Source organism: Zosterops lateralis (assembly GCF_965231275.1).
Source record: "Zosterops lateralis genome assembly, chromosome: 2".
NCBI lineage: Eukaryota > Metazoa > Chordata > Aves > Passeriformes > Zosteropidae > Zosterops > Zosterops lateralis.
The window spans coordinates 58,402,172-58,546,350 of record NC_139763.1 but is presented as its reverse complement, the minus strand read 5'-3'; positions in this window follow the sequence as shown (position 1 = coordinate 58,546,350).

Below are 144,179 nucleotides of genomic sequence, written 5' to 3'. Positions count from 1 at the left end.
CTAACTAGAAGGAAACTCCAGCTGTGGGAATGTAGGTGATTTTCAGATAGGCTGAATTTCAGTCTGTAAAGTCTAAACTTAGATTTTTATATCCAGATAATTTACCAAGTAGCACTCATTTTCAGAAGAGCTAAATTCTGGACAGTCCCTAATGAATTTGGTGAATAATATTTAATAATGGTGAAACACCATTTAAGCCAACCAAATATGATATTACTGTTTTAAATCCATAGAGAATTGCTGTCCATGCACAGATACACACAAAACTCCCCTCCACAAATAAAACTCAACAACCAAAATCAACCCATCAAGCAAAGAAAGAAATAAATTCTGTGTTATTGGTCTGAGATGTGTAGTTAATAAATAGAGTTATTTTACATTGTATGCTCTAATATCTCCCAAATTTCTGTCCATCATTGCTGATATATGCCTATATCTGTGTAAGCACATTAAATTACTCATCAATAGTAACTTCATGACCTTACTCATATCCAGGTGTTCAATCATCATTTTGGCTTACAAGAGTTTTTGAAACATTCAGATAAAAATATCCAGCCTGTCAGCATCCTGATAAATACTTATTTATTTTGTTTTTCAAATTAATTCAGGAAGGAGTAAATATCATTATATGCTTTGACAAGTAAGGAATAATGACTGGCTGAGCAACAACTAATGAGTTCAAAACCAGTGTCTTCCAAAACAAAGGTAGTAAGTACTTGATCTAGAAGATGAGAGCAATGCTGTTTTCCCTCTGCCTAGAAGGAGTTTTTATATGCAAATTGACATTTGGCCCAGTAATTCTGGTTCAGAAGCATGTTAGATAGAAAGTATAAAGTTATATAGTCTGTTCCTGGGATCATATTGCCTGGGTTTCCGCAGGTATATCTGTGCTGTTGAATAAAAGAGTTATGAAATAAGCTTGACCCCTGAAGTCTGCACTCTTTGCTGTCATCTCACTGTGTAAATCTGTTTGGGTTTGCATGTACTTACATTGATTAAAATATTATTTCTATATTTTCATGGAATAGCTTGCTTCCTAAACCTCTCTAAGGGCAGTGAGGTGGACACTATGCCACCACTCGGTGAGCTGCAGCATCTGCACTGATCTGATGCTCCAGAAAACAATCTCTGCAGCCTCATTCCTCCAATGTTCTTTCATGTGCATCCAAGGGCATGTAGCACATACAGTTCCAGTTTTATCATGCCACTGTGGAGGGAAACAGGGTAACCTTTTATTTATTTATTTACTTATTTATTTTAATTTATTAATTTATTTATTTATTTATTTTTATTGCAGACATGCAGAGCCCATGAAATAGAGTAAACAGCCAGGAGATAGGGAGATCCCATTAGACTCAGAACATCTAGGACAAAAAGATAAGGCAAATCCATTTTAGGAAGAGCTTGATCAATGTGTCAAGCTTTGGACCCTTGTCTTTAACAGCATATACAAAACCAAGGACTTCAAAACCAAAACTGCTGATCACAGAGACACTAATAAAGTTACAGAGGAGATTTTAACTCCCTTACTAGGATGAAAAACAAAAAACATAAGCTGAGGTTATTTCAAATATAAATAATCCTGTATTACTAATTTAGTTACCAAATTTATAATGGGAAATTATATTTTAAAACTAGTGTTGCTTAACAAAACCCTAGGAAAAACTATCCCAGGTACTTATCTTGTTATACACTTTATATGGGAAAGAAGGACACTTCTCTCTTTTTAATGACTTTTTTTTCTATGACAAATATTTGTCAAGATAAAAGAATGATATTACTTTTGTCACCTTCCAATTCAGTGTTTAAAGAATCAGTTTTTGCATCTCCTCTCAATGTCAGCACGAAGGTCCTACCTCCACATTTAACTAGATTTGAAATTTTACACTGACTCTTTAAATGCCTTGTCAGCTAGTCTGTAAGATATTGGACTGTTGTGGCCCTAAATGAATAATCAATTTTAATAATGAATTACTTAAATATCAAAGAGTGTGGTCCAAAAAATGAAAGCGTTTTTCTGCACTACCATGGCAGAAGTCTGATACCATATGGTACAATGAGGAATGTGGTCTTTACTCTTCATTTTCCTGCAATGATGTGACTTATTGTCTATAATCTGCCATTTAGTTTGTTGGGGTTTTTTGGTCTAGTTGTAAGCCCTTAGGGTGAAATATTCAACAGACATATTAAAGCACATCTGTAAACTACTTTGAAAATATATATATTATGAAATATTAATGTAAAGCAACTTGGTGAGTACAGACAAAATTGATGTTGTAGTGGGTGACTGCTGTAGGCCTGCTGACCAGGAACAAGTGGATTAAGCCCTCTGGTTTACATTCACAGGCCATGGTCCTCATGGGGGATGCCAACCACTCCCAAGATCTGTGGGAGCGACAGCAAGCCAGTGCATAGACAACTCAGGAGTTTCCTGGAGTGCACAGAGTGTAACTTCCTCCTCTTCAGAGCTTTAATCTCATGGGAGCTTGTAAGACTCAAGTCTTACACCCAGTCCATGCTGAAGAGGGGTCCATCCTAACAAATAGGAAGTCAGGCAAAAAACCACCAGAATACCTGTGTGAATGAACAAGGAGTTCCTGGCCAAACTTAAAGGATGTACACTGAGTGTAGAGGAAAGGATTCGTCACTTGGGAAAAATTCAGAATTACTGTTTGAGATTCCAGAGATGATTTAAGAAAGCTAAAGCTCACATGGAATTCACTGCACAGCAGTGTAAAAAAAAAAAAAACAACAAAAAAACCCAAAAAAAACCCACGAAAAACAAAAAACAAAAAACAAACAAAAAAAAAAAACAAAAACAACAACAACAACAACAACAACAACAAAACCACCAAAAACCAAAAACCAAACAAAACCAAACAAAACCAAACAAAAAACAAAACAAAACAAAACAACAACAACAACAACAACAACAACAACAAAAAAAAAAAAAAAACACCCAAGAGGGGTTTCTGTAAGTGCATAGGTGAGAGAAGGAGGATTAGGGAAAATATAGACCCATTATTCCACAAGATGGGGAACCTGGTTACAAAGAACATGAAAAAGGCTCATGAAAATGTTGGGACCTACCAAGTGTTAGGGTCTACCCCTACCCTACTGCTTTCCCACATCTGGAAAGCAGTACTAAGTGCCCTGTTGGACACTAAGTTGAATAGGAGCCAGAAGTGTGCTCTTGCAGTAGAGAGTCTGTTGTTCCAGAATACAGCAGGAGCGTTTCCTGCAGGTCAAGAGGAATGAACTTGCCTCTCTATTCAGCACTGATGAGGCCGCACCTGGCATATTGTGTCCAATCCTAGGCTTCCCCAGCAAAACAGAGACATGGACATACCAAAGATAGTCCACAAAAATGATAAAGAGACTGAAACATCTCACATGTGAGAAAAGACTGAGGTGGTAAATTGTTCAGCCTGGAGAAGAGAATGTTCATGGGGAGACCTTATCAGTGTAAATAAATACTCGCAAAGTATGTGAAAGGAAGGTGGATCCAGGCTCTTTTCAATGGTGTCCAGTGACAGGACCAGAGGCAATGAGCACAAACTGAAACAGAGGACACTCCATCTGAATGTCAGGAAACATTGTGAAGATGACTGATTACTAACAAACATTGTCTAAAAAAGCTGTGGAATTTCTGGAATGCATGAATTACATGTGCATACTCAAAATTTCTTTGGAAATGGTCCTGGGTGCCCAGTTCTAGGCAGCCCTGCTTGAGCTGGGAGGTTAGAGATGACTTCCAGCAGTAACCTTCTAAAAACAACCATTCTGTGAGTTTTTGAAATCTCAGCCATAAACACAGAATGTATGCACATATTTTGTTCTTTCACCATATTTCACCATAAAGAATGAATGTCTTTCAGTGAACCTATATTTTAAATGGCTTTAGCCTAACATTTTCAACTTCCTTGAAAAGAATTCTATTTTACTCAGCATCAAATCTTTTATTCACATAGTGGGACAGATTATTGATAGACAGCAGCACTCCAAACATATTGGCACTCTGCTAGTAATGACCTAAACTAATGCATAAGTAATAATTTTTTTCTCTCCCATTCTAAGATGTATATTTCGTAGTTTCCATCCACTAACATTAATCTGAATGACATAAATAATTTGCATAGAGTGATGCTTCAGAGAGTCAAATCTTAGGAGAGTGGGATACTGGATTACTATTACAAATTAATGTGATCCATTTCATCTAGTGTTGCCTATAGTCTCAGTGTTAGCACAGACATGAACTGTGCAATATATTAGGGAGTCCTTGACTGAGATTCTTTAATAATGCATGGAATGATCTCTGCTACTAAGATTGTAGAACTAACCAAAATTTCCAGGATGCTCATATGTTACAGAAACAGAGATGCTTAAATCAAAGTGTTGAAGTACCAGATGCAACATGGAGAATAAATGCAACCGATCTAGTCTTCTTTTTTTTCTTGGCTACCTCTCTGAAAATCCTTGGTCAATAGTACTGCAACTTTCAATTGTTGAAGGCAGAGGGTAAGAAGGGAGATAAAGCAAAAAGCTCTTTACTTTTTATTCTTTACTTTTTTTTTTTAATTTATTAATATAATTTTGTATGCTGTCTTCAAATGGGAATGTTCTTAGTATGAAGTTTAGGAATATGTTTTCACTAATGATGATACATTTTTGAAGCAGTGAATGACTGTTTTGAACTTTGCAATTGAGAGAGACATACCTTTTCCTGCATGTGACAAAGAAAGCCTCTTATTCCCTTTTAAGAAAGAATCTATTAGATCCTTCCTGATTTGCAATGGTATGCTGGACAGTTTTACTGACTATTAAATCCTCCACATCAGTCAGTGAGTCATAAAATATTTGACAGGAGGTAGATCTCAACTTTTGCTTCTCCTTATTTTCTTCTTTCTTGCCTTCTTACAAACACAGTGTTTATGAACCTTCATCATTGTTTTTTTCTCAAAGCGATATGAATTAATAGTTTGTGACTTATTTTTGTTCTAAAAAACCCAAAAAACCTTTGGATTGATTATTCTTTTCTATTTAACTTGTAATGTGAGAAATATTTCTCTTTTTTTTCTTAAAAAAAAAGACTTTAAGTCTTTTCTTCTTAAAAAGACTGAAAACTTCATAAATGTATAAGGAATACAAAAAGATGAAAATTTCATAACCATCACTATTTGTGGAAAAGTGTCATGGTTTAACCCCAGATGGTAAATGATCTACCTCACTCTCCCACCAAAGAGATAGAGATTTGTGAAAGTGAGAAAGCTCTTAAATTGAGACAAAGTCAGTTTAATGCTACAGCAAAAAGACACACACATAAGCAAGCAAAACAAGGAATTAATCCACTACTTACCATGGGTCAGCAGGTGCTCAGCCATCTCAGAGAGCAGGGCTCAGTTATGTGTAATAGTGTCTTGAGAAGATCAGTGTCATCACTCCAAATGTCCCCTGCTTCCTTCTTCTTCACTCAGCCTTCCATGCTGAACATGAGATGCTACAGTCTGGGATATCCCTTGGATCAGTTGTGGTCAGCTGTCCCAGCTGACCCTTCCCAGCTTCTTGTGCACCCCCAGCCTTGTCACTGTCAGGGCAGTAGAAGAAGAAAAAAACAGCCTTGACTCTGTCTCAGCACTACTCAGCAATATCCAAGACATCCCACAATTCTCAACACTATTTTCAGCCCAAATTCAAAACATGGTCCAATAATAGCTCCTGTGAAGAATACTAAATCTACTCCAGTCAAAACCAGCACACGTAGTAAAAGATGAGTCAAAGTAGATTATTGTCTCTATCTTATAACTGTTAGGGTATTTACCATTAAAACCATTAAAAAAAAAATTTAAAAACCATTTAAACCCCAAGTTTTTATTTTCAATGAAATTATGTTGGCTTTTTCTATTTTTAGGAAGAAGCTGTTTTCAAGTTTAAAAGCCCTTAGAAGGTGGGTGTCTCTTTTGTTTTGCTTTGCTTTGCTTTTTTTTTTTCCTTCTTTGTTTTATTTTTTTTTTTTCTGTTTTTTCTTCCTACCAATTCATATTTTTGTTTTGTTTTGTTTTGTTTTTTAGTTTAGAAATTTTGGAAGCCAAACACAAAAATGGATTTTTTTTTTCTTTCTGCAGGATTTATACATTAATTTAAAGGAAAACTAATGGAAATAGTGGATTTAACTGTCAAAGCAACTACATTTGCCTGACTGAAAATAGATTCCACTAAGTCTTCTTACTCCTTTTATGAGTGTATCTGCCAGTAAGAAAATAGAGTTATAATTTTTTAGATATTTGTTTTATAAGTGAAAAATAAAAGTAATATGAAGAAATAAACCAAAAATTGGAATAAATACCTGTCAAGCACACAAGTATCAATCATAAGGTATGTTACTATATAAACATTTGAGCAATAGAGAAAGTAAATCCAGCTCCAGAATATCCATGTCATTCTTAGATTCTGATTTGCCAATGTGCATGTTTTATTGCTGAAACAATTTAACAGTAAAAATAAAAAAGAAATATTATTTGAACTATTTGAGGACCCAAACTGAAATGAAAAACCCAAATTGCCAACCTTTTAGAGACATTACCTGATAAAATTTAAAATATAGAAAGTTGTTGTGGATTTCTTAATTTAAAATAATTATAGATTAGAAAAGGAAATCTACAATGATATTAATTTTTCTTAAAGTATATTATTTAGAAATCATCTTAAAATATAAAATTTGTGCTTCAGGTCATGTAAGGGCTGAAAACTAGAGATAACTTAGAATTTGAGCTAAAGCTGTTAAAATTAAACTCAGGATAAGAACATTTAAAAATTTTTACTCAAATTTTTTTTTTGCGCCTCTCAGGACTGCCTCTATAGGTACACACTCACACACTCATACATGCACACATGTATCCAGAGTCATGATTTAACTACAGCAAATAACTCAATTAATTTATTTTGGATGCTGTGGATAAGTTTCTAAAAAAACCCAAAATATTGACATATTGTTTTCTTCTTTAGAACTCATTTCTTTTAAAACCACTGAAATGTGATCTTGCTTCGTGGCAACTGCTACCTTTAGCAACATCAAAACACATAAAGAGAAAAGAGTTATTAAACCCACCTTTAAAATATCATGACAAAATATAATAATGAAATAGTTATCTAAAACCACAGATGCCAGGGCTTAAAAAAGTAATGAATATGGCTAATAGTTCTTTAGGAAATACAGAAGTTAAAATAAAGGCTAGTAGAAATATTTTTTGTTTTAAACTTAATGATCATTACGGGTCTCTTCAAAATTGAGATATTCCGTTCTATTTTGTTCTATTCTAGTCTAGTCTAGTCTATTTATAGACTTAAAATATTTTGTAATTATTGAAGTAGAAATTAATTGTGACAACATTGGAAGAAGTTATCAAACTTAGGTACACAGCTTCAAAATTAATTATTCATAACTTATTAAATAGAGCTAGAGACTACTTGGAAATTTTGTTGCAGGTAACAAAGAAGATTAATGATTATGAAAGGAAAATATGCTAGTTTGTTAAAAATTACATCTCAGCTGAGTGGCTAGTAGAATTTTCTATTTATCTAGACTTATCATTTGACTACAAATTTATCAGAAAAATTGTTACTCTAAGTGTACATATAATCTATGATTGCTAATGTTTGCTAAGATGTCGATTTTTTAGGGCTGTTCCCTGAAAGTCCAAACCTAAATTTAAAGTAGGTAACAAATCCTTAAATGAAAAATCCAACAAAAACCAATATATGAGCTATCTTTATTGCTAGAATCATAACTACCTCTGAAATTAGGCAAGCATTTTCACACTTTCCATCCTGCAAGAAAGAAACAAGGTGGATGTCAGTTCTTCTGATAACACTTTGAGAAAGAAGTTAAACAAGTAATTCTTTAATAGGCTTTTTATCTTTAAAATGTCTTATTTGCATGTAGCTTAATTAGGCATAGATGGTGCACATCCCCTGCAATTAACTTATGATACCATATTACGTTATCGTAAGAGGTTTTTTTATTAGTATTTACACTAAAGTGGCATTAAATTATACCAGCATTCAACAAGCACACTTTAAAAAATCGTAATGTTTAAAGAACTATCCTTATAAAATAACTTATACATTCCAAGTATTAAAACAACCTTTTCCTTTATTTAGTCAAAATGCATTTCATTTTTATCTCACTAACTCATTAGCAAGAGACTCAAATGCTTTCTATGCCAAGCATAAAATCCTTTGCCATTTTGTCATCGCTTAAAAAAGTTTCTTCCCAAGTTACAAAACAAAATTCTTTCCTTACATTTAAGTTTACTTTCTTTGCTGTTAAGATACTAGTAGATGCAAAAGGACAATGGTATCCGACTTCATCTGCTGTCAAGCTATATCATTATCCTTGTCACTGGAGTGGGACACAGCGGAAAAAGAAAATTGTCATCCTCTAAGCTACCAATGCCATTATTTTCATACCCAAATTCTCCCTTACTTGGGTACTTCAAATTTGAAACAACATGATTTTAGTTGCGGAATTCAATGAGAATATAAAGTTATGTTATGGCTGAAGATGCAGAAATAAGGTCATTAGCATATAGATGCAATAAATTTTAGATCAAGGGCAAATCAGCTTTCAGATGGCTGTTTCACCCTGCTAAAACATTTCCTCCAGGATCCAGATTACTCAATATTCTTGACACTTAATCAAGGTTGGCCAGCATACAGCGAGCAAGCCTAAGTGAAATATGTATCCCAGCAATATTTTAGCTTAACACTAACTTTAGCTACCTTCAGCTTTTTAATCTCTCAGCTTTTTCAGGTTAGAGGGAGTATTTGATCATTTTCAGCATATTTCCATATCAGTTTTTTTTTTAAAATACTTTCATAGTAAATTAAATAAGGTACAGCATTAGGTCCACCCAGAATATCAAAGATGGAGCACAACCTGTCAAGAAATAGAATTTAAAAAAAAAAAAAACAAAAAAAAAAAAAAAAAAAAAAAACAAAAAAAAAAAAAAACCACCACCAAAGAAAGGAAGAAGAAGCAAGGGCAGAAAATAAGAGTTTCATAATACCCAGGTAAAAGACAACATGACGGTGACCACATAAAAAACTTCAGATCACAACCTGAACTAGAAATCAAGCTAAAATTCCATTGAGGAAACCTGCTTGAGGTTTACCTAAAATAGTGTTACACAGAGACATCATTCATAGTCATGTTTTTTCATCACAAAAATAGTGTATAGAGCTGAGACTTTTGATGAGGTGCTATAACTATGTTTACATAGTTCAGCATTGTGTAAAGGTGATAATACAATTCCTTACATTAATGCAGCATTAATACCACTTAATTTGCCTTGAGAAGAAAATAATTTCATGACCATTTATAAATGCACATCTCTTGCTGTCCTTTATGTTTTCACTCAACTCTACAGCCTTTCTAGCTTTAACGTTCCTTACAGACTTTTGGTACAGAGTGCCTGTATTTTGCTCAGTCACAGACCAGAGAAGTTCCTCCTGACACTCATTTCCTTTTCCCCACTTCAGAACAACTCTTGAGAAGAAAAGGAACTCGTACACTGTTTTGTCGTCACAGGCCAGAATTTTGGGTAAATACATTTGATGGTGATAGCAGTGGTCAACAAAGCATCAGGCTGTAGAGAGAGTAGATTTTCATTGTGCTAGCAACAGTTTGATCTGAAACGTTAAACATGGACACATGAGTCAGTCATTATTCACCAGCATTTTGCCTTAATGTCTCAGTAATGCACATGGGAAATTCCACTATATCAAAGTTTTAATATTTAAAAAAAATGTTTCTACTCCAAAATATGTCTGCAAAAGAAAAAAAATTAGCTATTTTTTTCACTGCTTCTCAAAGCTAAAAAAATTATAACCAAAATTATTCTCAATAAAATTTTAGATATAAAAAGTCAATGAAAAGTTATATCTGTTCCACAAGCCAAGAAGATAGTTTAAAAACCTACAGTTAAGAAAACTACACTTAAAACCTCATTTAATTTCTTCCAAAGATAAAGATGGTGCTTCTTTAACAAAATTGGATTTTGTTTTCACTTTTGGACTTCTATTCAAGTGCATTAGGTCTACAGGATCCAGAATTTAAATTCTTCTAACAGAATTTGATTTATCTTAAAATAATTTTGCTTAAAATAAGATAAAGATGGTGTTGCCCTGCATTTTCTTGCTTTTCAGTGTTTGAATCTTTGCAGCCTGATTCTCACACTGTTTCATGTAAACTATATGTATTTTTAGAAATTATCTTGTGCTTTGCATAGTTGTTCTCTGAGAGGAGAACTTGACTGATGGTCAGAGTGGCCAATGGAGTCATGAGGTTGTAACCTTCTTGGGCCAATCCTGGCCTTCTGTAAAAAGTGTATATAAGTTGATGGAGTCAGAAAAATAAAGAAGCTTTCCATGTCTGACCTGCTGCTGCCTGCTGTCCTCTGTGAGGATCCACACCCACGTCGCAACTTGTGGCCCCACTGAGTGAGGGGTCACAAGATGGTGCTTTGTGTAAATATTTAAATTTTGCTTAAAATTTACTGATTTCACCACACCAATCCTTTCCAATACAGATATCTACCGTAAGGCTCCTAAAATGTCTCATCTTTCAGCAAGCAGAAAAAGGGGTAGCTAGCAGACATTTAAAATCCTCAGCATAAAAATAAGTGCACAAATGTTTGTATTGAAACTAAGCCCACATTACTAGTTTCTATCTTAAGATGTTTTTGTAAAAATGTGTATCATCGTACTCTGTAATCCCTTATTGTGTGAATTAGACAATGTTCAGCTGAAATTTATGAATCCTGAGGTTACATATTTTATTTTCTTGTCTTTTGATCCAGTAAACTTGCTAAGGCAGTCTTAGGAAAGGGAAAAAAAATCCTGTCTTTACATTTAAATTTTAAACAACAAAAATCTTCACTGATGGCATAGGTCTCTTATTTCCTTCATCTTGTTTAAGACAAAATCTTAAGTTTTGACATAAAAGATTAATTACTCTAGAAATCACATGCATATGTAATTCAAAACATTCCAGAAAATATTGCCATTCTGAAGTGCAGAGCATCATAATACTCAAAAGTCTAACAGTTAGTGCTTTCAGGGAACAGATCTATCATCCCTATCTCAGCTGAGTTAGCATCAACAAATCTTTTAGAACACAACTAAGATCTTTTAGATTTTCTATCGTTTAATGGAATCTGTCACCCAGACTAACATACTTAGGATCCCTGGACAAATCATAACTCCTAGTGTCAAAGACAGTAGCCAGAAAAACTAAGTTATTAAGTAAAGGCATCACCCAGAGTAGGAGAGTCTGAAATAAGAAGAATGAGAGATCTTTCAGTTCAGCCATCCTGCCCTGACCCCCTACAGCTCTTAGGTCAAAACTTGTACCAGGCTAAGGAAGTAATTTCCAGAGACATCTGAGTGCCCAAGAGGGGTTACATAGAGTTACATAGAACCTGTAGGACACCTGGACTGGTGGTGATAGATGGGAGGAGTAATCTATGGCACCTACAAGAGTGATTACAGATATATTACATTACTATGTAATATAAGAGAGATTTTTTTTCAGCTGAGACAACTAGAAGGTAAATAACAGGATTTGTGATGAAAAAGCCACCTTCATTCCCTCCAATCTGCAAAAACACTGTTAAAATAATATTGGTAGTATTATTTTATAAAAGTCGTAACTTGTGGAAACACAGAGAATTGCTTGAAATTAAACAGAAAATTCTGACTCACTGCCCAAAAAAGTTGATTAATAGCTACTTGAGCCCAACAGCTTAATAGCACATTTGTCTGTAGACATATTTTCATAGATATTTGCAAAATTGGACTGAGGAAAAGAAAGAAAAATGAGCCTAGGATTTGGGATTTTTTTATTAGCAATGGCTAAAAAAATTATATGTAAAAATCTTCTTTTCTGTGTTTTTTTCAGAAGATTGAGTTCTGTCTTAATGTCTGCATCCTATCTGTATTCTGACTCTATCAGCTTTAAAGGAAGGCTTTTCGAGTCTGCTTTCCTTCATGTTGACCAAATTTTATAGTTCAAAATAAGGTTTCTGAAAAGATACAAGCGGTTTTTGAGAGACAGTCCCTATTAGTGATGAATTTTTTCCCTTATACAAACACATAAAACATTCTCTTTCTATTTTTTGCATAATATTTACTGGTAGTATTCCTGATGTTTTGTCTGCTTAATCTTTCTCTCTTTTTATTTTCTTCCTATTATTCACTCAACTGAGAAATATATTTTCACTTCTAGCATCAGTTTTGAGGCCATTACAATTTAAAGTCTACAATTTACTTTTCTGACTGAGAGAAAACTGACAAAAAGGTCAAATGTCAGGTGCTGAGTGTGGTAGCAACATGCCCATCATCAATCCAAAGACCCTAAATACCATTAATATTCCAGTTTAAGAATGACATATTCAAGGTAAGTTCCTCCTGTTGTAGCAATCCACCTTAAGGCTGGCAATAGAGTTATACTAGCTGAGTGGAACTGTGGGAGAAGAATTTGGTCCTCAGCATATTTCTTCAATCAAACAAAAACCTGAATAAAATATTTATTTTTACGTGTAGTAAATGTGCATGGTCAGGAGGTTATATCTTTATCCTATTACTCCACCTCTCTCTGAGTAATGGTGGAAAGTAACCCCTTTCGTCTTTCAATAATTTCATCTTAAGAGAAATGCAGATTTCAATAATAACCTATTTGAAATTAGTTTTTGTACCTGACTTGAAAGCAAAACTTATTGTCTCAGGATACTTGTATGATCTTGGGAAATCTCTTAATTTCTATGTGCACTTTTATTTTTGTCTATAGAATGCGAAATATGGTCACCATTCTCAAAGACTTCAATACAGAAAAACATGAATTTTGTTACATAAGCAATAAAAATTCTTACATTAATACTCCATGTGTGATCAGTGCAAAATTGTATGGAAAAAGGAGGATTTATATTTTATATTTAGGCAATGATGTGTTCTATAAGTCTTTAAAAATTACCATGATTATTTCTTTTCTGCAATTAGGAAGATAAATACATTTAATTAGAAAATGCAAATGTAATAATTTGCTATGGAGATATAAGTGTTACCTTCTTTTACTAGGATTACATTCTAGTATTAGAAGTATTATTATTAATGTCAGTGCTTAAAAATATATAAGGACAAGTTTTGGTTTCTGAGAGATGTTGATTTACATGGAATTTTATATCAACCTTCTATGTTTGATGGGTTTGTTTCTGTCACTTCTTTTTCTGATTATTATTATGTCCAATTGCCATACTTATTACGAAATGATGTTATTAATCAGTTAAATATATGTGACAATATAACTTGATGACACGTTCCACAAATACTTAGAGTGGCTTTTTCCAGCGATTGAACTGCCTGCACCTTCATATAGGCTTTTTAAACTTCCTTAAAAACTTTTGCTTTTTCCTTTTTCCCCAGAGGGATCAATTGCAGAAAGACATGAAGATGTAGAATCTGAAACAGGACATCCTATTTTTATTTGTGTATATCTGAGATAGGTACTGTTTTTTCTGAGGAGATTAGTAGCCATAATAAAGATCCTCTACTATACTGTTTTTCTTTTATAAAGGTTACATTTATAATAAGACACATGAAATAATTTAAACATTTTCATTCCTTTCACAGAAAATAAAATAGTCTTTCAGATATAGACATCTAATTGTACAAGATGAATTTTAAAGTATAATGCAATTTTCAGCTTTTCTTAGTAGTTAGGAAAAGTACTGTTTGTATTTGTGTAGAAATGTTTTTGTGTGGTTCTTGTATATTTCTTTTCTCTTCTAATTCAGGAAGATTATAAAGGATAATTTCTAATGAGAGTATGAAGTCCAGAGATTCATAATTTGAGCATTCTATTGAGCATTCTAGCCAGTTTAGATCATATTTCATCTTAAAAAAAAAAAAAAATCAAACCAAAACCAAAACCAAACAAAACAAAACCAAACAAAACAAAACACAAAAAAAACCAAACAAAAAAACCCAACAAAAACAAAAAACAAAACAAAACAAAACAAAACAAAACAAAAAAAAAAAAAAAAAAAAAAAAAAACCACAAAACCCCCGAACAGATCTAGGCAGTTTTGCTGCTAGTAAAATTTTGAAAGTAATTTTTTTTTCCCCTAAGAAAAAGAAAGTTAAAATTAACTCAACTAGACTATTCACTCTTAGGCTTCAATTTTGTTACCTCAGGTACAATCCATTGCAAAATAAGTTTTTATATGAAAAAATATACTTTGGAAAATACATCTCTTACAAAAGTTTTGCTCATTTCTTCAGCTGGGCTTGGAAGATAACAGTCTGCCATTTTCTAATAGCTGTGGAGCTTTACATTTATACAGAGCTACAAGGGGGGGTTTTTTGATCATCTCTTTATGAAAAAAAATTGATAATTATTTTCAATGCTTTCAATCAGATGTTATTTCCGAGGTACCAACAGCAAGAGGTAATTGGGTTCTAGTGAGAAAAAAAAAAATAAGCAAGTAAACAAATAAATGGAAATTTAGTAATCAGTCATTACCAACAATGTCATGTCCCTTTTCTCTTAGTGTGCAGCTCTCTATAAGCTTTCCTTACATAAATTATTTTGCATAGTTATTGGAAGAATGAGCATAGTGGATGAGGTGTTTCATCTCTCCAACCATCTTCTGCTTCTCAGAATCAGGCCAGAACAGACACATAGGGAATTGAAAAGGAAGGTTCAAGAAAACCATACAGTACAGTACTGGAGTAAGCAGCACAAAGACTTCTATGTTAACGTGTTCTTCAAAATCATCATATTTAGCCACCAATGAACATACATATGAACATGCTGCCCGTAATTTTGCACAACTTCTCCTTGAAGAATTGTATTTTAAATTTATCATTTGCATAATTATCTTTGTCATTAAATCAGACTCTTTTCAAGCATTTTTGCTTGTCCAAACATTGCTGCTTGTGAAATTTATAAGTGTCCAATTTTCTTTCATTGACAAGTAGGAATGATTACTAATTCTGAATTCAGTGTCTCCATATCATTCAGATGTTTCATACCTGCCATTGATTGCCTCAGTATATTTCTCTTGTGTGGTGGTGCTTAAATTCAATTCCAATTGGGTTTTTACTGCTCCAGTTTGGTTTTATAATTTGTGTTTTATAATTCTGTAATTATTACTATTGTTTAAGATGGCCTCTCCTTCCCTCTCCTTCTCTCCTTCCCTCTCCTTCTCCCCTTCTCTCCTTCCCCCAGACTTTCCCGCCAAAACCTTGGTTGTCCTGGTAACCCTATCCCATAATAGTTGTTTACCACTTTTCTGTTAAGTGTCAATCTTGAAGTTATATAACTTCCCCACCCCCCTCATCATGTATTCCTCCTCCCCAAGTTACTTATTATTGGTCCAAAAGTTGTGCATTCCCTCATTATACCTTGGTTGAAGGTTGTGATTGGTCCCACGCAATCCCACCCCTGTAACCCACTCAATAAAAAGCCGTGCCATCTCGAGGCCAGCGTCTCTCCTCGGAGCACTGCCTTGGGACCACGCATCCCTTGGTTGCACACCCTGAGAGTCCCGCCTTTCTATTCTGCGCACTATCCGCACCGTGGTCGAGTTTGCCCACGCCTCTGGCAAAGTGGCCCCCTGGATGTAGTGGCGGCAGGGCTGGCCGGAACTGCACCCATTGGAAAGCCGAACCACTGCACTCTTGGGATAAAAGAAAATTCAGATTACTTATTGTATTAAACAATAAATTTCTGTCATGAAAACTTTCACCTATGCAGTAAAATTGACTAAGGGGAAAAAAAAAATAAATATATATATATAACAGATTTTTGAATGAAAACATTTACTTGTGCTTTCCAAATCCATCCAATCAGGAAAGAATGGAAAAATATTTTCAAAAAATCCCTAACCAAACAAAAAAACAACCAACCAACCGACCAAACAAAAAAGGCCACACAAAAAAACTTGTCTAGAGGGTGAACTATATGCATAAGAGTAAAACATCACAAGGCTATTCCTCCCCACCATCAGCTTTTCTCATCTTGTTTTCCTAAGAGAGCCTCACTAACCCAAAGAAACAGGAACAAATTGGGAAAGGTCACAGATCCTGAAATGTGTAAAATTCTCTCACCTGTTTGTAAATGCTATTAAGCAGAATATAATACATTTAGAGTAGAGTGCTTAATGAAGAATGCAATCAAGATACTCAAAATCTTTTATGTAGCAAACTGTCCCTAATCAAGTAAAGTAGCATAAATTATTTTCATGTCTCAGTTCTGTGGAAAAATGAAAATTATTTTATTGCAGTGGATTGACCTTTTCCCAGAGTGTCACAAAGAATAGATCGCCATTTGTAGACCATCGGTAAAGAATGTTCTCATGAACAATCAAGACATCAAAAAACCCTCAAAAAACAGTGAGAAGGAGGCAAAGGATTGGTAGCTGATAATGATTCCTGAGAAATTTAAGAATTAAGTATACACTAATGAATAGCAAGGATCAAGTATCAGAGAGCATTTTTTAAAGGATAGCAAGGCATACAAATTAGGAAGGAAAAAAGCTGGTTCTGTTAAGAGAAGATGACAACTGCATGTCAAAAGAAAAGAAAGCAGCATAATCCAATCACTTTTCATTTAGTCTAACAAAATCAAAAGTGCACATGTGAAATTCAGTGTTCCTTTGCTCTTTTTTTGTAAGAATAGAATGACAATACATGCACATCACTGCATAATTTTCTTTATTTTGCATGAGGATAAGAATAATATTAATATTTGACTTTCACTGTGGAAAGAAAGACTCACATTTAAACATTACCCCAAAGTATAAAAATAAAATACAGACATGATAAAAAATCATCAGCATTACTTTGTGTATTAAAAGATACATCTGGAAGAAACAGACTGTATTAATTCTCCTGATGATAACAACGTAGTTGTCTGAAATCTGATTTTTTTAATATTTTAGTGTCATTTTTGAGACAAAAAATGCATTTTTTGGGTAATTTCTATGTTTAGATAATTAGATGGCCAGGTCCCTGATTCCATTAGAGCTTTGTTTCAGTTTTGCCCCTCAAGACAGTCTGTTATTCAATGCTTTTTGGAAACTGGGTTATGAAATTGCAAAACGTTTGGGTAGCTTTCCAGATTGGTCTTTCCTAGCTGATATGATTTCAACTTTGGGAAAAGTTAAGTTTTATTCAAAAAGATAGATCAATTAGTTAGAATGTCATAGTCTGGTTTTCACCTGGTACATCAGATGAAGGTACAAGGAAAATGGTGAGTGTCCTTAATGAGAAACAGAAAAAATCTGCCAATATCAAAATATCATCAATTCCTTCTGACACAAATAAATTCACTTACTATAATATGAACTCCAGGCTTTTCAATTTCTTTTGGGGATGTAAACCAAGAAAATAGGGGATTAATAATGAAAGTGAAATCCAGATTCAGAGCAAAAGATATCTAATACATTTAGACAATAAAAGTATGAGAAATTTGCAAAACATGTACTTTATTTCTGTACAGAAATTAGTTTCATAGTATTGGTTGAAACCAGCTGGCTGATTGAAATAATCTAACTCACCACTATAACAGTACAGACACCATTTTGATAGAAAACCCACAGAGAAACTGAAAATGCACTGAAAATTTTTATCAAAATATTTAAATAACTTTTAATGTAAAGATAACATATCCTTCCTTGCCTAAAAAAATGACATTTCTTAAAAGTCTAAACTGGAAGAGAATGTATATTGAGTACATTTACACAGATAGCTCAATAGATTTCCAATGAAAAAGATACCATATTTCAATTCCTTCTGCTAAAATGAGAAAGTGAGAGTATGGTCAATTAACAACAGATATGTGTTGCACAGGCTACATCAATAAATGCTGATGGCAAATTTCTTTTTCTTTCTTGGTATATTACATTGGGGTTTTTTCTTCCTATATTTTCCTTTTGAAATGCAGTAAAATTTGTTTATGTGTTTTGCTGCAGTCATATTTTATTAACTCTGTTTTATAATGATGTAATTTCTTTTTTTGTCAGTTTTAAAATCTAGAACTAACAGGACTGAAGATAAAAACGCTGACCATCAGATATGTACTGTTAAGTACATCTCGAGAAATTAATGATATCAGAAGTTAAACAGTCATTCAGTGGATAAGGAATTGATTGGATGGATGCAGACAGGGTTGTGGTCAATGAGTCTATATACAGGTGGAGGCTGGTGATGTGTGATGTCCCTCCTCTCTCTGTCCTGGGGCTGGTGCTCTTCAGTACCTAAACCAATAACACAGACAGCAGATCAAGTACACCCTCAGCAGGTTTGCAGATGACTCCAAGCTGAGTGGTGCAGTTGACACAACAGAAGGATGGAATGACAACCAGACAGACCTGGACAAACTTGAGAAGTGAGATCACAAGAACCTCAAGAGGTTCAACAAGCCCAAGTGCAGGTGCTGCACCTGGCAATCCCAGACAGTCCCAGATATGAATACAGATTGGGAGAAGAAGACATTGAGAGCAGTCCTGTGGAGAAGGACTTAGGAATTGTGGATGAAAAGCTGGACATAAATCGAGAAGTCAACAGTGCACATTCACAGCTCAGAAGGCTGGCTACATCCTGGACTGCATGAAAAGACAGTAGCTCAGGGAGGCTAACCTCTCTCTGGTCTGGTTACAGGTCTGGGTTCTCCAGCACAAGAAAGATGTGGATGTGTTAGAGTGGGTCCAGCAGAGGGCCTCAAACATGGTCTGATGTCTGGAGCACCTTTTCTATGAAAAAAGATCTCATTAGGTCCTTTCACTACCTAAAGGGGGATTATAAAAAAGAGAAAGAAAGGGGATTTTTGTTTTGTTTTGTTTTGTTTTGTTTTGTTTTGTTTTGGTTGGTTGTTTGCTTTGTTGTTGTTGTTGGGTTGGGTTTTTTTTTTTGCTTTGTGGATAGAACGTGACAGGACAAGCGACAATGCCTTGAAGTTGAAAGAGGTCAGGATAGATTACATATTAGGAAGAAATTCTTTACTGCGAGGGTGGAAGCACTGGAGCAGGTTGCCCAGAGAGGCTGTGGCTGTCCTATCTCTGGAAATGTTCAAGGACAAAATGGATGAAACCCTGAGGAACCTGACCTAGTGAGTGACATCCCTGCCCATGGTAAAGGGGCTGAAAACAGATTGTCTTTAAGATGGTCCTTCCAATCTAAATCATTCTATGATTCTATTAAACATAACAAATCAGTAAATGCTAGAGTAAGCAAATCTTTGTCATAGTGATACAGACAAGACTTGAGTTTTATTGCTGGAAAAATATCTCTGAGTACCTGTGTACAGTAGCAAGGTTACAGTGAACAAGATGAAGATGATGGAGTATGTTGTTAAAGCAATAGTATATAAATCCAGAAAGGTGGCATATTTGTATATTGCAGTATTTATATGTCACATTGAGTAGTGTATGTAATGCTGAAATTATAAAGCAAGAAATACAGTGACTATGCTTGAAAGTGACAGGTACTAAAGATTTATAAGGGGTTGAAGGAGCTGATTCTACTTTGATAGACAAAATGTCCTAAATTGTATTGTTAAATTATGAAGCACCATGATGAAAAGATCCAAATAACTTTTCAAAAACACTGAAAATGCATCTATATATAATTATATATATGACCTGAATGTGATGATTTTATTATCTACCAGCTCCATACAGCTTTTTTTACACTGTTTCAGTCTCAGCTCAGCCTTCAAAACTTTATTCAACTATTGATCCACATTGGCCCAAAATTAGAACTAATCAATTAATCTAGCTTGTCTGTTAGAACAGAAGTCTTGCATTTAGATGCAATTCATTTTACGCTTTTCTATTTTTTTTTTTTGCCTCTATAATATATGTCCTGTGTACTGATACCTTATAAAGAACCAGAAAAATGATGTATGAAATTATATATTTCTTAGTAAAATTTAGCAGCTTCATCATAACTCAATTTTTGTAGTAAAGCAGATGATGATATCATATTAATACAGAATATATAATAAACATAGAAGTTAGCATATAAATAATATTTAATTAGACAATGATATCAAAATAGCATTAGAAATATAGATACACACATCCACAAGTTCTATGAAAAGCTTTATTAACATTAAAATAAATCATAATACATGTGAGAGACTCAGATGAAATATTTATTTCAGATGTTTTATTTACAAAGACGTGTGAAATTCTTTGCTTTTCAAGTAGATCAGTTCATGGAGTGAAAATTAAAGAGTTCACAAAGTATTACTTCTGGATATATGCACTGAGCAATTTTTAGAGCACATAGTAGTGTAGCACATATGTAAAAAGAAGCTGCATAAGTTTCAGAGTTCCTTTCTTTTAAGATATTTCTTTAGATTTTAAAGACCTTGGGATTTTTTATTTAATGCTCAGCATTTTAAAACTGTCTTATAACAATATGCATAGTTACAGCACTATATAACTAAATTATAAATTACATTTTTTTTTTACTACATAATGAGATGTCTATATTAGAAAGTTTCAGGTATTTTTAACTACCAAATGAGAAATTCAGCAAATAGAAGCTTAAAAATGAGAAAGCCTCTTTCTCCCATAGCAGGAAAAAGGAATAGATCCACACCCTTCTCTTTTTTTTCCGCTGATGTGACACCAAGGGCTTAACCAATGTCTTGAGGTGTAATACAATGCAGAGAGAAACCTTGAATATACAACTATTGAATCAATCAAAGCCTCAACTCCTGTCACTAATGAGATTGTTTTCCAGAACAATTCTTTTTTCTTCTTCTTTTTAAAAAGAAGTAACCCACTTCACTGCAGTCACCTTGATCCCCTCTCTTAGCACACAGTGTAGTAGGGTGAAGCCAAGGGCTGACAGGAGCCTATTTCTTTGGTGACTTCTGTCTGGGAATTTGGGACCAGTGGAAATGAGTTTTCTAGATCTCGGAGAGTTTCTGCTGTTCTGAACGATCAAAGTGTGGTGAAATGAGAGTGCACACACACACCACCTTTGATCTTTAGAGGTAAAAGTTACTGAATGACAGAACTGTTGAATTTGGAAGGTACTCCTAGAAGTCATCTTGTTCAGTCTTCTTATTCAAGCACCTAGAACTGGGTGCTCAGAACCATGTCTGAACTACTTCTGACTATCTTCAAAGTGAGAGATTCCATAGACTCTCTGGACAACCTATGCCAGTGAACAGTCACACTCAAAGTAAAACTGTTTCATAACATTCCTGACAGAATATCCTCTGTTTCAGTTTGTGTCCATTGCCTCTACCCCTGCCACTAGGCATCACTGAAAAAAGGCTGGTTCTCTCTTATCAGTGTGCATAAACACTTTCAGAAAGGCTGCAAAGATCCTTCCTTAGCTTCTCTTCTCCAGGCTGAATTGGCCCAGCCTCCTTAGTCTTTCCTCGTATGTGAGCAGCTTCAGTTCTTTCATCCTCTTTGTGGCCCTTCTTTGGACCCTCTTCCAATATGTTCACGCCTCCAGGGAACACAGGACCAGACTCCAGATGTGACCTTACTAGGGCTGAGTAAAGGGGCAAGATCACTCCCTGCTTATTTGTTGGCATGGACCACTTGAAATTGGAGTAGGTGGTCTTTGAATATTAAATCAGGACTTTAATGAGCATCTCTTTCTGCCCAAGCCTTATCCATTTGGACTCTTCCCAAACATACTTTTGAGCCAGTCAAAGTCTGCTGTCCTGAATTCCAGGGCTGAGCTTGCTCTTCCCTCTTCTCCCTGCTCTCAGTATCATCTCACATTCAAGGCAACCTAGGTATTCAACCTAGACAACCTGAACAAGCCTTTTCTCTTTTTTTGGTGAGCATGATGCACATGAAGGCACCTGTTCTTTGGCTCCTTCATCACTTGAATGATGATCAGGGATCTTCAGGAAGCTCCTGGATTGCTACTCCTCTGCTATATTTAAATATAATAAGGAGGGGGCAGGGGGGTGGTTTATTTAAATGGTCCTGATACATTTATGAAGAATTTTGCTTTTACCAACACTTTTTTTAGTGAATAAATACTTTCTATCCGTTTAGCATTTTTTCCAAGACCTTTGCCTGCTTGTCATCAGAGTCATTGTACTAGAGTAAGGGGCTTTCTCTCTTTACCATATAAAAAATAATAGTTTTCAGGTTGGCAAAGACTTTCCACAGGAAGAAGACACTTCGCCAGAAGGTACATCAGGAGACACTAGTGTTAGGTTAGTTTGAGTCTTATTACTGTAATAAATTTCTCCTCAGCTTCCCAAGTGAGTGCTTCATTCCTGAATATTCCTCCCAGTTCTCTTTTATTCAGAGAACAGCAGAAGTAAATGAGTAAGTCAACTGAAGATCCTAAACTGACAGGCTTAGTCATTGATGCTAACCTTTATGAACCCTATAGACTCCTCTTTAAATAACAGCTCCTTAAGGAGACATAATCCAAAATTATGATCCCTTTTAGGAGGGACTATTTACCACAGACATTGGAACAAGAGACCCTTTTCTTCAGTGTTTGGGATTATCTCATGCAATACTATTATCTTAAACTGAGAAAAAAATAAATACATTCACAAATTTTATTATCGAATGTGTCATCCTGAGTTGCTAAAGTTAGGCTTTTAAATACGTAAATAGAAAGCAAGTTAGTTACTGCAACTCCCTTCGCTGTAATCCTGCCTGGCTGGATTATTTTGGGATTATTTATTTGGCTGATGTTTGAGGTTTGTTTTTGGGTTTTGATGTTTGTTTTTTGTTTGTTTGTTTGCTTGTTTTTTGGTAGGGGACTGTGAGATTTGGGTTTTTATTATATACTTTGTACATACAGAATACATAGAATGGTGAGCCTATGTATAGATATCATGTGTCTAGCTTTCAAGCATTCATGTTTAAAAGTCTTGTGCATCACTCCATTAAAAACAGTCCTCCTTCATTCATGTTTCCTTGTAGAATCACAGTTTTTTGCAGTTGTCAAATATGATTGCAAGAACAATTTTTTAAAAATAAAATATAATATAGGTGTATGTAAACCAGTTGAGTTTACATTTAAAATTTTAAAATGTGTTTAGCTGTATCAGGCAGTAACTAATCTTCAAAGTCAGCAAGAAAAATTTCATTTTGTTTGGTATCTGCTTTTAAAGAGGTAAATTAGTGTTATTTCTCCATAGTTCATTGAAGGGGACAGCATTTCCTCCATACAGAAACTTTACCCATTTGCCATTATTTTAGGTTTAAATAGGACTGTCAAAATTAGTTCATATAAATTTACTCATGATCTGGAAACATAAACCTCTGAAGGTATATCTTAAGGTCGTAATCTTTTCTTTGAATAATCTGTGGTGATCCATAACTGGCATTCTTCCTTTTACACAAATAAACTGAACTCTCAGTTATAGTGCTCCATCAAGCATTATATATATTTTTTTTTTTATTTAACAGCATCTTAGTTTGAGTCAGTGGATATTTTTGTCCTAGGCCCTCCTTTAAAATATAGAGGAAGAGATGACATTCCTCTCTTAGGGAAACATGATGGTGCTCTAGAATTTTATTGGCTTTCTGTGAATACCTGCAGATAGATCCTGAGGTGACCTAAAGGTTCTTATATTCATCCCTTTTCCACAGAAATTTTGCTTCTGATTATCCTATGCATGCTAAGAAATTTAGTTAATCAATCTAAGGTGAGGATGGGACGGTGGATGTGTTGTCCTCCACAAAATTGAATAGTGTGTGAAGAGTTGTCTGCAAAAAAAGGCCACTAGTAGGTCAAAAACTGGGTAAGAATAGCAGACCAAGGTGAGAAGAGAACCTTGTGGCTAACTTGACAAAGTCTTCTTGCTCCAGCTACAGGAGGTTTTGTGCTCACAGGCTCTTGCCTTGACAGAGAGCTTCAACCACATCAACATCTGCTGGGAAAGCACAACCAACTGTAGGCAGTCCAGAAGACTCCTGGAATGCATGAAGGATAACTTCTTAGGCAAGGTAATAGACAGCCCTACCAGAGGGGATGCAGCACTGGACCTGTTGGTTACCAGCATAAGGGAGCTAATCAGTGGTGTCAAGTTTGGAGGCAGCCTGGGCTATGACAAGTATGCAGTGGTGGATTTTGCAGCCCTGAGGGATATGGGCCAGTCAAAGAGTACAGTCAGGACTCTAAATTTTGGGAAAGCAAGCTTCCAGCTCTTCAAGGAGTTAGTAGGACATCTGCTAAACTTCCATCAGGGACAAGGGAGTAGGACAAAGCTGACAGATTCTAAGGATGTTTTCCATAAAGTGCAAAAGCTCCCAATCCCCAGGTGTAAGAAATTAGTCAGGGAAACCAAGAGATCATTATGGTTGAGTCAAGCAAGACCTACTGGTCAAACTAAAGGGCAAGAAGGGAGGGAGGGTTGAGAGAATTAGGGCTGTTCATCCTGGAGAAGAGAAGGCTCCAGGAAGAGATTTTTATGCTGTTTAAGCACTTAAAGGGGTCCTATAGGAAACATGAGGACAAACTTTTTAGCAGGGCCTCTTGAGACAGGACAAGGAATAATGGGTTTTTACTTAATGAGAGTCCATTTATATTATATATATAAAATAAATTCTTTACCATGAGAGTGGTAAAACACTAGAACATGCTGCCTGGTAGAGGTGGTGGATTTTGAATGGCTGAAAATATTCAAGGGCTCTAAACCACCTGATACAATTGAAGATGTCCCTGCTCATTGCCAGGGGTTGGACTAGATGGCCTTTAAAGATCCCTTCCAACAGAAACTATTCTTCTGTGATAAGATAATTTTATAAATTACTATATACACATAGCGAGAGAGATCCTAAAACTAATAGCAGTAATCAAATCGATTAACCAAAATCACTGTAAAACTTTCAATTTAGCTAAGTTAAAAAAAATCATCCATAAAAGTAATTGATTAATAAATAAATAAAGTCTGAGCTTTTGAGAGGAATTCTTGAAGTAATATTGCAAGCTGGCTGAATAATACTGAAACACTATGGTGATCTCATTTTTCACTGAAATGATAGAAAAAACAAACATACTGAGAGGAAAGAATTATTTATTGTTGTCTTCTGTTCTCTGAACACACTCCCTCATATACAATGTGGTTCTTCGGGGGTGATATTTTTTCTTATTTGTGACAGACTAAAACCATCCTGCAATTTTTTTACACAAGTTCCTTATGAGAGAAAAAAGCAATTGTTGAGTCTTCCTCCCAAACTCACCCACCCATTCTCTCTTAATTTTCTACTGTCCATCCAAGCTTCACTTAAAGTAATGATGCAGAGTAGTTGGTTGAGGTCTACACACCTTCAGCAACTGGTATTGATCAAGTATAGTCAGAGGAGAAAAAATAAAAAAGTTTTAAGCAACTCATACTTATACTTCTTCCAAAGAGCTTTTATTTTAAAACAACCAGGTTAAAAATCCCCTGAGGGAGCAGCTTGAATGAAGTATGTATTTAGTTGAATGAAGACTGAAGCACTTGCTTTCCCAGTATTTCCCATTGGTACTGCAAGGACAGAGGAGGAGGAGGAACATATCAGGCCATGCACTAAATCTTATGCAGAAATCCAAGAAATCACAGGGAATATCATGGAGGTTAGAGATTAGAAAATCGGAGAAACTCAGCATCAGCCTAGTTTGTAAATGTTACCTGTTTTGGATCAAAACACCTCAAGGTATTATTTATGAAATTTGACACTCTGCTTGGTGTAATGGAATTATGCGAATGATATTTTAGTTATTTTCTAGTTTACCTACAAGACTTACCTAGGTTCGCTCACTTAAGATAGTTTTGACAGCATAATAAAGACAGTGAAAGAAGTGGTTTTTTCAATAATACATTGTATGTTCTACTTACGTTTCAAGACTACTTTAAATTGACTACTAATTTCAACTACATTGAAAAGTGCTCTGAAATGCCTGTAGTGGAAATTCTCCTGATGTCCTCACTGATGTTGAACCAGTAGTACAAGTTATTTTCTCTTCATGAGTTTCCATGAGAAGAGAACAATTTGTCTACAAGTCAGCAGTGAGTCCTTGTGGCCTGGAAAACCAAAGATAACCTGGGCTGCATTAGGAAGAGCACTCCCAAGAGGTCAAGGAAGGTGATTCTATGCTTTTTCTCAGCCATGGTGAGGCCACATCTGGAGTGCTGTGTCCAGTTCCGGGCTCCCCAGCACAGGAGAGACATAGAGCTTCTGGAGTGGATCCATCTGAAGGCAATGAAGATGACTACGGGACAGGAGCATGCCTCTTATGAGGAATGGCTGAGGGAGTTGAGCCTGTACAACCTTGAAAAGGGATAACTGAGAGGGCCTTATCAATGTTTACAAGTATCTGAAAGGGAGGGTGTCAAGATGAGGGAGCCAGGCAATTTTCTATAGTGCCAAGCAACAGGACAAGAAGCAGTGGTCAGAAACTGATGCACAGGAAGTTCCATCTGAATACAAGGAAGTTCTTTACTGTGCTTTATTAAACACGGGAACAGATCGTCCAGAGGTAGTGGAGTCTCCCTCACTGGAGACATTTGAGAACCCACTGGACACAATCCTCTGCTGTGTCCTTTAGGATGACCCTGCTGGAGCAGGGAGGTTGGACCAGATGATCCACTGTGGTTCCTTCCAACCTGACTCATTCTTTGATTCTGTGACTCTGTGAGGTCACCAGGTCCCCAGCTGAAGAAGTAGAAGTTTTGAAAGGTCCTGTTGAAATTGTTCTGGAAGAAATGGGCACAGAAAAAATGAGCATTATGCATAAAGAAATGGCCTAAAAGCTAGATAATCTGAAACATACACTGGGAATCTGTCAGGAATCTGCTAAAGGAAGATGAAATGATGGAGAGCCACAACCAGCAGAATTTATTGAAGAAAAAGAGCTCTTACTGTGACAGTATGTACTCCAGCATATATAATCTATTCCAATTATGAGAGCCCATGCATTGCAAAATAAATTCCTATGCAAGGAAAAGAAAAAATCCAAAAACCTTTATTTACTATATTCCAAGATAATAAACATTCTTAGAGTGTACAAGACTCAACCAGACATGCAAAGTTTGTTATAAAGACCTTACATGTTCCAGTTTGTCAGTGGTGCAGAAGACACATAGATAATACCAACAAGGCTTATCCAAGATTTACTGGTTTGGGTTTTTTTTTTCCATGAACTTCAATAGGCTGCTTATAACAAAAATGGGAACTTTAAGGGAATTATGATAAGTCAGAAAAACAACAGCTATTATCAACAAAATTTTTTTTCCTCTTCATTTACAGAAATTAAATTCAAAAAGATGGAGGAGTGCTGCCCATTGACAGGAAAAAAAAGTATAATGTTATATAAAGAAAATATGCAGGATGTGGCTTCCCTTTAGCTAGATCAACAACTAAAATAAGAAGTATGATACAGGGGCCTATGACCCCTTTTCTATCTTTGAATTTTTTATCAAAAAGATCATTGTTTCTTCAGGTTTGAAGATATCTTCTCCTCAATTTCTCTCATAATAGAAAATAGAAATACCAAAAAAATTTAGGCAAGTTTTATATTCTGATTCTTTAAAATATTTTTAAAAATCTTACGTGGTAGCAAGTCTACACTTGATGAATGACTCTATTAAGGTCGCTCAGGAATATCTTAGATTAGTCCTTTTTTCTAATTTTTTGTGGGTTTTTTTTTTTTTTTTTTTGTGTGTGTGTGTGTGTGTTTTGTTTTCTACCTCCTGTTTGTTTATGTTTTGCAAATATTAGATAAACTAATTTCCACTTGGAGAGGAAGCAAATGGTAGAGGATATGTTACTGTGTTTTAAGATGGGGATTTTTTTGCTATTTGGAACTGTCATTGCAAATGCTACCTATTATGCAAAGGTTCTACGATATTTTTTCTATTATTTAATTTTTAAAAATCCACAGTTTCTTTGCCATTTTTCCAATGTCAAGCAATTCCTTGACATTCTCTGACTCTCCTCCTTGTTCCCTACTTCTCCTCATCTCCCCCATCAATATTTAAGAAGCTCATAAAATGAGAAAGCCAATAATTAAATAGTTTCCAAACCAAGTTTCTGCATCTTCCAGCTATTTCTGTTGCAGGAATTTCTATAAACTGAGAATCATTACCAGTATTGTCAGGAATGTAGTTAACATTCAAACTGAGTTGAAATGGGATTATTTTTTTTTTTTCAGCTTCCACATTTCACTCTGATTTATTCCATTTTTAGATTAAATTTAAATATTTATGTTAAATTCATATTTTTATATGCTTTAATGCTTGGGATTTTTTACCATAGATCTCTAAATCTGTGAATACCCTTTTCATTCAAATATCTAAATTTTGTGCTAAAAATATTATAAACTGATCTTCCTAGAATCATAGAAATTAAAAAACAAAAAATGACAAATGAGATAGATGTGAATTTCAATAATGTCCAGATTAGCTTAAAAAAACCCTCCACATTTGCTTCTACCTTCCAGATTAAACATCCTATTCAATTATATTTCACCAAAAATGTGGAAAGTGCATTAAGACCATCTATCCCCAACTCTTTGTGATAGTGGTATTTGGGGACATTGTTCTGAAAGAACTGATGGGACAAGCGAAGACATGAAATTGTCCAGGTCGATATCCTTCAGTTCACACTGTTCTCTACAGTCAGAAAGAACTGAATGTCCTTAAAGTTAAAAGCCCTTCTGAAATTCCTTCTGGTGTACCAGAGATCTGCTGTGCTCTCAGGAGTATGTCTGTGCCAAAAGAGCTTAACACCAGCTAGACTATTAGTGGCCTTAGTCCATATTTAGTCAAACTGTACAGATTTAGTTCTTTGAATCTTGACTCAGAAATCAGTCTGGTTATTTTTAATTAAATTTATTTATATTTACATGTAAATTCCTAACAATTTGTCAATATCTTTTCGGTAGTGTGGTACCCAGAATTGAATAAAAGCAGTTTAAACAACTTTCAAATACCTTCTCTTATTATTAGTACTATTATTATTAACTACAAACACTTCATATTAAAAATATACTCATCAAGCCCAGGATTGAAAAATAAATTTTGATTTGGCCTCAAAAATCAATTGTAAGACGAATAAAGTGTAGATATTTTAACACCATTAAACATTTAGTGCTGAGTTACCTTTGCCTAATTATCTATAATTTATGTACTTAGGTGAAACTTTATGAGAAAGGTCCTCTGAAAATATGCCTTGATATGTCTGGATTGCCTTTTCATACATATCAAATCAAATATGAGCAGAACAGACTAGAAATGAGAAAGTCATAGCAGATAGTTTTATAACTGCCACTACTATTGAGAAACAGAGCACTCAGGAAACATCTACAAAAGTATTTTGCTAAGGCATTTTTAACACCTTTCATATTAATATGTTTAGCTTATGACAGATGTGAAATCTCTTTGACTCAAAGAGCACTTCAGTGACATTTGGAAGTCCTTGAAGACTGTAAGAACAGCCATGAGCCTGGCATAAATTAATTTTTCTATGTATCAGCTCTACAGTCAAGCTGCAGACAGCTTCAAGAAATGCCTGGCAATAGAATAGGTCTCCAAACCTCCTCCTGCAAATCCTTTAAAAGAATTTAAATGAAAAACCTTTTCTCTTTGTTCAAGAAAATCATGTTTTTTGTGCCTCAGCAGTGCAATATATACATTCTGGTTACTAGGCCCTTAAAAACCTGCTTCTGAAAAATTCATGAGATACTCAAAAGCTAGGTATGTTATTTGAAATGGGCATTTATATGAGTACTGTTGTTACTACCTTTATGTTTCTAACATGTAGGCAAGAGATTAAGCTGATCACTTTCTTTCCTAAGGGAACCACTGTGGCACTTTTATTCCAAAAGTTTTGGACAGTGTCAGAGCACCAGCTCCTAAATGGGTAAATCCCAACTGTGAGGGAGAGTCCACAGGTCAATATGATGTACAGCAATCCTCTACGAGCAGTTAGCATGAGAAGCATTGCTATGTAAGCATGGCAAAGATACAGCTATTAAGCCTGACAGTACCTCAAATTGTTGGAAGCTGCAATAAATCTTGAAAATGTTTCTTTAAGCATATAAACTGATGATTCCTGAGGAAAGGTTTGTTGCAAGGCAGTGGAAGAACAAGTGGAAGAACAAATGGAAGAAGTCTGTGAAAATGAGATTGAACAGTACATTACATTCTGGGAACAGTAGATCTCAGATAGTCTTAACATCGCTAAGATCACCAAACAGAGGCCTCAAGAAAAAGCACATTAAAACCACATGTATTTGAAATTAATATTAGCTGGAGAATTTCTGAAATAGTCAGGTCACAGATCTTCTGATGTTCGGTATTCTATCAGAAGGGAAGAGATAATTGCTTTGAACATTACGCAATATATGATAGAAAGGGTGCTTCTTGTTCTTTTCACAAGCTGTTGTAGATCAAAACCAACACTTTTAAAGCTGATGAAGTTAAACACTGATGAAAACAAAAACTTTTTAATGAGAATCCAGCCCAAATTACTGAGGTTTTACAGAATTTTTGTATGTCAGAATCGAGAAAATACAAACAAATTTAAACTTGACAAAGTAAGTGACAGGAGAGCATGTGTTTATGGAGCATGTAGTACAAAAGGTTGTGGCATTCCTGCCTGTTGATGTACACTGGAAGCAAAACTGAAGGGGGAGTTTTCAGAAATGGTACTTTCTCAGAGTTTAATGTAAAGCAGAATCTTAGAGACGCAAAAATAAAAATAATATATATATATATATATATATATATATATATATATATATATATATATATGTTCTGCTCTGAATTTAAGCTGATCCATCAAGGTACTTACTGTTCCTGGAATTACAGATGGGGATTTTGGAGTGATTTCTTTCTTTGGAAAAATATAGTTTGAATATTAGAGATATGATAGTAGTTTATTTGAAGTGTAACTTGCATTAATTTGTAACTAGGCATGTATGCCAGGAGGAATGACTTCAAGTTTTATTACTTTTCATGAAGACTTGTGGTCACATTGGCTATATACTGCTGTTTTCTAATGTGATGCATGAGGAATGCCCATAAAAGAATGATACCCATAAACTTACTCTTTTCAATCCTGTAGGTAGGCACAAAGAAAAACTGTAGACTAAACACACAAAGGAGGACTAATTACATTGGCAAGGAAAGACCAATTTAAGTATTTCAGTATGTTAATATTATCTCATAATCAACTAACATTTTCTTCACACATTATTTGATGATGAGATTTCTTTTCCTCAACTTGGCAATCCTTGCAAAACAAAAAGGATTAAAATATTTCTTTTTTCATAGGTAAGCTTGATGAGATGGATAATAACACAAATCTGAAGATACTTATCTTTTTTTAAAAAAGTACTTAAATTTTTATTCTTGTTAATGCAGAAGTCAAGACAAACACTATTTGACTTGAAGCATGTGAATGCTGCCTTTGGTGTGACTGCATGAAATTAATCACATGCTCTATTGGATTAGATCATGAATATATATTGATTTCACTGGGTTGCCAAGAAAGGAAAGGAGTTGCAGTCAAAGCCAAATAGTATAGCTTTATATTTGTCTACAAGTTCTTTGTGGCAATGTATATAAAACTAAGTGACAATTATATTAGCCTGGCATGTTTCAGTGATGAAATAGGAAAAATATAATTTTGACACAGGGGGTCAACGTCGTGTTCCCAAACATATACATCTCTTCTGTAGTCTTGCCAACTGCAAACAGACTTGCAACATCATTGGATCATTAAAAAATCATTCAAATTGGGTTAACTAAATATTTATGTATGAAGTCACTAAATGTCAGTGATTTTCTCTTTCTAGTTCCGGTGCTAGATATTGAAATCTATGTTTCATATTCTATTACCTCTGTTCTTGGACTTTAATATCAATGCCCAATAAACCATTTCCATCAGTTGGAAGTAATATGTGCTTTTAATTTAAAATTAAGCTTAGACCATATTTAGGAAGTTATAATTTTCTCAAAAGATATTCTTTCTGGTCCATGGTCAGGTTTATAAGGATTTTATCATAACAAGATTTTGTCTTATCTGAATCCAGTCAAGAGAAAGATCTTTGTAAAAACAACCCTGCTACTGGAGAAAGACTGTTTATATGAACAAAAATGTTTACATGAAAATAAAAATACAGGATTCTTTTTAATATTTCTACTTGCTTGTTTTCTTTTTATCCTTTTAAATTTCTAAAAAAAATTAAAAATATTTTTCATGTATAGATATTTTCCTATCCCTGTAATTAAAAAAAATATGCAGCTCAGAATTAATATCTGCATATTTTACAATTGATAACATGCTAGTGGAGTTGGGGAAATCAAACTTGTAGCATGGAAGACCATATCTGTGGTGAGGATTTAATCTTCAATTTTAGAAGCGACCAAACAATGAAGATCAGGGTGGCTCTGTTAACATGATCTGGAGAGTATAATACTATATCGGTACTGGCTGCAACAACAAAAAAAAATTAAAATTAGAGTGTATCATATTATGCAGAAAGATGTCTCAGAAAAAGTCAGATATTTGCATGTTATTGCTCCAAAAGAGGATAAAGGAAGATTTTTTTTCAACAACTTAAATAATTTCTTTCTTTTACAGTTTTGATCTTCAAATACAAGTTCTCTGGTTTTCTTTGTGTCATTATGAAGCAACTGAGAGAAAAAAAGATCTGACACCAAATGTTGAAGGTATAAATGGTATTTCTACTTCAAAAATAAATATACACATACCCAAAATGAATGTATATATTTCTGTTCTCATAAACAGCATCTCACTGATAAATTAGGACATAGTTACAGAGAACAGAAAGCTTTGCTGTGACATGCACTGCAGCCTTTTGTAGAAAGATATAGAAAAGATAAGAGAGTCCAGAAAATAAAGAATATCCTTGATGTGTTTAAAAAGAGAATTGTAGGCAAGAAACAACCAATTTTTAAATTGTGCTGTTATCAATTTAATTCTTCCTTCAGACTGAAAGAATAAATGCAACCTAATGTACAATAACTTGCAGCCATTAGTAAATGATCATAGCAATATTTCTTCACAGTCTGCCCTTCTGATGGCCCTGTAATATACACTGCTGAGGTTAGAAAAACAAGAATTCTAACACTAGATGCATCACTGACTCAGGAATATATATTCTAAGCAAAAAAGACTATGGAACATGCACACCACAGATAATTATGATTCATTTAGAAAAAAAATCGCAGTAGGTACATTCAGAGTCTGGCTTTTAACTAAATAGAAAGTTATAGCTTTTCTATGGGTTTTAGTAAGACATCCTGTAGAATTTGTATTGAACTGCTTACAAAGCATGTTAGAAAAACTAACTTCTTATTAATTTCTCTAACTTCTAAATAGATTTTCTATAAAAGTGCACTCCGTTGTTAATTTCTGCCTGATTTGTCTGTAAACATGTGCTCCAGAGCATAGCCTTTTGTGATATTGTCTCTAGATGGAGAAATTACATGGGAGATAAAAAGTGAAAAGCATAAGAAATTGGATCAGCTCTGTTCCTTCTTTGTCATTGTATGATCAAAAACTAACACCTGATTTTCTATAGTGCCTAACTTCAGCAGTTCCCTAATCAAGAGATGGGTTTTTTTTATTTGTACTGCTTCTAATCTAGAAATATTTTCATCAAACATACCTTACTTTTATAACCTTACTTAAAGTAGAAAGTCCTTTTTGTATAATTCTAAAAAAATTCTGCAATTGTCAAATTTCTCTCACAGATTTGAGACTTCTGTCATGCTGTGCTATATTATATTTTTTTCCATGGTTTCTTTTTCTGGGCATCAATAATTTTTGATCTATCCCTTTATCAAACTCTATCAACTTTTTATAAAAGCTTAATGTTTATAAAATACCTGTGGATATGTTTGAATTGTGGTTCCCTTACATACTTCTAAAAGACTCAGCAATATTTATGTTGGTATCAGACTCCCACTGTCCAAACTGATCATCCAGAAATATGACTAACTACTTTCCTAATTAATTCTTTCTGTCTAGAAATGCCCAACATTTCAAATGCTGGTTTCAGTCCTAAAGTTAAAGTGTTTTCCAGAATGGGGACATTATATTAAGGTACATCCCTGCCATAGTGTGCAGGAATCTGTGTTGCTCTTTCCTTAGTCACGTATCTGCCTCTCTTTAAAACCCGCCATTTATTTTCTTTCCTCCTTAGAACTCTTTAGACTTATATTTTGTATTAGCCTCCCATATTACTCTCTCTAATATAAGGTTGCTTCTTTTTCTGAAGAAGCACAAAATGAGATATTGTGACTTTGAAATTGGTTTTGTACAATAATATTACATTGCATAGAATAATAGTCTTATAAACACAGTCAATTGAGGATCCGTATCAGCGCAAAATAAAAGGTCTCTTCTCTTCTTCTCTCTATATCATACTGTCTAGCAGGAGGAAAGCTACCACTTACAACACAGATACACAAAATATTGATACTTCTCAAGAACCACAGCATATTTTAAATTGGTCACCTTAAACACTAGAGCAATGCATGTTGCCTTTTTTTTTTTTTTTTTTTTTCTTGTAGTCTTCTTCAACGTGGCATTTTGGAGATAGCAGTGGGGACTATCAGTAAAATCAGCCAACAGGAATTTCTGTTCAGACTGTGACTGCTCATAAGCTTCTCTGAATATCAAAGCAGTTAGCATGGTTTAGATGGAAAATTAGAATAGAGAGCAAAGAGACACCAGCTGCTAACAGAGAAAAGTGTAAGAAACTGGAACTGGTATTTAATTATCTTTGATACCTCTACTATTCTGTCAAATCTGGCAAAAATCAGTAGATTCAAAAGCTACAGGAACAGGGAAGAGACATACACATACACAGACAAATGTGCACACTGACCTTCCCCCCACAGTGAACACTGCTAAAAAGCCTACGTGGCTGATGTGTGCAAGGGATGTTCCAAACTGCCCAAAGGGACAGCACACACCATGGTGAGTAGTCAGATCTGTGTGAAAGAGGAAGGACATTCCCTAGGTCTGCATTGAGACATGGCTCATTTTCAGTGTGGATGCTGGACAAGTGGTCTACAGTACGTCCAGAAGCACAGACAGTCACAAGTGGGTTAAGGAAACAAAGTCGAAGGTTATTTCATCCAAAATTCCCCATTTATTGGACTTTTTAGTAGGAAATATGGCTCCATAAGGCACACCTATTTCCCCTCTGTAGGTTGGAACAGTGGACAATACCAATCTCTGTTTGAATTAAAGATAAATGCAAAGGTAAATTTGTTCCGTATGGTGCCTGAAAGAATGGCATTTCAATATGCTATGTTTTGCCTTAGAGAGACTTTAAACCCCCCCAAAAGTTCAATCCTAGACAAAACTGTACTGAATGAAATTGGAGACAAAAGCAGACAGAAATAAATTGATAAGAGTGACCAGTGGAAATTTTATGTATATGTCACAATAGTTACAAGGGTGCTGGGGGCTCCCCAAATGCCTGATCAAGAACTTAAGTTATATTTTTAGACTTCTTGAAATATAACAACTCAAAATCTGATTAATTACCATTCCTCTACTGAAAAACCTTTTCATCAAATCTACATATACATATGTATGTACATATACATGTGTATATTTTTCAGTTTAACTTTTGTCTGAATTTAAAATAATCCTTATACAGCATTCAATTTACTTCTATCTTTATGCATAAAGGATTAGACTAGCCTGAGTCTAGATCTTCAAACAGTTTTTCTTTCCATTTTAACAAGGTGAAATAAAGTACTATTTTCTCCTTGGTGTATTCTACTCTCTTTCTTTCATGCAAAAAAAATATTTCCTGTTTTGAGTGTTTCCTCCTTGACACTTAAGGCACAAATCATCTCTTGAGCATCTCTAACTTATCCTGGCAATGCAACAGTACAGAGGTATTTTGATGGATTGGTTTTTATTTGTCTGTATCTGTTCTAAAACTGAAATTCCATTTATTTTGTGATATGATGAAGATAGTGCCACTCTTTTGTGCTTATCCCTTTTCTGTACTTTTTTTTTTTTTGCACAATGGAATGTGGTTTCTAGAACATATCAACAAACCTAGGCACTTGAAAAACTACCTAATATTTCCTATTCAAAACCAGGCTGTAGGATGGGTGATGAGCTACTAATGTCCATTTTAACAGTTCATCCAATAAGCAATTTATGCTTCAAACAATTTGTTTTTAATCACATACTGATGACATTTTTTTAAAGGAAGGATATTTTGTAAAGGCTGAATGGGTCAATTTGTCTAATTACTCCTCCACAGGAAAAATCCTAAAATGCAAACTTAAAACCAGAATATTCTATCTGATAAAGCATATTTTAAGGGTTCTTCAATAACAATTGATGTATGTATATTTTGTTTCTATTTTTCAACAAATGTTTTCTGCTGTTTCAAATTAAAGCTATTTTCCCTGAATTATTTTTACTCTGCTTCACCATGACAGATACCATAAGCTAGGTGTAGAAGAGTACAGAGGGAAGATAAACATTCCTAAAAATGAGAAATCATTCCAGAGGCAAAAGGAGAGGACTAGAACTGTTTCAGTGGATAGGAAAATGAACGCTTCTGTAGTGAAGGTAGAAGAGAGAAGCAGGTTCATTCTTAATCCTTACTCTGACAGAGAGAGATATACAAGTCATGGATGCAATAATAACTTCCCTGTTGCCTTTCACCCAACTAAGTGATCTGTAATTGTAAAAAGCATTTTTTTTTCTAAATATTTTTCAGATATTTCTGCAAAGGAAAGTTGCAATTTTTTTTTTCATCAAATTTTTGTTTCATCAAAAAGAAATTGCTGACTAGCAAAGGTCAGTCAATAAAATGCAAATTATTTAAACATTTATACTAACTGTATCTGCTGACATTTAGGAGACTTTATTCTGTTCATTGCATACCATAAATCCTTGATTAAGTTGCATTGTTTATCACCTCAAAAACTTCACAACAAAAAGGTAAAGGAAAGTAAGATGGGGAGAGGAATGGGAAACTTTGATAAATTGTAATTACACATATTATTAGCACAAAGCAAAGACTAATGAAAAATTATTTCAATAGCCAAAGAATTGCTAAGAAAGAAATGTGTACACAATGCTCATACAGGGTGGGTTCCCTCTCTCCCTGTTTCTTTTAGTTGAATAAAAACTGTCTTTAGTCTTATGGGAATGTTCATCATCTGCAGCTGGAAGACATTATGTGTGTCCCTGAAGGACATCCTCCAACAGTTCCATCTGAAAGAAATCCAACAGTACTCCAAAAATTTTCCTAATATGAGCTGAATCAAAATGAACAGGAACCATTAACAAATTAATTGAAAACCATGTTTCTGTTCCAAACTAAATACCATTGCAAGCTCAACCAGTAAAATAGTTCTAGCTACTTGCATTAAATAAAAACTGTTTACTTTCCAACATTCAAAATAATGTGACACTGACTAAAATACCACAAAAAAAGGCAAAGAGACACAAAAAATGTCTATTCTGTGACATTTAATCTAGGAATTATATTTATTTGAAATTTTTGATTATCGTTTCTAGACATATAAACAGTTCTTCATTGGTCTTAACACTGTTCACTGCTGCTAAAACTATGAACTTCTGAAACTCATTCATATATATAATGATATCTGGGATGCAATCCAAAATTTCTAACCTAATTATTGTAATTATGATTTAAAAATAAAAAAAAAAAAGAAAGTAGACGGAGAGGAGAGAATAACTATGTTTTTTTCCCACACTCTCTCTGGATTGCTAATTTTATAGAGGCTATATCTTTTTAAATCTATGAAATGCCCTGATCTCAGGTCTCTACTTCCATAATATCAGCAGTAACAGGCAAGCAAAAGACTTCTATGGTACTACTCCTACACCTAAAGTTATGGATGTACTTAAGTGCTTTGCTGATTTTGACCTAGATGAGGAGCTAGGAGGGAACTTGCTACTTGAGCCGTGTACAGTCGTTTTTGAATGTCCGTAAATTCCACCTCATTGATCACCATATTTCAAGTAGTCATATTATTTCACCACTTGCTAATTGATATTCACCCTCCAGTGACAGAGAAAAAAAGCTTAACTGCAGTTGTGTTGTTGTTACTGTTGCCAATTTTTTACCAGTTTTGCTAATTTTTTTGTTACCATGTTTTAGGTAGGTACATTACAATAAATGTTTGTTAGACCAAATATTTGTCTGATAAACTGTTTTAACTCTTTCCTCCAGCAATTGAATTTTCTTCAAATTTAGTTAATTGGGTGTAGATTTAAGATGGCCAGCACTCACACACTTTGCTAATAGAGTTGCATGCTTTACTGATCTTAACAGTTGAATGGTATATTTCATTTATGTTCATTTGCATAATTTGCTGATTAAACTACATGTTTAATCTGTTGACCTTTACACTGTACTTATCCTGCATTTACAGAGATGTAATCAATGTTCAGATTTTACTGAATGGAGCAGACATCTCAAAGCTTATTTAGCCCTCAGAAAATTCATTTAAAGCTACCAGCACACTGTCTCATTGCTGTTTGTTGGTATTCCTTCTCTTTCTCCCTCAGGTTAACTGGATGGAAAATCAAAATAATCCACACAGATAATAAACAAGCAATATCCATATTTACCACGGGCTATATCTAGTCCTGTAGTGAAGGATGCAAAAACAACGAGCCCAAAATTTTCAAGCTTATAAAATCAGCAAAATCAGATCCAAGGAACAGGAAAACAGACCTGCTGTTCTGACCATTCCATTCATGTCTGATTCACTTCTGTGAGCACTGGCTCCTGAAATGCTTCCATTAACACTGATAATGAGACATCTAGAGATGAAAAGAGCTGAATGAAGTATCCCTTACAACTTATTTGTTCATAAATAACTACACAGACTTCCCCTGAAAAGTAAGTCCTGGCAGAAAGCACTACAACACTCTCTTTGTTACTGTGGTCTCCATCTATTTGAGACAAAAATACAAAATCAAAGAAGATATTTTTTGTCAAAGGCTATATCCAAACCACTCTTTGGGGCTCACTCAGGGAGTGACTTTTTTACAAAATAATTATTCTATCCTCAAAACATTTTTTCTCATCTGCCTATAACCAAAAAATGAAGGGAATTCAAAAATTTCCCTTCTCAAAACCAATTAAACAAGGAAGTGAGGACTCACTTCTTGATAATGAAAGTCAAAATCACTCAGAAAGAAAACAATGAGCATGTGGGAACTACCTAGAGTATTCAAAGAGAACATCATGAACCAGATGCTTGGTGCATCTGAAGGCAATCACCAGGATGCAATCCGGTGCAATATCCATTCAGATGACCCTGTCTGAGCAGGAATTTGCACCAGAATTACCCATTCTGTAAGGGCAACAAGTTATGTTCTAAGCATCTCAGAGCAACTCTGGCTGCACTTGCAATAGATCTTTAGGGATTTAGTTGACTACCTGAAGACTAGATAATGGAGCTGGGTCCAAGACAATCTTGTTGCATTATCTCCAGAGTGTTATCTGTCAGCCTCCTGACTCATGCAGTGCTATCCTGCATCAAGTCCTAAAATTGACCCTTGTGTGGGAGTCATAAATGCTAGCGAGCTGCCTGAGGCTGGAGAGTCATAGACTATCTACCACTAAGTGTAAGAATGACCCTTTTTGTCAGTTATGACACTGTTGATGAGATTTCTCCCTTTCATCAGTCAATTTAAATTATGGCCTATCACCAACACTGGTGAGAATTTGCTTTTCTGTTGAAATAGAGAAATACAAGCTAGTGTATCTTTCAGAGAATTAAGTGGAACTGAACAGAAGAAAGCCATGGTAAAGTTTCCAATTTGTTCAGTTTGAGGATTCACTTTTGTTTTGGACATCTATGCTCTATCTGAGAATTATGTTATGTAGGGAACACTATAAACTGTGAAGGAGATACTATAAGCCCATATGAATATGGCAAGGTAGCCTGTGGTGAGCTTTTTGAGAGTTTAGTAAAAGGGAACCTGAAGAGCTTTGAGAGAGGATCATACACTGTATTGTAGAAAATCTCAAGGAATTTATACTGCAACTGAAGCAGCATGACTAGGGGGAAAAAGAGCTGCTGATACAAATTCACTCTCAGATGGGCAGCCCAAGTCCAGCCCAGTCAGTAGCAATCTGGATACCTGAGGGCTGTTAGGAAAACTCACAAAATAACAGAAACAACTGGAATTAAAGCTGAAGAAACAGAATAAGAGGTGGCCAAAAAATAAAAATAAAATATCTGGGATTTGCTAAAATGGAAACCCAGAGGCAGTCAAAACTGATGAAAGTGGAAAATGTGTTTGAACTGCTATGGAGGTGAGGCAGTGAACAAGATCCCAAGAGCCTCCACCAGCTGCAGTCATCATCTTTGGTAAATTGCATCTGTAGAATTACTTGTAGTTATATTATTGCATCTGTAGAATAACACTTGTAGAATAACTTTCATATCTAAGTCGTTTTTAAGCTGACTGAAAATCTGTACAGCTGGCATAAGGCAGGAAAAATCTGTAAAGTATCCCTTTGACTGTCCAAGCAGGTAGGACAAAGACTATCTTTTCTCAGCACCCTATTTCCACATGAACTTTTTTACAATACAAGCTGCATAGGAAAAACTGTATTTAGTGAGTTCGGTATCACTATAGTATTTTACCACCAGTAACTATGGAACTTGCTGAAGCACAAGGGAAGGAGTTTTAGGAAAATATCTATGAATTATATACTTTGATGTGATAAAAGCAAGGAATCCTTGGCCAATGATGCATTAGTGATCTATTTTTACCTCTTAGGCAGTGTTGCACTCTGACAAAAGATGAGAGAAATTTAAGAAACTCACAGAGATTGAATAAATAAATACAAAGCCTGTCTTACCCATAAGCATTTAAGAACTACTTTTCAGGAACAGAAAACAGGAAAAAAATAGGAATCATGAATCACTTGTTCATGATGTTCTTTTTAAATACTCTAGGTAGTTCCCACATGCTGAGTGTTTTCTTTCTGAGTGATTTTGACCTTCATCATACATAAAGAAAGAGTGGAAAACTGAAACAAATCAGAAATGAGCTTAGCTTTCATCTCCAAACTCATAAAATACCCAGTTTTCGTGTGGATCAGCAAAGCTTCTGCACCTATAACATCCTATGCTGGTTAAGAGTGAATCTGAATCTCAGATTCTCCAGGGAGATGCACAATAGAAACAATGGTAAATTATAAATATGCTCAAGGTGAAGGGAGACAGATACTTCTTATCAAAGGAGACATAATCCCAGGTCAAATAGTAAGAGTTGCTGTAAAATAAATAGAAATGTCAGTAATATTAAAGATATCAAGAAGATAGGAAATGACCCTTCAAGTAAAAGTGTCTGTGATCTGTGTGGCATGGTAAATTATAGTGATAATTGTTTGAATTTCATAAGCTACAATGACGGAAATATTTGATTAAAATCTTGACATTAGGATAAAGAGTAAAGAAGGTTTGGAAGAAATTAGGAAGGAAATAATCAGTTTATGAGCTTCATACATTTAGTGAGACAGTAAAAAAAGATATATAATAAGTGACTGCATCTGATGCCTCCCACCTCATTAAATTATTCTTATTAATCTATTTCATAATTTCTGCATAAAGCTTTTTTAAAGAAATTCCTTTTTGAAAACAGGAGTCTGTAGGGAAACACCCATACAATAGAAGTTGTGTTGCTGGTGTTGAACCACAGATTGTATGTGCTAAGTACCGAGGTGAACTAAAGCACACCTACCTTCCATAGGTTCTCATGGGCTATAGCAAAGTTATTATTAGTTTAAGAAACATTTTTGCCAATATAATAGGCAGAGTGAAATAAACACTGTGATACGCTGTGATATATTTCAGAAGCAGAAAAGGACTGTAGAGATTTGTTTCTTTTTATAAAGGATCAGTTCTCTGGAGCGGAAATGGATATACAGAATCCATTCTTAAGTGTGACCAAAGCAGCGAAATATCCAGGTCTCTGGTTGCCTTTTCTATCTTTATATATGTCTCTAATATAACATTTACACTGATGTAGACTGTAGGTAAATTGCAACAACATATAGCAAACTGTAAACATGTATTCAATTTTAAGGTGTGGTAATTCTTAAAATAGAATCCTTTAGATGATGGACATAGTGCACAGTAGCTAAATATAGTGGAATTCCTAAACAGAACAGGGAATTTTTTCATTAATGAATATTTAAGAGACATCATTGATATATCTTAGACACAATAAATAAATCTATAAGCCTTGTAAATTCTGTGCTTAAGATGGACCAGAAGGTCCTTTGATAGCCTGAATTACCTACAAAATAGTTAGGAAAGTGCAGTACACTGAACAGCCTACCTGAATTCATATGGGTCCCTATATGTTTACAACACTCTGATGTTTTATGTTTGCATTTTCATTATAACTAAGCAAATTTGCTTGATTTAAAATTCTGGTGTAGTATTGCATATTATAAAGAAAAAAAAAAAAAAAACAAAACCAAAGCAAAAAAATAAAGATTTGTTGGGGCTTTTTTCCCAGTTTATTTCCTCAAACTGGTTATCAAAATACTGTATTCACTTTAATTAACATAGAGCATAGTGTGACTACCAATTTTATTGAAAATCAAGAGTCCAACTGGATCACCAAAGTATGCAGCTGGATCCATAAAATATCTAATTGGAACATCAAAGTACACACTGTAACACATAAGCAATGTTTGTACATTTTGAAGCATTAAAATCTGCAGCTGAATCAATAAAATATTGTTTATCAGAAGAAGATATAAATCCCTAACAATGAAAATGTGCAAGTGAATCATGAAGATGTTAAATGTGAACAGTAAAAAAGATCAGGCATTACATAAACATTTTAAGAACTATAGTGTAAGTTGAGTAAAAAATACATGAAACCAAAACTAGCATTGGCAAAATAGTGTTTCAGAACGCTGTGCCAAGCAACTTTGAGTAGCATTTCTTTGCTGAATATTTACATAGTGTAGCTGCAATAATACTTTTTTTGCACATTGCTAGCAAAATACATAATCAGGATACAACAAAAAGGATAACTTTTTTTGATGGAATCTTCATGGCTGCCATGTGTTATGCTTGTTTTTCATGGCATACATAGCTCACCTTGTCTTGGCTGTCCATGAGCACAGTCATTATTTAACATTATTTAGACTGTATTTAAATTATTTTCCTACTGGACATGGTGTTGATTTTCATGAATACATTATCTCTATTAATAATTCCACAACCTAAAATCTGAGTTTATATCTGAAATTTATGTAAGTCATATGTAAGTCAGTCCAGCTCCACTGAACTCATGATTTACACAAGCAAAGTATTTATGTCAAAACTGTGTCTGGTCTTCCCAATGGAAGTCTGAGACATTTTTATGAAGTTTCACTTCCTGCATCAATTTGCATCATTATAGGGGCAGATGTGCCAGAGTGCTCCAACTGCTGTGCAGTGATGCAAAGCAGTTAGAAATCCAGCTTCCTGTGCTTCCTGTGCCAAGTTTGTAGCTACTTTGGCATGCTAGAAGAGTGCAGAGCAAGAAGACTGTATCCATGAATGTAAACTCATGCCTCCTGCAGCTATGTCATTTGATTTAAAGTTGATTACCCATTCACGCCTTCAAATTTGCTATGTATAGTGTGATTTCCTTCTTTTTTGCCCACAAGTCTTTGTTTTTCTTCTTTTTTTTTCTTAATATGCAGAATGAATACAAAGATTTCTTTAGGTTATATATAAAGAGAAATCATACAGACTTTACAGACTATACTTGTGTAAGAATAACTCTGGGAATGACTACATGAAAAGAATAACTCCATTAAAGTCAATGGATTACAGCAATGAAGTTGTAATACAGTTACAGAACAAGTACATAAACATCAGCAGGGAAATAAAAACATCTTTCTACAAAACAGGAAATGCACAGACTAAACAGAAAGATGCTGAATCTTTTGGAAATAGATTTACTGTTAATTAGTTGAATATATATGGTGAACAAGACTGTATATTCTAAAGTGTTTTGAACTGCTTCTTAGATGAAGACTATATAAAACAACCTTTAGATTAATTGAAAGAGCAAATTTCTGACAGTATACTCTCTGTCTTAAAAAAATTAACAGCTTTTGTCAGTGTTCCTGAAACCCATAAGCTCTGCATAGTGACACTCTTGACTTTAAAGATTTAAAAAAAAATATTTTACATTAAAAAAGTAATAATTTTAATATCAGGAAATATCAAAGACTTCTTTTACCACATTTTCAGAGTGCAAGTTGTTGAAAAGATTGTTAAATGGTATTATTATTGTTATTATTATTAAAAATAATATGATTATTAACCAATTTATCTAAGAAACAGGCATGTTTGGGTATCAATTTTAGAAATGCACTTTAGGATGAAATAAAACATATTTTTAAAAAAGTTAGTACTCTTGCCACTGTAAAAGAATTAAAATGGCAAGACCATATGAAGCCATATCCATTATTACAATCCAAGGTTGGTGAAGTTAGTCCTAAAAAGAATGTACTTTTTTTGCTTTAGTGTTTCACTGGGATAGCCATTAAAAGTCTCCCTCTGATCATGCCTTAAAATTTTGTTCAGTCTTTCTCTGTCCTCTATTTTTTGTCCCCACAGGTGGTTCATTTGCACCAGGAATTTCTAGAAAAATAATCTGAAGTTCTTACCTACTTAGTGGCTGTAGCTACTAGAGTTAGCTGTCTAGAGAGTTATACACGGTGTCCTTTCACAGAAATTTTTCTGCACTTTCAAAGGCCCCTAGAAGATAATATCCCAGTTTACCAGGCCACAGCATTGCTCACTCTGTCCTCACCCTCCTCCTCTGAAGCTCCATTTGGATGGAACTTGCATGGAACTTTCTCGAGCTGTAGTTCTTAGGGCTATCACCCATGGGTCTGTTTGACATACTGCCTACATGCAAATACACTACATGAAGATGTACACTTTGTCTTCGTTAAAGTTTTTAAGTGTTTGAGCCTAGTTGTAAAACACATCAGTTATTGGTGAGAGCTTTAGTCTTGTGGCTTTTCATACCTTTCACAGTCATCGGCCATTTGCATTTTGTATTTATTATTATAGAATTACAGAATGGCTCAAGTTGGAAAGGACCATGGTGAATCATCTGACTCAACCTCCCCACCCAAGCAGGAACATCCCACAGCACATGGCACAGGATTGTGTCCAGATGGTTCTTGAATCCTCTGGAGAGGAAGACTCCACAAGCTCTCTGGGAAACCTGTTCTGACACTATGCTGGAATCAAAGGGCTAGCTCTGCCACCCTGACACTGGTGCCAGGGGGACATGACTCTCAAGCAGATGATGGGAGCCACGGTTCAGAGCTATTTCTCTACGGCACAAAGTTGTTTGCAAGCGCAGGCCAAAGACAAGAATGAGGAGGGGATCCTTCTGCTTCTTTAATCCAAGAGGTTTATTGAAGGAACAAACTCTTAAAGAGACAAGACAGACAGAACCCAAAACCTGGGATACAACGACTTATAAACTGGGGAGGTTCAAGGGGTGGGAACCTGAATACAGCCAATCAGGAAATAGAGTGGAAGGATCATAAGGCATGGCTTATAACACAATAACCAATGAGAGGACATAATGGGAGGGTACAACCTGGACAAACCAATGGTGCATTAAGTAGTATAGAACTTTCTACAACTAAAGACAAGGATAAACAAGGATTGACATTCAGGTAGGTGGGCTATTAGACAAGTTCCTTGTCAGTCTTTGCCCACGGGAAAGACTGACGAGGAACAATCTGGAAAAAGGTGCAGGGCTAGGGTAGGTGGACAACTTGGGGAGGGATACAGCTTTAGGGACAAAAAACTAACTTAGAAGGAACAGAGTGGGTACAGAACTTACAACCATGAGCTACCATAACAAACTTGAATGCAACACCACACTGTTCCAGGGCATGGCCACTCATACAGTAAAGAAGTTCTTCCTTATATCTGGGTAGAACTTCCTGTGCATCAGTTTCTGGCCATTGCCTCCTGCCCTATTGCCTGGCACCATGGAGAAGTAGCTGACTCCATTCTTTTGGTACTCTCCCTTCAGATACTTATAAACATCCATTAGCTCCCTCTCAGACAATTATATTTTGTATTTGAAAGTTAAGAACAATATGTTTCCTAGTAAAGTGCTTGTTTAAACCAAAAATGTCCTCAAATCTGTTTCACAAGCATATATTCTTTTTAAGTATTTACTAGTATGACAGCACTTTTCAGTGGTAACAGTATTTGCTCTAACAGACTTTTCTGGCTACCAAGCTGGCATAACGTTTCCTTGCCACCTGTTTCCCCTTGCTATTTCTGTTGTGCACCCTATGAGTGCCCGAAAATTTTCTTCTTGTTGACTTCAGGACTTTTTTCCATTATCTTTTGTCTTCATTTTTCATATATCATAGATTTTAACATTACTCTTTTACCTCTTCTTCCATTTGAATCTCTATTACCTCATAATACAAGAAAATTTTGTTTGACGCTACTGAGTCAATCTCTGAAATTTTCAGGGATTCACACACATGTGTCTCCCCGGCTGGTCCTTGTAACATTTTATTTATATATATATGTATATATGTACATATATATATATATACATGCTAAGATATATATTTTAATGCTATGGCTAAATAATGGGACCGGAAACTGGCATTAATTTTCAAAACACCTCAACAAAATCCTACTTAATGGTGATTATTAAATGGTGGTGGGTATTAAAATCCAAAGATGTTAATGGAATTAATTAAAAGAAAAGGATAAGTCCTCAAAACTCACATAATTAATTCTCTTGCTAATGAAGTCCCTTAGTTACCACAAATATTTATCTCTGGGCATGTCTAAAACCTGCCTGATTCTAAGTGTACCTAAACATATGTAAGTCATTAATGAACTAGATATTCCTGTAAATTTGATGTAGAACTACAGATAGACTAGAAGCCGAATAACTAATCACTCCACTAAAAGTATAACTTATTAAACAAGATTTGAATGGTTGGCGTTCCAAGATACCCTTTTAAATCAAGATCAGAGCCTCTACTTTCGGAGATGGATGGACAAAAGAGATGTAGAAAGCCTTCTTCAGGTAAAGAAGAAAGATTTCTACCACAAAGGTTTTTCCCCTTTTGTCTGGAGAGACTGACCTTGCTAGTATTATGGCAACCAAGATCTTTCCCAGCTTTTAGTTAGTGAGAAGAGCATAATACACCTACATTTAAGTGCATGCTACAGATTATGAGCTGGAGACTTCAGTCATAACCTTCTATTCAAAATTTCTTATTACCTAGCTTATAAGAAACACTCAGTATTTCCTAAGGGCTATTGTGAGTCACCCAACTCTGTACTGATGATACAGAAAACTGAGGGCTTTAATTCACTAAGTAAGACATATAAAGTTAAGGCACTGCAACAGCTTTAAAATTGATGAGGACAAAGAATAGAATTGAATCTTCAATTCTGATTAGGCATTTTTCAGATTAAGGAAAATAGAAAAAAAATAAAACAAGTATTTTATTTTGCATCAGAGAAAATCTCCTTTGTAAAAAAAGTATTTTTTTTTAAATCCAAATTTATGAACAAGAGAGAAAATTATATTAATGGAGGACTAAAAAGAACCTTATTAGTATGCATTTCTAAAATCTCTAAAAGATAGAAAACACAGAATAAAAAACTGCCAATACCAGTGGTCAAGACTACCTGAACACTAATTGATAAGCTCCCTAAGAGGACATTCTAATAATGCACGCATGTGAAAACCAGAGTAACTAAAAGTAGGCCCTGCTTCAGTGATTACTGAAGCTGGTGGCAATAGGACAAAAGTGTGATTTCAGTATTTAAAGGCCATGTGTGTCAAGTGTCTGCAGAACAACCAGATCTTTCTGCTATATTTTTTAACCTTGTGCTGTTTCCCTATGTTAGCTCTGTAAATTTCACTGAGCTATGACATATCTTTCTGGCATTATCAGATTACTTCTTAGTAAATTCACTCCTGTTTAAGAAAATAAGTTGATAGACTACATCATGCTATACTAGGAAACAAATTATTATATAGAAAAAATATTCAAATAGTTGATGTTCCAAAAAAGGAGTTTATTACAGCAAAGAAGCACTCTGAATAAATGTCTGTCCAGATATTAAGTGATTTCACAGAATTTTTGAGCCTAGTTTCTAGTGTCTGTCAGCACTCAGCATACAACACCAAGCAATAAAGCTTACCTGATATAGTGAGAGCAATATGAAGTGCTATTGTTATTATTAGTAGTATTGTCATTCTGTCCGGGAGGACCAAATGAAGGTGGTATGTGAAGGAATATGTCTAAATAAAAGATATTACCCCTGTATTTGCCAGCAATTTCTTACTTAGAGTTTAAAGCAGAGACTAGTGAAGGGTAAAGTAGTATATTGGATAAATGATGCATAAATATATGAAACACAAAAAGGAGAAAGGAAGAATACTAAAAATTATTAGATTAATGGAGACAGAGAAAGAAAAAAAACCAAGAAAGGGTTAATTAACCCATTAAGGGATCTGGATTTTTCTAGGTCAAATTGTGCCATCTGCATTAACTTGTGTTGTATCAGTTTCATCTTTACATTGTTCCATTTTTCTGTATCAGTACCTATGGTGCTGTGTCTGCAACCTCTAATCACAAATTACTACTTAAATAAGGTTTACCCTATGAATTTATTCCTAAATCGACTCAGAGTGATCGGTGTCTCTCTGAGTATATTGTGTAGGATAATCCAAAGATTCTCCAAAATTTCAGGTTTCTTTCATGGAAAACCATGACATTCTCAGGGCCCAGACCAGAACACATACAACAGGCAAACAGAAAGCAAATGGGACTTTACAGCACAAGAAAATAAACCCCCATCCATCACTTTCATTAACAGTATTATAGCCTAGAATGTGGAAGCATAAGTACAGCTACATTCCTTGTATGGCCCCTTTCTTAGAAGAAATATTTTGAGGGTAAATGCAAAAATAATAAGAAAATAATACATCATAATTATTTTCTTCAGAAAATAAAATTATCCAAAACAGCTATAACAAACATGTTCCTACAAGTGTTTTTTGAGTAATATCCAATTACACTGATAAAAAAAATAAAAAGCATAACCAGCTTATTGCATAAGGATTTTCTGTTCAATCGTGTAACTACCCAGGAGAGTTTCACACAGATAGAAATTTCTTGCAGGACAAAAGATGCAAATTTGAAAATGAAATAAATATTTCGTATTTTGTATATATTTAATATCATTTGTCTCCTTAAAAATACATTATTTCTGTTTCTGTCCATAGTGTCAAAGAAAATCACTTCCAAATGATTGCACTTTAAAAGTACTATATACATACTGAACATTTTAAATAATTGTAACGTAAATTGACTTGCTAAAATTAGCCCTGAAAATGGATTCCAAAGACAAGTGGAACAGAAGAAAAGAAAAACTTCCTTGACAACTAATTTCTCCATTGTATTTTCAGTTCTTTTTTTGCTTCATTTTTAGCCCTCCTTTCAGTAAAGCTGAAGCTTTTAATTCAACAGGACTTAACTTTCATGATATGTTGGCATGAATTATCTAAAGTAGAACAAGTTCCTGAATCAGTTCTTGGTCTTTAATATACACGCAGACAAACACAGATTTTATTTTCATCTGACTTGGAAGGGATCTTGAATACTGTGTAGTTCCAACCTCTCTGCCATGGGCAGGGACACCTTTCACTTGACCAGGTTGCTCAAAGACCCATCCGGCCTGGTCTTGAACACTGCCAGGGATGGACAATCTATAACTTCTGTGGGCAGCCTGTTTCAGTGCCTCACCACAACCAGAAAAAAATTTCCTCCTAATATCCAATATAAACCTACTGTCTTTCAGTTTCAAGCTATTCCTCCCTGTCTTGTCACTACGTGCTTTTGCCTCTCTACAACTTTCTCGTAGGTTCCCTTCAGGTACTGGAAGGCTGCAATTAGGTCACACAGAAGCCTTCTCTTCTCCAGGCTGAACAAACCTAAATCTCTTAGCCATTTCTTACAGGAGAGCCCAGGAAAATATTGGCTTTCTTGGTTGTAAGTGAACATTGCCAGCTCATGTCCATTCTATGATTCTATGATGAAATAATATATTAATGTGTGTAGGTTTTTTTCTCCTTCCTATTGTTAAATCTTTATTCTCTTCTTTTGACATCAAAGTTATTTGCACAGAAGCTAATCATTATGTCAAAAATATTATATCAGATAGTGAATAAATAAGATGACATCTGTTAGCTTTGGGGACCATCTGTTAGATCAGGGAATTACGGATGTGTTGTTAAATTTAAATTATATTAATTGTAAGCACAATAGGAGGGTGTCATAGGCAGTATAATAGAGACTAGTGCTCTCTGACTTCTCTCATGAAAAGCAGGAAGGGTGGCCATATTCAAGAGAATTGCTACAACAACATAAAGGAGAGCTTATAATTGTAAAGAACAACAAAATAATTTTAATAAAAAAGAAACAAAGAAGCAGCTTTTACATGGTCATGGGTATTGGATTAGGTATACATTTGAAGAGACCCATTTAAGAAGGCATTTAAGCACGTGCCAGACTAGAAGTAAACAGTTAAATTCCAGGTAAATTACCAAAATATGAGAGGGATTTCAAGTAATTGAAACTTGGTAGCACAAACTTTTCCTTTACTCTTCATTCTCAGAGTCAGACACTGACTTTTGTTAGGAGCTTTTGATGCTAGAATTATGTAATAAGTAAATCTTATTAAAGGTAAACATATCAGACAGATTTAGGCACAATCTGAAAGTGGCAATCAGTGTTGGAGGTAGAATGTACAAAAATATTCAAAGGAAATACTTCTGCAATGTCAGGTTATATATGAATATATGTGCAACATAATGCATAATACTATGTATTATGTATTGCATATATTCACATGCACTTTGTGTCTGAGCTTGAAGCACATCCATCTTACATGTTTTGAACAGACACAAATACCAAGTTCTTAGGATGACTTACAACACTGATTCGATTCTTCCTGCTAAATTCACAGAAGTTTATTCATATAGCAAAATGTCACTTACTGAGCAACTGAAATACTGGTTAGTTATCTAAAACACATTTTAGTAGTCTTCTTCTACTTTCTGCTCCCTTGGAAGGTGTACATGTTGAGTATTTTCACTGCTTCAATTTAAGCTTTGCTAGAGATTTAAGACCATCTACGGATTTTGCAAACCGTGTTCTCTATAAACTCTCTCTCATACCTCATACAGGGTCTCATATGTTTTTCCCCATACTTCTTTGCTGTTTCAGGCAATTAAAACAGTTGATTCAATTTTTCATTCTTTCCAGCTTCTTTTTCCCTATATCCTCCTGCAGAATAACTTACATTTATGACTTTACCTCAGCTCTTCTAACTTAAGATACCTCTTTCCACATTTACTTCTACAGAAACCATTGAACAGTTGACTCTTCCTTCCTGTAGAATTTAGCAATGGAAAAAAAAAACAAAAAACAAAAACCAAAAACCAAAACCAACCCATAAAACCCCCCCAAAAAACAACCCCCCCAAAACAAAACAAAACAAAACAAAAACAAACAAACAAACAAAACAAACAAACAAACAAACAAACCCAGAAACAAGCACTTTTGACAAAAGGAAGATAAAATAATTATTAAAACATCATATCAGTCATTGCCTTGAATTTCATTTCATCCACTCTTTCCTCAGTCAGACATTGTCAAAACCATTTGCCAGCTCCTCATAGCTGAATAGCAGTATTCCTCCCTATTTTAAAGCCATTCTAACACTCTGGAAGTGCCCTGTAAATAATTATAAAAGGTATTTGAAATACAATTCATTCTATGCATTGATTAATATTGTAGCCAGAAGCTGAGGTAAGATAAGATTCAGCCCATACCCCAGTTTACTGAGACCTAGACTAGTGAATTAACTTTATTTATTTCATTGTGATTAAATCAGGGAATGGATCGCACAGTTCTTATTTTATTTTAATTTTGTTTTTACTTCTCAGATAATCTAATGAAAAACATTCATGATAAAAGGTAATTGACAGGAAAGAAACCCCTGAATAGTTTCAACTATTCTTCACTAATTAATTTAATTTCTGCCTAAATGGAACTTATCAAATAGATTTTTTTTTTTTTGAACAGATGACAGAATTATCTTTGAGGGGAAAAAAAAAAAAGAGACATTTTCATATGATTCGTCCTCTATTGAAAGTTCTGCTATAAATATTCACATCTAGATTTAGTCCTAATATAGAACCTTAAAGAAAATTTTAAAAAAGAAAAAATACTTTATCTCTCGTGTCCCAGAAATTCTTGATTATTCCTATTATCCAGAAGTTTTCTCAATGTCACAATTTCTGTATATCTTCTGTGTACAAAATATGTCATACTGTACTAGATTCTGCTGCTAAATAGTTATTTTTAATAGTTTTAGTTTAGTTTAATAGTTAGTTTAATAGTTTCAAAGTTACCTGAGATAACTTCCAATTATATTTTCCAAGGAAATTTACAGTAAGAACAAAACAATATGAGATCCTCTTGCCTTTGTATTTACTTATGAATTTTCTTGGAAAACATTAGGAAGGAATACAGTTAAATTATTCTGTTCTATGTTTTTCAAGACATCTCTCATTTTAAAATCTCTCGTACTTCAACAAGATCTTGTTCTTAGAAATTCTGGCTGATAGCAAACCTTTCATGAAGTATGGTCAGCTTATAGACAGTGACACCAGTACTACTACTAATGATATAACTGAACAATAAACTTTCTATCAGCCTGGGTAACTAGCTTCCAGAACATCTTTATGGCTTTTATAATTAATAAAAAACATCCAGAGGCAAAAGGAAAACAAAACAAATCTTCAGCCATCAGTATTATAAGAACCATGCTGAGAAGTCTGCAGGCTAGGATAAAAAAACTTGACACAAACAAAAAAAAATGGAAACAAATATTGTACTAATGTATAGAGGAATTAATGAGAAATAATTCTAAATCATAATTGTATTCCTAAATGGAATTTACAGTACATTGTAAATCTGTCCTAGATTTTTAATTTCTAAGCTACAAAAAAGTGGATAAAACCCATCCCAGCTTTTAAGAATACGAGTCTATTTGGGACTTTTTTGTTAAATAACGCATTAAAGATTAAGCTATGTCATCACTGGCAAATGTATGTTTTATTGGTAGAAGGAAGGTAAAGACTTGGGATAAGAGCAAGCAGAAGGCATCTCTCAGCATTCCTGCTGCATCACATCAGTATTGTTTCTTGATTCCTTAACCTTTCAGTGCTCACTGTGGTGAAACATTAAACTCTTACATGTTTCTGGTATCCCATCAATGCTCTTCATTCTCCTTAGGAAAACTTCAATGACAACTGAGCTTCACGGAGTTTTCCATTATGAAATTTCCATTTCCAATATATTCCAAACCCATAGCTTAACTACAGGAAGTTATTATGGGCTTCCAAAATATAATTCACTCCTGATCCACTGAAAAGGAGGCTGTTCACAGCTTAAATATAACTAGGCATTAAATAAGAAGAATAAGAGAATTGTGCTTTTTGAGAGAAAAAAGTGGGTTTTTTGTAATACTACCATAAAGTTTACAATAGAAGCATGATGTTTCCTTTATAAAATATGAAAACTTAATGTATTCTCTGATTCTAACTTCCCAACTTTTTCCAAAAGAATAGGACTGAAAATTCACTCATTGTTCCATTAATGAGTTTCATTCAGATTCCTAGTAGTTCTTCATTGTAAAAAAGATTCCAAAATCCTTTCAGGCCTAGATTAATTTTTTATCTTCTGTTAGATATAACCCTTCCCTCGAAAGAGATCTAGAAGATTTGTTTTTAGTTGAATTACCAAAAAAGATTTACACTATATTTAAGTGTAGCTATGCAAAGGGTGAATGTTTACACTAATGTACAAGAAAGAGCATGAAGACTACCAATAAAAGAAGGAAAGACCAATGTTTAATGTGGTTTGGGAGGACCTTTTACTACATGGCATTACTACTCACCGATATTGAATGGTGCATTTTTTAACTCTATGTATTAGCAGTTCTTTCTGAAGGCATAAAACCCCTGCCTTTGTTATCACAGTCCCAAGACAACAGTATATGTCTTCAGGAAGTGTCTATCAGCACTTGCAGGGACGTGATCACCTGAAAAAACACTGTGGTCAGTTGAATCCCTTCCCAAGAAAACCACTAAATCAAATATTTCAATGCCAGGATGCACAATATCAGTGAGTCTTAGCATCCATCCTGAAAGAATTCTCTCTTTAAAAGGTACAGAATGCATTTATTACGGTTTAATTTTTCTCCATTGGTATTTTGAGAGTACTAAAAGTTTCAGGTCTATGCCATTAAAGCAAGTGAGATGGGAATATTCTATATTCGATTCATTGTCAAGGTTTTATGACCATAACAAATTAATTTCTGGCTAGTTGGCTAAATTAGGTGAATAAGTACAGAAAAACATATTCTTATTTCTCCATAAATCCAAATGTTAAAAGATAAATAATGAGGTCCATGAATCAGGAATGAATTTAGCAATTTTAATTTATTGTGACTGAAAAGTGTCAATTAGAAATTTAGGCATAAAATGAGGAAAGGGTCATTTTCATATTATATGCAGCCATCACATTTCTGGCTTTTTGAAAACATCTGTAATAGTGTTTGCAATAATAATAAATTCTAAGGGCTCCCATCCTCATGTGGTATTCTGTGAGACAAGTGTATAAAACCAGTTTGAAATGGAAAATGTTCAATCTAATTTTTTCCCCAGGGTTTCTCCACTGTTTGATTAGAGAATGACTGCATTCAAACACATTACCATTCTGTCAGCAGCACTCACAGACTTGTACTTTCACTGCATGATAAATGAAGTTTACACAGTTTTTGTTGTGTGAGCATTGAGTCTAGCGATGCAGTGATGCACATGTGATTTTTAAGTGTCTGATTTGGTTAATCATTAAACATTGCATAGTCTTAAACTTTTAGGAATTCTGTGCAAACATGGAAAACAGGTGGAAATGATCCCCAGGGTGTCGTACATCACCCTAGTACTGTGGAAGTAGAGAAAACATACCAGCTTCTACTACCAATGATCTCTGTCTGACAGAAATTTTTTCTCAGTTATACTTCTTAAAGAATCGTATTTTAAATCAATCCACTGTTTAAACAGGTTTATTTGTTGGCACAGTGAGAGAATCACAGAATATGATTGTGATGATTGCTGAGTTGGAAGGGACTTGAAAGGATCATCAATGTCCAACTCCTGGCCCTGAACTGGACACTCCAAGAGTCACACCTGTGAGAGCATTGTCCAAATGCTTCTTGAACTCTGTCAGGCTTAGTGCTTTGACCACTGCCCGGGGGGAGCCTGTTCCAGTGCCCAGCCACTCTCTGGGTGAAGAACACCTTTCTAATATTCAACCTAATCCTACCTCTGACTCAGCATCACATCTTTTTCTTTGGGTCACTGTCACCACAGAGAAGAGATCAGTGTCTGCTCCTCCTCTTCCCCTCACAAGGAAGTTATAACTGCAATAAGTCTTCTCCAGGTTGAACAGACCTAGTGACCTCAGCTGCTCCTCACAGGGCTTCTCCTCAAGGCCCTTCACCATTGTCGTTGCCCTCCTTTGGACACTCTCTTATAGTTTGGTGTCTTTGTTGCATTGTGTCACCCAAAACTGCACACAGCCCTTGAGGTGAGGCTGCTCCAGCTCAGAGCAGAGTGGGACAATCCCCTCCCTTGCCCAGCTGACGATGCTGTGGCTCACGTTCCCCAGGACAGGGTTGTCCCTCCTGGCTCCCAGGGCACTGCTGGGTCATGTTCAGCTTACCATCAACCAGGACCTCCAGGTCCCTTTCCATGGCACTGCTCCCAGCCTCTCATTCCCCAGTCCTTACATACATCATGCACACATTCCCCTTACAGTGTGGCTTCACAAACAGTACATATGCAAAATGTGTAGAAATTACATGATTACTTTGGGGTTTATTTTTACACAAACTGTTCATCCTTTCTGTAAGTTGATGGATCAGTTTAATGATGTTTACAGAAGGTCTACCTCACTGTGAAGGAATATAGATTGCTGGTCTTCTCAGGTTGTTTTGGGTTTTTTTTTTGTTTTTTTTTTTTTTTTGGGTTTTTTTTTTTTTTTTTTTGGTTTGTTGTTTTTTTTTTTTTTTTTTTTTTGTTTGGTTTGGTTTGGTTTGGTTTGGTTTGGTTGGGGTTTTTTTTGTTTGTTTGTTTTTGTTTGTTTGTTTGTTTTTGTTTGTTTGTTTGTTTTTGTTTTTTGTCTTGTTTTGTTTTGTTTTTAATGGAATATCAAAGATGACTCGTGGACAATATAAAAGGGCCTAAAAGCAACAAAGAAAAAAGAAAATAGTCTCTTCCATTTGCCAGGTAAGAAACACAATCAGTCAAAAGCTGAACACTGACATTAGAAATGATTACAGGAGTTATCGTTCAGTATTGTAGTAAAAGGTTAGATCAGACTGTACATTCTCCATTTCATCTAACTTCTTTCAAGGAGGAAAGTGTTTCCAAACATTTTGCTTTGACTCAAAGTAACATGGCTTGACATGTACAGGTCTTTTGCTTTAGGAAAAATTTCAGACTAGATTATACCAATAGTCCTTCCTCGTGTCAATATATATGGATACGAACAACTGTGGAGGAAGACAGAAGGAAAATCTTCATACTTTAGGTGATGAGCTAGACTTAACTACAATGGGCAGCAGAAATAACTGTGAAGTGATTGACCACCCCTAGGTGATCTGCAATACTTTTCCATGCGTTGCTCACAGGCAGAGCCAAAGGTCTTGACTAGATGAACAATACCTTTTTCCATAATTGTACAGTACTGGCATCCAGATTGCAGTGTAGGAGCTCCAAACTGCCTATGACCTCTAGGACACAGATCCAATGTTTCAGTGCCCTTGACTTATGGAAATACACATTTATTGACTGAGGGAATAAAACCATACTTGCTCTATCTGTGTATTTATCTTAAGATGAGATCTACCCTCAGGCAAGTATTCTAAGTTTCCAAATACCATCTTCAGCTATATAAATATCTCTTACAGAGAAAGTTATAAGTGTTTTCAGACAGTTAATGTCATAGATAAGTGTAATAGTTCACACTGGCAGGAAACTTATTCAAGGAACTCTACTTTTCTTCTTGGGTGCAAGACGTGACTGTGTATTACTCAGTGCATTGTGCAAATAATCTATTGCAAATAATATCTATAGATTTTTGAATTCCTTTCCCATTAATCTGAAAAATTAGGAAAACTAAAACTGTTATAAATACAACCTAAAGAAGCGTGTTATAAGTCATAGCTTTCATTTTAATCCATGACTAGCATTCTTCTTTCCAGACAACTTATTGGAGTTGTTTTGTTCTGTTTTTCCTCTATATCAATCAGAAAAGCAGGACCATGGTTAAAAGTAGAGTCTATACTTCCCTTTCAGAACATCTTTAAGTGTAGATGAATACAAGAAAAATTCTATTCACAAGGTATTTTATTTCATGCTCTTGCTTATATTTAGTACAGAATTATATTTTACATGTGAGTCCCTTTTTTTTTTTTTTTTTTTTTATAAAGAGATTAACTCACACATCTTAACCTTTTCTCAGGCTCTCAGTGGATCGAAATGATCCCAGTTTTAGCACTGTAACTGATCTGTATCAGTTTAGTTTGCACCATTTTCTGCTAAAGAAAAGTACTGAATTTCAGAGTTTGTGTCTTTCGTATGAAGGGGTGATTACACACAGCAAAGGCTCTTCAGATTAAGGAAAGAGAAGGAAAAAGTGAAAAAGCAAACATTTTAAATTAAAGCAATCAAAGTATCAACATCATTTTATCTAAAAATAAAAAAATAAAAAAGTACTAAATTTAATGAAGGATTGCTTTAATTGTCCATATAGGAGTCCTATATGAGATTTTGATGTTCTCAGTCAGCAGGAAATTCCCCTTATCCCAGAAATGTTTGTTCTCATCCTCCACGTTCACTTCTATACCTTCTCTCAATCCCATGTTTTTCTACATTGCTGTATAAACATTTACATCCTTCTTTCCCTCCCTCTTTTCTACTCTTACTTTCATGCTCAGTCCTTGACTCTAATCAATTTAGAATTAATAACTGAAAAGTCCTACCAAAAAAAAAAAAAAAAAATGGCCATGTTAAACAGATACAGAAATAAGTATATATTCAATATAATTTTATTGCTGACTTAGGTCCTTAGTTTTCAAACTGACAGATTGCTTGGATCATAAATAAGAAAAAGAAAAAAAATCATATTGCTTATGGAAGAATTTGTTCTTCTACAGGATGGATCAGCAACTCATAGAAACTTTAATGTATTGCTCACTGTAATAGGAAGAGGCAGCATGTGCAGAATATTTTATTTAAATGTATTGATCTTTTGACATATGGTTAAAAAAAAAGAGAACAAATTCTAGGAGATCCAATGAAAAATACCTTAAATCATATTTTACAGTATTTTTGCATATATCAACTGGCAACTCCAAAACAAAATTCTTTACAAATATATTAATGCTTGAGCTGCTCATTTATCATATAAGTGTCAGACAAGACTCATAAGTCTCTTTCATGTATTGTTGATGAAGGTCACAGAAAGGCAGACTTTCAAGTGACCTTCTCTCTCCCTAAATTACTGCAATGAAACTGTAAAATGAACATGTCAAGAATACTATATGATTTTCAGTGGCATACACTCCACCTAAGTGATCCTTTCACATCAAATGCAGGCTACCAGATGCTTAAGCTGTCACTGGGCAAGTCTGTCCTGGGCTGTTCTATTTCCTGATTTGTCTGCCTGCCGAGATGAGGCACAAATTGTGTCTTTTAAATCCTTGAACAGGTAAAGAAGCTGTGTGCTCAGAACGTAATGGGTGCTATAAATAGCCTCAGGACGTAGCAGTTAGTGCAATCACTTCTGCAAAGGAAATAACATCTCCTTTCTTCCTCATCCAATCAGCATTTTGTTGTGGAACCTAAAACCTTGGGTACGCTGTCTTGTGGTCTCTCTTCAGCAGAACCTTACATCAACAATTGGAGAACAGAGGTGATGCCTCTGAGAAATTCTATGCTGCTAAGGAAAGAATATCCATAGGGAATATTCCAGAAGCCGTGTGTATGCATCTTGACAAAAGTGTGAATACTGACTACATATTTAGATGGTGGCAATAGGATTTTACTACTGGGTTTTGTGTAATCTCTAAATTGCCTTATACTGAAATTAAACTCCTTTGACAAACCAGGACACCACAAGCAATCAAAAAAAAAACCCAAAATCAAACCAGACCAAACCCCAAACAAAACTAAACGAAACAAAACAAAACAAAAACAATAACAATAAAAAAATCCCCACAAAGCAAGCAAACAAACAAACAAACAAAAACAAAACAAACAAAAAAAACCAAAAAACAAAACAAAACAAAACAAAAAAAAACCAAACAAACAAACAAACAACAAAAAAACCAACCAAAACCCACTCCAGAACTCCCCCCCAAAAAAACCAAACCGCAACCAAAATCAACTGCCTTTGAATTCTAAGTAAATGTTTCAGAATTAGTGGTTTCAGAACCCTCTTAAAGGCACAACTACTCCTAACCAAGAAGTTCCATTTTTTACCTGGAAAAGAAAGTTCTTATATTTCTTATGCAGTGTTTGTGTCACTTTCTCAAATATTTTTGCTTAAAGTTGGAAGTTGTCACACTTATCCTCTGCAGAGCATTGATTCTTTATGTAGGGGATTATGCACTTTTTTTTTTTTTTAAGTTTTGATCATGTGAAGAGTAAAATACTAACACCACTTTCCTCATGAAGTAGCAAATAACACACTCATGAGTCACCTCTTCATGAACACTGAACAGAGAGAAAAAGATAAACAACAAAAGTTAAATATTCTTATTGAAACCATCCTATCTAAATACAGAAATGTCCATTTCTCCACCTTTTCTGAACCCTCTTTCCTCCCCTGCCTCTTCCATGTAATGGGCACCATGTGTCTGTTCACCAGCTCATAGAATGTACAGGGGATTGTAAGGATTGTGAATGGAAGGACAGAAGGTGAAATGAAAGCTTGACTGCACAAATTAGCAGGAATTTTGTAATTAATATCAGTAGATATATAAGACAGTTCTATCTTGCTGGGCATAACTGAATTATGAATTAAATGGAGAAGAGAGAGAGAGAGAGAAAGAATGATGTTCCTGGTTGGAAAAGTGCAGCTCTAATATCATCAGTACAGAAAAGAGACTGAAAGAAGAACTGCAGAGAAGAAATGATTAAGAACTTTTTAGCTATTTATCACCTTTTTTTTATTTGGTCTTGCTGTATTTCTGGCTGGTTGGGTATGCATTTATGACTGATGAATTTAGCATATCAACTGTTTTCACATTGTATTTATAAAATACTTCTAATGGCTTATAATGAAATATTTTGCCTTTTGATAAAAAGAATAATCCATCAACACAACAGGCAGAAAGGAAATGGAAGAAAACATTTGTTCAGAAAGCTTTTAAATTATGTTGTTTGTTCATGTTAACATTTTTTTCCCTCTTGCTCTATCTTCTTCCACAAGGACCAAATCAAGCAATTACATAGAAAAAAAAAACTCCAAACAACATTTACTGATAATTCACATTTTACCAGGGGAATTAGCAGGGAATGATTTGCAAAATTGTTGTTTGCTGAGATTATGTGTCAACAGCTGAAGCCCACAGCTCTTGAACTTTGGACATAACAAGCTGAAATGTAGTGAAGTACAGAGGGGAAGTGGAGGAGCAGATGCTGATCTTCTCTCTGGTGGCCAGTGATAGGGCCCAAGCAAAAGGCATGAGTCAGGGGAGATTTAGGCTGGAGATCAGGAGACCATTCTTCTCCCAGAGAGTGCCTCCTCAAGGCAATGGTCACAGCACCAAGCCTGATAGAGCTCAAGAAGCATTTGGACAGTGCTCTCAGGTACATGGTGTGACATCTGGGGATGGTGCTATGCAGGGCCGGGACTTGGACTTTGATGATCCTTGTAGGTCACTTCCAACTCACCACCTTCTGTGATTCTGTGAAAGATTCAAAAAAAGCATATAACACATATAATAACATACATATATAATAAGGCACTACATATTAGAAAGTTTTTGCCTTTCTCTGGTTCAACTAACCATTCGTAGCATGGGGTAATACAGACATATCTTTTACAGGAATATTGGGAAAATCCATACATTATTGTCTGAGGCATACTTGGCAATCTTACTGGCGAAGCACTATCGTTCTCTACATAATAATTAATAATACAGTGTTCAGGACAAGTTCTCATATAGAATACAGTAACTGTGGTGATCAACTGAATGAAGAGGAGCCTCTCACCCATACATATTCAGGAGGCAGGAAATGCAGGCAAATGGTCTGAGGACAGTTTTTGCATGTACTGAACTTGAAGTTTCCTAGATGGATTTAAACTCTTAAACAATTTTGCAGTAACTAATAAAATCAGTAACAATGGTGGAAAACTAAGAAAGGAGCAAAGGGATCTTATCAAGTGTGTAGAATGAGCAGGAACAGATAAAAAGAAAAAAGAAAAAGAAAAAAAAAAAAAAAGCAAACAAAAAAAAATCTAAATAATAATGTGTGTTCAGTAGTAAGTCAAACTGTACTCACCAGAAATAACCAATAAGTCTTTTTGAGAAAGTCTTTGTGTCAGGCTCTCCGTACCATTAAAAAGTCATCAGTGATATCACTTTGGTACATGTCTGTGTATTCATTATGTACTAAAATGGAGTAGGAGGGAAAAATTAAAATTAAATATGTACAACAGTCTGCTCATGGTTACTTGGCCTATTAAAATATTAGGAGAAAACTAGAACAGCTTCCTTTGTCAAGACAGCAGAGGTGAGTGAGCCATGTAAGTCATGGATATCTTTAACTTGCAATTTTAGAATAACTTTTCTGAACAAGATTCAAATATTTAACCATGGATTCCCAAGAATATTAAGCAATCCATTATTACACAAAATTGATTAATGTTTCACTTTTAAAGAACTATGAAAACATTAATTAATACCAATGAAGGTGTATGGTATTATTATACATATGTCCCATGCTAGAGTACCTGCCATTTTTAATTCTGTTTGGAAAGGGTCTGCCCTGTGGACAGATGTGACTATCAAATTCAATGCCTGCAGCACATTTACTGACCTTCATCAAGCTCTGCCTTTTTTATGCCACAACATTATTATGTTTTATTATTTTACCCGAAGAGAGCACTCTGTGATCAGCAAAGAGATGCTTTTATCTTAATAATTGTTCCCATATTCATAAATATTCAGATTTTCAGTCTCCTAGGAACACTGTTCACTATTTCTTGGTATTGACAAAAAGCAATGAAATAATTTCAAGTAAGGCTCAGTACACAAAAGCTAATAGTCCAGTTATGTTATTAGCATAAGACCAGTTTTGTTTGTGCTTGTTAAATTCTATAAAATTATAACCTTGCAGTCTACAAATCTTTCACATTAGGTGCAGGTACATTTAATTCGAGAGGAACACTTAAAGAGTGTCAGGGCTTGAATTTGAAAAATTTTGAGGAAAGCATTTTCTTTGTTCTTACCACCAGGTTCTGGTAGAGTTGACCTGTGATTAAATAAGTCAAGGACCAAGGAACAAGTCAATACATTTAAAAAAAAGACAAAATCAAAACCAGGATGAAGCCTGACACCAATATAAAACTAGAACAATGTAATTAAATTTAATGGATTAAAACAGGCACTTAGAAACAATCTGTCCATAGTGTTTTAGAAGGGAAGAGAGAAATTTAAGAACTTTCAAAATCATCTACATAGAAGATACGGATATGAAAATGTTTTTATGATGCAGAGAATTCAGCAAGTTGTCTTCAAGTCAGGGTCCTTCAATTAAGTATGGCTATAGAATAAGCTATGTATATTTTTGTAAAGACACATGCATTGGAATGAGAATGTCAGAAACATATTGATGAATACGAATTAAATAATCTCCTGCAGAGACAATAAATTAAATATATTTACAAAACTTCTTTCTTTGTATATGAATTCACTGGTCACAAAAATATTAAGAAGAAAGATAAACAAAAGCTTAAACAGAATATACATATTATTTATAATATATAGAACTATGTAACATGTAATTTTATTGGTTTTTTAAAAATTATATTAGTTATGATGATATTCCACTGCCAGGTGCTAGTGAAAACAAAAATCCTTAAATATGACTCTTTCAGATTATGCAGCCATTGAAGTATCAGGATGCTGCCTGAAGTAAGACTATTACGGTTATCCCTACCATGGTTTAAGATACTTATGAAATTGTAAAATTTTACACCAGGATAAACCTACAAAATACCTATCCAAAACACTTGGTCTTGACAAAAAAAGTTTTGGCTGTTGGTAGAGCAAAGGAAAGCACTCATCACACTATAAATACTTTGAATCATATCATATTTCTAAATTATATTATATGCAGGTAGTATAGGTAACTCTTTTGCTCTATTAAAAATGGTGTCAGAATGATTATAAAGTTTAAACCATAAAGACTAGAAATATCTGAAGTATCTGAAGTAAAGGATTTGTGTCCACTAAATTTTATATTTTTCAACTATGAACAAATTAGATTTTTTCAAGTAGTCAAAAATGCATATTATTAATAAAAAGAAAAACTTTCCTTGAGCACTAAGAATAAGCCTTGTACTGAGTAGTTCAACAATGGTTCTTTGCGAACCTTAGCCTGGTGGATATCTTATTCTAATGGATAAGGTACTTTACTGTCAGTACACCAAAAAAAATAAAAATCATATCCTTTATGTTGAGATGTGAGGGGATTTTGTCAGTAAGTGTATTTTGTCAGTGAAGCCCAAAGAATCCAGAGAACAATTCTCCAAATAGTATTTTTTAATAGGGAAAAAACCCGTAGACACGTAATGCATGATTTGCAAAGAAATTTCTGTTGCCATCATGAAGAACTGAGTGCTGAGTTGCAGCCAGACCCAAGAAAGCTCTGAAAACTCTGTCTTTATTCTGGTATAATTATCAGCATTTTCAAATCACTTTAACAATAATTAAAAAATAGTTATTATTTTTTTGAAAAAATACCACCCTTCTAACCCCAGCACATTGTGTCTGTCAAACAAATTTTAATTAGAAATCTGGGGGGAAATCTAATATCACTGAACGTACAAGTTCTTGAAGAGGCAGGCAACGCTCTCAGTTTATTAGGCACTTGACTTATCATGTGTTCTAGAGATATTTGCTAAATTTCAAAAGCAAAAAATTTCTGCTTCTCTTGATAGTTTATTACAAGACTAAACAAACATGACTATTAAAAATTAACTACTCATTTGCAACTATTTTATCAGACAAAATCCATTTTTAATTTTTTAATGGTTCTGGGATTCTACTAGCACTTGACAAGTGTCCTCATAAATTCAATTGTAAAAAATTATTGTGTTTTATTATGGATAGCTTGGATCAAATACATTTACGTAGCAACAGTATTGTAGGCAATATTGATACAATTTACTCAGCCATGACCAACTTGATTAACCAATATTTTTACAATGGAATTTTAGAAAAAAAAACCAGAGGCATCTTGATATGATGGAGAAAGAGACACACAACTGTGTCTGAACTGTGTATTCAAGTGTTTCCACTCTGTTCATTCTTCTGTCTCTGAAGGAGTAGCTTAGAAACTGCTTATGACATTTGCTATGACTATTTAGGAATTTGGAGATGAGCACATGGGAAAAGAAGGTGGCTTTTTAAGATAAACAGAGGCAAAAATGTATGACAGAGGAAAAAAAAAGACCTCCCATTTCAAATTCTTTGCCATGTTCTTCACATTGGTGTTAGTGTGATGCTGTCTGATTAGTCTACAAGACACACTTGTGGGACTGCATGGAGGCCATTCTTTGCTACCCAGTAAAAAGCTAAAAAGGTTTGATATTTAGTTAGTTTTTGTGCCTCATCTTTTTTATTACTCATTTTCACCATGATTTTTCAAGCATGATATTCAAAATGTAGCAGTCAAACAAAAGTGTAAAAGAAGGGACAAAGAATCCATTCTCACACACATGGATGGTGACTGGCACTGTCCAAGAAAACGACATTTTCAGACCATTCAGAAGTTTTTATACTCATAAAGAAACCAGAAGCCAAATAATAATACTGAAACTAACACCACTGGTGAAGTTTCTAATTGTCTATTTTCTCACCAGCAAGGTTTACAACTAGTTAATGAATACAGAATTTGTTCTAGATATTTCAAAATAGAGGTGTTTTCACCTCGGATAACATACGTAATGTTTTTTAAATGAAAAATAAGATATGAAAAATGATGGTTTACCTATTTACACCTAGATATGTAGTCCTTGGCATGCTATCTGAAAACTAGAAAGCCATTATATTTTTTTTAATCCCCCTAATGTCTCTTGGATGCAGTAGACAAGAATAGAAGTAATCCCCCCCATTTTAGAGATTAAAAAAAAAAAAAAGCATAAAGTAGACTATAAATGAACTAAACTGACACATCTGATGTGTGGTTACAGTGGGAAGTATAAAAGTCCTAATGTTATGGGCTTTTTTATGGATAAAAACTTCTATAGACTGCTCTTCCTAATTTATAAATATGATATACAAAAATAAATTACAATATTGCAAAATAAACACAGTAAAAAAATAAGCAAATATAAAAGCTTGATTCGTGCATAGTGCAGATTTTATACAATTTCATTATCATATAAATAGCTCACATATATAATCTTTCATACGTTAATTCTGATAAATGTTACTGTAAAAATTAAGATTAATTGAGGTTGCTTTGAAAGATTTGCTAAGAGTTATATCTGTGGTACTTTTTAGCCTAGTTACATTATGTTCTAAAAAGTTTCAGTATCCTATTAGTTATTTACGATATCTGCTTACTCATATTTTTATAGACTGCTAAACTGTGTAAAATTGCTTTTTTCAGTCTTAACTTTTGATGCTTAGAATTCTTCAATGCTTTTTTTTTTTTTTGAGCTTCAGTCTTCAGAATATACAGACATCTGCTAGAAGACTCAACTGTTAACTGTTTTGAAAATTAATACATGGTAGCTGAGTAGAAGCATTAAATCTGCATAAACTTACAAAGGTTCATAGCTAAAATGGGTTATGAGAAGAAAGTGAAGGGCAAACATTTGTTGTCATTGAAGGACACTGTTTTTGCACAGTCACAAAGGTATCTAGGGATAGATTAATTCTTCCCTTAGATCTTATTCATATAGATATTCTGCATATCCTTTTGTGTAGGCAGAGATTCAAATAAGGCAGTTGAGAGCAGGGAAGAACTTTATTTGGCATGTTTAATAAAATATGCAATGAAACACTAGTAGAATGATTTCTTACTGACTTACACCTCATACAGGTATTTTTTGTGTTTGAAAACTTAATAAAAAATAGACTTATAATATAACCATATCAAAATGTCAGTATTTTGTACTCATTTTCCACAGATTTAAAAAACTGTTCTATGATAAACTATGAAAAGCACATTTCAGTACAAAAGCCTCTCACTTCAGAGCCATACCAAACATAGCTTTTCTTTTCAGAGCCGCTCAAAAGCTTTGTGCCACACGACTGCATCCTGAGAGCCTATGAACTGCAGATTTGGACAGCTTCAGTTCCATTAGTGCACTGTATCTTGTATCATTGTCTTTAAGTTGCAGTTTAGCATTTGCAAATTTTCACAAAAGGAATCCAATTAACTTAGATTTCTCTCCTTTTAGTTTTACTCTTTCTTCTCCTGCATAGTGAGAATTCAATTTTTCTTTGAATGTCATCCATGCAGTTAGCCTAGAGGACTACAAGTAAACCAGATTTTCTTGTGTGGTATTAACCACCCTGCTGCTTTGGTACTCTATCCAAAATAAATGGGCATAGTGAGTCAGTAATGCCAGGCTCAACAATGCTTAGAAATTAAATTCCCCAGAAAACTTAATAAAATATGAAAAACATTTATCCTATTTTCAGTGAATGAATGCCATGTCCCATAGTTAGTGTTGTACTATAAAATCACACAATAGCATATTAATGAATAGGGCTATTCTTTGTTGTTACTTCGCACTCTTTAGAATTCTGTAATGCATATCCTGCAAGTGTTCCTCTGGGATAAAACAGCAATAAATCTTCAATAAACTATGCACAACATTACAGTCTGAGTGACAAACACTTTCCTAAGAAAGTATTACTGGATTTATTATAACAAAAATAAACAAAGGAGGAAATATTATTAAAAGTTTGCCTCTTTTTCCAGATGTGTCTCGTACTGCTTGGAATTAAACACCAGTAAATCTTTAATGAGGTATGAACGAATATACCAATCACTTGAGAGTTATTGACACATCAATATCCATAGAATAGTCTCTTATTAAACTATTGCAGTTCCTTTCTTGATAGACATTATATATTCAGTATCAATAATACATGAGCATTTTTAATTCATTTCTGTTGTTACACCCTGTCCTTACTCCTGCAGCAACATTATTAAAACTGATTTTATAAATATAATTTTCTCAAGATACATGTGTTAAATGTGACTGGTACTGAAGAGTTGTAAATGTAGCTGGTTTAAAATTCCTAATTTATTACTGATAAATAATACATGGCTTAACAAACAGAATAACGTTATACTTAAACTGTTCTTTCTACAAGATTGACCCAGAAGGAAGGAGAAAGCATTTCTTTTACAAGTTTGACCTATATTTATAAATTACTAATTTGCAAAGATCAAAGAGCTATGCAACTGTGAATGCTGATCTTTTCACTTTGACACCTGGCTTCTGAGAGTTCTCACTGCACTACCATCTACACCTTTCTTATGCTTCCACCTGTCAATTGCTGTTACACTGAAGTTGTAGTCCTAATCTGATTCAGAGTACAGCATCCCCCTAAAGACAGGGAAAACTCAGTTTCCTTTGGTTCTGTCTTCACCTGACTCAGTGCCACTTACAATTGTATTCTACCAGACCAGACGCTGAAAGGTTTTCCTGTGACATTGCCCTGCTGTCCTCCCAAGTCAATTGGACAAGCACATAAAACAGCAGTGCTTAGAAATGAGACAGCTTGGGAACTGCATTTTGTAAATGTAGATTTAAACCACTTGGCAAAATTTAAGGTTGTGCAAAACAAGGGAAAACCCCCTCTATGTTCTGTACTGTTTGACTACACCCATGACTAAGTATTTTTTTCTTAATCATTTCATATTTTTACATCATGAATGTCAGATCACTTTGCAGTGATTAATTGATATCTTGCAAGATTTGTGCCTAACCAGTAAAAGGTAAGTATCATTTCCTGAAATCACTGATAAGGACAGAAAAACTTGCTGCCATGCTGTGATTACTTTATATAATCTCTTGTAGTCTCTGTCATGGCTGGATCACTTGAAAGATACCACTATGATTTTTCCAAAAGGTATTTTGTATTTCATGTTTCTACAGGAAATTTACTGTCCCTTCACTGATGTATTTTAACTACAGCATTATTAATAAATGTGATCATGTTACTGCCAGTAATGATTTTGATAATGGTGATTTTAGGTATTCATCTAGACTGCTGCTAACAGCTCTCTATTGAGCTCCAAATTTTGAACATAGGACAGAAGGACTTTGCAAGGGTGGAAGGTAATAGAAGTTCAGATACAAGAAAAATTACAGTGATCAGTACTAGAAGTCCATCTGGAGGTTACTCACAAGTGCAGGCTAGAGGATGAACAGACTGAGAGCAGCCTTGCTGAGAAGGAGTTGAGGTACTGATGGATAAAAAGCTGGACATGAGACAAGAGTGGCAGGTTCACAGCCTAGAAGGCCAATGCTATCCTGGCCTGCACCAAAAGCAGTGTGACCAGCAGGATGAGGGAGAGGATTCTCCCCAATTATTCCACTCTCTTGAGACACCCACCTGGAGCATTGTGTCCAGGTTTGGGGTCCTCAGCACAGGAAACTTGTGGACTTGTTTGATCAGAGGGTTGGAGGCTGACAGAGTTGAGACTGTTCAGCTTGGAGAAGAGAAGGGTTCAGAGAGATTGTATTGCAGCCCTTCAGTACTTGAAAGGGGTCTACGTGACAGATGGAGATAGATTTTAGCAGCCGTTGTTGTGATAATTGAAAAGTTGAATTCAAGGTTATGAGTCTGAGTGATGAGCAGAGGGGATGGTGTGGTCAACAGGGAAGGGAAGGGAAGGGAAGGGAAGGGAAGGGAAGGGAAGGGAAGGGAAGGGAAGGGAAGGGAAGGGAAGGGAAGGGAAGGGAAGGGAAGGGAAGGGAAGGGAAGGGAAGGGAAGGGAAGGGAAGGGAAATTACTATTTTTGAGCCTGATCTTGGTGTTCCTTACAGTAACATAGGTGGTTGCTATATTATTTTTATTTCCTCACAAAACAGAATTTCCTTTTTATCATAATACACTCTGCATTTAAAAAAATAATTTAAAAGGAACTCCATAGGAAGTGAAAGTCACCTAGCTTATCACAACAATAAATTTAGTCAATATTATGTATTAGAGCATCAATTATTGATGACATTAAGGGCAGATATAGAAAACCCTTGATAGTGATTCTCATAGTTTTTACAGTCTACATTCAATTCCTGTGCAGTTGCACAGTTTAAATGTGGGGGTTTTTTTTCTTTTTTTCCTTTTTTTTTTTTTTTTTTTTGAACATTAAAACTATACTGTCTTTCCATAGTACTAGCCTAACTGGATTTTTGATTGCATTGCTTTACATCAAAAGTCATTTTCCCTGTTTGAAAAATCCATAGTAAAAACAAATTATCTCTAGGAATCATTTATTTAACTATAAGACATCATATTAACAATGAAAATAAGATGATTACACAGCATATTAGCAAACTACCTGATAGGTTTAGTTGGTAAAACCTAGGCCTCACCTGTGTATGGAAACTGTGTGATAATTTAACAGTGATGCAAAATTTTGGGTTTGACTGTATAGAATTTTGACAGACAAAACACAACGTATACCCAAGAGGGGAAAAAAATTAAAAATAGGAGAGAAGGACTGAAGTTCTTCAGAGCCTTGCTTTGCCACAATGCAAAAAATCTGTCACACTGGGTGCAGTCTCATGTCTGGAGATATAGAGCAGAAGATGCAAGCTGAGTTTGTTTAGTTTGGATGAAAGGAAGAGAAAACATAAACCCATATGTCTGTCAAAATCTGAACTAGTGAGTATAGATTCATGATGTAGATGTCAAAAGAGAGCCAAATTAAACCCTAGAAAACTCTATTTGTCTTCATTGGTTGTTAAAGAAGACTGAATTTATACACTAAGATATACGTTTGTACTTGGTAGATAACTAAAATTCAGTAAGATGATTCCAGTGAGATGCACAGACTTGAGCAAGTATATATGTACTGAAATATTAACACAGAGATCACAGGTGGGCTTGTGTTTGCAGATAAGCTTACCTAAGGCAAACAACATACCAAAGGCTAGTCCTGCTGAGTACATCACGGGGAGGGAGTGGTCAGGGGGTGAACATATTGTACAGGAGAATAGGTAGAAAATGATTACTTGGATGTCATAACATTAATGCATGAGATGAGACTCAAGATTAAGACCTTGCTACAAGCCAGAGGAAGAAGATGCCCAATTTTGCATTTTAGGAAAGTGCCTCAACTGCTAAGCTTTTGAAATATCTTCACAAAAAGGAGGAAGAGGAGCTCTTCAACTCCATGCACCATTTTGATGCGAAGGATGACTGGGGGCAAGTTGCACATAATGACACATTTATTTAATGAAAACAGATGATGCTATGTTTGTTGCTCACTCTGTGCATCTCCTGACCCATTCTGGATCAAAGCTGACTCGAATCTGCTCTCCCTTAATGTGATGAGGTGCACCAGGACCCACAATGAAGCACAGATTCTGAGGCTTTTGGCCTGCAGGCTGGGTCTCAGCTGTCTGAGTAGCAAGGATATGAAACAACATATATTCAGAGAGGCAAACAGATCTTTGGTAGGTTTTAAGACCTTTAAATGAAAAACAGAATGAAAAACAGATTGAAACTGGGAAGCATTCAGGCCATGAAAATATTACTGGACAAAACCAAAGCACCTTTGAGATCTCTTAGGGGGTTTTCTCAAATTTGGCATTGTCCCCAGCACTTATTCAACATTGCATTCCACTGTGTTGTATAATGAGAGCATAGAACAAGTTTAAATTCATTATCCATTGGATTAAAACAAATAATACACAAAAAATTAGTGAACCAGACAATGCTGTTGAATGTATTCATTGTAAGCACAATTGGCAGGCAGCTTGCTGAACAATTGTATTTGGTAGCTCAAAGGGAGAAAAAGGAGAAGCATTAACTCATGCTTTGATCTTTCCTTAGCCTCCAATTGTGAAAGCCATTCCTGCTAGCTCTGATATTTTGAAGGATTATGTCCTCCTCTTTTGTCACTTCAAAACTGAATTTCTCCTGGAAGGTTTGGACAAAGATTAGTTCTTGCTAAGAGAAAGTACATATGTTTTGGGCATGCCTCTTGACTGCAGGAAAGATCTTGTTCTTGGCTTTTTCTCCCAGTAAAAAGGATCAGGCTCAGCTGAGTGAGCTCCAAGAGCTCTCATATGACTGCTGTGATTGCCCACATTTGATCTTCTGTGGCTGCTTCTTTTGTTAGGTTCCTAGAAACATCAAGGGATTTAAAAGTACCCTAAACCAGATCAGAACACACCATGGATTTTAGGAATCTTGGAACCGTTAAATTGTGTGGTTGCTCTCTTGCATAGTATGCATCCATACTGTGGTTATACACTTTTCCTGGTTTATTAAGCTCCTTTCCAGCTGGCTTCAATGCCCAGCCAGTCTTCTAGTGCTTTCGGGACTCTTCTCACCACCCACACATTCAGAAGCCTGTAAATAGTCTGTGGAGCAATAAGAGCTCTGACCTTACAGTCCCCTTTGGACACAAACATAAAATAAATAACCCACTGCAACAGCATGGTAAGTATTTATTAGTCTTCTGTGGGAGTCATACTCAGCATAGGGAAGAATATTTCAGTGAAACACTTCAGATCACACAGGCTTTGTTTTATTTCCTTTCTAATCTTATAAATAGGCAAAGTTTTTTAGTTTTTTTTTTTTTTTTTTTTTTTTTTTTTTGTTTTTTTGTTTTTTTTTTTTTTTTGTTATAGTCACACTATCACAGTTTGGCAAACACTGAGCTAACTTGAAGAAAGCTCAAGCTGCTCTTGAAACATTCTCTTGGTTTAAAGTTTAGATATTGTCTCACTTGTATAATCAAATGTCTGTCAGTCAAACCTCTCCTAGCCTCACTTATCTAATTAAAAATATGTCTCTGCTTTTGTTTTCACTTTGCCTGCATTAAGCCTCATGTAGTAGTCTGTTTGCTACATTTTCAATATACATGTCTTATTTCAAGTGTCTCCTTTAATTCCCAGCAGCTGTCATAGTTTTCCTTTCCTTTCAGAGTAATATTTGTCTTACTTTAGTGATTTGTTTTATTATTTCCAGTTGGTGTACCTAACATTATTATTTTCCTATTCCCTCACTAGTTTTTTGTTATTTTGACTTCTTCTCTCCAGTTTTTACCTTATGCACATATAATTCTTCTGTTACTAGATGCTTTCAACAGAACTTCTCTTTGTTTGCTTTCCTTATATTTTTTCTCCTGTGGGATTTACCTTATTGGTCTTGCCAAGTATTTACATTACCCTCACGATTCTTCTGTTATATATGGTAGTTTTAATATTTATTTTGTCTTGTGTTTTTCTTCATGATAAATCCAACAAAGTCTCTGCTTCTCATATTAAAATGCATCTCTGCAGTAATATAAGAAGTTTACAATGATGACATGACAACTAGTACTTCAAACTCACTGCTCTATTTCAAATCAAATGGTGACAATGTTAAAAGCTTCAGAGAAAGAAGAGGAAATTCTCTACCAAAAAAATGTTGTCTTCTGTACTGCTGTTTTTAGGCACACCTGAAACCCCAGGTCTTTTCAAGAGTGACCTTCCTCTATGTCAGTACACAGGGAAAAGTGACAACTTTTCCCCATGAACTGACACAGAAGAAGGTCACAAAAAGTGACAAAGGAGAGTATGTTCAGGGAGAAGTAGGAGCAGCTCTGTTAGAAACTCAGAAATTCTCTCCTTGATAGAAGGCCCTTCTGCACTATCCTCACCTGTTGCCTCTATTCTCTTCCAGTGCTATAAGAATAGAATAGATGCCCTTCTTCACGAACAGTGTGGCAAGCTCTGTGGGCATCGTTCTAACTGGAGGAAGGCATTTTATGCATTCTCATGGTTACTACAGGTAAACCAATGCAAGTAATTAACTGCTGAAGCTCAGTGAATGGTTCAGTTGTAGGAACATGTATCATGTATTGGGATCTGGCTGAGATGGAGTTAGTTTTCTTCATAGCTAAACACAATAATCTGCAAGATTTGCCTAACCTTTAGAGGAGGGGAGGGGGATTTTTTTTTTCCAATTGTATCCCTGCTATTATCATTGCAAAATAGTGCTTACTTATTTCACATTACAAGCCTTGATGTGGCTAAGAAATAATTTCTCATTTATGTAACAGGGCAAAAGACCATACATATTCTTCTTTTTATTCTCCTTTTTCTTTCATTAATTCACTCTTCATTCTCATCTACTCAGGGTTTTTTTTTTTTTTTTTTTTTTTTTTTTTTTTTTTTTTTTTTTTTTTTTTTTTTTTTTCATTTTCTTTCTCTATTTTCAAAATGCAAATAGAAATCTCACCACTGTGGGAGGATTGTCAGACTGTTATTAGGTTCAGAACTCTGTATCAATCAGGCAAAGTGTTCTACCTCTTCACAATGACTGAGAAGGTCACCAGCATATCTCCAAAGATCACAAGTTCCAAGAATATTTTAAATTAAGAACTCTGCATTTGAGAAAAGGAGCTGTTACAAGCTGAAGAAGTATGAGTTCATTTTTACTGGAGTTTACAGCTGGAGGCTGTGGAGAAACCTGATGTTTGACACAGTTCTTATATGAGAACTTTTTTATTTACAGAAAGTAGAACACTGAACATATTGAAGTATGTGCTGTCCCACTCTGCATATTCCTCTTTCAAAAGCAGTTCCATTTTCATTTTGCAGGTGTCAAAGGGAAATATTTCTGGAAACATTCACACTGTGTTTCAGAAAACAAACCTGACTAAATTTTGCCATAAATCTCAAGTGTGTACCTACCCCCCAAATTTTGAACTTCTAAAGGGGGCATGCTCAACTCTATGCCTCTGTATTGCCTCCTATTTAGGTTGCAGAATACTTCAATATATAATCTAAAAAAAGAGTAATTCAAGGGCCTTACTACTACTTCAAGTCAAGCTAAAGTATTCCAATTTTGGTTTATACTACAAGAGGATGAAATGGTGGAACAAATGTAATCAGAAATTACTATTCTCTAAATGTGAAGAGGAAGGCAATGCCAAAATTAACAGAATGTGAAACAGGATTCTGCAATCCATCACTACCTTCTTCTCAGCTGGAGGTGGGGTTGTTGAACAGATGTGTTGGGATTTCTGCAGAGAAAGGTGAAAGAACCTGGAGAAACACAAAAGCAAAGCGTGTTCCACTAAGGACATCTTGAGAGAAGATGGGCTGAGAAGGACTCTGCTATGCCACTGAAAATAACCAGTCAGGCAGCCTCTAGGACATTACCTCCTCATATTTTTCTATTTGGCACAAGTATCTGAGGAATGTCACAACAGAAGGCATTTTATCCCTTGGTGTATCAAGTCTATCTACAAAGTGAAAGGAAAAGCTGTATGGTTTCCAATATTTTAAGAATTTTTTATCTCTGATTTTGGCGCATGACACACAGCCGTCACTCTGGTGGTAGATTTCTGTTTAGGCTGGATATAAGTAGGTCAACTAGATTTTATGAACCATGTCACAAGTTAAAAAGAAACTGTGCAGAGAGTATAGAACAAGCTAACAGAAACATCTCAAGGTTTCTCTGTCAAGCTCAAGGATGGATTTTTTGTTGTTTTTTGCAAGCAACATACCTTCAGAACTAGGGAAATTAACAAGAAGTAACAGGACGAGGTTAACATAGAAAGACATTGCTAAAGAGAAAAACACCAGTTTCCATTGTTTTGGACAAATTGGTATGGTAGGTTTTATTTTTAATTACATATATTACTATATCTGGAGACAAAGATTATCCAGAACGCTGATTGGAAAACACACCTTTCAGCTATACCACTTTCAGTTTATCTAAATGTGACACTCCAAGCCATGGCTCTGCATAATGAGGCAGAAAGTACTTCTAGAATTTTATTAATTTGTTTCAGATAGATTAGTTTGACTAAAAGGTAAAATATCTAATTATACACATCTTGGACTTGACTGTTTGCACTTTTCAAGTGTTGAGTATGTCTTTCCATCAGATGCTTAGTATTTCTGGGCATGAAAGAAACCTAAATATATAAAGACTTTCAAAAGAAAGTGAGTAATTGTTAGGAGTGGAAGTTGGAAAGGGGGAATTTAATATCACTTCTGTATTTTTTTTCAGAATAAGAAAGAGACAAATGACAGCAAATGAAATCTGTTTCTCTTGCTGGAGTGGTAACAATAGTCTCAGTGGATTCAGCAACTTGAAAACTCTGCAAAAGGAGAGTTCAAAATCTATGCATTACAATATTTCAGATTAGACTATTCATTTCCTGCCTGAAAGTCAGTATTTCTGTCTCACTCCTTGAAATGGAGTTACTTTCTGAATTGTATCCATCTGATTAACGATAGGACTTTTTCATCGATGTGAGTAACCAAATTATTTGTGAAAGCAAGATCATTATCTTCAGGTAGTAGTGGGATTGGATATATATTGCTATTTGCACATCTCTAGAACCAATCCCATTACATAAAAATTGGAATTTGATTTAAGCATCTAATTTATAAATATAACATTGAACCAAGACTTTGGTTTATATTCCTAAGCCATGATTAATAAATCTGCCTAGTAAATCAGTCTTTTTTAACAAATAAACTGGGTTTCATAAAATAGATCTTAATAACCAGAGTATATGAGTTCTGACTTATAAATCACAGATATGACTAAAAATCAGTCATATTGCTTATAAATCAGCAATGCTACTTTAAAAAGTGCCATGCTTCTGAAAAAAAAGGTGGAAGATAAATGTTCTTTTCTTTATGTATGTATATTTAATTTAGGTATTTAAAATGAAAGCAATTATAAAGCTACTTCTGAAATGGTTATTTGAAAAACAACACCTTAAAGTGATGATAGAGCAGAAGGGGAATTTTATTGGTATTCATAAATGTGCACCTTGCCATTTGTAACTGTCTTTGTACTCTCCCCTCTGCACAGGCTGCCTATCAGGGTTGTAGCGTGCTGTCAAGATTGCTGCAGGTCTGATGCTTGTTATTCTCCTGTTTAGTTTTTTCAAATATGCCCTTGCCAGTTTCAGTAGTGAGATACAGACTGCTTTAATTTATTCATTTCCAGATGCTATTTTAGAGGTTGGGGCTAAACCACAGTTCACAAACTCCAAGTTTGAGCAGATGGAAAAAGTGAGACTAAGAGGTTAATTGATCCTTAAAAATATTGAAAGCAATATTTTTGTTTTCCAGTATTCTTCAACAAGTTGTTGCTTTTCTTGTTTAGTGGGAGCATTTTTGAATGATCCCTTATTCTTCAGTCATTTACTCAAGGAATAAATGAAATACCAACAGACTTTAAAGCTGATTTATGTGTATATAGGAAAATTCAGTCAATTCTTCCCTAATGCACTTAAACATTTAAGTTTGGTACTATGTGGTTTGAATTTTTGGGTGATGGCTTTTCAAATTATTTATTTAAATATTTTAAATTATTGTGTTTGTTTACTTGTTTGTTATTCAGCAAGAGAGATTTTGTTTTTCAGCTAGTAGGAATAAGTGTATAAAGAAACATATAAAAGTATAAACTCTAATTACTTCAAGTCCAAATTTTATTTAAGTATAATAATGAAAATGCTATCAACAATATATCTTTTAGTTCTTTACACTAATTTTCAGTCCTCAAATATAATGAAAATCTTTTCATACATAGAAAGAGAGATTTTCTTTCTTCCACAATTAAACCCATAATATTTCCTGCAGAGTACAAAATGGATGAATTTTTAATCTGAGTTGGGAAAGACTTATATTCTCTCATTCATTCTGCACTTCTCCCATACTGGACCAACACTCTGACTGGAAGGATGCTAGAGGGAGTAACAGTGGGAAAAAAATTACTTTTTTTTTACCCTGTTATAATTTGCGTAGGTATTAAAATATAATCAATGCAAGTGTTCAAATATATCCCCTAGCAAAATTCGATCTTTGTAACAAAGCTGTATGATTTGTTCTGGCTTTCTCTTTCTCTCATTTAAATAAGAATTTTAAAATATATTTTCTTCTTTTGTATCCAGTGTCCTCAAGAAATGTTTAAATTAATTGAGATTTTTGCAGAAAAACTATTTTGCCTAAAACCCCTGTGTTCTATCAAGGTTTACTGTCACAAATTTCGCTTTCTTCCTTTCATGTAACTAAAAATAGAATATAAAAAACCAAGGTCTAATATCTTATTAGATTTTAGATATGCTATTTATGCACAATTACAATTTGGTTGGGTTTTTTTTGTTTGTTTGTTTTGTTTTTTTTTCTGTTTGTTTGGTTGGTTGGTTGGTTTTGGCTTTGGTTTTTCCTTTTTTTTTTCCTTTTTTTTATTTCTGAGAGACAGTGAAGAGTACTAATAGCCAAGATCTCAGCTTACCCTGTCAGTCATTTGGGGCTTTTTGTGGACTGATTTGTTTGTGTAATGCTTTCCTGTAATTATTTTCCAAGAGAGCAGGTGCAAAGCTATCAACTACTACCAACTTGGAACTAAAGAACTGGAATTTAATAGACAAAATTTAGCCATCTGTTTTTGTCTATTTAATGTGATGATAAAATCTTATCACTCTCATAGTAATAGCACAAGTATCTAAAGAGATCCAAGTTTTTAAGAGAGTTTATTAACCCAAGAGAGACCTAAACTGACAGAAAAACTCTCTCCTCTGTTTTCTATGTTTCTGTTGCTATGGCACACACAATACCACAAACCTGTTCCTTTAAAATATCTGTGTGTGTGAATGATCTGTGTCCTTTGGGTTATTATGTTTTCTATTTCTATGCCACAGAGCCACAGAGTCCTATCTACAAAATGAAGATTATAATTTTTTTTTCCCCTCCAGTCTGTATTTTATAGACCTTTTTTGTGATTGTTTTTGGCAACATCCTTGTGGACAATTAAGTGTCTTGTCCACATCCCAGATATATTAAGCCTTATGCCTTATAAAGGGGATGCCAGGTCAAAGCTTCTTTCTCAGCATCTACAAGAGAATCAACAAACAGAAACAATGTTGTATTTTTGTTTTATCTACTTTTGTGTTATTGTGGTCAGAAATAATTTGCTGTTATGATACGCTGGAATAATGTCAGGGCCTTCTGAAATAATGTTTGGATCTGATTATTAAAAGGTGCCTCTGCCCAAATTCGGGTGCAAATGAGACTGTATGGCAAAGTCAATAGAACAGATTTTATTTAGCAGTAAAGCAGAGGGCTGGGGGGAAAAAAAAAAAAAAAAAAAAAAAAAAAAAAAAAAAAAAAACAAAAACAGAGGGACAGATAGATTAAGAGGAAAGATAGTCACTATCACATAGATCCCTGTGGCATCCTGCTGGCCTTTCTTCTTCTGTTCCTCTTTGTGTAGGGGGTCCCCAGACTGTTCTTCTGGGGGTAATACTTTTTATACAGTCCATGTCCTGGGTATCCACAAGGTGGCCATGCCATTCCCACAACTTGGGATAGCATCTGTGTAAGCAGTTTCTTCCCTTCTCACAGTTTGCCATGGTGTGAGTATTTGTCCATCTAATTTACTCAGATTCACCTCATCAGGCCTGACATCTTCCTGTTGTCTTTGTTTGTGGTTTTCCAAGTCTGCACAGTGGAATTTCGTCCAGTGTGTGTTAATTCCAAGACTTTCACCTCTGTCAGGCAAATCTTCAGTGACTGAAAAAAGGGGAAACATTGCAGGCCTCTGTTTAAAAGGGTTTAAAGGAGGACATTGATCAATCATTCTTACTTCTGTGTCCAGTGAAATCAAGGAACAGATTGTCCTGGAAGATATATCAAAACTTAGAAGACAGGGAAATGATCAGAGACAATCAGGAACTCCACTTGGGATGAGGTAGTCACTGGTATCAGTACAGGCTGAAGGATGAGTGGATTGAGAGTATCCATGTGGAAAAGGACCTGTAGATATTGTTAAATGAAAAATTTTGATATGAACCAAGACTATGAACTTGCACCTCAGAAAACTAACCTTAGCCTGGCCTGCTTTAAAAGCAGTGTGGCTAGAAGGGCAAGGGAGGGGATTCTACCCCTCTATTCTGCCCTCATGGGACCCCAGATGGAATACTGCATCCAGCTTGGAAGTGCTCAGCCCAAGAAAGACAGGGACCTGTTGGATGGTGTAGAGAAGGGCCGTGGAAATTTCCCATGGAACACTCCTCCAATGAAGACAGGGTTTTTCAGCCTTCTGGAGAAGAAAAGGCCCTGAGAAGACCATTTTGAAGCCTTTAAATATACATGGGGGGCTTATGAGAAAGTTGATCCTTTTTGCAAGGGTCTGTAGTGACAGAACAAAACGTGGCAGTTTCAAAAGTAAAGATGGAAGGTTTAGGTCAGAAGATATTTTTTTATCAAGAGAGTGGTGAAGACACTGACACAGGTAGTGAATGCCTCATCCCTGGAAGTTCTCAAAATCAGGTGAGATGGTGTTTTGAATAATCTAATCTAATGAAAAATGCTCCTGCTCATGGAAGATGGGTCGGACTAGATGAACTTTGAAGGTCCCTTCCCAACCCAAACCATTCTATAAATCTATGGTTTTATAAAGACAAAACTAGAGAATATTTAAAGTAGTGTTTTACACGTAGGGTTGTGGGTTTTTTTCAAAATTTGCTGATTACATTATCATATTTATAATGTAATAAATGTTTTGCTTTCTTATCACTATCTGAGTACCAAGTCCAAGACAAATACATTAAAAACAGAGATATTGGAAAAAGTCATGTATCTTTGAAAACATTTCTCTCATTATTAATCATCAGCAACAGCAAAATAATACTTCATACATTATTTGAATGCTGTGGGAATAATCTCAACGTTTAGGCTGAAATGCAGCACCTTGAATCTAAGAGACCTTTCACTCATTAAACTGTAATTTCTTGATTCTTTTAGGTATCTGCGAGGGGCATTGAGGAGAAGAAGGGCATAAAAAAATAGGAACATCATAGAAAATAACAGATTTTCAGCAGAGTGAGAAGCTTACTGACAGCTACTTCATACCCATTGTTCTCACACTTTTTTATTCACCAGGTTGTGATCAGTCTGTCAAGAAAAAACTGGTGTTTCTATAGATAGTTGTGACTGTAACTGGTTGTTTTTCATTTTGGTCTTGGTTTTATTGAATTATTTAAAAACCAATGAGATTAGAGGTACTTGATTACCTGAGATACTCAGTAGCCCACAGTGCTACATTCAATAGACTCAGCTGCTCCTCCCCCTAGAGAGAACTGGGAAAGTTGGGCAGCAAGTTATACAAGCTCATGCCATAGTTCTGCTCACAGTTACCAATCCTGGGTATCATCCATCAAGGTGCCTCTCTGGGATCTCCCACCTTTCATCTTCATGCATCTCTGTGATCTCTGAGATATTTCCTCATTCCTTGGTTGTTTCCTCCAGCCCAAGCAAAACTAAGGACTTCACCATGTCCTTTCTGATGCTACTTCTTTCCAAGGCCGTTTTCTTTTTGTGAATATTTTCTTTTAGCACCAGCCCCTCTGTTTTGTATCCTAAGCTGACAGATTTTTTTTTTCCTGAATAAACAGTCTGTGAACAAAAGCACAGCTTTGCAATTGCTGTTCGTCTTTCATGTCTTTTTATTAACTGAAGGATTTAGGATGTGCCAAGTCTGTTTAGATCAAGTACTACAAAAATTTACATCCAGTCCATACCAGTTTCATCTAGCAAGTAGAAAACTTCTGTTAGGGAATTCAAAAATTCAGTTTTGAATTCTCACAGTCACATAAATTTATCCTGTTTGCTGACTTCTGTAAGTATTCACAGTTTAATGACTAAGAAACAAATATAACACTAGATAGAACTCACTTTAGCATCATTTCAAAGAATCATAAAAGTAAATATATTTTAACAATGGGAATAATTTAATTCCCATGTGAATGTCAAAAAAGTCACTGAAGTTCAGATAGTTGATTACACAAGTGGAGCAATACTGTATTTTTTTGTGATGATGAAAAAGAAGATATACTGTGGCATAAAAACATTAACAGTCATAAATCAGAAGATGAACATTGGGTAAATGAATGTATTTATGCTGTGAGATAAGCACAGAGATTACATTTATGAATAAGATGGAAAAAGAGTGCCTCAAGGTGAGCAAAAAAAGATTTTGCTGAAAATTTAAAGCCCCAGAAACCTTTAAGAATGAGAAAAATAAGATTGATAAAATGTAATTATCTCATAGTGCTTTTATGTTTCTTGTGTCAGCTCTCATTTCACATTGGTCATAAAACAACTAAGACAACAATTTTTGTTTCTGGAAGATGGATTGCTGTCAAAAATAGAAATATACAACGAGCAGCAAGAAAAAAAAACAACTTATCTAAGGGCTTTACTTCTTCATATAAAAAAAACTGAGTCAGAACTACAATATATTTCATTTGGTTTGAAACTGCAAATGAACTATTCATCATTGATATCTGAAAATATATATTTTTTTATTATAAGTTTTATCCACCATAGCTGCTTTTCATAATACCACAAGAAAAAAGACAAACTATTTAAGGCAATAAAAGTCACTTGGTATGCTATTTTGGATACAGCTCAAAAATTTCACCTACTGATTTTTATATTAATTTATGATATGATCTATTTGAATAACAGGTCGAACAGTGATTTAGAAACTGATGTTCCTCTTGAAATGTGTTGGCATTTTGCAAGGAGTTAGGATTACTGGTTTGGTTGGAAAAAAAAAAAAGTAATAACAGGTGCTTTTGCACCTGTAATTTCAATCCTCTCCTCTCTAGTATATCCCACTGATGTCAGCATGAACCTTGTACTTGCAAATTTCATGTTAACAGAGTTCAGTGAAGGATAGAAATATCAGAATTAAAATTTACCAAAGACCATCATAGTTTCATAAAATATTAAATCCTGCTGTAAGATCACTGACCAATAGTTTTAATTGTGTGTTTACAAATGTGTACTTTTTATTCCAAAATAGGGAAGCTGTCTCAGTTAGAAAACTGTTTAAAAAAGGACAAATCAAAACTCTAGCTAAGATGGAAAACAATAATTAACCTCAATAAGAAAAGTCAAATATAAACAGATGGAGGAACATATGCTAAGTAAAACGTAAATGTGAAGAGAAATCACAAAGACCTGGATTTTCAAATTCTCTTTTTTGTTTGTCTGTTTTACCTTAAAGAAATTTCAAAATGTTAAGTTACAAATATAAGCAAAATTTCACCAAGTATCACAGTAGTGAAACAATGCAATTTGTTCAAGTCGATAAGGCCCCAAAAGTAAAGAACCTAAAAGGTACTTCAAGTGTGCTATTGAATTGAGAACAAAATATGATAGAAGAAAATGCTGTACCTCATTATGGCAAACCTATCTTACCTATCAATCTCCTATTCATCAATATTTCAATGTGAACATACTCATCATAATTTTCAGCAACTGTTGCTTCTAAAGTATTAAAAAAAACCTAAATGTCCAAATTTCATCAATTTTTCAGCTACAGATACAGTGTTAAACAAGCAAACCAGTGAGAAGAAACAATATTATATTTTTTTAAACTATGAGAAAAAAACACAAACAAAAAACCAAACAAAATATCCCTCCAAAAGAAACCCAAAGAAAAATCTGCTTTCTGCTTATTTTCTTGAACAAGTTTTCCACTAATTCTCTTTTTTTGTTTCCTTGGGGACTGGAATGATTGCTTCTCAAACTCAGGGTCCAAATTTGATTCCATTATTATTAATAAAAAGGATTTTTTTTATTTTTTCTTTTATTTTTCTTGTCCACTGTTCAGCTGGTGTTTTTTAAACTATTGATTCTCCTGAAAAAGAGGGAGGAGCCCCAGACAAATGAACGATTAGTTAAAATTTCATCTTTGACTTGGCAAAGATTACAGATATAGATTATTCTGTGAGAAGTGAGGAATCATAAAACACTCTTCATTCACATTAACAGTTGCAAAAGCTTAGAAAATGAAGAAATACTGGATATGTTAATTCTTGTAATTTAATTAACACTACTGATTTCCATTACCATCCTCCTCACACTTAGCAGGTACACATTCATCTCTCACCTCCAATGAGAAATAGATACCTTTAGGAAACAGATTAAAAAGTCAAGAGCTGGAGCCGTGCAGCCCATAGCTATGGGCCCATGCTGGTTTCAAGGAGCAATTAGAAACTGTCTCTGTTATGTTGCCCTGTGTACACATTTTTATGAAGTGTATAAATCTGGCTTCAAAAGATTCACAATGAATTTTCATTTCATGTGGAGCATTTCTTCTCCAAAACTCACTTCAGTGTTCTATTGAAGAAGTATTGAAAATTCCTTTGCAAGAGGTAATAAAACTTTAGCATGATTCTGTTATAAACAGAAGTACCAGAAATGAGCAGTTCTGAAGCTATTTGAAACCAAAGAAATTCTGTATTAATCAATGAAGAGTTCTGTACAGGAGAGTTTCAAACATGTTGCTTCTCCAGTGTGAAGCGATAGAGCTGGTAATTTATTTTCTGCCATTAAGGGAGATTGTGAGAAAAAAAAAAAAAAAAACACGCCTTTTTTTTTTTTTTTTTTTTTTTTTTTTTTTTTTTTTTTTTTTTTTTTTTTCTCTATGAATTGAAGCATAAAGCCATTCTTGGACATAACAGTGTTTCTCTCTACCTGATGCTTTACCTTTTGGGATGAACACATAGAATTGAAAAAGGTCTGGCTTAACAATTTTGGATCCTTGCTATCACAGAAAATTGTCACACATAATCCATTTATAAAACAATTTTAACAATAATTAGAAGTTTGTTTGTTTCTTTATTTGTTTTGCCCTGCTGCTACTAGAAAGTTATTACAAATCCTTGTGCCTCTATTTCTTAGAAAGTACTTTAGCCTTAATGCTGGTACTGCCTCTGACTGCCATCAGATGATGTGCAAAAGATTAACATGCTCTTAATGATGCAATGTATTCTATCTCCTATTTACCATGTTGGTTTTGATTTTTTTTCAGATTTCTCTTTCTTTCAAAAAAAGGCTTTAAATGAATACATGTGATACTAATCTCCAATTATTTTTATTACTCCTTAACTTTTTATTCATAAGGAAAAAGCTAGCTCAGCATTATCCTGGTTATTCATTTTCAAATCTTTGCACAATACCCTTATATTGGGTAGGTGCAGCAAGGTTCAGGTTGAGGGGTGGTACAGCAGTAGCTTCTGTGAGAAGCTGGCAGAAGCTTCCTCTATGCCCAAGGGAGCCAATGCCATGTGGGTCCAAGACTGACCTCTCATTGGCCAAGACTGAGCTCCTCAGCAATGATGGAAATGCCTCTCAGATAACAGAATTCAAAGACAAAAATCTGCTGTGTGATAAACAGACTGCAACCCCCTTTCCACATTCTCCTGTGCTGCTTAAGGAGGAGGAGGTAGAGAATTTGGGAGAAATGTTGAGCCTGGGAATAAGGGAGGGGTTGGAGAGAACAGCAGGTTAAACTGTTTTAAGATTTAGTTTTTATTTCTCCTTAGTCTGATCTGATAGATAATAAATTAGATGAACTTCCCTAAGTTGAGTCTATTTTGCCCATGACAGTAACTGGTGAGCGATATCTCTCCCTACCCCTGTCTCAACCCACGAGAGTCGAGAAAATTATATTTTCTCTCCTCTGTCCTGCTAAATAGGGGAATGAAAGAGAGGTTTTGGTGCCCACCTGGCATCCATCCAGGGCCAATCCACCAAAACCACCTTTAAAATATTTTCAGAATACCACTTTCCCAGATACAACTCCTACTCATTGAGTTGTTTAGTATATATTATTAGGCTTTCAGTGCTCCATAATAACATTAACTGGCTGTCAGGATCTTTCTGGGGTAAACTAATGTGCTGTCTCCAAAGCAAAAGTTGGGCCTGATTCTTCAAAGTTTGCTCTAGAAACCATCTTTAAGGGTGGTGAAGATGAAACTGCTCCATAACTGGCTGCTTTGTCCTGTGCAGCATTATAGCATCCATTAACTCTCTCTTGTGTTCTCATGAACATGTAGACCTTCAGTTTCATGCAATAAAAATATTAACCTGAGAATATGCATTACTTCTATGTTGATTAAAACTGAAGAAAACATACATTAAAAGGGAAATGAATCCATTCCTACTGTGTGAGGACATTTCAAGTGGGCATCATCTAAACAACTCAGGGGTTGCTAACCAGAGAGGACATCATTAACATCTACCTTACGTGTATTTGTTTTCTTGTGCTTGTCACAGATAAAGTTATTAAAAGGCAATTGGATTTTGCTACAGAACATAATTGGGAAGAAGTTCAAAGATCTTTCCCCGCTTGAAACTACTTTCTTGAGAAGTGCCATTCATTCATTCATTCATTCGTTTGTTCATTCATTCATTCATATATCATATGCTACACTGATATTATATAATATTAATTTTTAAACCAGAATATCATGCTTTCAAACATTTGATAAATGTCCAGTATTATTAGATATACACTTCTAATTTTAACAACAACATTTTTACTAGCATTGAGGAATGGAACAAAGTTTGGCAAGAGCTGTTTCCCATAAAAATGTATTAGTACATTATTATATCCATGTATTGTATTCCTCAATCAATTTAATTCATTGACTTCTTTTGAGTGTTTTCTTTTGGATTGTTCTCAGACTTATCTAATCATGCTACTTTTTTGTTTCATTTGGTTTTAATTGGCCCAATAAAATATCTCTATAATCTTCTTGATATACTCAGATATATACAGAAAACAGGCAAACTGGCTATCTCTTGAAGTTAACTTCTTTTTGTCTCTGACCATGACGTAGACTTTAGGCAATGTTGTTGTCCTTACACATGAAAGTACTCTTTTTTGCCAGTACGAAGACTTATTTTAAGTAATGAACTTCTTTTTTTCTTCTTTGTATAGTTGAGGTTTTATTTCTCAGTCATTTACTTTGTATTTTGATTAAATCTGGGAAATTAAAATTTTGGAAAAGAAAAGTAGATATATGTGAGTAGATTACCTTGTGTGTAAAACTCAAGCTATCTGGTTCCTATACATAAACATGTGATTTCTTTTTGTTGTCCTCTTAGGCTTGCTGAACAAGTTGTAATTCATAGTCGAAACATTTCAATCACTCACATCCTCTCTCCAGATTCCAGCAATACCACTCATATCAAATTTATTCTAATTAATAAGGAATTACAGTACCTCATGAATGTTTTCCAGATTACTAAAACTTTCAATAAGCAAGTCAAAATCTTCATTATCTTGAACAAATTGCTACAACGTGCTCACAGCAGGTAGAGTTCGCATCTGCCTCTCATATTTAACTTGAAATTAAAGGCAATGGGTAGATTTTTAATTCCACTTAGGATCAAACAGGCTATTTTACCCTGATTATATCTAGTCTTTAATTTGTGTACATTTCTCCTACGTCCACATGTATGCAGATATAGACAGATCATCTTGCTGTGACGTGACCTGAAAGCACAAAATTACTCTTCAAGTACAGCATTATAAATTCAATATAAGCTATCAAACCAGACAGGTTTTTTTTTTCCTCTAATGTTCATCTCTTTATATATCTCCTATTTCAATGGATAGCAAGCATGGGATAGACATTTAAAACACAAACTTTCATCTTCAATTCACATAGCGTCTCTTTGAAATTATGCCACATATGGAATATGTGCAAGCTACATTCTGATCTGAAGCTCCAGCAAACCACGAAAACCCTACATTTCACTGAAGCAAATTGCCTATTTTAATTGAAGTTTTCTTTTTTTCTTTTTTTTTTTTTTTTTTTCTTTTTTTAATGAAGATGTAGGAATGATGAATATTTGCTGCTGAAACTGTATAAAATCCCCAGAACTTTAAAAGCTCATGCGATCCTCAGTGGTCCAGAGCACTGTGTGAAACCTTGAAGGAATAACTGATGGAAGTTAAAGCAGGCTCTGTGTAATCCACGAGTCTTTTTGTGCTATGATCTTTTCCTAAACTCAATCCAAAAGGAATGTGAGAAATTCTCACTCCCAACCACAGAGTTTTCTTAAATTAGGCAGCAGAGGATTGTGCTTCCACCTCTCAGTCCCCTGGGTATGCACTGTGGCAAAAGCAAGGGGATGTAAAACTTCTCACCAGGGGAACAGGCGGGCAAGGGTGGAGACCATGGCTGAGGAGTAGTGACATACAAGCACTGTAGGTGCCTCTGCCAGGGAATAATTTCAGCTGCAGTTCCAATTTAGGCAAGTGGGAACAAAATATAAAGATAAAAGTAGAAGGAGGGGTTGAAAGTGGCGCCTATGTGGAAATCTTTGGGGCAGTCAAGAAAAGTAGTACACTAAGCAGAAATGAAAGTACAGCCTAGATGGGAAAGACAAGGACCTTAAACACAACTAAAGGGATGGTAGGCAGTGAAAGAATTTTAATTGGGGAGTTTCATGGCCTGAGTTTCAGGAGATAAAACTGACTTTCACAGCAGCATTCTGCAAGAATTTAAGGAGAACAAAGCAAATAGCCTGGCTTTTATCCTAACCTGTGCAATGGTTAAGTGGAATTTTATGTACATCTGTTATCCTTAGCTTTATAATGATTTTTAAAAGACTTGGGGAGGGATAAAAAGAGAGAAAGTTTCATTTGTGCTTTGTGAAGGATATATTCTGAGAGACAGAGGGTTGTCTTTATAAGCTGATCATCAGAGCTAAAAATGTTCAAGATTCGAAAATGTTGTCCAGCACACAAATTAAGAACCAAATAAACAAAGAAAGCTCAGCATGGAGGGTAATAAACTCCTTCCAAATGGTATCATGTTCACAGTAGATCATGATCTTGTTTTACAAATCTAGTCCTGCAAAAATGCACTATAAAATCTGGACCCACTTTGCTAAAATAATTCTATTACTGTCAGCTCAGATAAACTTTTGATTTTTTTCCTTTAAAGCTTATACATAGTGCATTTATCATGTAAAGATATACGTTAAATTTTACACTGTACTAATAATGGTATTCTACAATTCAAGAAAAAACTTGTCTGCTTATGACAATCCACACATTTGATAATCTATAATGTTTATGAAATGAAGGCAACATTGGAAGTTTAAGTTAATTAACATTCTTCAGGTAGTTCACTGACTGAATCACACAATTACTGTGTTAACACACCAGATAGTTAAGGACTTCTAGTGTAACACATAGGACTTCCAAGTTCATACATTCTACAAGTATGTTCATGTTTCAACCTAGCACAACTTTACTATGGAAAATTTCTTACAGGCATTTAAAAACCAGACTTTGGCATTTTCTCAAAAGTGATAGCGCGATCATTCAGAAAAAAAGATACATTAACAATAGACAGAATCTGAACTCATAATAGGCATCTTTGTAAGTGTTGTACTTCTATCCATTCAAAAGAGACAACATTTTGCAAATATTATGTCTATTGCTGCCCTTATTAAAAAGTGACTGGCATGCAGAGCTCAGCCTCTTTAAAAGCTTTCTGGAGCCTTTATATCTCATCTCTTTGTCTCTTATTTTGGGCTTGTTTTGACAATCTTAAGAAAGAGTTATGATTTAATTTCTGAGCTCAAATATATTTTGTGCTTGTGAGGCATTAAAAACAATAATAAAGAAGTAAGCAAGCAGTCACCAGTCAGTATTTGGAGCAGTCATATGTTTGCATGTATTTGGATTATAGAAAGAGACTCTTCTGTAGGCAATGTAACCACTGAGCCCTTTTTCTTAGAGTCATCAGAAAGTTTTGAATTGTAAAACTAAATTTGACAAACATAAAATTCAGATCCATTTGTTAGTGATATTCTGACATTTGTGTCTGATCACAATAAAGCTAGGTAGCAATTTATAGATCAATCTTTAAAGTATATCAAGTGTTTGAGGACTGACTTTCACTAAGGCCAGAGGGAAAAAAATGAAGCCTGAGATTGGTGAAATCAATTCTATCATGATCTACTCGGTGCAGTCCTGGAGAAGAGAGAAGGCAGTCTACACACACATGTATTGGGTATTGTCTACTGAGGATGCATCCACACTGGAGTTTACTTTACATCTGGACCAAGGTGAAGCTTCACTACATGGTGTTTCAATTTCAAGTCAAACAGATAAATGCAAACCACTCCATCTAGGGATATTTCCTTTCTGGTTTACTCCTGTAATCAACTATTCATCTGATGAACACAGAACTTTGGAACTCTGAAAAGCACAAGTCAGTTTAAAATATGTGTGGATTAAACAAGCTCTATTTACTTTTAAATTGGCACAGAAGGTTAGAAAAGCATTCACACAGGTCTTAGACAGCCAAGTATGGTACATGTACAGTGAAAACGTACTGCTGAGATTTCAGCTGCTTGTTCATCTTTTCATACACTTCCACTCCAGTTTGTCTCCTCTTTGCCAAGATGCTTTCCAGGTACTCATAGGAGGGTAGCAGTGGGCAGAGAGACAGAAAGCAAATTCAGCTTGCACTTACCACCCAGTGTAGACACAGCTCTGATTGCAATGACACATTTTTCAGTCACCACTGCATATGCTTTGCTGATCACTCACCAGGATGCAGGAGTTTGTCTCCCACCAGGAGCAGGAGTTTTCAACTGCATTATCTCATTATAAAGTGCTCACTCCTCTAGACATGTGACGGAATTTGAGAAGAGAAAGATTAAGAAAGTAACTAAAGAGCACAAAATATCTTGCCTGAAGCTATGTTTCAGAATGGGATGATCTGTTAGGATTCTTCTTGTACCACCTCAAAATGGTATTGTGTTGCCAGTTTGCTGGAATTCAGGAGACTCTTCCCTGAAGAATAACATTTTCCCTTTTCTTCTTACAATGACAGTAATTTTCATTTTAAAATTAACAGAATAGCAGAGAAAGAGACATGATCTATGACAAAGATCCTCTTATGTTAGTCCTTCCACAGGAAGTTGTTCACTGTCAATGTGACACCATAATCTCTTATATATCCTATCACTATTGTATGACAATTAAATAAGGTAAGTGTAGCAGAACTGCTAGAAAGAACTGAAGTGTTATTAACTTATTTCTTATTACATTAACAATAATAGTTATTACTGAAGGATTATGTACGTTACAGCCATTATTTGAGACATAACACTCTCTTCTTAATGGAAAATTCTCAGTTTTGTATGCTACATACTTCCCCCCACCCCCTCCATCATTAGCCACCACTAACTGCTTCCCTTCCATATTTGTTCTTCTTTCTTCTACATATCAACAAAACACACTTCATTTGCAACAGAATTATCTCTCTTCTAATTGAGGTTTCCAGGGAAGCAAAGTGAGATAATTTAATTACACTCCAAATAGCTGCTCTACCTCAAACTGTTCAAATCTCTTCAAATCAAACCTCACATGACGGATGGAGTGCACATAATTTTACAAATGTGAATAAGTATATCATGTCCAATACATAACTTAGACTAAATCTTGACAAATGAAATTAAACCCCCAAACTTTATAGCTCAGTTCTTCCCATAGAGAGCCAAACACAACATTCCTGTTCTCAGAAATAAGAGGAATATCCTAAGCAAAACACTGTATCAGGTACTTTGAAGGCTAGTGTATGCACAAAAGTACTTCAGCTTCTTTTGGTTACTTCAGAAAAGGAACCAGTCTGACAGAATAGAAATTCTACTTTGCCAGAATTAGGCTGATCAGGCTGCTTTCAGATATGCAGCAGGTATTTCTTTCTACCTGCATACTTACATGCCCTCTATTAGCACACTGTCTGAGCATTGCACAAAATTTAATGAACTTGTCTAATGCAGATGTAGAACCTTAAATACATTTCATCAGTGCAAGATTAGTAAGGTGAGGCTAAGAATGGTCCTTGGTGGAACATCAATGCTGAAGGGTTAGAACTATATAGAGCGCATTGAAGTTAAAAATCTTGAACGCTTATGATTACTGAAGCTCCCTTGGATTTTTGTCACTGAACTATAATGATTGTAAAGGGGAAGGAAGCCAGCATTGAATTCTAAGAAAATTATTTTTGGAATTAATTTAGCATGCAGCTCACCATGAAACTGAAAGTTCAGCAGCACTGGGACCAGTCCTGTCTCTCTTTGCAATTGTACAGAAGTAGTCTATCTACATGAAATGTTTATCTCATGCTACATAGGATATAAACAGACGTTAAGTTCTGCTTGCAAAGGGACCATGATTAGCCACAAAAGGAGACAGGCTGGAAAGACTGAACAAATGAATTTTGAAAATAAAAGATCCTTCATGTGACAATTATTATAGTCTCCTAATGGCTGAATGATTATGGGTTTGGTGACCTCCAGGCTAGACTGCAGTGTTGCAGTATTTAAGTTACACTTAAATACCTTCAACCACACATTTTTAGTGGATGCAGGTAGGGAGATCAATATTTATGTGGACTAACAAAGGGTATTTCTGAATTCGTCCATCACTGAAAGTATGTAAATACTATATAGGAATTTGTTTCCATTGCCTTTAGTAGAAGCTTCTAAAGGCTGATGATATCCCACAGGATGTGACATTGTATGAGCATAGAGCAAAGACAGAAGACCTAAGGCCTTTGTGGCTACATATAACAGTGGACAGTTTCACAAGCTACCTCTCAGAAGCATAAAGATAAATTATTTCTTAAAGAGGGACTGAAGAAACCTTCCAGCCAAATGAAAAATGAGACATGATGCCAAAAATGTGAAAGCCGAAAAGGCCTTTCCTGATCCATCTCCTTTTTCAAATAAATTCTGTCAGATAATAAAGGTAAAAGATGGTAGATGCAGAAAGTAACAACATCCAGAAAACAGTAGTAGTTCATACTGGAGAAGGAACAAGAGCAATAAGCTGAACTAGGATGCACTGATAAAACTCTCTCTGATAGACATGCTAAAATTAAGGAAAACTGAAGCAAATGAAAAAGACAGAGAGAACTTCATCTAGACAACCCAGAACAGAAAAAAAAAAGTGCAATAATTTGAAATTGGAGGTCATGTCAGGAGGCAAGAAGAAAGCGATAAAATTGTCAAGCCTGAAACAGAATGCAATTCAGGAACTATTAACAGACAACTCCAAAAAGTGATTACTAAAAGGGCATACAGAAGTTTGTTTCTTGTGTCTACAATGGGTAAGATATACACAATTGTCAAAATCCATTACTATCAGATAGACAACTTTCCCTTTTTTTGGGATAGGAAAACATTTTTTTACAGGTTAGTAAAATTTTAACCTTCTAGAACCTCTTAACAGCAACATTTATGTAAGAAAATAAAAAGAGCTGAAGAATAAAAGTAATGTGGACTTACTTAGACAAAGGTGAGACTGTTTAGATTTCTATTTGGTTTTGGCATTTTTTTTCGAGTTTTCATCTGTTAGCTTTTACCTATTTTATAAAATTAAGAGGTGCTGACAAATGGCAAAAGAAAATAGCTCTCATATGAGAAAGAATCAAAAGATAGACATATCTTTTCAGGTTTGTTCCTTTTTCCTAATTCCACTTTAAAAGTACAAGCAAAGAATTAAAACCCAAAGGTCTTGAATCACTGTAAGCCAGCAATACTGCAAACCCAGAAGAAAGATGCATTCCCATCAATTTTTTGCCTAGAGATGCACTGGGAAGGGAAAGGAAGCAGAGGAAGGGAGAACTCAATCGAGCTATTTGAAACAAGGTCACAGGGCCTCTTATGCTCCCAGGGTTAACATACTAAGGAAGATTTTTCAACCTGTTCCTTTTAGGTAAACCTCTGAAGACATATTTTTATGGAAAGATTCCTTAGATTTAAAACTGCAAATGTAAATGAAGTGTAGATCAGATGAGGGGATATGATAAATTAATTTTAAGTTCACATGATACTGGGTCTCTGAAGCTCAAGAATCTTACATGAAAAGTTGACTACAACATTGCAGGTTATGTTATCTGGTTGAAATGCCATGTACTTTAGAGGCATTTTCCTCAGTAGTCCATCAGACAAAGACAGGTTGTAAAACATACAAGAGGGATACCCCTGTGGTAGTCCTCACAGCAAAGGAGGAGGAAAAGTGGAACTTGATAAATAGCAAAAAACATGGCCTTGGGTTTGGTTTTCTTTGCCCAAGAGTCAGGTGGTGGTTTGAGTGAGTCTTTTTTGCCCTCTGAAGGCTTTGAGTCTGTGCTTGGTGAGAGAATGAAGCAGAGTCTCAAGGTCTTGTTTTTTCTTGATTTCTCATGTGTTTATTAATTCTTACCTTACAAATTCTCTGTGTGCCCAGCTGAGGTGTTCACAGCAGCTTGGACACAGGACAACTCCCCCCGTGATGGGGCGTTGCTTTGCTTTTATACAGATAACTATGTGTCTATTATTTACAATTTCATACCAATGCCTATCACCTATACTAACAGAGTCATTTCTACTTCAACCCAATCCCCTCAAACTACCTTGTGCCTGCGTCACTGCAGAAGATGGATGCCAAGGGAGAACAAGAAGAACCTAGGGTTCCACCCTAAATTCTCCATCTTGTTCCCCAATTCTAAGAATCCAAAACTACAATTCTTCCCACCCGATGATTAGCTACACTGTCTGTCACATATTTGTGACTTGTAATTCCTCTCTGTGTTGTAAGTTTTTCTCATGGACTGAAATCAAAGACTGTGTCTTCCAGGCTCTGTGCCAGGGTCTCACACCCCCTTGCACAGACCCCAGACCCTCTTTCTCAGGTCCCAGACCTCTCTGCTGAGGTCTGTGACCTTCCAGGGCACCCAGAGGAATGCCCTGGACTCTGACAACATGGCAGTAATATCTGTACTTTGTAAAGTTGAAAACCTTTTCTGTAGCATGGTAGAAAATAAAAGCTAGTGAAAAAAAAATCCATAATGAGAATTTCTCAGAGTATTGTTTGGGAAAACAGACAGGAATTTACGAAAAAGCAGACATGGATATAGTGATTAAAATTACTAAGAAAAAAGTATTAAAAGCCTGTGAGAAAAAAAATATGTTAAGAAATGGCACAAGTACAAAGAGCGAGTTCTTTGCAGTCTGGTTAATTGCTAATTTTTGACAATGATACAGGAGAAACATGGTTTTTACCAGGGCACTCTTTTTGAAAGAAATAGGATTATATTTTATTATCACACATATCAAGATATATCTCTACACGGAGGAATAGTGACCATGAATAACCTCATTAAATTAATCTGAATTAATATAAAATACCTTAACAGTATAATAAAAAGGAAGAGAAAAATAGAAAGATCTTGGAAAGTTTCTAGCAGACATAAGAAGACACACTCCATAGTTGCAAGAGCCATTGTTCAGAGAAAATTGATTTAACCAGTGTTCCTTCTCCTTGCACCTCTCTAAAAAATAAAGAATTTGGTGTAAGTGTAGACAAACATAACTCACTTATAGGAAAAAAGAAAGAAAGAAAAAAGAATACAAAATTATAGTCTCAGTCTAACCTCAGAGATTACTGTAAATTCAGGCAATGCCTCAAGCTTGTACAAACAGACTTCTGCAACGGTTTCAGATCTAGCAAAGTCCGGAGCCAAAGCTTTCTCATTTGGCTTGTAAAGCAGAATTCTGCAGCATCTGGTGCAACTGTTGTTCTCCAGATGTCTACTTCCAGACTTGGGTGGGATTCATCTGCCTTAGATATTTATTAGTTAGATAATCAAAATTTTAAACTTAATAATAAAACCCTATCTTACCTCCTCAATCACATTTTATTATCAGTTAGAAGGTAGTCCCAGTGGGCTACTTATCTCCTCTTGAAGTAAGGAGACAGGCTATGAGAACATCTTCGATGTAGATTACTACAATTTACCTGTACGCATTTAGGGCAAAAGTGTCCCAACAGTTGTCGTAACCAATTAATTTTGACTATTTTCAGGATAAAAAAAGCTCTCAAGGCTCTCTGTTTCTAGGCTTTTACTAACTTCATGATAAATTATTTCTTAAATAAAACACAGGCTGGATTAATAGAGACTCTTTCTCCTTCTCTTTCTGTATTGGAAAAAAAAAATAAAATAAAAAAATCCTGGCCTTGTATTTGGCTTTTTTTCGAGACTTCTTTAATAAATAGTGATTTAACAAGTAGGACTTGCTGGTCCTGTTTCCAGTAATTACTTTTTTGTTTGTTTGTTTGTTTGTTTGTTTGTTTTTGGGGTTTTTTTGGGTTTTTTTTGTGAATTTAAAGAATTTTGATTTTTTTCTTCCTCTCACCTAAAAGAAAATAATCTATATTTATTTTCTTATCACTTCAAGATGCCCAATATATAATTTGCTGGGGATGCTTTGTAAACTACCATCCCCAGAATGCTTTTCTAGTTCTATGCCACATGTCTGTCCAAGTCATAACTAATGTGTAAACTGGATAATTCCATTTTCTGCCATGCAGTTTGTACTTGTCAATTTGCCTGTAAAAATGCAGGATCTTACAAATGGAGTATTTACATCCACATATGTTTTGACAGTTTCTCTCAAGGCATACAATAACATTAACCCAGAGCAAATTGTTCCTTTCCCGAAAAGTAAAAAAGTTACCAAACCTTCAGGTAAAAGGGACACTTCTGCTAAAGGTCAGGTAATCTAACTGCAATTTTTCTCTAACTACTGCTTTAGATGTCAACTTTAAATTCTATTTAAGATTGAATTAAAAGTATGAAATTCCATAGAAGAAGCTGTTGAGTACATTTTTCAATGTTACATCATGTCTTCTCTTATTTCTAAAAACAGAAATTTTTAATACCTAACATAAATTGAGGGCTTGGTTTTCTCATGGAGAGAAATATGAAGGTTCATAGAGAGTAACATTAAAGTTCACAGAGAGGAACATGGAAGTTCTGTGAGTAACACTGGCTACTGGTATAAGTGATAAGACAAAACATTGTGTTCCCTTATTTTTTTATGTTTTTTCTACATTTTAATTTCTAAATCAGTTTTCAGAAATTCCAGAAATTGATTTTTATTTTTAGTTATAGTTCGTTTTTTTTTTTTTTCTGAACGTCAAGAAATCTCAAACTTCAATGTCCTGTTGAGGTTTTTCTGGTTCATGTATTCCATGCTGGCTAGTAATAAAAAATAAAAATAAATAAATAAATAAATTAAACCTAGCTCTACACTAAGAAAACTAATTGCAAAATTTAGCTGGAATTTCAGCATTTGCATACGCACTGCCCAAGCCAGATTAATGCTGGCCACTTTTTCCAAGGCTCATGAAGATTGTGTACATATTCTTTCAATTGGCTTTTGATTTGTGACTCTTGTTCATGCACCTATGGACTTTGTAGAAATGCAGTCTACATTCTTCAATTCATCAAACTCTGAAATATGTTATATAGCCTAATGGTAGAGAAGTTGCATCACTAAGCCTTTCGATGTAGAAATCTTTGTTCTTCCTTTGCTACCTGCCTTTGTCACACAGCTAAATTATTGCTTTCCAAATATTCAAGGGCAGGTACCATGAGTTCAAATTCCCAACCACTGTGGCAGTTTTTAAATGATGCTTAAACAGTTTGTAGCTTCTTACAGTCATCCATCATACCAAGAGAAACACATTGTCATACTCACTTTCAATATCCTTAATGCATTTAGTTTCCTTCTTGAAAACTGAAGAATGAGATTACTTGACCACATTATTCTCTGAGTACAAATACAAGTCTTGGTTTCATTGTGTCTCAGAAGCAAGATGGGATTTCTTAAGCCATAAAATCCTCTATTTTTGAATTATTTAAATCTTGAAGAATTTAATATTGCTCCCATCATACTAACAACTGGGCATTATTTTCTGACTAGGAGATCATTTTTTTGGCTTTCCCTAGGTGAACCTGGGCAAGGAATATGTCTTCTTGATATTCTACTTTGATGCACTGAAATAGCCCAAAATTGTCTTGATAAAAAGTTCAGTTTATGCTGTCAAAGTTAGGCATTTTTTCCTTGTTATCTGACCAGTATAGGCTTGGCCTTGTTTCACCTCTTTCTCTGTGATTTATTTGGAATCCTCATGAAGTATTTGGCACCTCTTCAAAGAGGCAAAAAAACCCCTGTAGGATGTTGACAGACTCTCTATTCTCTTAGGTTATGAGTTGCTTTCCTCCCCATCTGATATTTTTTGCCACCAGAAATTATTTTCCTGAACATAAAACATCCTGTTGCTGGAGTTTTGATGATATTCACTGCAGGTATTTCAAAGTACTCAACAATGGCTTATTCACAGTGATTTTCCAGGCCCTGTAACCAGATAGCATGTCCTCTTAGTGCCTGGAGCTGAACAACTAGATTTTTTTCTTTAAAGAATCATAGCTAGTAGTTGTTTCTCTGCTTAAACTTTCGATTGTTCTGTGCTTGTTATTATTCCACTGGCCAATCACCACAGCTTAGCCTCTTTAGAAGGTATAATTTTGTAACTTCGGGTGATTCAGATGCCTTTATATTAAGAAATAAGAGTAAATGGTTGTAAAAAAATATTTCTTGCCAAAGAGTCAATACCAAGAACAATATTCTGGTCAACCTCATTTTCAGACTATGGAAAATCATGGAGTATATTTGTGAGCACATAAAAGTAACTGGGAACACTCAGCAAGGATTTACAAAAGGTCTGTCTTTTTGATAAAATGCATGAATTCTAAAAATAATGGAAAATGGATTTCATTCATCTTGACTTTAGCAAGGTTCTAAACACTTGTCCTGGGTTGTAGTGTAGGATGTACACGAAGTATTTATTCTATCACCATCTTCATGAACTGTTGAAACCAAGTGGGGCAGTGCTCTAGTGTTGGGCTGTCTTCTGCTAATGGCCCATCAACACCTTGCCCATGACTCACAGGTAACTCCCTCCAGGAGTTATCTCTGTTTAATGGGCCATCAAGGACCCACTTCACAACTCATCATCTCATTGTGAGATGCTCTGCCCAGGGGGAGGAGCCAAGCATTCTCACCTGGATATAATCTGGGATTTGGAACAGTACAAGCAGCCCTTACCCACTGGATTCCCAGAGGACCAGAGCTACCAGACCTTTTCTACAGGATCACTGCTTCAGGAAGACAACTTCATCTGAACTGCTTCATGACCATCCTGCTCATGTTGTATTCTGACTCTGTCAGTGGTCCTTTGTGTTATTGCATTTATTTTATTTTATTTTTATCTTTTTACCTTTCTTCTTATTAAATTATATCTCTGACTTGGAGCCTCTCACTTGTTTTGCTTTCAAACCATGACAACACTATTTTCTCACATCAAAATTGAGACTTTATATTCAGAATGAGTATTCAACTAGCTGGGTAAAAAATTGATTAGATTAAAATTGATTAAAAGCTGGGTTATTCATGGAGGGCAGTAACAAGTGGAGTTTTGTAAAACTCTATCTCTAGATCTTTTGTACATACCATCTTCATTGGACACAACAGAAGAGACAAAGTGGTGGACTCTTCAATCTTGGTACTAAACCATGGAGAGCAAGCTGATACATTTGACAGCAGAAGGGACATTTGAAAGGTCCTAGACAAACTATGGGAGGAGTGGGTTGATAATAACCTCCTGAGGTTAAACAAAACAAATGCAAAGTCACATATCTGGGAAGTAATAACCCTTATAGCAACACAGTCTTCCTTGTTTAGTCTAGGGAAGATGGCTTTGGAGCAGATCTAAAAGCTCCTCTTCTATATATGTAGGATTTTCAGAACACAAAGACAGGCTGTTCTCAGTGCTGTGTGACGAGAGCTGAGATAAGTTGAAACAAAAAGTGTTCCAACTGAATGTAAAGGAAAACCTTTTTACCAGGAGGAGATCCCAGTCATGGAGCTGAGGCTGAGCAATCTCCACCCCTGGACATTTTTAAGACTTAAATGCAGAGTCACATGATTAGATTTCACAGGTGACCCTTCTTTGAAACAGCAGGCTGGAATAGAGAACTCCTAAGGTCATTTCCAACCTAAATTATCCTATGGTCCTATGAAGACCCCATCTTTTCTAAATGTGCCAAGTTTCTCAGTTCTCTTCAACTTTTTTCAGGTATTTCATTATTCTGTTCCTATTATATCTTCAGGGCTATTCACAGCTTGGTCCTGAATAAATGATTCCAACTTCCTGACACCTTCTCATGCAAAATAATCAGCTGCAATCATGCTGTTACATAAAAGATCAAATTTTAGGCCTTGAATGGACCTTGTGCCAACAGAACCTAAAAAGTCTTTCAGATGACCAGCAAAATAAACAAACAAACAAACAAACAAAAGAATCTTGAGTCATGTGTCTAAACTCATAGCGTTATTTAGATGTCGTAGGCTTTCCCAGCTGGCATCTTACTGTGCTCCAGATATAGGCACAGCCCTTCAACAAGTCTGTCTGCTGGCCTTAGTTACCCTGCAATATTCACCTGTATTTACCCAAATAAATCAAACTGTTGTTTTTATAAATGATAACCAGAGCTTTATGAATGATAACTGGAGCTTTATGAATGATAACTGGAGCTTTGACATATTTTTATACATTTGAACACCTGCATCTATTCATTAAATTGAGATGCTTCTAAGCGCAGTTTAATCAGAGAATTTTCAGTGGATCAAGGTCTCGTTATGGCAATATTCATGTAGTGGAGTCAAATCCCAAATACCTAACAGCTTTTTGTATACTAAATATTCTTTATTATGGATTTTTCTAACATAGTATTTTTTATGTTTAAATGAATGATGAGGAAGGAATGAGACTTGCTGTGTGTCTTCAGATCCTTACACTATTTTTTTTCAGAACTATGGGAATTTTTTCCTTAGGCTATGTTTGCACACAGTATGGGGCACATGCAGAGAGCCTGCACCTGTCATCTAAATTGCTTTCAAAGCCCAAGTGAACACTAGGCTATGTGGAAGTAGTAGTTCAATGCAGTGAGAGCTTTGGGTAATGCATTGACACTATAAATCACCTTGAATCTGCAGCCAGCATAGTTCCCTTTCTGTGATATAAGCAGCAGAACAGAATGGGGAAAATAGATGTTTTCTGAGATGTTACTGATGCTCATGTCAACAACAACAAAAACCACAGGATTCTAAAAAAATATACAGTGAAAGATTTTAAATTATTTTTATGTGCAATAGCCAGATGCGGAAATGAAAAAAAAGCCTCTGTGGATGAAAAACAACAGAATCTAGAGTCGACACTATGGTCCATGTGCTTTGTAATTCAATAAGGTGGATCAGAAATTATTTAAATATTCTGCACATATTTGAATCACAAGGTTAAAATTATCTGCTATCATTACCAGATAATATTGAGATGCTTAAATGAATCCAGAGGAGAACCACCAAAATGAATAAGTAATATAAACTACAGGAAGAGCTAAAGAAATTTAGGTTTCATACATACAATCACAGAAAATCAACGTTTGTTCAACTTCGTGCACTCTCAGTCATACTACTCACCAAATCAGAATCAACCTGGGGAAATCAGTTTATTACAAATCAAACCACATTAAGGAAATGAGAAATAAAACTCTAAAGGTTAAAATGCCTTTCCTTCACTCCTTCTTTCTTAAATTCACTCCTGAAATCTCTATGTCCTTCCTCGCAGCACCACAGGGGAACAGGGAAGGAGCAGTTCAAAACATGTTGTCTCTGTTGATCCTTTCTCCTCATCACACTCTTCCTCTGCTTCAGCATGGGATTCCTCCCACATGAGTCAATCCTTCACAAAATTCTCCAACATGAGTCCTTTCCATGGGCTGCAGTTCTTCACAAGCTGTCCTAGTGTGGGTCTCTCCCATGGGGTGCAGTTCCTGAGGAACAAGCTGCTGCTCTCCTTTGGGTTCAAGTCTGCCTGAGTCCACAGGTCCTGTCAGGACTACATAGGCACATAACCTCCTTCAGGCACCCACATGCTCCAGTGTAGGGTTTTCCACGGTCTACAGGTGGATTTCTGCTACACCATGGATCTCCATGGCTTTCACCATGTGCTGCTGGGGAATCTCTTCTCCATAGCCTGGAGCAATTCCTTCTCCTCCTGCACTGACCTGGATGTCTGCAGGGTTGTTTCTCTCACATGTTTCTGCTTCTCTATCAGGATACTCAGTGCTGTAGAGGTTTTCTTCCCCTCGTGTCACTGTATCTGAGTGCCACTCACCACCATTGCTGATGGGATTGGCCTTGGCTAGTGGCAGTTTCATCTTCAACCCGCCTGGGACTGGCTCTCAGACACAGGTGGAGCTTCTGGAATCTTCTCACAGAAGCTACTCTGTACCATTACTACCAAAATCTTGCAATGTAAACCCAGTGCATGTTCATTAATGTCAACAGATAAAGAAAATTTTCAGGGAATAATAATAAAGAAAGCAATAAAGAGACGCAAACACGTGGCAAGTAAACAAGTAAGGGAGATGATAAATTACACCAAAACTTCTCAAGCATTAATTGATAAGTCATGAAAAAAGTATAGGTAAAACTTTGTAAAAGGAGAAAACAGGCATTGCAACTCATGAGAAGAGGAAAAAAATAAACAGGATGGATATTTCAGGGGGATTGGGGGGACTGTGCAGAATCGTTAAGGAAATTATAGCAGGAGAATCTTGTGTGAGGCAATGGAAAGTATCAGGGAAAGAAAAATGCAGCGAGGAATAAGGGGAAGGAAAAAAAGGGTTTATATTATAAGTTCTTATCTTCCTGAGCCCTCTGCCTGACCAATGCAGTCTACTCTATATCTATTCTTAAGGCTTTTTTTTTACTATTTTCTGTGTAATTTCACTCTCTATCACATGCATGAGTGACACAAGGTCTAGGTTCTAGGACACAGAAAAGCAGCCATAGGTGACAGGTCTCCAGTTCTGTATGCCAATGACTCTGCACAAGTTGCTGCACATGGGAGTTCTAAGAGTTGGTAGTTGTGGAAAGGTCTCAGTATGTTATGATGAATTAAAATTCTCCCTAATGAATTTAAATTGATGTCCATAGATATGTATATATAATTCAATTGGAAATTTCAAGCTGGAATAACCAGTAAGAAGGAGTAAAATATGCATCTGTAAAGGTTAATAAACTTTACAAGGGTATGCAGGTGCCTTACATCAGGTGGGTCAGGGCACACACTGAGATTTGGAGGAACGCGTGAGTTTGGGGTGCCCAAAGGCTGAGTGTGTGGGTGTTGAGTGGGTGCAGACTACTCAGTGGGACCAGCTGGTGAGTTGAGGACACATCGAGTGGGCAAGGGGTGGTGGAATCTGGGCAGGACTGCTGGGTGGTCACCTGTTACAGCAGAGCTTTCTCAGTGAGCTCAGAACTTTCCAATCCGAATATCTGCACAATTAAGACAGTTCAGGGGGCATAAGGAAAAAAAAGCCAAAAAAAAAAAAAAAAAAAAAAACCACACCACAAAAACAAAACGAATACTTTCTGGTGAAAGGATCCTGTAGATATACTGCAATTAATGTCAACAATGACAGTGCTTTGTTTTTTGTTTGCACTTGCACCACATACTGACTAGAGGGATTGTTTCAGTGATTTCTGTTTTGCAATAAATCGGAAATTATTTTTCGTGTCAGCATGCTGCCAGAAACAGCATGATGATACAAAACAGTGACAAAAGAAATTGACAGCAGACACTTCAGGTACCTTTGTCAGATATGAAATATGCCATTTCTAGTAAATAAATCTGTTCTAAGAAACAAAAACCACTGAGAATAAAGCCCAAAATTTACACTTCTTGAAGCAAGGTGGACAAAGTTTTCTGAAGAATCTGCACCAAGCATTGTCTGCTCTTGCCTTGGGCTGGACAAGGCAACAAATATGCAGAGTGAATATAGGATGCAGGATTATTTATTCCATTACATGGAGCCTTCAGATCAATTTGCAAACAAATCCAGGCACTGGAGCTGCTGCGGAAATATTTCTGATATTTTCAACAACACAAGTCTTGAAGTGAGGTACACATATCTCATATGTTTTTCTGGACTTTGTCAGGAATAGATGTAGATGTGAATACATGTAACCCTGTTTACTATGGCAGTGTTAGTAGTAACCTATCAATGTATTGACTTAACCAGTTTTGTTTAGAAAGCTCTATCTGATATACTCCTGTGTGAAGCAAGGAAATTTTGTAATTGTTGAGCAAATTTAAATCTCAAAAATATTAACAGATTCCTTGATTTTTTTTTTTTAATCAACACTTGGTGGGTACAGAACAAGGGTCATTTGAAGAAAAGGATATGTTAACATAAATGAGATTTCTGTATTTTCTTTTGTGAAAGGGTGGCAGCTAGCTAGAGATGAATACAAGTAACATAGTTTCAGTGTGTTTGTTTGGGGCACTGTGTTCCAATGTGCTTACAATGCCAGTAATTGACAATATGGACTTTATTGATTTAAAAAGTTCTTGGTACTGTTTTATTCAGTATATTTATGCCTAGTGGTACAGCACTTATCTGGGATCTAACTGTGATCTGTAATTATTTATAATATTCCCTTTAAGGTAGCAATCTAAATTAAAATTACTAGCCAGAAGGTTTTTTAAAAGAGCAACTCTAACCTCCTTAGAAAATCACATGCATATTGATATAACTAGTTCATCATACATTTTCTAGCACCCTAAGGCAAAACTAGACTCTTTTTTCTACTTGTTCAATTTTCATATAGTATCTCATTGAACACTTTCTCTATTCTTTCAGAAAATTTTCAGGAATATAACTCTTTCCACAGTTCCAAATTTTAAGCTTTTATATCAATTTTATGTCCTTGTTTATTGATTTCTTACTTTATGTAAAAACAATGAAATATGAATTTTGTGAAGCCACACTACACTGGTAATTTTTTATATTATGTTGCACACAATATCGACTCATTTATTCCCTTATTAACATGAAGTTTTCCTTTTTATCACTTCTAGGAAGGAGTATGATGAAAATCTGTTTCAAATCTCTAGTCTGGTTTGTCACTCAGCAGGGAAATAAATAAATGTCTCCAATAACTTTATTCAAAGCATTTTCTTTGGTAAACACAATCAAGTATACATAGACACATGCAAGCAATGAAATAGCAGAACATCTGGTGAACTGCAGGTGGGCCAGGAATATGAAGTTGGAACAGGTGCACAGAAGCAGGTTTTCTCATTCTGAAATTGTATTAGATGCTGGTAGGTTTCTATATATGTGAGGCAATGACCTGCATGATTTCCACATAGGTTAGAATCAGCTGCGTGTCATGTTCAAGAACGTATTTCACAAGAGGGTAGAGTTGTAAAGAAAGCAAGTATTACATTAAGATTTTAATTTTAATACATATTTTTGCTGCAATATCTAAGGATGTCTTGATCTCCTCATGCTTCCCTCAGGCTCCTACGTATGATATCAGTGCTTTTATACATGTAACTCTGGTGTTGAAAACTCAGTTTCCCAAGTAAAAAAACACTGTTTAAGATGCTCTCTTCTCTTTCTTAGTGTTTTTTGTTTGGTGGGTCTGGTTTTTTTGTTTGTTTGTTTGTTTGTTTGTTTTTTGTTTGGTTGGTTGGTTGGTTTTTTTGTTTTGTTTTGTTTTGTTTTTTGGTTTTTTTTTTTGTTTTGGTGGGTTTTTGGGTTTTTTTGTGGGTTTTTTTTTTGTTTGTTTGTTTGGGGTTTTTTTTGTTTTTTTTTTTTTTTTTGTTACTAGTAGTCAGTTGCAAGTGTTGATGGGGGAAAAAGTAACACCTTTTACTAACTCTTAGTAAAAGAATGTTTCAAAATTCCGTTAGTATTTTTAAGATCCAAAATCTGAAGCTAAAGCTTCCTAATTTCTTTGGTGAATTCAGCTGTGAAAATGCGTCTGAATCCTTTGGGATTGCAAAACATAAGCGTTTTAAATATATTTTAGTAATAAGATGCCTAATTTTATGCTCCTCATCTAGAACTAAGAGGAGCAAGCTTTTTTCCCATGATTCCTTACTAGGTACTAGGTTCTGTAAGTTAGTGAAGGAGATCTAAATCGTTTATGTCTTACTTGAATTTACTGTTTGCCTTGTGCCTTCTATAGCGTAGACAATACATCCAGACAGACAGCTTGGTCACCTTCTGTACAAAGATAGCCTCTGCTTTATGTCTTTGTCTGTGCTCATCATGTTCTGTCCATTACTCCAATCAGTTTATGCTTTAGAAAGCATACAGAGGTGTTTCTATGCTACATCTCTAAGGGTTTAAATTCAATTTAAAAACCCCAAACTAAACAAAAAACAAACAAACAAAAACAAAAACAAAAAAACCCCCAAACAAAACCAAAACCCAAACAAACACCCCACAAACAAAACCAAAAAAAAAAACCCACAACCCCCCCACAAATCAAACTACCCAGAAATGAGGCCTATGATTTCTAAATGCACAAAACCCCAAACCAAACCATATTAAGCTTAAACTAGTCGCTGTTACTTAAGTCACTGTTAATTACTTACTTACCAGTCAGATGTGCTTGATCAACCAGTGTAATCAAAGAAACCTGACTGTTTTTTGTTTACCCACTTTGCTAGTAGAGACTTTTACCCAATTATGCTTTTTTTTGCTTATTTTATCAGACTAAATCCTTAGACCATCTACATGCAAGCAGTTATTCCACTAACTTCTGATATTTCTAATTCAAATTATTTAGTTCTACCATTTAGAAAACAATATTTGCACCTTTGCTATAACTCTTAAGCCATTTTATTTTCCCTGAAAATAACTTAGGAATCCCAAATAGCCAAAGGAAGCCTGGAAATATTTTTCATTATGATTTCCTAAGTCATAATATCTTGTTTGCCAAAAGTCAAATATTATGGACTCATTTACCTGATGCTAATAGCTCAAGTTGTGTCAAATCTGCTGAGTTTACCAACTAACTCGTCTTTAAGTTGTTGCACATATAATGCCTATTAAATTGCTAGGCTGCACACTTGAATTGGGAACAGCAGAGTAGTTATCTTCACCCCTCCACCGTTTGTAGGCCATAAACCAAACATATTTTGACCTATTTTCATATAACTTCACATGCATCCAATAAACACACAAGGCTTTCAGACCAGCTTTATTATGTAGCGCACTTGAAAAATAATGAACACCAAAACAGTCATCAGTAAAATCACTGAACAACGCTCAGCTCAAAAATCTATTCCAACATTAGTATCCCACTAAGAACAATGAAAACAAACCAGTAATTATTATTTATGTCTGTCATGAGCCAAAATGCATGCCATTTTAAGTTGCACATAGCATTTAAACTAGTTCTTTTTTAAAATACACTTGTGGGCCCAAATTTTAACCAGAGTTACAGTTGTTAAACATGTCAATGGTTTTCATTGGAGAATGGAAACCTAACAAGGAAGAGAAAAGGAAAAGTTCACCCTTTCTCATAGTGGTATTTTTCCTTTGCCCACTATGTTACTGCTATTTCCATTGAGAACTTCTGAGAAGATTTTAATAGCCGGACATCCCATGGTATTTCCTCACCTTCTTTTGAGATACTTGTATTATCCTGGCCCCACTGTACCTATGTAGTTTCCTATGAAACTAACTCATACCTGGTCAGTGTAACTGCTGCCTCTTGGAATGCAGTGGGAAGGTGTAAGTTAACCCAATCATCTGCACACCATAGTACAAAGACATCAGAGGCAAGTTATCCTTGCAGAGAGGCGGCACTGCATGTCTGCATCCAACCTTTGTGGCAGTTTCAGGATGCAGAAAACCAAAGGGGAAAGAAACAAAAGCTTGATTACTTCTTTATTTTACTGGTTTCTAGTTAGCTAGTTAGTTAGTTAGTTAGTTAGTTAGCTGTGGGAAAAACACTCTCCCTGATTGTTGGATTATGTCTTTTTCTGACCCAGAGGTGGGGCAACCTCTATCAGGCTTTAAGAATTCTCTACAAATCCATTTCCCACACCTGATCTTTCTTTTCCTTTCAGACTGTATTCGGAATCTATACTCTTCCATCAGGTGGAGGAGTCTGTCTATTCACTAAACAGGGACCCCAGAAAACCCTCTTTCTATCCATATCACCACAGAGAATTCTTTTTCAGGGTTCTAATTCTTACCTAATTTAGATCAAGCCTACCTAAAGTAAACTGAGGGATTTAAATGAAGCTACTTCCTTCTTAAACTTGTGCAACTCAAAGGAATCTCTTAGGATCATAAATCATTCTTACCTTAAATGAACACTTTGTTTTTTTCTTTAGTGAACTGAGGAATTGTTTTCTTCCATTAGTAACTGTTGCAGCTGCTGATGGTCCTACTAGAGATTCCGGATTGCAATACTTTGCCATGGAAGTCACCGACACTTCTACATTTCTCTCAGGAAGACAATAAATGTGAGAAACCTAGTCTTTGCTAAAATTGCAAAAAGTTCTGATAATTCTGCACACATATGACTGGAATAAATTTCACATTTCTCACTAAAAATACTGATTAGTGAGTTAAAGAATACAAAAATGTTCAGAGCTTTTTTTAGTTTTTAACTTAGCTTTATTCATGAGCCTGCTTCTAGTCAATCTGAAATTCAGCTCTACTCCTTTTTGGCTAAAAATACTTCAGCCTTCCTTCCTTCCTTCCTTCCTTCCTTCCTTCCTTCCTTCCTTCCTTCCTTCCTTCCTTCCTTCCTGTATTCTGAAAGCCAAGGGGTATTATATCAAGAGTAATTATAAAGAAATTGTAGACAATGGAAGGGAAATTTGTATCAAATCCAACATCCAATAGCACTCTAAAAGACAAAATATTTTGCCTTATCATAATAAGGTATGAATTAACAAATAAACATCTTTCATACACTTAGAAAACTTTTATAATTAATCCTTCGCCCTCATCACCCAATATAGTTTATGTTGTGCTACAAAATGTGAGAAATTGCCATATGTCAGACTATGATTTTCTAGCACTGATGTTTACCAATGGTGAATATTCAGGGTCAGAGCATTATAAACAGGGACATGGTACCTGAATACACAAGTCAGAATACCAAAATATGGGCTTCAAAAGGTGCACTCTTTTTTAGTAAATTCCATAAATTATGAAGGACAGCATCCATTAAGGAAACTGCTCATCTTTGAGCTTAAACCTTGAGGAAGATAAACTATTCTTAGTAGCTCATCTACATGTTTTTCTGTGAAGTGCTTTCTTAGAAAGAATATAGAACCTTGGTAAAGAGTTAATTGAAATGGCTCCATCAAACACCATGGGAATGATAGGGAACACACATTCTAGGAGAGATTAAAAGAAACAAGGTCATAACATGGATTGTTTTGTTGAACAGTGGACAAAAGACAAATATCTTCCAAATACCAATTACATTTTTTTTTTCATTTAAAGCATCTACTGACCAAACAAGGACCTGAAAAATATAGTCCTCCAAGATGCAGGAACTATTCTATAAAAATTGCTCTCAATTTTTAATATTAAAATAAAAATTCCAGATAAAGTTGTTTCAAAATGAAATTAAAAATTAGGACTTGTTTTTCTATTAAACTTTAGATAGAAAAATGAAAATGTTCATAAGTTGTGTATCAAGTAAATTAAATATACATATTTAGATAAAAATCATATTATTTATTAATCAAGTTAATAAAATGTATATGCATATATAAACGTTATAAATATAAATCTGAGAAGACTCACAAGCTTTCCATGAATACTCTGCTAACAGTAATCACTTTATTCCTCTGCAGTTATAAAGAAACCGTGTGTCGTGGTTTGAAAGCAAAACAAGTGAGAGGCTCCAAGTCAGAACTACAATTTAATAAGAAGAAAGGTAAAAAGGTAAAAATAAAATAAAATAAATGCAATAACACAAAGGACCACTGACAGAGTCAGAATACAACCTGAGCAGGATGGTGGAAGGAGTCCAGGTGAGGTGCTCTTCCTGAAGCAGTGATCCTGTAGAAAGGTCTGGTAGCTCTGGTCCTCTGGGAATCCAGTAGGTAAGGGCTGCTTGCACTGTCCCAAATCCCAGATTATATCCAGGTGAGAATGCTTGGCTTCTCCCCCTGGGTGGAGCATCTCACAATGGGATGATGAGTTGTGAAGTAGGTCCTTGATGGCCCATTAAACAGAGATAACTCCTGGAGGGAGTTACCTGTGAGTCATGGGCAAGGTGTTGATGGGCCATTAGCAGAAGAGAGCCCAAAGGCAGGGGCTTTGGAACACTAGAACACTGCCTCACTTGGTTTAACAGTTCATGAAGATTGTGATAGAATAAATGCATCCGACACTACAATGCAGGACACCATGATGTCTTTTCTGGCTCCCAGCATGTTAACTCCTTCCAATGCATAATGATTTAAATTTCAAAAGACTGGTATGTGAAGAAAATGCTATGCTTTTGATACAGAGGGAGCAAGAGACAATAGGGGGTTACAACTTTAAAGAAGTGGCGTGGCTTTGTTCGAGTCACCTGGAAATGTGTGAAGCAGCACTCCATCCTTTATAATGAGTAATCACTAAACCACACTTGGTCTCCTTCTCTTTGCTTAATGGCTGCATCTTGCTTAGACCCTGCCTCTCTGTGAGGGGAGGATGGACCCCAGAACATACAGCCATTGCCAGCCTGCTCAGGAGATAACAGGGATCAGACCTCAGGCTGAGTGCCACCAGGGACGGATCCGTGCTGACAGGCACAAAAAGCAGCACTTCTGCTGTGCCTGGCTAAACTACAGCAGGGCCTGGCCCACTATTAATTTCTCACTTCCAAAAGAATGAAGAGGGCAGTAAATCTTTCAATGAAACTGGAAACAGCACAGCTCTGCTCTACATGAATGTGTGAAGCAGAAGTTCAAAGGTTATCTCTGAATCACAGGCTTATATAAAATCAGACTGCCACCATGTTAGCATCATATGGTAACACTTTAAATACTTTATTTAAGCATTTCGTTTAGGAAACAATTACTGTAAGTTTTTTGTCTAACATAATTAATAGGTCAAGCAGCACTTATTAAGTCTTTAGGCATTCATTAACATTTAAAAATTATCACATATGACACATTAATTAGATATCAATCACTTATTAGAACTACTGACATTTAATAAGCATTTTAAATTATAGCAAACTCTCCTGCTAAACATATCTTTCCAAACTACAAGTACCTGCAAATAGTACTTAAGGCATTTAATATGTTAAGACTTATTTTGTCCTTGTAATTATCACATAGAAAAATCATCTGCTCTGTATATGCTTTCGTGATAAATACATATCTGTATCATTTGAGTTGACTAATGAATGACACAAAAGGAATAAAATGCATAACATGCATATTAAAATAATCTTTAAAGTACAACTGAAATTAACTGTATCTTTGTTCTCTTTCTGTGTTAGATTTGAACTTAATTTCTCCTCTGATTCTACTGTCCTGTCCTGAGGAAAGAAATACAAATGTCCAAGTGTTAATTGCTGACCTCTGTCACCCCTTAATTATGCATTCATGTATCTTCTTTGATATTCCCTTGAATAGCTGTCTCCTTTTGCAAAGATCTTGCCATCAGAGACTTCACAGATACAATCTCTCTCTTGACCTAATTGAACTTATTATCAATTCATTTTTATAATACTAACTAGGTATTTAGGATGACATGTAAAAACCCTACAGGGTGCCCAAATTTTACAAGACTAATGTCCATATTGGCAGCTTGACAAGAATCAGAGAGCTGTTTCTTCAGCACATACTTTTGCATGCATTTTCCTGCTAATATATGCACTAATCCATAAGACACTCATATATTTGCAACTTTGCTGAACAAATAGAAATCACTGCTTTTTCACAGATATTTCTTGTCTAATGTACACCTATGTGATGAATTATAGTGAGATTTTAGAATTTGTAAATACAGTGCATTTCCCAGATTTCTCTGTACATGGTCTTGAAACTTATTCTTCTTTCTGAAAAAGAAAAGTAGTCTGGCAGTAGTCTGCAGCAGGGGGACACGGGGGGCTGTAAACATGCACCTCCATGAGTTGGCAGCATCTTCATTTATCTGGCTGCCTCTATTTTGCTCAGTGAGCAGCAGCATCTGGTAGTGCTTTACCCTGCTATCCATGAGAAGCTGCAGCCAGAGCCACTGAAGAATGTGGGAGGGAAAGTCAACTCTATGAGCTACACCTGCAATGTTTGAGAATTGACAGATCTGTTAACACACCTGTGATGGCTTAATTGAGCTAGCACACATAACAACAAGGAGTAAAAGCAAATTCTCCAGATGTTCTGGGAATATACATGCAAGTAACCATACTGTCATCTTTCATTACATCTGTTAGCTAGATTAAGATACCAAATGCAGGATAACATGCTATATTCTCACATTTTCCTTGAAGTTTCAACCAAGTCTAAAAGTAATTAACTGGCTTCACGGAAGTAGTAGACAATTGGGATAAGAGTCAGACCAATACGGAATGAGAACATTATGATTCCCATTTTTTTTACAGGTGAAAAAGAAAAAGACTTGAAGGCTGGTTTGCATGGAGACTTTGTAACACTAACTCTCACAACACATTCTAGTTTTCTAAAGTAAACTAGTTTTCTAGGATCTGTAGTTTACAGAGAATGAAATGCATCAACAATGAGTAGATCAAAGCAGAAACAAAACTCGTTTCTTAAGCACAATCCATAGCATTTAGTAAAATACCTTGACTCTCTATAGAATGCACAAGAAGGATTAGGCAGGATTCAGAACAGACGGCATGCTGTGCAAGATTTTTGTAATAGAGAAGGTCAAGACTTAAATCCTGCACTTACGTCAGACCAGGTTTACAACTCAGAAACCTCTTCTGCACTAATGCAACGCGTCCCTCCTTTCAAAATAACAGGCACCTTCTCCTTGTAAAACACAGAGGTCAGGGAATTGTGTTTCTACTGTTTAAGTGGGATTTAGACTGAAGGAATTCAAATCCAAGTAACTGGCTGTGAGATGCTGAGGAATCTTTACATTTTTGTGACAGTGTTACTTTGCAGAAACAAATCTGGAATGCACTGGGCTAGAAAGTAAAAGTGGAATCCCAGTGACTGCTGAAAGATAGGCCACCTACCTCTTGACCCCACCCCCAAGGACCGTTACAGTGCTATATAAATCAAAAAGTGAATGAAGCCATAAAATGGCCTGGCAGCCAAGATAAAAAGTAATTTTTTTTTAATTTTAACCCTCTCTCAAATGTCACTTAGGGTGCATGCTCCTTCCACTGCCATGCATCTGCTTGGCAGAACTCATTGCCTCTTGACATCAGGAGATCCCTATTTTCTCCTTTTTTTCAGCCTATGTTTAAGGCTGATTTGTTTTCATTGACTTTTAACTGACATTAGCTAATTATTAACTCTGCAGGATAGATTAAATTTTAATTTTAATGTCATTGTAAAACACCATGAGCTGCCTCAGCATGATAAGATGCTATAAAAGTTTAAACTGTTGTTTTAAGTTAGCCACCTGTTCAAAACATTAAAAATCTACACATTTAAATCAATCACACTGCACTGGATGCCCCATCAAGGCTAATGTTGATAAATTACTCTCTTAGCTCTAGTAGATATAGAGTCATTATTCTCCAGAACAGTAATATATTGGACTTTATTTTGTAGAGTTTTAGATGGGATTGCAGTGTCATTTTACAAAATCTTTAATACACTCCAGTGCGTATTTTCCAATCTGCTAAATTGCTCAGCAATTATCCTGGCTAAACAATACCTTTGAGTTTCTGTCTGGCATGTGAGACATATGCTGGAGTTGTGCTGTTCCAAAAAGGAGTTCATGGAAGTACTCTGGGCCAATCAGATGAACTGGATAAGATGACAAAAACCCCTATACCCTTCTGTCTCTGGACAAAACAGATAAATCTGTGGGCTGAAGCAAATGAGATTTTTGTCTTAGGTGTGGTATACAGATAGGGAAAAATGTCACTTATTCTGGATTTTCTACCTATAAAACAGAGCTAATATTTTTTGATGTCTATTTTGTCTCTTTACATGGTAAGTTTACTTGTGTAAGTACTATTTCTTACCAAAAGCAAGAGGGTTCTTTCTATAGCTCCAATAAAGGAAGGTAACACATTGAGGCTGCATTTAGTAGACCTAGTTCTGCAGTCATGGATCTGACTTGACTTCCTCTTGTTCATCTTGTGCTCAGAAAAGGTTTATAAGTAGGCCAAAAGACACAGATTTCATAATTTTTTTACAACTGAAACAATCTTCAGCAATCCTGCAGCTGAATGATCTCTATCTAATTCCTTTTCATTTAGAGGAATATTTTCATTTATTTTCATTTAGAGGAATAAATTCTTTCTAACACCACACAAGCTGTATTATCTGTGACAGGTGACAACAGACTATTTAGTTTCCCTTTGTAATATGCCTCTGCTGATTCCTAGTCTAGGAACTCAGTGAAAGACTTCCCAAAGAGATCAATTTTTAACTTTGTTTTGAGGAGGGCAAAAAAGTTAGAGGATTTAGCTGAATGCACGATGTTTATCACAGGTTTACCACCCATAACCATCTAGGACTCTGCTCCAGCACACGAAGTCTGTGCATAAGAACCTGTGCCCTGACAGTGATGAGCAGTATCTGTGTAGCTGCTGGCTGGCAGAGGTGATGTACACACGCCCTGAGACTGAGGGACACTGCCTTGGAGCCGAGCAGATGAAAGCCACCTTGCTCTGGAGCGTCCTCCTGGTGCCCAGCACTGCGCCCTGCATGTCTGGAGGATCTGTGTGTTTCTGCTACAAATACAACATGTAATTACTACTTTTATGGATTTTCAGTTCAAAATGTTTAAAGAAACAAAGTCTATGATACATCTATGTGCCTCTGAGTGCTGCTTTAATGTTTTAACTTCTGTGACTGCGTGCTGCATGTTGTAACATTTTCAAATGTTGCATTACAGTGACCCAGTGTATGGCAGAGATCAAGTAGAAGAGAAAATCAAATTCTAGTGTCCATGCCTTGTCTCTAAGCCTCCTATTCATCCAAGTAAGACTTTCCTAATTCTGACCAAAAAATCCTTTAAATTAAGCTGTTAGATGATTTAAACAAAGTCTAGATTGCAGGCAGGTAGTGAGGTGGGGCATAGAAATTCTTAATATCTAAATATCTTAATATCTAAATTTTCTTCCTAATAGAAGCAAGTCCTCTGAAACTTTGAAAAACTATAAAGTATCTTTCTTCCTATCTGTAATTTTTGCTCATCTCTTTCTGTTTGGAATTTTTTCAGTAACTTAGTAGTGGAAAGCTAAATACTGTTTGGCCTTTTTTTTCCCACAGATGCACATGGAGTATTTCTGTCCTAACATTTCTCTACAAAACAGTTTTGTGTAAGCTACAAGAACTACCACAACAAAGGGGATCATGGGGACCTGACATACTGTGTCATCTGTCATTTCTGACAAATGTAAATGCAAGAATAAAATCCTTGGTAGAAAATAAGAACATACGAGTCAGGGTTGAGTGAAAGGGCATCAAAGGGTGTAGTTCCTGATGCTTTTTCTTTACTTAGTTGTTTTTCTCTGATTTATCTGCATAGTGTGGTTTCTGTTAGAGGAAAATATATTCAACAGCTGAAGAGAGGTGAGGCAGATGTACTCCAGTATCCCCAGGTCTGACCAGCAGTGAGGCTGCAGATGTGTTCTCAGCAGGCTCACACACCAAGCACACACATACACCTTGTATATCCATATATACACAGGCATACGGGTCAGACACACACATCAGCCACAAAAACACTGACATTATCAATGGCCTCATCCTTCTTCCTCTCTGGCAGAGTGGGATGGTGGTCGACTGGTGACAGTATATACATGCATAGATACCATGTGGATCTTTTCAGCAGCTGGGCTCAGACGTTCTTTTGAGTAAATGTTCATGGACCACATGAAGTCTCACCAGCTGCTGGCATGATGGTTTCCATGTCTGCAAAATGGGGCAGAAGTTCTCCTGGGACAGCCCTCGTAAGTCTCCTTTGTGGAGTATTTGTTCTCAGGAGCACTTAATCTGGGTTTCAACTTGTCACTGTGCCTCCCATTGCTTCTCTGATTTCTGCAAATGGGTCTTTGACAAGCCAATGGCCCCTTGTGAGACACCTTGGAATAGTTCAGCAGGGAACTATTTGGGGTGCCCCTCTCGCCGTTGGGATTCTGAGCTCCTTTGCATGTAGCCAATTGGTTTTTGTCACATAACCTAATAGGTTTAAATCTTTACCTTAACCCAATGATTTCTGGAGACCCTATAATCCCAGCTTTCAAAATTTCATTTGATTTAAACAAGTAGTTTCAGTTTCACTATTAGATTAGGAATAAGTGTTTTACTCTCTTTTTTTTTTTTTTTTTTTTTTTTTTTTTTTTTTGTAAAAGGGGCATTAATATCTTCCCTAGCTGTGAGGAAACCTTTAAAGTGGTGACCAGAATTATTTTTTTTTTTGAAGTATGCATTCAGAATGTCTATAGTTTTTATCTTTTAAGTATCCAAGGATTATGCTGTCTGAGTACTCTTAAATATAATTTTCTTGTCTGAGGTAATTTATGCCCAAGAACTTATGCAGATGTGATAAGAAGTGGCTACTTTCACCTTCTAGCAGGGATTCAAATGCCGGTGGCTCATTCTCTGATCACCAAATGTACACCTGAGCTCAGGCAGGTGGTGGATGTACACCTCTGATAACTGTGTGCAGCAAATATTCCCTCTCTGAACCTGTAGGACCCAGCAGAAATTCAGACTAAGGAAGCATCAGTGTGTGTAAAACAATTGACTCTACATTTGCCAAACTTTTGGGCAATAAGTTACTCTCTATGTATGCAAATATTTCTCATCTATCTTTCAGAAAATGTTTTGCCCAGTCCACAGGCAGCAGAATTTCACAGTCTCATTGGCATCTGGGCTTTTTTTTTTTTTTTTTTTTTTTTTTTTTTTTTTTTTTAGGTATGGTTGTACTATTCCTTAGTGATTATATTTTACATTTTATGGTAATTATTTTTTCATTTGACAGACACAACCTTGGTCCTCTATGTGATGTGCCCATTATCTTTAGAAAAACACTCAGACTTTTAGAAGATAAAAAGCAGAGAAGAAATAAATTGAGAAGTTTATGAAAAATAATAACTTAGTAATATCCATCTAAATAAGAGTTTGGGGTGAGTAAAATCTTACATTTCTATTGACATCTGCAGAACAAGATGTGCAAGAATGAACATCTAAAAATAGTTATATGCTATGCAGTAAACTTTGGAAGAACTTTTAGAAAACTATCCATAGAGAATACAAAAAAAGTCTAATATATCTGTATTGCTTGACAAAATCCTTCTCTTAGCTAGTTGATTTGTTGTCTGCTGCTCTTCCAGCAGCCCAGGAACAAAAAAAAAAACCCAACAAATGAACCTACATTATCAAAGGGCACTAGAATGTTTCAAATACTTAATATATAGAGAATGAAAAGTTCATAATGTATACTAAAAGTATAGAGAATGAAAAACTCTTCTATAATAAAATTGTGTGTCTATCAAGGATAATAGTTTTGGGGTGGTTTTTTGTTTTCATTTTGATAGATCAGAAATTTCTGAATAACATTATAACTGTATAAAATTGAACTGGAAATACATGACTGTTTCAAAGGTCATCTACCCTTAGAGGAAAGGCATGACTGTAGTCAAAGAAGCAAAGGTCTTGCAAAGGTGCCCAAAGGTACTCTTATCATCTGAAAGTGCAATAGAAAGTTCTGCTTAGGCCACTTAAAATTATTTTCGCGTTTAAGCCTTGGGTGAAACTCATCTGAGTGGATCTAGTACACAGGCTATTACCATGCTGCATGCTCTGTCTTGATATGTACTAAATCCCTTTTTCTCTACGGTTAAAGAAATAAAATTGTAAATGAGATACTTGAAATAAACTTTTCTACTCTATTCAATGCTGATAAGGGCCATAGCCACAGTATTCCTTCTAGTTTCAGGGAAGATAGTTTAAGGATAAAGGAAAACAGAAGAGAGGCCAGTGGACAGCCACAAAAATGCTATGGTCTCCATGAAAAAATTATATAAAAGGAAAGTTTTTCAAAGAAAAAAAAAAGAAATGAATAGGAATACATAAAAGTAGCTTCTCACTAAGGCATTTTTTCCCGTAGTCTCCATTGTGCTTCATGGTTACTGGAACAGATAAATTGGCTTAATTTTTAAAGGAGAAATTTTAAATTAGAATTTAGCACTTTTGAAATGGCAAGGTTTTGTGCACAAAAATGGCCTTCCAAAGAAGATAATGGGATCTCTTTTCTTGGCATTTAAAAGTATAGTACCAAAAAAAAAAAAAATGCCCTTAATAGCTATTTGAGGCAGTTTTGATTCTTAGCAAATTCTTCTTATTCATTTTTTAAGGAAATAATCAGATGGGTGTTTGAGGTCCTTATAGTCTTCAGTTCTGTAGTTTGGTAAATGATTACTTGGCTCTAGCCATTAGGAATGTAGGTTCCCAGTTTAAGCTGAATAGATCTGTTAGGATGTCAGTGTGTTAAAAGGGAAAACAGTGAGATCCTAACCTGAGTCAGGTCAGGAGAGTGCTCCAGCTGTGAGTCAAGCTCCAGAAAATGAAAGAACCTAGAAGCAGAAGATAGACCTACAGTCTATCTCTGTCTGCTGATTTTAAGGGATCCCAGACATTTTAACCTATACTAATTTCTGAAGGTAATATGAACCTTACATTTTCTAACTTTGGGCTTTCTCCTAGATTAATATCTTTGATAAAACTTCCCTTGTGAAGCTGGATAAATATACTGATTTCCCAAAATAAGTGAGGAATGGTCATAGGTTACTTTTTTGGGACGCTGACAGGCAGACTCAGAGGAATGTTTTTCACAGAAAATCAGTAAGACATCTTAATCTTAAGACATCAGACATCTTAATTTGTGAATGACTTTATAAAATGAAGATGTATGGATTCAAGATAGAAAACTCTTAACTTTTTTTTCCCCTTTTTTAATACAGCATGCATGTTCTTATCACAATGCTGTCTTGACCATAGATGTTAGACAATGTGTAATATGAATGATCATAGACTATGGTGTTTTATGTTTTAACATTTGAAAGTGCTATTATTAGAGCTATCCCCATTCAGCTTTCTAAAATTTTTACTTTTAAATTCAATTTTTATTAATGAAATCTAATAAAGTGTGGGTTTAAAATATTTACTATGGCCTATACTATCTGAAATTCAATAAAAATCCTCATAATTAATTGCACAATTGCAATCATTTAACTAATATGTGTCTGATAATATGTACACTTCACTTAGAGATAGTCAGACATGAATTTTAAGTGACTCTACCTCACTTCTTTTTCAAAAGCAGTTTTCAAACAATACTAGGTTTTGAGATTTTGCTACTATATTTTTTTTGTAAATATAGCCAGCATTTTGAATGCACAGATACTTCATTTGAGAATTACTAATCGTGCCTACAGTTATCTAGATACCTCATAAACTGAGACTAAGCTTTAAAAACCCAGGTAACTTTGGCTTCCAGGAATTCCTGTCAAAGTGACAGAGAGAAAACTATTTCTTCTGAATAATAGAGGTAATTTTTGAGCTAGATTTTCCAATGCTTTGGTACAGTGTCTCAGATGGTAATACCTGGAAACAAAGTAGTAACTCTCTGGAATGTATGTGAAGACACCTCAGAGCCACAGGAAAACTACAAAAATGAAACCATAATTTTATTTTTTCTTCCTAATGTAGATTATGGAAGAAATAGCAATAAATGTTCAGTGTATCCAAGATTCATGCAGGTTGGCTTTATTACAAGAGTGTCAATTTCTGCCTTTAGAACAAATAAACAAAAAAAAACCCCAAAAGCTGACTCATACGGGTGTCTGTGCAATTCCCTTGACTGCCCATACAAAATATGACTAGAATTAAAAATTAATTTACTGGTACAATTAATTCAGTCGTGTAATTCAATATCTTCTCAACTGTTGCTGCCATGAGGTGTATTCATACAGATAATGGCCACCCCAGAGAAGCATTGTACATTGCTGTAAATAAAATCTATCCTAGATGCCTACTGCACCTGCTGAAGTCTTAACACTCCAGTAATAGACCTAAAATGGTAGGTAATTTTATATTTATATGCTTTCCCATCTGAAAAACAACCACACTACTGATAAAGAAATTTTAATAGGTAATACCCTGGATCTTGAACTGCAGGAGAACACCTAAAGAAAATTTATGATGGGTGAAATATATCTTAGATTATTTTTGTATTAAACATACAGATCATAAATTAAATTCTGCATCCTCAGATTTAAAGGAATGTATAACTAAGAGGGTCCTTTACTTATTATTTCATTCTTTGGTGTACACAACTTCCTCTGATTTTAGTTCTGACAAAGACTGATACAAATTTCAAAGAATAAATGTGAACCAAAGGAAGGACGGAGGCATTCTGGACAATTCTGGTATTCTGAAACACTGTGCATGCCTGGCTGCCTTTTTTTTTTTTTTTTTTTTTTTTTTTTTTTTTTTTTTTTTTTTTTTTAATTCAGGCAGCTTGGTTACAGCTTTGCACTTGTTGGTTTAGAATAACAAGGAGTATAAGCTATGTGTGTGTTCTAGATGTGTTTGTCCTTAAGATACTGACTACAGAATAATGGAATATCATTTATCCTGATGGTTCAATAGGAACAATGAACAGGAGAACAAGCGTAACATCTCTGACCTGAGATTCTCTGGTGTTCTTGCTGATAATGCAGTGGAGTTCCTTCAGGGTGAATTGGCAAAGAGAATATGAATAAATATATTTTGATGACCCTTTGCTTCATGACCAGTTAATGTCAAATAATGGAGCACACCAAACTAACACCAGCAAAGATACTTTCACTCTAAACCTACAGACATAAGTGGAAAGGTTTTAAAGTTTTAAAGTCCAACATTCCTGCACAAATAATTCTTACATAAAAATAGGCAAACATAAATCCTAAGTCTTGCTGATATTTAGTAGATTTCAGTTCTGTATGTCTCCCTGGACCTCTATTGCCAAAATAAAAGTACACAGATGAAAAATTACTAGACAAATGCAAATGACTAGTTTTTAGCATTCTTACTGTCCAAGAATATCCACAAGAAAATAAAAAAGTATTTGTTTTTCAGCTTTTAATATTTCTCTTTAGGAGATTTTTACTTCCTTTCTCTTCTAAACATCAACATACTGTACCAATTATTTTAAAAGCTGTTTCCCAGAATGTTCATTGCTATTTGCTAACAAAGGTTACAATTTTGATTTCCCCCTCCCTATTTTCATCTGAGGAAAAAATGTCAAATAACAGTTTAATGAGTATCCTGCTATCTGAGACCTTTGCCTAACCCAGGAGCTGTGCAAAACCAATTAGAAGTGTACATTTGCAAATTGGGTGCATACAAGCATGACCAACTCCTCCTCCCCCTTCTTCCCCCACCCCCAAAACAGGACTTCATTGTAAGTAAATCCAATTTGAATACAACTTTTTTTTCTCTGAGAACCCATGTCCTAACCCAAATGATACACAGATGAGACACTCCTTAAAGAATATAAAATTTAAATGTAAAAAATTATAATAATATGGAATTATTGTGGAATTGTTTGTTGTTATTTTGTTGTTTGGGGGATTTTTTTTCCTCATAATTTGCTACAGGATTTATTTATTTACTCATTCATATTCAGCTTTCTGTGAAGCATCTGAACAGATATAATGGTCAGACTAAAGCAAGCCAGAATTTTTAATTTCTCTGAGCACAGTCCAAGCACATAGAGTGTTCAGTTTTCCACACCTGTAAATTCCACTTGAAATGCCCAAATCTGTCCTCCTTAGTATACAGGTGCACCTACTAGCATTAGGTGCAACCACAAAAGATATGTGTCCCCTGTGTGTGTCTGTGACTTAACTCTGTACTTGCAGCTCACCCCCACACAAACTACTTGCTCACCCTCTACAGTGGGATGAAGGAGAAAATCAGAGGTGTAAAACCTAGAAAACTCATGGGTTGAGGTAAAAACATTTTAATAGGTGAAGCAATAGCCATACACTCAAACAAAGAAAAAAAAATATAATTCACCATTTCCCATGGGCAGGCAGGGAGGCAGGCATTCAGCCATTCCCAGGAAAAAGGACTTCCATGGCATATAATGGTGATGTGGAAAGACAAAGGTCATCCATCACTCCCAACATCTGCCCTTCTTCCTTCATTCCCCAGTCTTATTTAGTAAGGATGAGGCCAATGGGATGGGATAGCCCTTGGGTCAGTTGAGGCCAGCTCTCCTATGGCCCCCCACAGTTCCTTGTGTATTGCCATCCCCATTGCTGGTGGGGAGATGTGATAAACAAGAAATTAACATTGTGTAAAAACTGTTCCGCAGTAGCTAAAACATCCCTGCATTATCAACACTGTTTTCATTACAAATCCAGATCAGAGGCTCATAGAAACTACTAGGAATAAAATAACTTTCCTGTACAAAACTAGTACAAGACATCAAGAAGAAATATCTGAAGTGGCAACAGATGACTATGGGCAGTCAATTGAATAAAATCCATACCCATCTAAAAGGATAAGCTGTAATAAAACAGGATACTGTAGTGTAAGAAAGAAAAAAAGAAATTTCAATCAGCTTTTACAATGAAAATACACTTTATAAGAGTCATATCAAGTAAAAGGACAGGCTTCTCCTCCCCAGTATCTTTTCTTTGGTGCAGTATACTATATAATTTTTTATGGTATAGTATCTCATTTCTGGAACAGATAACCTGCAGTGGTTTGTACTACTGATACTTTACACTGCTTTTTAAAGAGGGAAAAAGAAAGAGAATTAAGCCAGGGCTAAGAACTTTGTAAAATCCAAATGCTGTCTCTGTTTAGCAAGGACATTCCTCCAAAAGAAGTTTTGAGATTTGCATATGAATGGTCTTAGTCTGAATGTTTCAGATTGTGATCTAAGCCAAAGAATCTATTACCAGATTGGTCTCAAAAGTCTCAGGAGGCACAGATAAGAGTTATTTTATACTACTCATAATACTACTAATAGTAAAAAACCCATGCAGGGGGGAATTAAAACAATGACTAAACGCACACCTTGGAAGAGTTAATAAATCATCTCCTTTTGGATTATATATTTGCAAGCACACATTTTTGCAGTGTGTGAACTTCAGGGGTAACAGAGGACACTGAAGCTAAATTTGCACTTGGAAGTGTGACTATTGAAACAGATTGTTCTTTATTTTGTAAGGAAAAAAAAGAATCTTGGCAGTTCCTCAGTTCTTCACAACACAAAGCTAAGGGTCAATATTAGTAATAGTGAGGCAGCTAATACTGCTAAGTGCCAGTAAGTGGCCATAATGCACTTCAGTACACATAAAATAACCTCATGCGTTCCATGCAGGTATAATCAGAAGGTCCATTAAGTGGCATATTAAATGTAAGCCATAAAACAAACAGAAGAACATCAACTCTTTAATGATATCAAACAACAATCAAATCTTTAGGTCAAAATCATTGTCCATGTAATAAGACAAAGCGTCCTTTTTAATCAAAGTTCTTTTCCTTGTCATCCATGTTCCGGGGCAGAGTCTTTCACTCTTACAGGCTTCTCCTTCTGCAAGAGATGTAATTTGTTCTCCAATCTTTGTCTTCTTTTTTTTCAGAATTGTTTCCAAGAATTTCTCCTGAAATGACACTATTTTCTTTCGAAGAAATAGTAAGAGCTTGGCTGACCTGAACATTTCTCCTACCCTTCAAAATGCATCTCAGCATTTCAGGTTCAATATCAAGAAAATGTTCAATCTTAGATCTGATAATGGGTTGAAATATATTTTTTTTCAACAATATCTGGTCTTTTGGGTTCTTTTTAGCAGTAAGTTTCAGGCTAGCCTCAAGATTGGGAAGTGTAGGCTGTTATGCTCTCCTGCTTCTATAATGGGAGATCATTTGTCCAGACTTCTACTTACCCAAGAACACATTGTTAGTTTTTCCTTACTCTTGCTAATAATTGTTATTTCCAAGCTACCTCACATCTGTCATTGTGTTACAGCATAAGTTTTAAAACAATAAAACAAAACAAAAAGAATGTTCATGCACCTAAAGGAATGCACCTCTTATTTCTCAGGCCCATTACACCAGCACAGTGTTAGCCTTATCCTCCCTCAGTGTTGCAGGTTTCATTATTTAATGTCACATTCAAGGCAAAGAACAAATACTGTTCCCTAAGCTGCTCTCCTACCTCACTGCAGGCATCTGGGATCTCATCCAGTCAGATATGTAACTTACATCTACATGATAGCTCTTCGTTTCAGGCAGTCTCAGAATAGTGAGTGTTTGCTACTTAACACTTAGGTAAATTACATTTTTTTAAGTGCTTTTAATACTTTGAGGGGGATTTTCTGGAGTGCCCAATATACAGGCAAGGCAAGAAGGACTGAATAGCATCTCTGGTCAGCTATCTCAGAATTTAGTCTATCTGGTTTTTTTCTTCTGGTTACCAATTACAGTCACCACTTAAAACTCAAAGAACAGCTGCACATCATGCATCCTGTTTTCAACCATGGTTATCAGGAGATACCTAAGGAAGAATAAGATTAATACAACACAAACATGAATTATACTTCCTTGTAATGCTCTCACAACCTCCCACTCTCTTTTAAGACTTAAGGGAGTTCAGAAGCCAGACATTATTTCTATGGATGCATGAGTTTGTTTGAGCTTGTGTGTCTTTTAGAAAATATTCTCATCACCTTCATTTACTGCATTTCGATTTGCTTCTTCAAATTTTGTTGAGGTATCTAGGGCTTGTTGTAAATTGTAATCTTCTCAGGAGAGAAAATATATACAGCTGTTGGACCTGCAGTTTTCTGAGCATGTCAGGGAGCCACAGGCATGTTTCAATAGCAATCCCACAGCCTTCTGTGTCTGTGTGAAAAAAACAGTTCAGAAAGAAACATTTTGCTGTTGCTGACAACTTTAGGCTAACAGTTAGACTTGTCTTCTTAGTCCTGTGACATGAAGCCTAAAAAGAACTCTTTATGTTAATCGCGAACAAAAATTATTTCTATACATGAATGGCTTCTGAAAATTCAAAGCAAATGCTGTAAATCTGAAATGATTGCTTCAACCAAAAGGTGGAATTCTCATCTTTATGAGATCAGAACTACTTAATAATCATACTATGTGTTTTTAAGAAATAATTTAGCAGCAATTATAAAAATGTAAGGCCTGAAAAATCAAATTCAAAGGCCAATATCTCATAACCTATAGCCTTACTCAGGCACCCAAATAATTGTAAGCCCTAGGCATAAGAAAGTTGACTGTAGTCCTTACTATATGTTTCAATGTTTTCAAATAACTTGAAGTGATTCCAAACAAAACAAAAAAAAAAAAATGCAAAGCTACAGAATTTTTAAAAGCTAATATACCTTTAAATAATGAAAAATTCTCTCTTGCACTTATTTCTAAAGTAAGGTCACATAGTCTATGCCACAGATTTATCTTCATGTAAAAAGCCCAAATTTTCCAGTCCAATTTATTGTTCAGAAGATAAGTGGGAAAATAGATGAATTAGCAAACCTATTTTTGTATAGAAAGAAGGGAGCAATTTTAAGGCCAAATCCAGTAGAATCTCTTAAAGTGGCTCTTTACATTGGTTGTAAAAGGATATTGGGGTGACCAGCTCAGAGTCCACTGCCTGTATTTGGTTACATGAGATCAAAACAATTCACATGGTAAACTTCCCACCTCTGCAAGAGAAAATTCTGTAGATGTTACGTGGAACTGCACTTACGAGCAACTACTTTTGATTTTTTTGCTTCTTTTCTATTTTAAACTATAGTGATTAAACAATAATGACAGTTCCCTAAAGAATGATATAAAACAATACAGATAAATATAAAAAGGGTATTTGGTATATATAATGGATTGAGATCTTTAAATGATAACCTTATCAGTATTGCCAGTTTTAACATAAATAAGCTAAATATCTTGAATACAAGATGATGAAAATAATCTGGAAAGAAATACATTCCTAATAAATAAGCTTTTTCTGTCCAAAAGGGGGATTACAGAATTTAAATCTCTCTTTATATGATTAGTGTTCAAAGATTCAATTAATATTATGTGCAATGTTTTCTGTCTTTTATAATAGAATTGAAAGGGAAAATATCTTTTCAACAAAACATTTTTTGTTTCTGCATATGTGAAAAAAATTTTGGTAATTTTTTTCAGTAAACTATTTGATATTACAGAGGAAATTTTACATAAAAACCAGTGATTCTTTACTAGGTGGAAATAGATATGAATAACTTATTAATGTTGGATATAAAGCTCTTGGAATGTTCCAATGGCATACATAGAAGATAATCTTGTATTCATAATATTTTCAAAGCTGCTGATGAATCCTATGAAGGCTGGTCTAACTCCAAATAAAAGGCATAAGAATAATATATCAAAAACTGTACAGAAATCTGAAAATTCTTAGGACTACCTGGAAAGCTTACATAATTTTTACCTGAAATTCTAGCTTCTTTGAACTTCATTAAATTTTTTGATTGTTTGGTGTAACAATATCACCTCATGTATTTTGCGTAAATCTACAGTGGATGTTCCTTTCCCTAGCTGAATGTAAGAAATTTTTAAGTATGAAAAGATTCTTTTAGTTTTATTTGCATTCCTTGCAAACTAAATTACAGGCTCTGGCTTTGAAGGCATTCCCAAGTTTTATAAATTCTACTAATGAAAAAAGAATCAAACACTAATATTCCAACTGGAGTATTATAGAATATACTCCAATGGAGTCAGTTTTATTTCAATCTTTCTGGTTAATACTGCTCTGAGAAAGAGGAGTAAAAATCTGAGAGTCATTTAACAGTTATGACTGATGTCACGGAACTAGAATGTTTCTATCAGAAAGATCATCATGGCTTTGATTTATGATTTGCCTTTAGATGGTCTCAATGAATGTGTTTAATTAATTAAACTGCAATTTGAAATTCAATAACTTTGAGTCTTTTCAGCAGAGTTACTAAGAACAGAAATATTTCTGTGTTGGAGGCCAAATATATTAGCCCTTCTCTCCTCTCCTCTCCTCTCCTCTCCTCTCCTCTCCTCTCCTCTCCTCTCCTCTCCTCTCCTCTCCTCTCCTCTCCTCTCCTCTCCTCTCCTCTCCTCTCCTCTCCTCTCCTCTCCTCTCCTCTCCTCTCCTCTCCTCTCCTCTCCTCTCCTCTCCTCTCCTCTCCTCTCCTCTCCTCTCCTCTCCTCCTGAAGGCAATTAGAGATTCTAAGATAGGAAACACTGAGGAAATAACTTCTTAGTTACAGGCAATGAAATCAACAGCCTAACTCTTGCCTAGAATTTTTTAAAAATAAATTTAATGACAGATCTATTAAAGAAGACATCTTAGGTACTTTCCAAGAAAACACATCTATATTTTAACTTTCATGATATGTATGATATCATCAGGATTATTTCATATTCACTCATCATTTTATGGAAAAGTGTTTTTAAGGTGGCCTACAATAATTGTTTTTCAGTTTGTCTTTTTGCACTTGATTTAGCTGGAGAGGAGGTCACCAGCAATTTTGCAGAGCTGACCAAGCTTTCAAAGGCTATGTATATGCTTCTAGATTAAAGGAGATTGCGGCAAAATCGCTGGCCTGTTAATGCTCTAGAAGCATCATCCAAAGTGCATAATCAGATAATAAATATATATATTTAAAAACCCGCTTAGACCAAGTGTAGACTTTTTTTTCCTCACTGTCTGGATCATTATAATGCTGTATAATACTGTGTATTCTCTCTCTCTTTTTTCTCTCTTTTTATATATATATATATATATATACACATATATATATAATATTAAAGGGCCTTAAATATTGAATATTGATTGGAATCACTGTTCGATCTCATAAAATAAATTAAATGGATTAACTAAAATAATTAAATATGTCTATACAGCAGAAAAAAAAGACACTTTTGTAGATTATTAATTATTAAAGCTTAAAGGATATGAGGAATAGAAGCACTGTGAAGTGCCAGAATAATTTGGACATAAACTATACCACTGTGACAATTTGACTGTAATTTTTCTTGTGTAAAAGAAAAACCTGTTTTAAAAATCAGTTTATAGACTCTTAAGGCTAGAAGTAACAAAGCATATAACGTCATCAGACCTCCCAAGTAAAAAAAGGTAATAGATTTTTATAAGTGATCTTTCCATCAAGTCTGTACTTTGCATTTACCTAAACTACCACATAGGAATGCTTCAGGCAGCTGAGCTTAATAGAGAAATAATGAATGGCAATGGAACAAACTTATCTCTAGTTTAACTGAGATGTTTAATAGTCATGCTTAGCATTCCATTTTGGATATGTCTAGTTTCAGCTCCCAGCCACATGACCTCATTATATCCACATAAATGAGATTTAATACTTTCTGAAAATTCATCATGCAAACAATTAGTGAGCAAATTCATGTGAATTTTTCTTTGATAAATTATCTAGAAAGACAATGATTTTCATTTAAAGTGAATTTTGACAAAACCTTCTAGGTTTCTTCTATGATCAAAGGAATGAAGAAAATATGGTAAAAAAGTTTTTTGTCCCATCCTAAAATCAGTGTCAAGGGAAGTGACATTTTCACTAAATAGTCTCTGGACCAGATGCTTAACTTTTAAAAGAGTAAAGATTAGTGAGACAATTAAAAACTGACTGGTGGAGAACCTGAGATATTTCAGGAACATCTGCACTTTTACACATATTTGAATATCATATTTGAACTCCTACAAAATAAGCCTTTATTATTGATCAGTATCTTTAGAGTGCTGACATCAAAACTGAAGATCCTTGTAATGAGCTCATTATCATGCTGTACTTATAAGAACACCACCTGGTTTTTCTCTGTGTATTAGTTATGCATCAAAAGATCAGTTTGCAGGCTTACCCACTGTGTCATATTTGGATTCTGTTTTCCCATAATAGAATAGTGATATTTCCAGGACATCCACTGCATTTAAAAAGGGTTCTGTAAGTGACTTAATTTTAGGTGTTCCCTAGTCAAAGTGAGGGTAAAAAAAGCAGGCTTACAACTTAATCTCTTCCTGCAACAGGGGGAGAAGACATCTTTAAAACAAAACCACAAAAACAGAAGTTACTCAGCTCTAAGCTTGTGATATTTGAAACAGTTCAGCCTAAGATGATCACACTGCTGAGTACTTGATAGGACTGCTCTGGAAAGCAGTGTTGTCAGCCAGAAACACCACAATCTATCATTAAGCCTTCTGCTTCAAGGAAGGAGTATCAGTGGCTAAGGTACCTGTTCAGAAATTACACTGGACTTCCAAATATCACAAACTTACAGAAAGAGCTCTGTACCTTCATCCAGCAGCCTTTTGGCCTTCCCATGCTGATGATACTCATTAGCTCTTTCTACCATGTTCATTTTTCATGTGACTTCCCAAACGAAAGAGGAAAAAAGGCAACTAATTTTTCAGTGGTGTCTTTTCTTTACTCCCAGGATATGAACTTCAACATATAACTTAATAGAACTTTAGTTTCTAGATTTCATTGACATAATATGTTTTAAAAAGAAGGCTATCAGAAATTTTGAACACAGATAAATTACAAATTACAAAATTAAAGTGAATGAAGACCAGATATAAACACTAAAGACACAAAAGACGTCAGGATTATAAAAATATTTTAATGGCTTGGATATCCAGTACCAGTTACACATATAAACAAACCAAAGCACTTTGGTAAAGACTGAAGACATAAATGTAAATATCAGAGTAAATGGTGGAATATTTTTCCAAAACTTCAAAATAACATCTTTGTACTTCAACTGGAATTCAGATAAAAATCCTAATTCAACATACGGAGTACCTCTGGATGAATGGCTCTGTACAAATGGACTTTAGTACCTGCCAGTGCAATGATCAAATGGTTTAAGGTTTGATATAGCAATGAAAAGTTCATATTCTATGTCTTTAGTAAAATATATAGATATCATAGAGAAATAATTTATAGAATAGTTATATTGAAATTTATATATTGAGAGAGACTTCACTTGCTACTACAAGTATATCAAAGATTTTATCATTTTATTGATAATAAATATTATTTGTTAATGTGCATCCTTATATTGATGAATTTCTTCCTTACCGTTTGCTTCTTTAACATCTTTGTAAGTCTGATATTTGTGTAACCATATTCTAAAGGGAATGAGCACCATAAAGAGGAGACATTCTTTATTCTGGAAAAAGTGGGAGGATTTCAACAGATGACCATAGGGTGAAAAGAATAGTTTCAACATTCTGGATGTTCTTTACAAGAGATAAGTGTGTAAATGTGCTGCTTTTTATAATGGTATTCCGTGGAAGAAATAGGATTTCCACAAGTAGTCACTGGCTGCCTCTCCATAGAATGGCTTCTGTTTGCTGTGATGTTTAATTTGAATGGTGATGTGTAGAATTCATCTACAGAAGAGAAACCATCATATACTGTGGTGGCGCGCTGGCGCGACTCCGACAGGACTTTGTTGTTCTTATTTGAAGTTATACAGTTATGTTTTATAAATTGCATTTATTTCTATTGTTCAAAATGGCCTCCCCTTCCCTCACAGTTTCCCGCCTTTTCCCCGTTGGCATGACAACCCCCAACCCATAATAGTTGTTTACAAGTTTCAGTTAAATGTCAATCTCTTTGGTTATATAATTTCCCCACCCCCTGTTATGTAACTACCCTTACCTCATTGGCCCAAAGTTTGCTCACCCCACAGTTAAAGTTTGAAAAGTGTTCCTGATTTGTCCGTTGAGAGACCACCCTTGTTCCCACCCCCTGTTGCTAGCTAATAAAAAGCCGTGGCAAACCCAGGCTGTTGTCTCTCCGGGACGCAGCCTTGGGGAACACGCATCCCTTTGGTTCAGCTACCCGAGAGTCCCGCCTCTTTGTTCCTCGCATACCCGCAGTGCTGGTTGGGTCCGCTCGCCCCTCTGGCTAAGTGGCCCCCTGGTTGTGGTGGCAGCTGGGCTGGCCGGAGCCGCTTCCATTGGAGCTGACCACCGCAGAGTGGCGCCCAACGTGGGGCAGCCAAGAGCGAGCTGAGATCTTGCGGTCCGACGGCGACATCTCTGGCGCAGAGCCCTCGGAAGAGAGCTCTGTGGCAGTCCGGCTCATCGGAGCCTTTGTGGACTACCATTGGTGTCGCGCCTCCCCGGTGGTAGCAGCCCTTGTGGGTGCGCTCCCGGGAGGACGAAGAGGGCAGCCTCCAGCACCACAGAGGTCCTCTTCCACTGCGGGTTCCCGGACTCACCTTTGGACGTCGCAGGAGCCAGGGAAAGGGTAGGTTGGAGTCCCCTAAACCCTCCCCTACCCTCAAGGGAGCTCAGCCCAGTCACCCTCGAAAGAGGAGGCCGGCGTGCTGGTCTGGGGGAGCTAACCGCGCGGTGCTCGCGGGGGGGGCTTTTTCTCCTTCGCGGGTTTTGGAATTTGTTGTTGGCTCCTGATCCTGTGTTGTTTAGTTTGTTTGGAATTTTACGTTGTGTCCTGTCGGTCTGCACACGGGTGCGGACAGGGTTGTAGGCGAGCGGGGGCTTGCTTTGGCTTTCGTTTGTGGCAGGAATTTTGTGTTTGTGGTACGGCACCTCTGGGGCGGAGGCGGCGACGGGGACGCTGCCTGACCGGATTTTAGCGTGCTGTGTGGTGTTGTGTTTGAGTTCTTAATTTGTGTTGTGGTGAGTTCTCGGTGCAGAGCATGGGTGCAAAGCTCAGCAGTGAGCAAAAAGGCGTTTACAATTGTTTTGTTGGAGTTCTAACCGTTAATAAGGTTAAGTTTTCAAACGGAGAGCTCAAGCGGTTTGTCCGCAAGCTCTTTCTTCACTTCCCGAAAACTACCCCTGATGCAGTAACAGAGCCCCGTTTTTGGGAGCCTGTTATTTCTAAATTTACTGATTTGGCCGCATCAGGGGACGAAAAGGCGGCGAAATATTTGTTCTGGTCCAGGCGAATTAGGACCGCAGTGACTGTAATAAAGGGAGTGCAGAAAGGGCAGCCTCCACGTTCGCGTTCTGTTTCCCCCTGTTCTTCCCGATGTGTGTCCCGTTCCCCGTCTCCCCGACGCGGTATCCTCAGGGGTGCAGCGAGCAAACCCCAGCTCGACAGCCCTGGCCCCCTCAGGAAATCGGCCCCCAGCCCGGGTCAGACAAGGCGGTCTGCCTGGGACGACCGAAGGAGCTCTGGCCAAGCTCCTGAGGCTTTTTCCCTTCCCCATTCTTTCCCGAATAAACCCCGAGTTAGATTTTCAGTTTGTGGTGGTGAGGTTCCCCAAAATGGCGGCCGGTCGGGAAAGCGACAAGATGGCGCCGACCGCGTGGCGCGGTCCTCCTCTTGGTCTTCCCTGTCCGCCATTCCCCCTTCTCCCATGGTTTTGTCTCCCAACAACCCTTTCTGGTCCACACCCCCTTCTGGGACCCCTCCTACCTCTCCTCCCACCTTGCGAAAAGCTCCACCTCTTTCCCAAGACCCTCCCAGCTATCGCTCCTCCCAACTCTCCGCCCCTGAACACTCCCCCAAAGGCGTGGCGTTCCCACACTCTGACACGCCCCCCTCCACCAAAGCACGCCCCTCGATGACGCGCGATCGACCCCGCCCTCAGTCTTCCGGTTCCCACGCTCCACCTTCCGGTTCCCACGCTTTGGAGCCGGAAGAGGGGGAATGGGATCCCGGAAGCGATGGTTCTCGTTCCCTTACTCTTGCCCCGGTGACTTATAGGAGGGGTAGGGGTGGGCACGAAGAGACAAAGTGGCAACAGCTTTCGCAAAACGTGGTCCGAGAGCTCATGAAGGCCTACAAGGAGTATGGACGCTCCAGTCCATACTTCCTTGGAATGTTGGAAGGCCACCTTACCGGGACTGTGGTCGTCCCACAGGACATCAAATATCTCTTCAAGTGTCTGCACTCCAGAACTGAATATCAGTTGTGGTTTGCGACCTGGAAGAGATGTTTGCAGGACGCCCTCCCAGGAATTTTAAGAGACTCGGACACAGGATTAGACAGCGAAGGCAATTTAATAACATTACCACACATGCTGGGGGAGGGTGATTGGGAGATGGCGCAAAAACAGGCTGAAGCCCTTCCAAGACCTTTGCTAGCGAGAATAGCCCAAATAGCGATAAAGGCTTTTACGACAATGAAATCTGCAGGTGTCACCGAGTCATATGAGGACATTTTTCAGGGACCGCAGGAAAACTTTTTGGCTTTTGTCGAAAGGTTGACAATAGCCGTGGAACAGGAAGAAGAAGACGAAGGGGTCAGGCAGCAGATGTTGACTTCCCTTGCATTTAAGCATGCTAATAATGTTTGTAAGCAGGCAATGTTAACTCTGCCTCGAAAGCCAAAACCGTCCCTTCAAGACTACATAGAAGTAGTCGCCGAGCTGGTCCCGTTAATGGCCTCAACTAAGCCTGACAGATCTGAGCCGAAAAGAAAACACATAAATGCAGCCGAGACGAACACCCAGCCTGAAGACTCCATCGCCGCGCCAAAAACACCTAAAACACCTCGGCCATGGAGACAGCCGTCGAGGGGTGGTGCAGATAAGATCTGTGCATTATGTAATAAAAAAGGACATTGGTGGCAGGCCTGTCCTTTAAGACAGGAGTTCCAGCAATTCAAACAAATTAAAGGGGGAAATGGGGAAGGCGGAAGGGGAGGAGGCTCCCAATCAAAAAACTGAAAAGGGAGCGCGGGGCCGCCCAGTGCGAAGACCCCAATCGGGCGGTCCAGGCCGGGGGAGGGGGAATGGGAGGACGAGATTTGAGCTACCCTGGACGTAACTTTTTAATGGACTTGTCTTTTTCTTCCGAAGGGCAGCAGAGTGGCCCTCTGCGGTGTCCGAAGGGAGTTTCACCGGACCGGACGAACAGCTCTCCATTGAAGAGCTCTTTGCCTGCTGAAGTTAACACCAGTGTGCCGGCTGTTGTTGCAGAAAAATCCCTGACGACCACGAGCGATGGCGTTCCGTTTCGTCTCCAAATCACGGAGGGAATGTGGATCCGGGACGACGAATGGCGCCGCGTGGCGGTCGGACGAAACAGAGGTACCTGGCACAAAATTGGCACGACTTATGTAGTCGTTGGGGACTGCAAGTTTACACCGCCAGAGATCGAGATTGTACCCCAAACCACTCCTGCGGATCCACAGTGGTTTGAACTCTGGCTTCGCTGCACGGCCCCACCCACATACCTAGCAAAAGGACAAATAATCGCCCAAGCCATACCATCGCTACCAGAGAGAGTGTGTCCCGAGGGCGATTGTGAGACTTGCCACCCCCAGGTAAGATCAGTCATGTACATCACACGGAACCGGCCTGAGGAGGTGTGCAGGCTCAGGGTGGGAGAGGAGACCACCACCATCAAAGGTCTCCTTGACACGGGGGCAGACGTGACGGTCATACCCGAACATTTGTGGCCGTCACAGTGGCCGTTGCAGAACGTGGCAGAGCAAGTCGAAGGTGTAGGGGGTTTACAATTGGCGAAACAATCAAAGCACATGGTTCAAATTAAGGGGTCCAAAGGGAGATTGGCAACTGTGAAACCCTTTGTGTTAAGATATAAGACACCTCTGTGGGGTAGAGATGTCATGTCCCAATGGGGGGCCACAATTGACTTTCCGGACTCCCCAAAAAGCATTTACGCGGCAGCCATTGAACAGCGCCCCACTCAGAAACTGAATTGGCTGACAGATTCTCCAGTTTGGGTGGAGCAATGGCCGCTATCAAAAGAAAAACTACAGGCGCTGAACGAGCTCGTGGAGGAGCAGCTCCGCAAGGGTCATTTGGAGGAGACCACCTCTCCATGGAACACTCCGGTGTTCGTTATCCAGAAATCGGATAAGACCCGGTGGAGGCTTCTCCAGGACCTCCGTCAAATTAACAATGTCATAGAGGACATGGGCTCTCTACAGCCAGGGATGCCTTCCCCTGCCATGTTGCCCCAAAATTACCAATTGGCCGTAATAGATATTAAAGATTGTTTTTTTCAAATTCCCTTACACCCCGACGATGCCCCACGGTTTGCTTTCTCGGTGCCCAACATCAACCGAGAGGCCCCAAGGAAAAGATATCACTGGAAGGTGCTTCCGCAGGGAATGAAGAATTCTCCCGCCATCTGCCAGTGGTATGTATCTTCCTTGCTGACCCCTGTCCGTGCAGCTGCACACCAGGCCATCATCTATCATTATATGGATGATGTACTCGTGTGCGCCCCCAACGACGATCTGTTGGCACAGGCGCTTGACCTGACAGTGACTGCACTGGTCGCTGCAGGTTTTGAGTTGCAGGAAACAAAGATACAAAGGATGCCACCGTGGAAGTACCTTGGCCTTGAGATCAACAAGAGGACCATTGTGCCTCAAAAATTGGCAATTAAGACAAACATCAAAACTCTCGCAGATGTGCATCAACTGTGTGGGGCTTTGAACTGGGTGAGGCCTTGGCTGGGTCTGACGACAGAAGACCTAGCGCCCCTTTTCAATTTATTGAAGGGGGGAGAGGGGCTGAGTTCCCCCAGGTCACTCACCCCGGAGGCAGAGAAAGCCCTGGAAAAGGTTCAAAAGCTGTTGTCTACTCGACAGGCAAATCGATGCCGTACTGACTTACCATTTCGATTTGTCGTTTTAGGAAATCTGCCGCACCTCCATGGGATCATATTTCAATGGGACAGTGGGGTAACCGACCTACCCCGGAAGGATCGCGGCGGGAAGGATCCTCTCATCATCATTGAGTGGGTCTTCCTTAGCCACCATCGATCCAAAAGGATGAGTCGCCCGCAGGAGCTCATGGCTGAGCTAATCCGGAAGGCTAGAGTCCGGATTAAGGACCTAGCCGGATGTGACTTTGAGGTGATTCACGTACCAATCAGGATAAGTACGGGCCAAATTTCTAAAGCGATGTTGGAACACCTGCTTCAAGACAACGAAGCACTGCAGTTCGCACTGGACAGCTACACAGGTCAAATTTCGATAACTCGGCCAGCCCACAAAATTTTCAATTCGGATGTCCAATTCAAATTAAGTTTAAAAAGTGTTCAGAGCAAAAGACCGCTCGATGCTCTAACAGTTTTTACTGACGCGTCCGGAGGGTCCCACAAGTCCGTAGTGACTTGGAAAGATCCTCAGACTCAGCGGTGGGAGTCGGACATTGCTGAGGTGGAGGGATCCCCTCAGATAGCTGAGTTGGCCGCAGTCGTTAGAGCGTTCGAGAGGTTCTCTGAACCTTTCAATTTGGTGACTGATTCTAGTTATGTAGCAGGAGTGGTGTCCAGAGCTGAAAATTCGGTACTGCAGGAGGTGTCCAACATTGTCTTGTTCAACTTGCTCTCTAAGCTGATAAAGCTAATCTCCCACCGAGAGCAACCATTTTACGTGATTCACACCAGGTCACACACGGATCTGCCGGGGTTTATAGCGGAAGGGAACAGAAGAGCCGACGCTCTTGCTGCCCCTGTCGCTAAGGCCCCGCTGCCCGATGTTTTCCAACAGGCTAAGCTCAGCCATCAGCTTTTTCATCAGAATGTGCCAGGTCTGGTTCGGGGATTCCACCTGACCCGTGATCAGGCCAGGGCGATCGTTGCGACCTGTCCCAGCTGCCAGCAGCATGCAGTGCCAGCGATGCATGCGGGGGTTAACCCCCGAGGGCTGAGCAGCAATGAGGTGTGGCAGATGGACGTTACTCACGTCTCCCAATTTGGGAGGCTGAAGTACGTCCACGTGTCAGTAGACACTTTTTCTGGCGCTGTCTTTGCTTCCGCCCACACAGGTGAGAAGGCCGGAGATGTCATCAAGCACCTTCTCCAAGCCTTCTCCTTCTTGGGCATTCCGCGGGAGATTAAAACCGACAATGGGCCAAGCTATTCTTCACGGGAATTCCGCGACTTCCTGCAGCGATGGGGAGTGGAACATAAGACCGGCATCCCCTACTCCCCGACAGGCCAAGCAATCGTGGAAAGGACCCACCAAAACATTAAAAGGGTCCTAAACCAACAGAATCAAATTTTAAAATTGGAGACTCCCCAAATTCGCTTAGCCAGGACACTCTACACAATTAACTTTCTAAATTGTTCGTTCGAGGCGATGAATCCTCCAATTATTCGGCACTTCGGAGGAAACCCAAATTTAAAATTGGAAAAGAAACCGCCTGTCCTCGTCAGGGATCCGGAGACCATGAGAGTGGAAGGTCCACACGAGTTAGTCACTTGGGGACGCGGCTATGCCTGCGTGTCGACACCCACCGGGCTTAAATGGGTGCCGGCCAAGTGGGTGCGACCTTACATTCCCAAGGCCTCCGAGAAACCGGTACAGCAGGTAAAGAACGTCGCCCTGAGAAGAAAAAGAAAGCCCATTTGTCCAGCGGAGGAGGAGAGGTCAGCTCCGGTCATTCCCATTCCCAGCTGGCTTTTTAATTAATTTGTCCCTGTTTTGTTTAAGTTACAGGTTGATCCAGCCATGTCCCATCGGAGAGCCCCAGGAGGACGACGCCTGCTACACCTGGTCGTCGTCCTCGCGGTCCTTAGTCCAGCCCTGTCCTGGGTCGTCCCTCAGCCGAAGGCCAACGTCTGGAGGACCCTTGCTCAATCCATGGGACAGGACCACATTTGCCTGTCCCAGGGATCGACCAAGGACCCGATTGCGTCGTGCCTGGTGGGGATCCCGTCGCAGGAATCAGAGCTCCCCCCTGAGCTCCTGCAGTTGAGGGACAAGTTCAACCATTTCGCCCCTCCTCAGATCATGCGTCGACGCCGCTCCTTCCCGATAAGTACTGGTCTCACCTACCCTGTCACCAACCCCCTAGCGCTCTGGAAGGACTGGATCCATTCCAGAGTGCCCCTGGTTTCTCCTGAAGAGCCCCAGGAGCTGGAACTCCTGGGGTCCTCCCCTGCTCCTTTTTGTATTCAGTTTGTGTTCACCCCTCCCCCTGGCGAGGCCGGGAGATTTTACAATCTTCTCCAGGTAAAGAAAGCTTATTACGCCACCCCATGGTGTAAGCAGACTGCTCATGTGAGCATGGCCTCAACCCTTTCTTATAAACCCCTTTCCCTCCCCAAAGGACTTTTCCTTATTTGCGGCGATCGCGCATTCAACGGCATCCCCTCTCGTCTGTTCGGAGGTCCTTGCACGCTAGGGAGATTGAGCTTGCTGACCCCAAACAAGACCACGATCATGGATTGGATTCTGAAAAATGCCTCAATTCACGCAATCCAAAAAAGAGACCTGACCGATCTCGACCCGGATTGCGATTCGGACGTCATCCACTGGTCCAAGGCGAAGGCGACAGCCATCACAATTTTTCTCCCTTGGGTCTCAGTGGCCAAATCGTTGGGGGAATTAGGTCGATTGGAGTGTTGGGTTGCGAAGCAAGCAAACGTTACGTCTTCCGCTTTAGCCGACCTCCTAGCCGACGAAGAAATAACCAGGAAAGCGACGCTCCAAAATCGGGCAGCCATAGATTACCTCTTGCTCCTCCACCATCATACGTGTGAGGAGTTCGAGGGTCTATGCTGTTTTAATCTGTCCTCCAGGGCTGAGAACGTCCGACAGTCGATACGGAAGATCCAGGACATGGTGCATGAGATCAAACAAGAGACTAAGGACTGGTTTGATCAGATTTTTGGTAACTGGGGACTCTCGGGCTGGGTCAACTCAGCCATCAAGACCGCTTTGCTTGTTCTGTTACTGCTGTTCCTCGTCGGGATCGCTTTCGGCGTCATTCGTCGATATACCACCAGAGCCATCACTGCTGCTACCTCCAGCCTCAGTGTGAACAACGTTTGGGCTTCTGCACCACCAGCAGAGGAAATTGAAATGCAGGAAATGTCACACTGGGAGGATGAAGAGGACCTCGACCCCGAGGACTTCGTCCCTGAAGATGAAGATGACCGCTGGCCCACTCAACGAGAGTGGTTTGACGAAGTTTACCCCCCAGTACGTCGGTACTGAACTCCTTCTTCAAAAAACAAAAAAGGGGGAGATGTGGTGGCGCGCTGGCGCGACTCCGACAGGACTTTGTTGTTCTTATTTGAAGTTATACAGTTATGTTTTATAAATTGCATTTATTTCTATTGTTCAAAATGGCCTCCCCTTCCCTCACAGTTTCCCGCCTTTTCCCCGTTGGCATGACAACCCCCAACCCATAATAGTTGTTTACAAGTTTCAGTTAAATGTCAATCTCTTTGGTTATATAATTTCCCCACCCCCTGTTATGTAACTACCCTTACCTCATTGGCCCAAAGTTTGCTCACCCCACAGTTAAAGTTTGAAAAGTGTTCCTGATTTGTCCGTTGAGAGACCACCCTTGTTCCCACCCCCTGTTGCTAGCTAATAAAAAGCCGTGGCAAACCCAGGCTGTTGTCTCTCCGGGACGCAGCCTTGGGGAACACGCATCCCTTTGGTTCAGCTACCCGAGAGTCCCGCCTCTTTGTTCCTCGCATACCCGCAGTGCTGGTTGGGTCCGCTCGCCCCTCTGGCTAAGTGGCCCCCTGGTTGTGGTGGCAGCTGGGCTGGCCGGAGCCGCTTCCATTGGAGCTGACCACCGCAATATACCAAGGCACCACCAAAAGACATAATTACTTAGAATGCTGTAATATGCAGTTACAAACTGTGAATCTTATAAAAATGCCTTAGGACAAATTCTCAAGTTTAGCAAATACAAACTTAACAATTTTAAAGGATTTAGAGATTCTTCCTTCCCCAAATTATTCCAAGGATGACTGGATGGTTTCCACAGAAAAGGATGTGACTGCTCCACCTCTCTGTCCAGTTGTCTGTTTTGGAAGCAAATAGAAATTCCAAAAGTTTGGCATGTCCCACCAAAGTATGTTAGTTGGTTACAGTGTTGAAGAACCATCCCTGGCACTGTTTAGTAGATTATTAACCTCTGAATCAACCTCCCGGGACACCCAGACACTTATTCTTTGATATTTCAGAGACTTCATTACATATTTTAGTTCATCTGCTCTTATTTTTGTAATTAATTATTTTAAAGCCTGCTCACTGAAACGGCATCAGGGCACGCTTACAAAGAGACAGTGCACAAGTAAATAGGTGACAGGTTAGTTGAACGTGTTCATCACAGCAAGAGGAAGCAGAGAAAGGAAAAGTAGCTCAGAGAAAATGTTGGTCTACTGGAAGAAATATGCTTTTGAATGAAAAATACCGAGTGATATAACCAGATTTTAGGGTTTTTTTATTTTTTTTTCCACAGGTATTTACACTTCCACAGCCAAAGTTTGAAATAAATATTTTTTAGACTACTGTATACAGTTGAAGTAATAAAAAATATATGTGCTGTGTTAGTCCTATTTCTGCAAGATTGATTTGTTACCATAAAAAACAAAAAATAAAATATTGAAAAAATTACAGTGAGTAGCTGCACATTTTCTCAGCCATTTTATTTTTTCAGAATATAAGTAAGTTATATATAAATTTACAGATCATTCTGGATCTATGCAATAAAATTGGAAAAGTCATCATACAGAAGAGCACTATGTTTCATCATAATGGAAAATAAAACCTCATCAGTAACCTTTAAAGCAGAAAACCAGCAGTATTTCATAAAATAACTTTAAAGATGACTTTTAAGGTGTATACTCCTCACTCTGAGTTAGATTCCAACTAGTGCCCATATAAGCCAAAGGAAAAGAGATCTGCATTGCCCCAAGCAAGGAGAATTAGATTCTTGTATTTCACAACACTTTCACCTCATATATTAAACTTACTGTTTCTTTTGGTTTATTTTGTTTAAGCACACTCAGGATGCCTAAAGCATTCTAGCTTTATATATTTATGCATTAACATTCAAATAAATAAATACCATGATGGAAATGCACTCAGGCCTGCAAGAATGTTATTTCATCTGACTTAAAACATTTTATAAACATTTAATTTTCTTCCTTCTTTCTCTCCTGCTTGGAAATGTTTACCATTCATTTACACCGTCTATTATCAGGTACTATAAATAATATTGAACAAATCAGGCTGTTAAAAGTTGACATATACAAATATGAAAGCATGTCTTTTTGGAATCAGCTCCCTGATTCTCACCCAGTCATTAAAGTTCATAGGGTCACTAGCACCAAGGAAATACTCTAATTTTAAGATGCAAAACTGACATTTATTGCAACATTTTTAATATTATCTGAATATTTAAATTATTTCCTTAATATAAGATAGATGAAGCATAGATAATGTCACATTTCTGTCAGAGAAAAAAAAATCATTTTCAGTACAGTTTTTTTTTTTTGTTTCCCATCTGTCAGCAATATATTTAGGATTTCAGCTGCACAGACTGTAAGAAACACAATAAGTCCAATCTTCCACTGTAGCCTGGGCATGTTCAGATAGAAAAGTATATGCAAACCATATAAAAAGTATATAACATTTTCACATATTCTGCATCTATGTTAGCTACCTGAAGACCTTTAATGAAGAGGAAGAGGCACATTTTTTGTCTCAGGATGGAATGAATTGCATTAGGGGGATCAGCTTCTCTATAGAGACTTCAAAAGTAACCTCACTAACTACCTCTTGGGTGGATATCATAGTAGATGCCAAGTTTGGTAAAGTGAATCCCACTTGGGAGATAACAGAGAAATTTACATCCAGAATAAAAATGTGAACTTTTACAAAAAGTCTTCATTATATAAAATTTAACCTTCCCATGACTGTGATAGTATGAAGTAGAAATATGGTTATCCAACTCATTAATCACTATTGTTAATGAATACTTGCAATTGGTGTAAAAAATGGGTCTGCAATGAGCTTAAAAAGCCCCATTTAGGATCTTCCTGTATTATGTACATTTTTCTGTAATTTTAATTTTGTGCAATGAGGAATTAGCAGAGGAAAGCATAGTTATATCACCAGAAATTCTTATCTGAACTAGTTGGGGCAGAGACAAACCTCAATGGAGACTACTACAAAAAGTCTAGATGATGCTATTTAAACCTACTTTCTTCTTGTCTTTCTTTCCCTTCTATCGGTAGCACCTATGTCTAGAAAAATGTTTGGAATTAAAGATGAGAATATCTCGGTTAGAAAAGTGTCTCGTAAATTAAGATGATTGTTGTTATATATATCAGTGGAGGAGAACAGACGTTCTTATTTCTGTGTTTTAGTTTATTCTTCTTTTGAGAACTTACCTTCCTGAATCTCTTCTTAGCTGCAATTAGTCTTATATGTCACAGGCACATGAGTCTTAAGGATTATATTTTTAATTGAAAATATCTTAGCCAAAACAGGGGTTTTTTTTGTTGTAAAATGCAAACTCCATGGTTGTTTCTGTGTTTAATATTCATACAGCAAAATTCATTGCGTAAGTATATGTGAGGTGTATGAAATGCCAATCTTTTCCATATGTAAAGTCTACCCACTATCTCTATTATGTTCACATATGGTTAAGATTTATATAAGCCAAAAAAAGCATCCAGTTAGCATCTCATTGGAAATTGCAGGATCTATCATTAAACAATACTAGAACAACAGGACTCTCAGATCAGAACAGATATGAAAAGAAACTCTGCCTCGAAATCAGATAGATAAACCATATGGAGGTTAAAAAATTACATCAGTTACAAACTCCAATCTGTTTAAAATTGTAGCCATCTTCACTTGCTAACAAAGTTTTCAGCATTGCTCTGAGTTTTCTGCTGAATGTTGTTTCAGACATGAATTTTCCATAACTCTACAAGAACTGGATTCATCCTCCATCAAGTTAATTGTCCATTTTCCAGTTTCAATCTATATTACTAATTGAAAAAATTATTTTAATTTCTGCACCTTTGTTTAACTTTCAATTTAGGTTCCAATATGAGAAAGTAGCTCTAACGTATCTTCAATTTTAAAATTAGATTGAGAAATCAGAGTCATGATAGTCCAAAACCAAAATTTTTGGAAGATATCAATGTTTTTGTTTTTTTCCAAACAGAAATAAAATACTTATAGCCTGAAAAACAGACCAAAAAAAAATCAAATTACCATCATAGGCAACTCTTTACCAGTAAGTTTGTGGAAGACATGTAAAAAATACAAATAATTTACAAGTGCTTTCCGAGAGTTTATTTGCAGAATGAAGACTATGAGAATCTCAAAATAACTAATTTAGATTTTTGTTATAACAGAAGTCTGATTTTATGTTTTTGTTATTTGAAAATTCTCTTAACCTCATTCTTGTTAAAATCAGAATAATTTCTACTTATTTAACATTGTATCTTTTTTGGTTTTAAGCTTATTTTCATTCATTTCAATCAGTGATTCATCTGGATTCACTTGGTTTATGATGCTACCATTAAAACTTAACCTCAGTACATCGCAATGGTGTTACTATGATGTTTCATTCATATAAGTTTTCTACTAGCTTTAGCTTATGCTGTCCTAAAATAGCTAAAATAGCTAAAGCTTGAATAAGAGTCGATGTTAATTATACCTTCTTTAGCCCACATATGTTTTTTAACTACTTGTATATCAGCCTTCTGAATCATATAATTTCCTTATGCCACTAAAGAGCACATTTAGGGACGGTTTAGTCTACTGACATTAAGCTTTCCTTAATACAGACCAGCTGCTGTGCTGGTTTATATCCTTTGATCAAAAGGATATACTCTTGTGACTAACTGTAAGATATCTTCCTGCTCTATCAAGATCTCTTTCTCAAGACCCTTCACAAGAATACTTACTGAATCTTTATTCCTTTTTGTTTTTTTCCTTAAGATTTGTTGCTTCTGCTTCTCACCCTAAATTCATACTTGAAGTTTTATCGTCAGGGTCCATCATTTTTTCAAGCTTGTACAGTACTCACCTGGTGTCCTCTCCCTATTAGAGCTTTCAGGCACTTAGAGATAATGTCTTTTTTTTAGCTGCCAGCAGAACAATTTCTGTGAAATGTAATTTTTAGACACTGCATAACAAGAGGACTTCTCAGTTACATTATGTTCTTCTAGCCTGTTATTAATGAGCAATTATTCACTTTCTATAGGATACAAAAGATTGAATATTCATGCAGCAGATAAAAAATAAAATCTCTTTGAAAGCATATAATACTTAGTGAAGTCTGTCTTTATAGGAGCTGTTATATATAGAAGAACTTCACAAATATTACCTTTGTAAGGTTGCAAAATTATTAAGGTCATTTTGTCCTTTACTAAATTATGTACATATTCATCTACCAAGGTTTTGGCAAAACTTGAGGATGACTTCTGCAGTCCTGAAAAAATAACAGCTTCTTGAGTATAAAACAGTTGATCACAGATAAATCATAACAAGGTATGACCTTGTCCAGCTGTAGAACAGATATATCTTCCTTTTGTAAATGACACAAAAATAATCAGTTTTGGATGGCCCACATAGAGAAATTGTGCTGTTTCATCTTCAGCTGGCCTTAAAATTCTCTCTAAATTTGTTTCATTCTCCAGAAATATACCTAGAATGGACAGTGTTGGTTATTGGTCTGTAGCCTGATTTTTTCAAATAGAGACATCAGGCCACTGTATTTCATGTTCTATGTAACAAAGTTAAATTAGGCACATATTTAATTTTAATTTCATTTTCCGACATAACTCTCAGTCTTTATTGACATGAAATTCTTATTCCATGAATGGGAATATCTACGATTGCTATCATGAGTACCAGTTCAATTCAGGTGGAAATTAAAGTTTTACATATTTCTTTGGTCCTATGTTCC